Genomic DNA, 144,179 nt, shown 5'->3' on the forward strand with positions numbered 1-144,179 from the left:
CCGTGCTGTGCCCGAGCCACAGTGTTGCAGCGTGAAAGCACCCTTATCTCTACTAAACCCTAACCGAATCATGTGTAGTTTGCTACAGCACTGTGTATAATAAATAAGTGCCATTTTATTTTCCAGTAAATGCCGTTTTCTCTTTATTTCAGGTTCTTGCAGTATATAGTACCGTCAGTTCACACAGCACCTTACATATATATTGTACATTCACATCAGTCCCCATCCTCAAGGAGCTTACAGTATAAGGACCCTAACTCACATTCATACATACACATACTAGGGACAATTGAGACAGGAGCCCATTAACCTACCAGCATGTCTTTGCAGTGTTGGAGGAAACCGGAGTACCCGGAGGAAACCCACACAGGCACAGGGAGAACATGCATGCAGGTAGTGCCATGGTTGGGATTCAGACAACCCTAGTGTTGCTCATTATTTCATTCTTTATTGTACCTCAGTGCTGCTGATCTCCTCAGCTTATTTGCAGCCACTTCATGTTCTGATGCACTTCTGGATGTCTTCTCTCAGGACAGGATTCCTAATCATAACAGCCGAGCATGCCTGTGTAATGTGTTTTGGGCACACACTGTGGGGTGGGGGGGGGGTCTCGGTCTCCCAGTCGGACTGCTCATGTGCAATAGAATTCTCATTTATATGTATGGAAAGGCCTGTTGCTATTAGTTCCTATAATGCAAAGCTTACTGCCCCCTGTCTCTGTGTGCTGTCTTCATAGCAGAGCCCCTGGGAATAATCTGCAATATCATGTATACAATTGTGTGTCGTTTTTCTCTTTTATATACTGTAGCTCACTGTATCCCTACACTTTTTTTCTTGCATCTCAATGCTGCTGATCTCATCCATCCACTTTGCAGCAACTTCATGTCTGCATGTACTCTCACCAAAAATTGTACGGGATTTCCTGATAATAACAGTGGACTATACTTACAGGACGTCTCCAACTTACAAGCCGACCTCAATGCTCTGTGTAATTGGGCAAATATGTGGCAAATGAGGTTTAAAGTTGATAAATGTAAGGTTCTGCACTTGGGGGCTAATATGCATGCATCATACATACTAGGGGGGGGGGGTACAACTGGGGGTATCAATGGTGGAGAAGGATCTGGGGGTTAATAATGGCATGCAATGCCAAGTTGCGGTTTCTAAAGCGAGCAAAATCCTCTCTTTTTTTTTTAATTTAAATATTTAGTAATTTTCAAATAAATTATACAAACTTACTCTTTTAAAAACATTGACACAATTACAGTACATTTATTGTATCACCTTTTCTACCCCCACCCTCCTATCTACCACCCTCCCCACCGACCCAACCCCCTACCCCCCCCCCCCCCCCCCACCCCCTCCACTTGGCATTTTCCTGTTCCTTTCTGCGGATCCACATCCTCCAAAGAGAAGAGAAAGGTATACTCCTATTATTTTATATTATTCCCCCATACATTCTATATTTAACTTTGGATTTTTAAATTTCTCCCACTTGTTCCATCTTAAATAATATCTCTCCATCTTATCTTCATTCATATGGTAGAGTTCCTCCAAAAATCCTCTTTTGTATTAAAAGAGGTATAGACTCCAGAGAGAGATATCATTTCTCCCCCCCCCCCCCAGTACAAATCATTAGTAATACCTCATCTGGAATATGCAGTTCAGTTTTGGGTGCCAAGTCACAAAAAGAACATTGGGGAACTGGAGAAAGTGCAGAGAAGGGCAACCAAACTGATAAGAGGCATGGAGGAGATCAGCTATGAGGAAAGATTAGAGGAACTGAATTTATTCTCTCTTGAGGAGAGGAGATTAAGGGGGATATGATCTCCATGTATAATACATAAGGGGGGATATGATCTCCATGTATAATACATAAGGGGGGATATGATCTCCATGTATAATACATAAGGGGGGATATGATCTCCATGTATAATACATAAGGGGGGATATGATCACCATGTATAATATATAAGGGGGGATATGATCTCCATGTATAATACATAAGGGGGGATATGATCTCCATGTATAATACATAAGGGGGATATGATCACCATGTATAATACATAAGGGGGGGATATGATCTCCATGTATAACTACATAAGGGGGGATATGATCTCCATGTATAATACATAAGGGGGGATATGATCAACATGTATAATACATAAGGGGGGATATGATCTCCATGTATAATACCTAAGGGGGATATGATCTCCATGTATAATACATAAGGGGGGGATATGATCAACATGTATAACTACATAAGGGGGGATATGATCTCCATGTATAATACATAAGGGGGATATGATGTGCATGTATAATACATAAGGGGGGATATGATCTCCATGTATAATACATAAGGGGGGATATGATCACCATGTATAATACATAAGGGGGGATATGATCTCCATGTATAATACATAAGGGGGGATATGATCTCCATGTATAATACATAAGGGGGGATATGATCTCTATGTATAATACATAAGGGGGGATATGATCTCCATGTATAATACATAAGGGGGGATATGATCTCCATGTATAATACATAAGGGGGGATATGATCTCCATGTATAATACATAAGGGGGGATATGATCTCCATGTATAATACATAAGGGGGGATATGATCTCCATGTATAATACATAAGGGGGGATATGATCTCCATGTATAATACATAAGGGGGGATATGATCTCCATGTATAATACATAAGGGGGGATATGATCTCCATGTATAATACATAAGGGGTGATATGATCTCCATGTATAATACATAAGGGGGGATATGATCACCATGTATAATACATAAGGGAGGATATGATCTCCATGTATAATACATAAGGGGGGGATATGATCTCCATGTATAATACATAGGGGGGGATATGATCTCCATGTATAATACATAAGGGGGGATATGATCTCCATGTATAATACATAAGGGGGGATATGATCTCCATGTATAATACATAAGGGGGGATATGATCTCCATGTATAATACATAAGGGGGGATATGATCTCCATGTATAATACATAAGGGGGGATATGATCTCCATGTATAATACATAAGGGGGGATATGATCTCCATGTATAATACATAAGGGGGGATATGATCTCCATGTATAATAAATAAGGGGTGATATGATCTCCATGTATAATACATAAGGGGGGATATGATCACCATGTATAATACATAAGGGAGGATATGATCTCCATGTATAATACATAAGGGGGGGATATGATCTCCATGTATAATACATAGGGGGGGATATGATCTCCATGTATAATACATAAGGGGGGATATGATCTCCATGTATAATACATAAGGGGGGATATGATCTCCATGTATAATACATAAGGGGGGATATGATCTCCATGTATAATACATAAGGGGGGATATGATCTCCATGTATAATACATAAGGGGGGATATGATCTCCATGTATAATACATAAGGGGGGATATGATCTCCATGTATAATACATAAGGGGGGATATGATCACCACGTATAATACATAAGGGGGGATATGATCTCCATGTATAATACATAAGGGGGGATATGATCACCATGTATAACACATAAGGGGGGATATGATCCCCACGTATAACACATAAGGGGGGGATATGATCCCCACGTATAATACATAAGGGGGGATATGATCTCCATGTATAATACATAAGGGGGGATATGATCACCATGTATAACACATAAGGGGGGATATGATCCCCACGTATAACACATAAGGGGGGGATATGATCCCCACGTATAATACATAAGGGGGGGGGGGATATGATCCCCACGTATAATACATAAGGGGGGGGATATGATCCCCACGTATAATACATAAGGGGGGGATATGATCCCCACGTATAATACATAAGGGGGGATATGATCTCCATGTATAATACATAAGGGGGGATATGATCCCCACGTATAATACATAAGGGGGATATGATCTCCATGTATAATACATCAGTGGTTCATATAGTGAACTCGGTGTAGAGTTATTCACCCTGAGGTCATCACAGAGGACAAGGGGACGCTCTTTACATCTGGAGGAAAAGAAATTTAATCTCCAAACATGGAAAGGTTTCTTCACAGTGAGAGCTGTGAAAATGTGGAATAGACTCCCTCAAGAGTTGGTTCTGGACAGCTCAGTGGATTGCTTTACAAAAAGTCCTGGATTGTTCCTTAGATACACAGAATATAACTGGATACTAACATCTATAGGTAAAGTTGATCCAGGGAATATCAGATTGCCTCTCGGGGGATCAGGAAGGAATTTTTGTCTCTGCAGGAACAAATTGGATCATGTTTTGCTGGATTTTTTTGCCTTCCTCTGGATCAACTGTGGATGTAGGATTATAACTTTTTTTTTTTTTTTTTTTTTTTAATGGTTGAACTGGATGGACTTTTGTCGTTTTTTTTTTGTTTTGTTTTTTTTAGCCAGACTAACTATGTAACTTGTACAATGTTCATTAACCACACACTGTGAGGGGCTGTACAGCCTCCCAGCACATGTGCAGAAGAATCCTCATATATTTTTATGGAAAGCTGTCCATTATTAGTTCATACAAATCAAAGCTTAAGGTGGACCTTTCTCCCTTTTTCTAGATTTCACATCAGCATGCATAAGCGTCGTGGTACGTTCCAGTGCAGGCCATTCATTTCAATAGCTTGTCATATGCGCAAGAAACATGCACACACAAAAAAGAGGTGCTTGCACCATTATAAAAATCATTGTTCACCAAAAAGGGCTTGGTGCACATTTGCAATTTGCATAGGGGTGCCGGTAAGAATTATTGGCCCGCCACGTCTGCAAAGAGGCAACCCGTTTAGGTTCCTTGCAAGAAAGCGCACAATTGTGTGTTCATTCCTGCACCACGTTGGTGTGAAGGATGCCCTAGTGAAGTAAAAAGTAACGTATTCTCTTCTTTTTTGCACAGTAATGAAGGCAGAGGGTACAGCTACTGTGATGAAGTCTCGATGGAGCTCGACGGCGGCAGCTGCTGCAACATCTCAGAGACCTGAAGCAAAGACGCGTGTTCTGCCTGATAAGAGGTACTACCCCTTCTCTGAGCCCAGGGCGGGGAGCCTGGAAACGGCAGATTTTAGGTCTCTTCATGCAGAGACGTTGTAGGGCTCATAAGTTAATATGATGTATGAAAATTTGCATATTCTGTTTATTGTTGTATATAGTACTTTGTACTCTTCTGCACTGTGTGTTTCCAGGCAGACATTTAGCAATATGTGGCTTCTGCTCACACATCCTTATCTACCAAACCAATCCTGGCCTGTAGGTGCAGAGGGTGAACTTGAATGTGATTGGTTGCTGTTGGGCAATACAGACAGTAATTTCCTTCTCTTCAATACATATGATAATATGATGTTCAGTGCATACAGCCTCTTGTGTTTTAGCAGGTTCCAGTTCAGGACTGTTCAGAAATGGGGGACATTGGCCGCTGTAGGGGGGCAGCCAGCTGTATATGGGATACAGAAGTGCTCCAGATGAGCTGGAGGAGAGGGGAGTGAACAGCCATTAGAGAGATCCATTTTAAGCTGAACTCCAGCAATTCAGCCACTTTCTAAAATGTGCTGGTCAACTATAGGTTAAGTCCAGCAAGGTGCATGGCACCTTGTGGACTTATTTCTTTCATTTACAGTTTTCCTGTGTACTTGGAGCATAGCTATTTCTATACTTCTGCTCTCAGCTACTGCAGCGGCGTATGCCACCGCTCTGTCCATTCCTCTGTTTCTCCTGCCCAATCACAGAGCACTTTGTACTATGTGAAGCCATTCGCAAAATACAAAGCCTTCTGTAAATAAGCAGCAGAGGGGAAGGTGGGCAGAACTTCTGCTGTATGAGAAAGCAGCATGTCTTCTGTTAGAATGCCGGGAGTATAAGTGATAGATGTACTCCCGGCTTTCAGTAAAACTGTCAGTTGTACATAAAAAAAGAGAACTCCATTGGTGGCATGCACTTTTTGATCAGCAAATTTTGAAAAGTAACTGAATTCCTGGAGTTCACATTTTTTAAAGTGTTACTAAACCCACAACAGTAAAATCAGTCTGTATGTGCAGTAAAGCATGCTTGTTCTACTCACTGTGGAACCTAAGGGGTTAATCCTCCGCATTGTGTAAAAATACGGTTTGATCCTATCTTATCTGATCCTCCCCTTCTTCCATAGTCCCCAATCCATCTGCTGATAGTACAGAGGAGGCACTCTGCACATGCTCAGTTTGGTGTGTATTGCTAGAGTTTTTGTTGTTTTTGGGGGGTGCATGTGATCAGCACAGGGCCAATCAGTACTGTCCAGACAGAGGGTCAGGGATCCTGCAGCCTCATAGGACAGTCAGAGGAGAATGAAAACTCCTCCTACAAGATTAACCAGTGCTTGGCCGGACACTGATAGATGTCACAAGACTGCTATATACTGCTGATGAGAAAAACCAGAGTTAGACTTACCGGTAACTCCTTTTCTATGAGTCTTCCAGGACAGCCCCCTTGAGACATACAGCGCCTCCCTCTGGGACAGGAAACACTAAGGCATAGCATTTCAAATGGCGGACCAGGTGGCTGCCTTACAGATCTGTTATGGCGAGGCACTGGCTTTCTCTGCCCAGGAGGCTGACAAGGATCTGGTAGCGTGCGCATTAACAAAGGGGGCAGAACGTCTAATAGATTATATGATTTCCGCGATAGCCATCTTAATCCATCTAGCTATGTTGGACTTGGAAACCTTGGAAACCTTCCATGCTCCCACAAAAAGAGAGTCCGAATTTCTGAATTCTCTGGATCTCCTAAGATAAACCAAAAGGCTTCTTCTAATATCCAATAAACTTATTCTTTCCTCCTCCTTGCTTGCTGGAGCAGAACCGAAGGTCGGCAAAATCCTGAGACCTATGAAAGGAGGAGGAAACTTTGGGAAGAAACCCAGGATCTGTTTTGAGCACAATTCTATCCTCAAACTGTCAAAAAGGACTCCCTAACAGCGCGTGCAATTCACTCACCCGCCGATGTGATTGCTACCTAAAGAACAGTTTTTCGAGTTAAAAACTTTGAAGATTTCTCCAGAGGTTCAAAGGGTCGAAGGACCAAAGCTCTTAGAACCAAAGACAGATCCCAAACTGGACAGGACTTTATTGCCGCCGACCTGGATTTGGAAAGAGCCGTGAAAAAACCTATTATAAAGGGATCCTGCTGGAGGGGGACCTGAAGGAAAACACTGAGGGCCGAGGCCTGTACCTTTAAAGTGTTAACAGAAAGGCCCTGATCTGCCCCATCTGCCCAATCCAACACCGCCTGGACATCCGGAGGGCTCCGACCCTTCTCCAGCTACCAGGAGTTGAATTTTTTCCAGACCTTAGTATAAATAGCTCTGGTAACCAGTTGTGGAAGTTTACTGCCGCCTATATGGGCTCCTCAACCAGAGCTGCTGGCATCGGTCATAATGATAACTGGATAAGGCATGTTCCACTCTAGACCTTTGGCTAGATTTACTTGTTTGCGCCACCACCAAAGGGATCTCTTGGCCGGGATCCGGACTGCCAGATCCAAAGTAGATCTATCCCCATTCCAAACCCCCAGAAGGAAAGCCTGCAGTGGCCACTGGTGGAATCTTGCCCAGGGGACAGCTAGGAAACAAGAGGTCATGAGACCCACTGCATTCTAAATTTCTGGTGACACAGGTGGCTGATTAAAGCCGGCTTAAAGCTAATAGAGGTGGAATCCCAGGCCCTGTGGAACAAGATTTCCCCTCTTTTATCCATAGGATCCTTTGGGGGGGCCCCATATCTTCAAATGCCAAGTCCATCCTCTTAGAATCTTTGAATAAGGGGGCGTTCAACTTTAGAACTTTGTTCCATGGGTGGGATCCATCATCTTCCAAAGGAAATCTCCTTTTTAGATTACCTGAACAAAGGGTCTTCCTTTCCGTGTTTTCCCATTCCAACTTAATGGTATCAACCAAGGAACTATGGACCGGAAAAACCCTAGTCTTTTTTTTTTGCATGTAGACCCTGATACGTGAGGTCATGCTTAGACAGACATGCGTACTCCTCCTCAATCTCTGAGGTTTCGTAGATTACCTTAAGGAGGTCGTTCACATCAAGGCCCAATTTGTACTTGGAACTTCTGGAGGTGCAAGCTTCACTGTCGTCCTCTGAGCCTGAACCTGCCTGTGAGGAAGCAAGGGACCTAGGGTCATCTTCCCTTCCCTATACTGCTGTACCACTGACTGGGTCCAAGGCCCCAGCGGTGTCTACATTTTATCTAGCAGGGATATAAAAGATTATGACGTAGCTGTCATGTCATCTTTAATGGAGGTGAGAACCCTATGGCAGGCTGTAAATGACTTATCCTTAACCAGGCTATCCACATAATTGTGGCATAAGGGCTTTTCCCAAGTCGAACCTAATTTTGCTGCGCAAACTGCACACTTCTTCTTAGGGGCCTGACTCTGTCTTGTCCTGGGCTTTAACCTTACACATGCACAAAAACACAATACAGAGGACAATCTGCCCCGGGCTCCTTAACCAAATACCACTGTGCTGGGGGAGACAAAGGGAAGTGTTCTCCACCATTACTTGCACTCAAGAGTCTGGGGAAAAGAAAACCACCCCCAAGAGTCAGCAAGAGGGAACCCCAAGTCCCCAAGCCTACCTGAGAGGAGCCGGTGCCTGAGGAACCAGTGTCCGCCTGCTGAGAGGGGCCAGCCCCTTCCATCAAATCCGTTGTGGTGTGGTATCCACAGCCTCTGCTGGGTTTCCATGCCGCACCGACCGCCTGAGCCGGATGCCTGCGCCGCTGATGGGGACCGAACCATGCGTCTCTTGGCGCCCGCCGATTACGTTACCACGCCGGACTTCTGGTGTTTGGAGTGCAACTGCTCCGCCCCTGTAAGTCACGGCTGCCCATCCACCTGCCCGGCGATCTCTTTGCGCACACTGTGCTGCCGTGCTGGGGAAGGGGGGAGGACTGCAAAAGCCCCAAGCTCCCCCAGGAGTCGCTATCCAGGGCCAGGGTAACCATAGTTGGTGGTTTTCTCCTCTGAGGACTGAAGGACATCTAGAGCGCAGCCCCACTCCGCTCTATCATGGATGGATCGTACCGGGGAAGAGGAGGTTCTGTAAAAATAAAACGGGAGCCACCAGCACAACCCTTGAGCCTAGAGCTCCCATACATATTTCTTTGAACGTGTACCTATCCTTCTGGAAGGAAACACTAAAACTGAAGGGGGAGGCCTGGAGGTCCGCCTTTTGAAATGCTGTGCTTTCGTGTTTCCTGTCCCGGGCGGAGGAGCTCTACGTCTCAAGGGGTCTGTCCTGGAAGACGTTTTGAGAAAGGTATTTAGCAGTTTATATTTACTAAAATGTGTACTGTGGGAGACCAGATATAGTGAGTGCAGGATCCTGGGTTTAGTAACACTTTAGTTCTAGTAAATATCGAAAAGTGCAGGAATCTTAGAGTAATGCAAATAAATTGTATATGTACAGTATACTCATATCTGTAGGGTTGCTAGACACCCATCCCAGGGCCAAGCAATCTGCTGGCAGAGAATATAGCGGTCTCCATGCAAAACATGGTAAGAGCTCACTCTTTATGCCTGCCAGGGTTTTCTGCATGATTATAGACTGAATGGAGGTTGGATCCTGCCACTTACTAGTATGGAGGATAAGGCCCCAAAAAATCAAACCAGAACCGTACAAGTACTACAACAGATTGGTTGGGGTTCTTACATTGCAGCTCTGGTATAAAGGATTTGATCCCATCTAAGACCTCTAGTTGCATGGAGTATGCGTGGGTCTTCTAAATTTTTATAAAGCACTCCAACCCTCAGTCCAAGGTGCTTCAAACAATATATCAGTAAGTAATGCTTCCTTGGGTGCAGCCCTCCACAAATCGAGGACATTCCAGAACACTGTAAAAACACACACAAGAGGGCGCAAACTCCTCGTGTATTACCTTAATAAAATGTAATAAATTCAAAGATACAAAAACATACTCAAACACATGAAAACAGCAGACCTATAAGAAGTACACCGTTAGGAGGCTGGTCCTATCACTTCCAACACAACCAACACTTTACTCCTGCGCTAGGAAAGGACTCAGTAGACCCAATAGGAATGTTCTGGAATTTTCTGGAATATGCACTGCTTGCTGCCCTCAACACACCGGGGTGGTCCAAATACACTGGATACAAATGGAGAAACAGAAAAAGGGCACATCAACCTAGTGCATTATCGTTTCCTCAGAGCCAACCTTGGTCATCCAGGGTTCTATCGTTGGCTCTGAGGAAGGGCTTGTGTCCTCGAAACGCGTTAACCAGTTGGTCATCCAGGGTTCCATCGTATGGACTCAGATGTTGTTTGGATCATACATCTTGTTCAGTTTGACATGCCTGTGTTATTATGTCCATTGTGAGTATGATACCTATTTTGTTTCTTCAATTAAATTATTTTAAACGATAATGCACTAGGTCAGTGCGCCCTTTTTCTGTTTCTCCATTTGGTCCTATCACTTGTCTGCTCTGAAGAAGGGAGCCTGACTCCCGAAATGCATTAGCTTTTCCACCAGACGTTTCCGAGATAGGATGAACCTCCTAACACTGTATTTCTTTTATATCCAACACAACACTTTTCTCCTGCTCTGGGAATGGACTTAGTAGAACCAATAGGAAGGTTCTGGAATATTCTGGAATATGTACTGCTTGCTGCCCCCTACAGACCAGGGTGGTCCAAATTCACTAAATGCAAATGGAGAAACAAAAAAAGAGGGCGCATCGACCTAGTGCATTATCGTTTAAAAATATTTATTGAAAGAACAAAGTAAGTATCATACTCACAATGGACATAAAAACGCAGGCATGTCAAACTGAACAAGATGTATGATCCAAACAACATCTGAGTTCATACGATAGAACCCTGGATGACCAAGGTTGGCTCTGAGGAAGAGGTTGTGTCCTCGAAATGCGGTAGCCAGGTGGTCATCCAGGGTTCCATCGTATGGACTCAGATGCTGTTTGGATCATACATCTTGTTCAGTGTGACATGCCTGTGTTTTTATGTCCATTGTGAGTATGATACTTTGTTCTTTCAATAAATATTTTTAAACGATAATGCACTAGGACTGTATTTCTTATATGCCTGCTGTTTCCATGTGTTTTGAGTACGTTTTGTCTCTTGGAATTTATTACATTTTATTAAGGTAATGCACAAGGAGTTTGTGCCCTCTTGTGTGTGTTTTTACAGTGGGTCTTCTTAACACCAAATGCATCTGACAGGTTACTTAGTCTGGATCCGACTGGTCCTTAATCCACGTCATGCTTGAAGTGTATATAAAGTCAAAACGTTTTTATTTTTATTTTTGAATAGATTGTGGAATGGTCCCATTTTTGAGAAATTCCTCTTCATTTCCTGCTATGTAAACCCAACAGGAAGTGAGAGAAAATCTCTTAAATGTGAAGGAAATCTCCTCTAAAGCTCATCATAAACTATACAATCTGATTGTGCAGTCTCCTTTAGATCTACCAACAACTATGTCATGTAAGGTCCTGTGCGATCGGATAGAAATTGATTGCGTTGTATAAGTTTGTTCTCATATTACATAGTTTTTGGAAAACTTAAATGCGATTGTACTATCAGGTTGTATGGTGTATGGGCAGTCTAAGGGTCATTGCGTGGTTGTCACATTGACACCTGGACCTAAAAGGGTAATGAACTATTGTATAACTGAAAATCTCAGATCCGTTGTGGGTTGTGCAGCTCTTTGTGATGTCTTAACTGTCTGCTTTGTAATGTTTGCCGTAATCCCTGCTGTGTTCTGACTCTCCAGGAAACCCAAAACTGGAATCCTTATGCTGAACATGGGAGGTCCAGAGACTGTAGATGATGTTCACGATTTCCTCCTCAGGTTGTTTTTAGACAAAGATCTCATGACACTTCCAGCCCAAAGGTACATAATGCTATGAGATTGTTTACCTCTGTATTAGAGTGTTCATAAACCCACAATAGTACAATCAGTCTGTATATGCAGTAAAGTATGCTGGTTATACTTGCTATGGAACTTAAGGGGTTAATCCTCCACATTATGTAAAAATGCTGTTTGACCCTGTCTTCTCTGATCCTCTCCTTCTTCTACTGTCCCCAATCCATTTGCTAGTAGTACAGAGCCTTGGGGGCAAGCTGCACATGCTCCATTTAGTGTATATTGCTGGAGCTTTTTTTTGTGTGTTTTTTTGAGAGGGTGCATGTGACCAGCACAGGGCCAACCAGCCCTGTCCAGAGAGAGGGTCAGAGATTATGCAGCCTCATAGGACAATCAGGGGAGAATGAAAATTCCTTTTACAAGCTTTAACCAGTGCTCTGCTGGACACTTGAGTCACAAGACTTCTATATATTGCTGATGAGAAAAGGTATTTAGCAGTTTATATTTACTAAAATAATTGCATTTCCTTGTTCTGTGTACTGTGGGAGACCAGATATAGTGGATGCAGGGTGCGGGAGATCAAATATAGTGGATGCAGGGTCCGGGGAGATCAGATATATTGGATGCAGGGTCCGGGGAGATCAGATATAGTGAATGCAGGGTCCGGGGAGATCAGATATAGTGAATGCAGGGTGCGGGGAGATCAAATATAGTGGATGCAGGGTCCGGGGAGATCAGATATAGTGGATGCAGGGTCCGGGGAGATCAAATATAGTGGATGCAGGGTCCGGGGAGATCAGATATAGTGGATGCAGGGTCCGGGGAGATCAGATATAGTGAATGCAGGGTGCGGGGAGATCAAATATAGTGGATGCAGGGTCCGGGGAGATCAGATATAGTGGATGCAGGGTCCGGGGAGATCAGATATAGTGGATGCAGGGTCCGGGGAGATCAGATATAGTGGATGCAGGGTCCGGGGAGATCAGATATAGTGGATGCAGGGTCCGGGGAGATCAGATCTGGTGGATGCAGGGTCCGGGGAGATCAGATCTGGTGGATGCAGGGTCCGGGGAGATCAGATATAGTGGATGCAGGGTCCGGGGAGATCAGATATAGTGGATGCAGGGTCCGGGGAGATCAGATATAGTGAATGCAGGGTCCGGGGAGACCAGATATAGTGAATGCAGGGTCCGGGGAGATCAGATCTGGTGGATGCAGGGTCCGGGGAGATCAGATATAGTGGATGCAGGGTCCGGGGAGATCAGATATAGTGGATGCAGGGTCCGGGGAGATCAGATATAGTGGATGCAGGGTCCGGGGAGATCAGATATAGTGGATGCAGGGTCCGGGGAGATCAGATATGGTGGATGTAGGGTCCGGGGAGATCAGATATAGTGGATGCAGGGTCCGGGGAGATCAGATATAGTGGATGCAGGGTCCGGGGAGATCAGATATAGTGGATGCAGGGTCCGGGGAGATCAGATATAGTGGATGCAGGGTCCGGGGAGATCAGATATAGTGGATGCAGGGTCCGGGGAGACCAGATATAGTGGATGCAGGGTCCGGGGAGACCAGATATAGTGAATGCAGGGTCCGGGGAGACCAGAAATAGTGAATGCAGGGTCCGGGGAGACCAGAAATAGTGAATGCAGAGTCCGGGGAGACCAGATATAGTGAATGCAGGGTCCTGGGTTTAGTAACACTTTAAGTTTGCCATCATCTTGGGATTGGAAGGAATACATACTAAGAAGATAATTCATTTAATTTCCATTTATCATGCCTAAGGCTGCATTCATACCTGAGCGTCTTTGTGTGTTTTGTTACAGCGATTGAGTTTCAGGCATTTTTATATTAGCATTATCTATAGATTTCCATTTCCCTCCCCCCCCCCGCCCCCGACCTCACTAGGCCATTTTTTGTGATATGGCGCTCCATTACTTTTAACTGACAATTGCGCGGTCATGCAACGCTGTACATAAATGTAATTTGTCCTTTTTTTGCCACAAATAGAGCTTTCTTTCGGTGGTATTTGATCACCTCTGCGGTTTTTATTTTTTACGCTATAAACAAAGAAAAAGGACCAACATTTTTGAAAAAAATATATATATTTTTGACTTTTTGCTATTTAAATATGTCCAATAGAAAAAACATTAAATCAAATTTTGTCATAAATTTAGACCAAAATGTATTCTGCTACATGTCTTTGGTTAAAAAAAAAAAAATCCCAATACGTGTAAATTAATTGGTTTACTTGAAAGTTATAGCGTCTACAAATGGCAGTATATGTACTGGAATTTTTTTTTTTTTTTTTTTTTTAATATACTAGTAATGGCGAAGATCAGCAACTTATAGCGGGACTGCGGCGGGCATTCTGACACTGAGTGGGACCTGACTAACTGCCACTGACATCACCAGTGACACCAATACAGTGGTCAGTGCTAATAAAAGGCACTGATACCGTGCTAGTGACACTGGGAAGGAAGGTGTTAACTTCTGGGCGATCAAAGGGTGCAGAGAAATACAAAACATCATGTCCTTGTTGGCAGGAGACAGACCTGTGTTTACACACAGGTCTCTCCCCTGTCCGCTTGCCCTGACGATCGCCAGGTGCTGGTGGGGAACCTCCAGGCGGGACCCGGTGATTGACATGCCTAGCTGCCAATGGCGGAGCGGGTAGGGCGGCGCGCACGTGCACTCCCTACTCAGAAATGCAAATTGCGTATATATATATATATATATATATATATATAGTGTGTGTGATTTTGCGCAGCCCTGCCTCCCCGTAGCTGCTATAGGGTGGCAGGCAAGCGTGTATAAATGCACAATAAAACAAATTTTTGCATGCACCGATGCAATTCTGTGGGATTCAGAACATTCCAAAAGACTGCAATCTGCCCAATTTGTGCTACAACTCCAGAACTTTTTTGAGCTACAGGCATTTGCGCAGATGTGAACAAGCACCGTAAAGAATACATTTTTTACAAAGCGCTTGGTCTGAATGCAGCCTAAAGGGGCAGCACAGTGACTTAGTTGTTAGAACTTTTGCCTAGCAACACTGGGGTCCTTGTTTCAAATCCTGGTTAAACACTATCTGCATGGAGTGTGCATGTTCTCCCTGTGTTTGCATGGATTTCCTCCGGGTACTCTGGTTTCCTCTCACACACCAAAGACATACTGTTAGGACAATTTAACTGTCTAAATTGGCCCTAGTATTGTATGTATGCATGTGACGTAGGCACCATAAGCTGGGACTAATTATTTTGGTTGTCAGGTTGATTTGTTACGTCTGACACTGGAAAAGCTTTGGACCAATAATTCTACATATGAAAAAATATTTTACTTTTTTCTTATTTGTAAAGAAGGGTAAAACAAAAAATACTAAAGCATTTACATCTTTTATTTTTTTATTTTTTATTTTTTCCCCCAGCAAACTTGGGCCATTTATTGCCAGACGGCGAACGCCAAAAATTCAAGAACAATACAGAAAAATTGGAGGTGGCTCTCCTATTAAGAGGTGGACAGCACAGCAAGGTGAAGGCATGGTGAAATTGCTGGACGAACTGTCTCCAGCTACAGGTATGATCTATTTTATATGTGCTTTGACTTTTTTTTTTTTTTCATACAAACCTTAATGTCTTTCCTGTGACTGTTCAAGCCCAACCCTAGGATGGAAGAAATATCTAAAAAGAACGAACGCTCAAGAGGATGTATGACTTGCCTTGCACCCTTTAGGCTCAATTCTGCGGGTGGTCTGGCAGCATCATCTCATGCAATGACAGGCTATTTCATCCTGCATTATATGTAGAGAAGGCAGGCAAAAGAGGTTTTTACTATCCCCTTTCCTATTACCCCCCCCCCCCCCCAAAGAAAACCCCCATATATTTTACAATGTAACCTTTCATGTTGTTGAACTGTTTTGGGGCCTAAAGAGACACTCTGTCCCTTTATGGATGTATGAAAGCTGTAAAGATCCAAATTATATAATGGGCTTTCCCTTCTAATCCTATGATCCTATAGCCGCCATAGATGGTTCGAAACTCGGTTCAATAGGTACCAGCCGAGAATTTGAACCATGTATGTGTAGGCTAAATGTACCAAGTTGTTTGTTTGTTCGATCAATCATCTTGGGTACAACCATCCTGTTGGATTTTACATGTGATTTTAGCTAGCGGTAATCGCTGTTGTCTTCTGGCAGGGATGGCTTCCACTCAATAGCTCCAAAGGATGGATTCCCCCATCAACATGGACTGTGTTGATGGGGGAATCAAGCAATTTTTCTTTCCTGCAATCCGTGGTTGCAGAAAAGAAAATCACTCCATCTATGGTCAGCCTATGTGTGGTTTGTTGTCAACTGGGATGATGGAGTGGAGTGAAAAGGTGGAATTCTTCTGCCATCCTGCCATTCTTAATACTGCCATACACAGTTCAAATTTCAGCTGATTCCAGCTGTACTACAGGGCTGGCATGTGAGAGGAAAAAGCAGCACAAGGAGCCAGTCAGTTGAAGTGCTAACAAGAAGCATGCTGATAAGAGGAGAAAGCAGAGTGACAGAGAGATGAGCTCATCACTGTGCTTCTACTTTCACTGTCCAGTCACAGTGCAGGGTTACCCGGGCTCAGAGGAAGTGGTTAGAATGGCGCTGCCCATCAGACTGAGGGCATCCAGTGGGGGGGGGGGGGGGAAGAACTGAGAGAAAATTCTGCTGTAATTAAAACTGTTGGTGCCCATGTTTACACCACTTAGTTCAACAAATGTTGATTGTTTACTCAGCTTTTGTTGAAGGAGCTGGGTGGACAATTGTGTGAATAATGACTGTATCCAATCTAATGCAGTCATTGTTTGGGTATTCTGACAGCCATGAGCTCTGGCTGTCAGGGAACAATAGATGACAGCAGAGGATTCCTCCATCCTCCGTGTACAGTATGGATGCAGGAATGAGCTAGATGTCTTTTCGTTCAGTCTGCAGGCTGAACAAAAAAAACTGAACAATGTACGGCCAGTTTTAGATGGCTTCCTGCCAGGGAATTATATGTAGCCTTGCTGTATGTCAGGGAATTGAGCTTTATGTTATATTGTAGAGGAGAGGTTTGTGTGACACATTCTTTAAAGAGCTGAGCTTGAGACAGAAATAAAAAGCACAAATGAATGCAATTTTACAGTCCTTACTTTAAATGCAAGCAGTGTAAGTATAAAAGGTTGGAGTGTGGGAGAAGCAGCACAAGGAGCCAACTGGTTCATGTGCTGGCAAGAAGCGTGCTGATAGGAGGAGAAAGCAGAGTCACTGAGAGATGAACTGATTACTGTGTTGCTTTGCATTTCTCCATTCACAGGCTGGGGTGGGTCAGGGATGACCTGGGCTCAGAGGAAGTGGGTGGAAAGGTGCTGGCCATTAGAGTGAGGACAAATGCGGGGCAAAATCTCTTAACTGAATCTGAATATTACATCAGAAACTAGTATGAATAGGTTATCTTCTGGTGGGCTGTTCATTTTTGTCTTACGAGCTAGCTTTCTGCTTTACATTTTGTAGTAGTTGACTTTGCATAGAACATATAACAGGGTCTGTGGGAGCCATGGGTGCAAACAGCTCATTATTTTTGTGAACCAAAACCTATCTCTGAATTATTCATTTGGTCAGTTAGTGTACAATGCCAACTATCATCCTTTTGCTATTGGAGATTGATGATGTAGATAAATGTTTTGTAACATGATTGTGTTGTGTCTTAAATAAAAGAAAAGCGATTTGCTTTTAAATATTTGCCAATCACAGATAGCCGAATGACAGCTACACTGCGGCCGGCCAGTTCTGGGAGGGCGTCATATGACGCCCTCCCAGAACGCGCTCTCTTGTGCGCCCTCAGCGTTCTCCGTGATCGCTGTGTCTTACGGATCCCAATCACAGCAGCCTTTTACCACGTGATCAGCCGTGTCCAATGACACGCTGATCACCGGGAAATGCAATTGCCTGTTCTCGGCTGCACTTTCCTCACGCTATCAGAGCATGACGAAAGTACTGCCGAGAACAGGCAGTCGTCAGAGCAGGGATCGGCACTGATCATCAGGGCACTGATGATCGGTGCCTAGCAGTGCCACCCACTAGTGCCACCTACCTGTACCCACTAGTGCCACCTACCTGTGCCCAGCGGTTGCGCCAGTCAGTGCCCAGCGGTTGCGCCAGTCAGTGCCCAGCGGTTGCGCCAGTCAGTGCCACCTATCAGTGCTGTCTATCAGTACCCATCATCAGTGCCACCTATCAGCGCCACCTCATTAGTGCCGTCTATCAGTGCCCATCAGTGCTGCCTCATCAACACATCACATCACATCATCATCACACAGCACATCAGTGAAGGAGAAAAAATTACCTGTTTGAAAAATTTTATAATAGAAACAAACGTTTTTTTTTTTTGCACTTTTTTTGTTTATAGCGCAAAAAGTAAACCGCCCAGCGGCGATTAAATACCACAAAAAGAGAGCTCCATTTGTGAAAATAAAATGATAAAAATGTCATATGGGTAAAATCTTGCATGACCGCGCAATTGTCAATCAAAGTGCGATAGCGCTGAAAGCTGAAAATTGGCCTGGTAAAGGAGGTATAAGTGCCCGGTAGGCAAGTGGTTAATAATGGGCAGGCATCTTTTTAGGTAGGTGGGTTCACAGGCTATACGGAGTCATTTTAGGACACTTTATTGTAAAGAGTTGAACCTGTTGCCATTTTCTAGAAGGACCATCCATTCCATGTAGAACTGTGCTTTGAGATAGTGGAGGTTTGATGGCAATGTTTAAAGCTGTGGGAAGAGATATTGTAAAGTGGGCTGGATGGTATGTTGTCACAGGGAGGGGCGCTGTATACACCTCCTGTGATGATAAGATAGCCATTCACCAAATCGCCCTCGCTAATTCACTTTCATTTTTTTTGTTGCTGATTAGGGCATTCAATGCAGCATATGGTGTACTCATGACATTTACGTTACAGCAAAGTGTTGTGTAGGCAAAATTTAAAAATATCAAAGCGGTATTAAACTCAAAAGCAAGAATTAATTATGTTGCAGCTTACCAATTCTTAGACAGTGTCTCTCTCTCCCCCACTCTGTTTTCTGTTTTTACATCTAAGTGCAGTAGTGATAGGGAAAGTAATAAAAAAAAAAAAGTCGTAAGTATTGCCCTTACACTTGGATAAAATACAGTGTTTCAATATGTTCAGAGGAGACCTCAACAGATAGAAGCTTCCTCCGATGGATATAAAATAAGAGAGGGGAAGCACGCCACTCGGTGCAGTAGTAATAAACGGCAATGTACAAAAAATTGAGAGATGCACTCACATAGAGATGGTGTAGCACAGGCATTGCTCAGTGTCCAGCAGGTTGCGTCCTTCCAGTGGCCCCCAATGGATACAGTATGTGTGGAAGGTGGATAGGGAGCTGCTCCTAGTGCATGGTCTCATTCCCCAGCTCCTTTCTCTGTAGCCTTGGCTGCACTGCAAATGAATGAACAGTTTACTATGCTTCAGTTATAAATGGACACAGGAGCGATTGGCACTGTTCGCTCAGTATGTTCTCCTAGATTGTAAGATCCAAGGAACAGGGCCCTCAAATCCCTCTTGTATTGTTACTGTATTGTCTCCCACTATAATGTAAAGCGCTGAACAAACTGTTGGCGCTATATAAATCTTGTATAATAATAACAATTTGGAAAAGGAGTCAGCAAATTACATATTTACCTTCCCCTTCTCCTGCTCTCCATCCTGAAATCATCCCCTGCAGCAGCTGGAAGTAGAGGTGAGCCGGAAGTGCTGTGGGAAAGGGGGGGGAAGGTGCCAAAAAAATCAATCTACCTGTATGGGTCTCCATGAAGCAGCTGAAAGCCATGGGAGGGAGCGGAGGAGGAACTACTGCATAGCTACAGGGAGGTCAGTTCTCATAATTGCTGAAAACTACAGGTGACAGCTGCAGGGAAGTGTGAATGGGGCACATAGGAAACCATTGTTTTTCTGTGTGTCCTTGCAGACAGCTGCGAATTTTTTTTTTTTTTTTTTTTTTTAAATAAACCTTAGCTCTCTGCTGTGGTGTGAACAGGCCCTTACGCTCTCCCTTTATGTATTATCACATGGCTTTACGCATTATCTGTATATAGACTGGTTAGTTGGCTAGTCACACCAGCAAATCAAGGGACGGCATGCTTGTTTCTTTTGCTGCCTCCAGTGGTAGGTTATAACAATATCGCTTGAAGAGAAGGCGGGATCTTTGGAAATATCTTTTTTATAGAGTGGCACACAGTGGAGCAGTGGACAGGTTTTGGAATGTATTACATATATAGGTCAATTCGATTCAGAAATAGCTATTCCAACGTAGTGCACAGCTCCACCTCTCAGTTTAAAAAAAAAAAACTGGAATTCTCCAAAAAGGTGGAGAAGGAAAAAAAGATAAAAATGTCATCAAAGAGATGTCTTGAGTGTAGTAGATATAGAGTTAGGTCCATGTATATTTGGACCCAGGCACAATTTGTAACTCCTGCACATGCACGCTGGATTTGCCTTTTTTTGGTACTCAACTCCATTCTCAGTAGCAGATGCCAGGACTATTCATTGTACTGCACAGGCACCATAATGTGTGTACAGATTTATCAAAAGAAAAACTATTAGCAGGTATTAAAGCGGAGTTCCACTCACCCTGTCAAATAAAAATCTGCAGCTACAAAAACTATAGCTGCTGACTTTTAAACAAAACAGCCACCCACCTGTCCCTCGGTCCCGTGGTGTGTCCACCGCATCTCATTTCACTGGCCATCCTGTATTCCAGGAGGCCGGCATCTTCAGTGTGGGCGTCCGGCTGTGACAGCTTACGGCTTCACAGCCGGGTGCCCATTGCGCATGCACGAGTAGCGATGCACTTCTTGAATGGTCCTGTAGTCTTCTGGGACCTGTCACGTGTTCCAAAAGACTACAGGGATGGAGGGAGGGAGGACACCTTCTGATCGCCTAGGCAATCGGAATGGAAGTAGGAGCGGGTGGTACCTGTCAAATTCGGGTACCCGCTCCCCCCGCCCCCCAAAGGTGCCAATCCTTAATGGGGAGCAGGGGAGCAGTCCTTAAAGCGGAACTTCCCCTTTTGGGTGGAGCTCCATTTTAAGTATTTTCTGGTAGAAGTTCATAAATTCTCTTCTACCTGCTAGCAAATTTTTATTTTCAAGGTTTATTTCTGCTTTAAGCAAAGCTGCACAGTCTCCTGTATGGCACTGTTGCTGCTTTTCTGCTTTCTCCTGTAACAAATTTTGCTTATCTTCTAACAGCACCTCATAAATATTACATTGGTTTCCGGTATGTTGATCCGCTAACTGAAGCCGCAATAGAAGAAATGGAGAGCGATGGTGTAGATAGAGCGATCGCCTTCACACAGTATCCTCAGTACAGCTGTTCAACCACCGGTAAGTGTTCAGTGGCTCTTTGGCAGAGTCGGAGTTTTGTCACTTATGCCTATTGTGGTAGCACAATGCAATTCACTATGTTGGGGATTTACTAAAATTGGTGCACATAGAATCTGGTGCAGCTGTGTATCGTAGCCAATCGGCTTCCAGTTTTTGCCCTAGGTTCACACCTAAGTGTTTTCCACAGCGTTTTGCATTTTGCATAAACACACAACAGTCCATTTAACATGATTTCCTCTGTGACAAGTTCACATCTCTACGTTTTCACCCGGTGCGTTTTTTGGAAAGGGTCAGGGACTTTTTTGATTGCAAAAAGTTGCATTTTTGGTTCTATAGAGTTCCATGGAAATGCTGCAGAAAAGCGTGTAGTGTGTTTTTGATGCATTTTGCATTTTAATCTGCCAAGCAACAGGAAAAAAACACGTTAAAAGCGCACCACAAAAAGCACTGCAGAAACGGATCAAACACAAACTGCATAGGTGTGAACCTAGCATTATTGGCTAGGCTTAATTAGACAAGCTGAACTTAGAAGCTGATTGGTTACCGTGCACAGTTGCACCAGATTCTGAGTGCTCCAGTTTTAGTAAATCTCCCCATTGTGTTTGTGAAATTCCTGCCCTTTGGGAGGAATCCGCTTTGTGATTTATTTTTTTTTTTGGTTACCTACAGGTACAGTGCCTTGAAAAAGTATTCATACCCCTTGAATTTTTCCACATTTTGTAATTTTACAACCAAAAACTTAAATGTGTTCTATTGGGATTTTGTCTGGTGGACCAACAAAAAGTGACACGTAATTGTGAAGTGGAAGGAAAATGATAAATGTTTTTTGTTTTTTTTTTGGTAAAATGATTATCTCCTAAATGTGTACTGTTTAGGAGAATATTCACTCTTTCGGCAGCCAGTGATGTCACTGGAGCATGTGCTCTTTCAGAGCTCTGTGCCATGGCCCATGACTTGTGCGCATGCTTGGCAGTGTCGTCATTGCAGCTCAGCCATTGAAGCTCCTGGAGCTCGGGAACCTGGAAGGTGAAGATGGAAGCCCTGTCAGTAGTGACAGTGCACTGCTGGAGGGCTTCGTTCTAAGGTAAGTATCTCATAATGTGCTTGTATGCGATGCATATTATGCCATTGCCTTGCAGGAGATTTTTTTCTTTTTGTAATGTAGCAGTTTACTACCGTTTTAAAGTGATACTAAACACACTGTTTGTTTTACATTATCCCTTCTCGTTCTGTATGGGTGATGGCGCTGTGTTTATTTTAATTCAATGCATCAAAGTCCCCTTTTTTTTTTCCATAATCCATTTACAACTGTCATGTGACCTAGCTCTTTACCAGCCTGTCTGCAGGGAAACTTCAGTGGGAGGAGCTTAGTCTTTTGCTGCCAGTTACATGTTTAAATATTCTTCCTCTGTATTTTTTTTTTTATGTCAAGTGAATGTTTTAGGTCATCATACAAATATGTATTTGAATTTATTTTTGTGCAAAGATAAGGTGTAGGCTATCTAGGGGGAGGTTCTACCAATCACAGCCTGTTTCACGCCCCTCCAGCCTGTCTGTATGCCTAGAATTACAGGGAGGTGACACCTCCATCAATCAACATGTAATATAGTGCCTCTATTGTGTAGAGCTGTTTAGTGAGTATAGAGGAGGATGGAGGGAGCGGGCCGTCATTTACCACTCTGAATACACCAACATGTGTGACTTTAAAGTTAGGTGAGCTGCATAGCTAGTGTTACTAAGGACCCTGCATTCACTGTATCTGGTCACCTACAGTACACAGAACATGGAAACGCTATTAGTTTAGTACATATAAAGTGCTACATACCTTTTCTCATCAGTAGTTAGAGCAGTCTTATGACTTCTATCAGTGTCCAGCAGAGCACTAGTTAAAGCTTGTAGGAGGAGTTTTCATTCTCCTCTGTCCTATGGCGCTGCAGGACCCTTGACCCTCTGTCTGGACAGCACTGATTGGCCCTGTGCTGATCACATGCACTCTCCCTAGAAAAAAAAAGGTCTAACGATACACACCAAACTGAGCATGTGCAGCTACCCCTCAAGGCTCTGTTCTATCAGCAGATGGATTAGGGACAGTAGAAGGGGAGGATCAGAGAAGTTGGGATCAAACATTCTTTTTACACAATGCAGAGGATTAACCTCTTAGGTTCTACAGTGAGTATAACGAGCATGCTTTACTTCATATACAGACTGATTTTACTGTTGTGGGTTGAGTAACACTTTTAAGAAGAAACAAACAGCTTAGATAAGAATTAAACTGATGCATGCTCAGTAGATGTGGCAACGGCTGGTCTACACTATATCAGGCTGCAGAGGCGACACAGGCAAGGAGGGAGGGACAGTGTACAGCAGGATCAACCAGGTAGAAACCGCTTTCTTTTTAATTGGCCATCATGGTGCTGTTTGATCCCTTCTGGGATTGCGTAGGCTCCCAAGTCATGATATATAATTCACACTAACCAATGAGATCTCATTGTTCTGCAGATTAGTGTAAGGTCTTATTCACACCATAGCACAAATAAAAAGCAAATTGAAATTGTATGTGCGTTGACACGCTTTTTTTAAATATGCATTGAACTGCATTTTGCCAATATTTGGTAGTGCATTTGTTATAGTTTGTTTCACTATTTCCTCTTACATCCCTTCCAGACACATCGATGCACATTGTAACGTGTTTTAGTGTGCTGGAATGCAAAAAATGCAGTAGTCACTGTAGTCCTATCCAAATTTCATTGGATATAGCTGAAAATAGCAAAGATTTATTTTTATCCTGGAGTGCTGGCTTTGTTACTTTAGCCATGTGTGTATTTTATGTTTTCATTGAGTTTTTAATTGAATATTTCCCACGCAGGTAGCAGTTTGAATGCCATTTATCGGTACTATAATTCCAAGGGGGTTAAACCCACAATGAAATGGAGCGTAATCGACAGATGGCCAACACACCCTCTCCTCATACAGGTATGCAGCAACGGCAAAGCTGATCTGAGTTTCTTGCTGAAAGCCTAACCCCATTTACACTTTCAGTGGGTCCCCCTCCCTACTGCAGGGGGTTAACTACTCATTTTGTCTAGGGAAGTGATCTTAAAATTGTAGCCCGGGGGCTAAATGCAGTCCCACTGCTTGCCTTTCTCCAGCCCTTGGGGCGCTAGTCCTCCCACTGACACCAACAATGGAGCAATCCTTTCTACACTGACCTGGACGGATGGGGCCCTAGTCCTGCCACTGACCTGGACGGATGGGGCCCTAGTCCTGCCACTGACCTGGACGGATGGGGCCCTAGTCCTGCCACTGTCCTGGACGGATGGGGCCCTAGTCCTGCCACTGACCTGGACGGATGGGGCCCTAGTCCTGCCACTGACCTGGACGGATGGGGCCCTAGTCCTGCCACTGACCTGGACGGAGGGGGCCCTAGTCCTGCCACTGACCTGGACGGAGGGGGCCCTAGTCCTGCCACTGACCTGGACGGAGGGGGCCCTAGTCCTGCCACTGACCTGGACGGAGGGGGCCCTAGTCCTGCCACTGACCTGGACGGAGGGGGCCCTAGTCCTGCCACTGACCTGGACGGAGGGGGCCCTAGTCCTGCCACTGACCTGGACGGAGGGGGCCCTAGTCCTGCCACTGACCTGGACGGAGGGGGCCCTAGTCCTGCCACTGACCTGGACGGAGGGGGCCCTAGTCCTGCCACTGACCTGGACGGAGGGGGCCCTAGTCCTGCCACTGACCTGGACGGAGGGGGCCCTAGTCCTGCCACTGACCTGGACATAATACCAAAGATGGGACGTTATTTACCCCCACTGATACCAGGGGATTTTCTGCTCCAACTTGACACCCTTACCCCCAACCCCCAAAGTCTGCAACACAGTAAACTGGCCCTTTGCTTAGAATGTTTGGAGACCCCTGGTCTAGGGGATGATGAATAAGATGATATACTTATACATTATTCTTTGCTCCCTCCCCCCCACTGACCTGGAATGTGGGTGGATGGGGAGCCCTTGTACTGTTGTGCAATGCAGGACTGCTGGTCAGAGGTCTACAACCGGACTGGCATTGAAATATTGGGAGGGGCTTGGGGGGATCGAAGAACATTTGCGTAAGCCAGGAATAAGGTAAGTATTTTATTCATCATCTGCGAAACAAACAGCCCCTGTAGTAGTAGGTAGGTGGGCCCACTGCAAGTGTTTTCTTTTTTTTTCCCCCGTTCAGTTTTAAGGTATCTAAACTGTTTGCTAAAACACGGTGTGTGAGAAATAATTGCCCTTTTTGTTTGTTTTTGGGGTTTTTTTTTTACTTTTTTTCTTCTTGTCTTGCCAAGCCACTTCCTGTTTTACGCTCCCTCAGTCCAGAATCTGCAGAAGGCCATTGCTCTGGACTGACTTCTTGATGGTGACCATGGTGGACCAAGCCTGTATAATATGTTCCAATGTGGCTATCTGTAGTGTCCGGCAGGTGTGCTTGTGACACTGTGACAACACACGAGAACAACTGGTTGTCACCACAAACTTTCATTAACATGAAGTTTTTGTGCTGTTTTAGTGACTGAGTGTAAACTAAATTTGGGCAATTTAAACTGATCTTATGATTTAAAAAAGTGAGTACCTAGTGTGCAAACTTGTGAATTTTCTGACCACTTTAAGGAAACGAAGTCTTGCTAGATCACTTCAGGCTGGTCCCATCAGCTATGTAAAACATTCAAATGTTTAAAACCCAATAATACACTCTGCTATGCAGATGCTCGGTTGCTCTCTACTTTTTTAGGCACTGTGCTGAAAATGTAGAGGCCAACCTGCTGACAGCCTAAAGACTTACTGTTGCTCAGGGGCTCTGGGCTTCAGCAAAATGTCAGCCTCCAGCAAAAAGAAACAGGAACAATGCTGGAGGTAATTAACAGCAAACACTAATTTTAGAATTTTGGTAGCATTAGTAATGTGGAATGTATGTTTCTTGCTAAAGGACTTTTTGTTTAGCAAGTTATGTGTGAAGTTCCACTTTTATAACTGTTAATGTAATTTGCAGCCTGACTGGCCAATGGGAAAGCTTTTATGACTCGGGGGGGGTGGAGCAAAGTTTAATCCGTACAGAAAATTGAATTTTGCATATGAATTCATGAGTTCTAAATTCTGGATCTTCTGTTCATTTTGATGTGCGGCTTGTACTGAAGGTAACCCCAGCCTACACGTTTTCTGATGTGTTGCAGTTTGATTTGCTCCGGTTTATGGCATGTTTACTACCAGTTTTAATTGGATGCTTACAAGCAGCGACCAGCTTTATATTTTTTTATATATATATCTCATTAATCAGAGGCTATCCTTTCACAAATCATTAACACCCTGCCTGTCATTTCATTGGATTTCAGTGTTTTGCTGACCATATCCAGAAAGAGCTGAATATGTTTCCGGAGGACAAGAGAGGAGACGTGGTCATTCTCTTTTCTGCTCATTCTTTGCCAATGACAGTAAGACATTTAACTGCTGTTTTTTTATTACTTTATTTTTCCATTTTCCTATATTATATGCAGTATCTTAAAGGGTAAGTTCACCTTTTGGGATCATATTACAACCATATTTAGGGTGTAATGTGTAACATTCTCCAGACCTGCTCCCAGCACCCCCGTCAGACACCTTGTGACATCAGGCAGGGGATCTTCTCCCTGCACCTGTTCTCACATTTTGAAAACAGAAAATCTGTGAATGAGAAAACTACAAGTCCCATCTGCCACCACGACAGAAGTTTGAATGAGCGAATACTGATTAGCACTCTGGTAGTTCACTCACACTCCCTTCTTCAGGTGTGGGCTGAGCGTATGGGGAGTCTGTGCAAGAGCCTGACATTGCACTATTTTTTATGAGAACCTGTAGGAAGATAAACCTGATCAGTTCAGCATATATATTTTCTAGTATGAGGGGTGTCAGCACGTACATTTCTCCACCTATCTTAAAGTGTATTTCCACCTTTGCAAATGAATTTGACAGCCCCTCACTATATGTTCGTCTTCCTATTCACACAGCATAGCTAAAATAATGTGTTAAAATATATTTTTTGCTTTTATAGATATTTGGAGCAGGTTTATACATAGGACTTTATAGGCAGCTTGAAATTCCTCATAATAGTTTTCAATATGCACTCTGCCGTATGCATATTTGCAGCTATATGTAAACAGTTGACTGCTGAGAGCATTCTTCCTGCGTGCTGCTAGCACAGTAACAGAAGTATCAAGGTAAGCTCTTGATGCATGCTTGTGAATGGGAGCTTTTCAATCATGTGACCTTTTGTGACAGCCAATCACAGCGTTCACATGATTGGAATGCCCCCTTCCACCTCCTGGCATTTTGATCCAGTTAAAGGGTTGAGAGGCGACAGAGGGAAAGGATTAAGGGACAGATGTAGGGACATTTTTTACCACTCAAGCCTTGAGAACTTTAACCTTTTGTTAAAATGTGCACTTCTAGTTTAAAATTGATAATGATATCTGCCAGCCCAGTACAGGCAGGGATAATTAAGGTAATTGTAACTCTCCAGTCCCCTTCTTAACATTACATAGAAGTGGAAAGTTAAGTAATATTTTTCAGCAAGTAAAAAGATAAGCAACAATGTTTAAATGTATATTTTTTTAAAGGTTGTTTGGTTTTTTTTTGTTTGGTTTTTTTTTTTTTCAAGCTTAGCTTTGTGAATGAGAACATGCAACAAATATAAAGTAGGTGCTATCCCAATTTGGATGCAAAAGTGGAAATACACTTTGGGAGGTTCCAACATTGGAGCTCTTAATATGCAGGTGACGGCTTCCTGCTCCAAGGTCAAATCTTTGTTACCTGCATCCTTCAGTCTAGACAGTCTGTGCTTCAACATCTAACAGGAAGGCCCATGGGGGGATATCAGACACGTGTTTTTATTTTACAAAGAATTGATTGAGTTTTGCAAGGTAAATAACAGACAATGCTAAAGCAATACAAGATGGGTAAAATAAAATGGAAGACAGAGATAACAAAGTTATAGTATGTAACACAGAACAAAAGAACAAACCCAAATGGCCACATAACTAGCCACGGTCTTCTTGAATCAAGCAAAAGCAAGAAGTGCACCAATGTAATGCCATGAGGGCACGTTACAGAGTTCCATAAGAAAGAAGATTGGCCACGTAATCGTACGCCCAGAGAGAGGGAATGGAGAAAAAAGAGAGAATCCTGGGGAGAAGGAAGAGAAGAGAGATCCCATACGGATCATTCTATCATGGTGACCTGAGGCTGGTCACAACAAAAATCATATCGACAACAGAGAGCAATCCAGGCACAAACGATCATTGAAATGTATCCAAGAGTCCCAGACCTTCAGAAACTTGGCATGGGTATCCATAAGAATGGACGTGAACTTCTCATGCACCATAATGCCTATAAGGCGCTATTTAACCTCAGAAAAAGTCATAAACGACTGACACCAGGCCTTAGCTATTGTTTGCTGTGCTGCCAGAAAGACAGACCCCACCAGTATCCTCTGAGCTTTGCTCAAGGACAGGATGGACTTGTGCAACAAGGGTTACGTGTTAAAATGATAGACCGGACTGAGTGAATCAGTGGGTAGACCTGGGTCCAAAATCTTAAAACTTGGGGGCAAGACCACCAAACATGAAATGCTGGGCTCCCTGCAACCTCGAAAGCAAAAGGGAGAGGTGGAGGGGGAAAACTTTTGACACCCCCGCATGGGTGTCATTTACCACCTAGAAAGCACCTTAAAGACAAATTCCTAGGCAAAGATGTTTCGGGAGCATTTGGAAGACTTCAACCAGATCTGGTTCCAAGTGTCCTGGTCCAAAATCTTGCCCAAACCCATTTCCCACTTAGAAGCATAGGGAAGCTTGCGATACCCCAAGGCATCTGTAGGGGAACCATAGAGGTCCAATACCAGCCCTTCAATGAGGGATCCTTGCAACACCTATTCTCGAAAGGATTCATGCTTGGGAGAGACTTCAACAGCAGGGATTTGCCAGTGTTCCCGCAAGTAATTGAAATATTTCATACCATCTAGACAAGCGCTCGTAAATATATTTAGTTGCTCTTGCATGCCACCAACAGAAATCTGTGGGGTTGTTGTGGGCAGGGGGAAATTGGGGGGTGTCAAGGACCCCAGATAGCAGACACAAAGACATCAGGCTGGGTTGCTGGGTTTACTTTGGTACTTTGCTTTTAGTACCTTTTTAGTACGTGACTACATTCCTAACACGTCACCATACACAGCAACAGTATAATTTGTCAAAACCGCTCATAAAGCTAATATACACTAAGCTGTGCATACATGGCTCAGTGTACATTCAATATAAACATTGCTGCCAGGCAGGAGAGCTCCTTTCATTGCAGAAGAACCATACAAAGTCGCTTCTGAAATAAAATCCTTCCTGCTAGCAATGTTTGTGCTTGAAGATTTTAGTTCCACTTTGAAAAGCAGTCCTTTAAACTCTAGTCAGGGTCATTTGCTTAGGCTGTGATATAATCAGTCTGCTGCAAGCAGGAGGAAGTGTTTCCTCCATCCCATTTCCCTCAGTCATGAGACTGCAACAGTGGAACTTTGTAGGAAGTCACAAGGGAGAGGCCGTAGCTGGGGCTGATCTGTGTTAAACATTTGTGAACACAGCCAATAACTGCACAAGCACCAGGATTTAGATGACTGTGTCATCGTTGCAACGGTATCCCATTCTAGGAAGTACATGGTGATGCTGGATGATGCCTGAACAAAGATGGTGTCATCCTCCTGGAGGACTGAGGCTGGGTTTTTCACCTGCCTTCTCTTTTCTCTCTGTTTGCAGGTTGTAAATCGAGGAGATCCGTACCCCCAGGAAGTGGGAGCCACTGTGCAGAAAGTCATGGAGAAACTGAATTTTACCAACCCCTACAGGCTGGTCTGGCAATCCAAGGTATGTCCCATGTATAATCAGAGCGCAGTCACTGTGAGACGCAGTACTCTGCACTTATCTATTGCAGCAAGACGAAGAAACTAGCTTTTTTTTCTACAGCAACTCAAAGATGGGACTTTAATTTTAGCACTCTAAACTTACAAAAAAATAGATTTAAAAAAAGTGTATATTGTGTTATTATATACAAGGATCTTTATGCAAACACTCTATAATTATAATAGAAAAAACATATGTCTATGCAAAATACGTAGGTATTAACCGCTTCCTGACCGCCCTTTAGCAGAACTACTAATACAGGGTGGCAGGGCTGCGCAAATTCACATATACAGTTGTGTTCAAAATAATAGCAGTGTGTTGAAAAAAGTGAATAAAGCTCAAAATCCTTCTAATAGCTTTTATTTCCATACACACAAATGCATTGGGAACACGACACATTCTATTCCAAATCAACACATGAAGAAAAATATATCAAATTTGTGTTGTTCCTCTAAAACAATTGAAGAAAAGTGAATATTAGACTGTTCAAAAAAATCGCAGTGTTTGTATTCTTCTTTACAAACTCAAACATTCACTATATAAACTGAAAAATGTTTGAAGATTTTGCTTTCCTTTGAATCACTTAATGAATATTTGGTTGTAGTCGCACTGTTTCTGAGAACTGCTGTACATCTGTGTTGTATGGAGTCACCCAACTTCTGGCCCCTGTGAACAGGTATTCCAGCCCAGGATGATTGGACTACATTCCACAGTTCTTCTCTATTTCTTGGTTTTGCCTCAGAAACTGCATTTTTGATGTCACCCCACAAGTTTTCTATTGGATTAAGATCCGGGGATTGGGCCGGCCACTCCATAATGTCAATCTTGTTGGTCTGGAACCAAGATGTTGCACGTTTACTGGTGTGTTTGGGGTCGTTGTCTTGTTGGAACATCCATTTCAAGGGCATTTCCTCTTCAGCATAAGGCAGCATGACCTCTTCAAGTATTCTGATGTATTCAAACTGATCCATGATCCCTGGTATGCGATAAATAGGCCCAACACCGTAGTATGAGACACATCACCATATCATGATGCTTGCACCACCATGCTTCACTGTCTTCACAGTGTACTGTGGCTTGAATTCAGTGTTTGGGGGTCGTCTGACAAACTGTCTCCGGCCACTAGACCCAAAAAGAACAATCTTACTTTCATCAGTCCACAATATATTGCGCCATTTCTCTTTAGGCCAGTCAATGTGCTCTTTGGCAAATTGTAACCTCTTCAGCACACGTCTTTTTTTCAACAGTGGGACTTTGCGGGGGCTTCTTGCCGATAGCTTGGCTTCACATAGACGTCTTCTAATTGTAACAGTACTCACAGGGAACTTTACACCTTCTTTGATCTTCCTGGAGCTGATTGTTGGCTGAGTCCTTGCCATTTTGGCTATTCTTCTATCCATTCGAATGGTAGTTTTTCGCTTTCTTCCACGTCTTTCAGGTTTTGGTTGCCGTTTTAAAGCATTTGCGATCATTTTAGCTGAGCAGCCTATCATTTTCTGCACTTCTTTATATGTTTTCCCCTCTCCAATCAACTTTTTAATCAAGGTACGCTGTTCTTCTGAACAATGTCTGGAACGACCCATTTTCCTCAGAATTTCAGAGAGAAATGCACTGTAACCAGCATGTACAACATTTGCTGCCTTTCTTCCTTAAATAAGGGCAATAATTGCCACCTGTTTTTCAAAGAATGAATGACCTCACTAATAGAACTCCACACTGCTATTATTTTGAACATGCCTCTTTCAATTAGTGATTCAATTACACAGAATCAGCAGCATGCATGTCATGACTGTTGGGTCTGTTGGATTTCTATTACTCTACTACACCTGCTAGTAAATTATTTGCCATGTAGAAATATCATTTCTACCAAAAACAGTGATTGATCAGGTTAGTGATGTCTGACTGCTATTATATTGAACACAACTGTACATGTGTGATTTTGTATATCCAGGTAGGGGGCGGGTGCGTGCTTCAGCTGTCTATCACCGGGTCTTGCCGGCACCCGGCAATCGCTAAGTATCACTAACGGGAAAGGTCTGTATGTAAACAATACAGATTTTTCCCCTGTCAGCTCCAGCATGCTGCTTTGCATTGCTCAGCACAGCAGAGCGTATACTATAAAACACAGCAGATAGTAAAACACACACACACAGTACACAGTTAACCCTTTGATTGCCCCAGATGTTAACCCATTAATTCTAATGGCACGCCGCCCACACTGGAAATCACAACCACACTGAGAACTGAGGTTCCCTTGCGGGCTGTGGTTTGCAAAAGTGCAGGGACTTCTTCCCTGCATGTCCCAGGGCATGGGAGTCCATTCAAATTAATGGGATTTTGTGCCCGTGCAAAACGCGGCCCCGCAGGAACGCACATATGTGAACCTGGGCTAAAGGAATCCGCATCTGTTAATGGAGCAATTTGGAAGAAGAGGTATCTGATGACGTTTTGGGCCTGCAGTAGCAAACAAGGACTGTACAAAGGTCCTGTTTAGTTCAATAAGCATATTGAAGTGATAGGTTTTTGGATTGTGGAAGGAACTGACCCCAACCCGATAGAACACCTTTGGGATGAATTAGAGAGCAGACTGTGTGCCACGTCTTCTCGTCCGACATCAGTGCCTAACCTCACAAATGTGCTTCTGGAAGAATGGTCAAACCTTCCCATAGACAATATTGAACCCTACGGACTAAGACTGGGATGCCATTAAAGTTCATGTACGTGTAAAGACAGGCATCCCAATACTTTTGGCAATATAGTGTATTTGTGGTACTGGTGGTATAGCATGTGCTTTAGATTAAACGTGATTTACAAAGCTACTCAAATCTCTCACAAAGGAAATAAATCTGCTTTGAAAATCTCCAAATAGACAAAGAACAAAGCCTATGCTCATACAACACATTTTATTCTTTCTATATCCTGCAGACAGGGGAATCCAGTTAGGAATGTCTCTGATCTCTACAGAATGTTTCTGGAGATTGACTGCTGCTGCTTGCCATAGCACCCAATATGCTTCTTTTTTTTTTTTTTTTCTGATACAGCCTGGTGTGACCTTTTTATTATATCTAGTTAATTATGATCACTATAGTCTTGTCCTGCAAGAGACCAAAGCCCCCACTATATAGCATGCATGTTCACCTATAGTAAATGTACATGCATCTTTCATTTATTGAACCTGTGGTACCCAACAAGCATCTGTGGGCCACATGTATCCCACCAGCACTCTGCATGTGGCCTGCTGTGCTTTAGACCTCTAATCAGGCCTGAAGCACAGCGGGCTGCTTGCTGTGTCACTGCAGCTTCAGTGATCTTTGGTGCTCGAAACACCGGCTATCAGTGACAGCCATAGTCCAGCACTAAGCCTAAAATATATTTAACAAATTAATTAAAAAGATCTCCCCGTGTTATCCTTGGGTCACAGCAAATATTTCAGGTGCTCTGGGTGACATTTGTGTTTATCACATAAAAAGCACAATGTCATTCTTAATTATATTGAATTTTAGTGCACCTTAACAAATTAAAAATTTGCTTTGACTTTTTTAATGCAGCGCTCTACAATGAACAGCATATGCATTATGGTGCGCTGCAGTGCAGGTGTGTTGCCCCCTACTGTAACAATGAGGGGGGTCATTCGAAACCATTGCACAGGCTACCATGCGTTGCAGTAACATGCAATAAGGCACATACTTTTCACTGCGCAATAACAATTTATGAACACTAAATGACTGGCACTGCAACACATGTACATCATTGCACAGGCTACCATGCATTGCAGCAGTGTACGGTAAGGCATACGTTTTACTGCGCAATAACTCCAAAATGTATAAATACTAAACTTTTGTGCTGGAGCCACACTTAAAACCCCTGTGTTCATTAACTGTGCCATCACTGTATTAGACAACCGTTTGGTCACTGAATAATGATCTGGTGGCCAAGTCCTTATTCTCTGTAGGCAACTTCAGTTCTCGGAAAACTTTTATTTTAGAAACCAGATTCTTCCATTCAACCACTTTTAATAGATTTGCAGCAACAAAAAAACATGCATTTTATGGATAATTAGCTGGTTGCCAGAAGTATTGTTTACTGCTAACTGCATTGGTTTTTTGCCTTTTATTTATATTTTTCTAAACATTTTCTTGCAGACCTAGCAGTGATGGGGTCAGGGCAAACTAAGCTTGCCTGGGGTGCTGATGTGGTTTTAGCAAATCCCCCCCCCCCCCCTTTTTTTTTTTTTTTTGTAATTTATACAGGAGATCTAAGCAGTAGTAAGCATTCCTACTGGTGTTGAGAAGAAAAATATAAATGTAACAGGCCATCCAATATGACCCAGTAAGTGATGTGCAAAATGCTCTACTGCTTGGTGTTCTCTTTACCTTTCTGATTTAAATGACCTGTCAGTTAAAGAAATTCTTTCATACCAGTTCAATGAGAGAATTTAAGGGACAATTTTTGCCTTAGAGTTCATCATCTAGGGTGTCAGGTAAGGCCTGTGCAGGGCAAAGTTAGTCTCTAAGGGTATCCCTTGAACCCCCCCTCTCCTATACACTCATCTGACCAACATTTCTTTCCATCTACTTGCTGCTCTTCAGCTGGCGCTGAAATTGGCTATGTTGAATAGGGCTACCGCAATTAATCTTAGAAGACTCTTTCTCAGCCTGCAGATTCCCACAGGCAATATGGGCAATAGGGCTATTTTAAAAAAATACCACTCCTAATATTGGTGATAATTAGCGGCGCATTATATATATATATATATATATATATATATATATATATAATGTATGTGTGTTTATGTATTAAAAGTGGTCTTTTTTGGAATAAGTTTTACATAGTGTTTAAAGTGGCAGCTGATTGGATATATTAATGAATATTTAAAAGCATCAATTGGCGCGGTTTAGCGATTAACATACTTTTAAGAATCACTCTATAAAATAATAGGGCTATTTTGTCACTCGATTCAGCTAAAGCACTTGATAGCATTGAATGGAATTTCCTATGGCATGATTTCCGTAAATTTGGTTTTGGGCCACGTTTTGTCAGATGGGTTTAGCTCCTTTATTCCTCCCCTCCATAGTGGGATTCCGTAGAAGGGTGGGGGAGGATAAGGTAGCTTTATATGCGGATGCTACCTCCCTGTTTTTAGGGGACACCTCCCTCCTCTTTTTATGACTTCCATGTCTCTTATCTCAGTATGTAGTTCATTTTCTGAGTTTACCATTAATTGGGACTAGGACCTCTGAGGCCAATCTGATTTCAGTTGTTTCTTCCTAAAAATATCTAGGGGTTCACGTTACACCTAGAGCTTCAGAATACTTGCCCATAACATTGACCCTCTTTTATCTAGGATGAAACAAACTGGCAGAACTTACCTTTGTCAGTTATTGGCAGGGCCAACCTAGTAAAAATATGGGTGCCACAATTGTTATTTCTATTACATAATTGCCATGTTGGATCCCTCAAAACACTTTTAGAACCATAGATACCTTGTTCCTGGAACTTATTTGGAAGGGAGGACACCCTAGAATTAAACTTGCCACCTTTCAGCTCCCCAAGGATAGTGTGGGTCTGGCAGCCCCTAACACCAAACTGTATTTCCAAGCTTCCCAACTCCAACACATGTATGGGTGGCATTCAGTTAATATTCTAGACTCCATTCTGTGCACTTTGTCTATACTCCCGGAAGCACCTTTAGTGGACCTGTTGGTGTTGAGTCAATTTCAGATACATCGTAAGTTTCCCACATTTTATATGCTTCAACGTCTTTGGGAATCTGTTAGGGATCTCACATCTCATAAAGGATATAGGCAATATATGTCCATTTTGGAATAACCCTAGCTTTCCTGAATTGGCCACACTTTCAGGTTTCGAGACCTGGCGACAAGCGGGTATTATTCATCTACCTCAATTATATAGCAATGATCTTCTGTTATCTTTTGAAAACTTAGCGGAGAGATATCATTTAACACAGAAGATGTTTTTTCAATATCTTCAGCTCCGTCATGCATTACAATGTCAGGCTGTCTCGATGGAGTTGAAATATAATGCCTCCAATGTACTGGGGATGGCGGTGTCTTCATCCAGTACTAAAAGGGGATTGATAGGAGATTTATACTCTGCTCTACAAGCCACATTTAGAGATCAGATACAGCTGAAATGCAGAGATAGATGGGAGGAGGATGTGGGTCGCTTTGAAGAGGAACAATGGCAGCAAGCACTTGAACTTATTCCTAGGGTATCATTATCTCCCTCTCAATGGTTGACACAACTATTTATTTTACTCAGGGTTCATTATACCCCACAACGCTTGCACACACGGGGAAGATGTTCTTCACTAAACTGCCTGCGGTGTACAGTACATAATGGGCCACTGATCCATATGTTGTGGTGATGTCCCAAACTACATCGTTATTGGACCGTAATTTTCAGTATACTAAGCAGCATATGTTCTACGCAGGTCCCTATAGACCCTAAGAGTGCTGTATTGGGTATTATCCAGGGTTAGGTGTTACCCTCGGATTATAATATGTTATGGATCAGAACCCTGTACCAAATGTGGTTATTGCCTAATCCTCCAACACGAACACAATGGAAAGAAGCAGTGAATTTCACATCAAAGAGGGAACAATTAACATACAAGCATAGAGTTTGCCCGAATAAATTCTGTAAAATCTGGAACCCCTGGCTATCCTCTGACTCCTCCCTTATCTCCACTGACTCCTGAGACCTTATTAAGACTTACTATATAACATTTGTGATTTATGCTCTTTGTGCCGTTGTAGTGTGTAATGTTAACATACCTGCTCACACAAGCTGTGTTTCCAATGGAAATTGCAGACCTAAATTGTGTTACTCCTACAAGATTGTATTTTTTTTTGTTGTGAAAATGGACAAGCCACTTGTTTACTTTTTCTATTGGTTTTCTTTTTTCTGCTACTCTCTGATACTGAGGTATCGGTTTTTCTTTTTTCTTTTTTTTTTTTTTTTTTTTGCTTTTTGTTGATATTGTCAAATTTTTTTCAATAAAAATTGTCGGATTAAAAAAAAAAAAAATTGGTTATGTTGGAAACCTGTGGTCATGTGATTGTGCTTGGACCTAGTAAATGGCTGCTCTGTACAGACACCTGCTCTCCCATACCTGGAAATGGCAGATATTTTCTGCAGTTGTGGAATAGCAAGGATTTGCGAGGCAGTGCAGGGTTATAGAGTATTTTGCAGAGACACTGTCACTTTGCTCTTCATGGGCAAGGTGACCGTGTCTCTCGGGGGAACAAATCATTCTGAATACTGTTATTACACATCAACGGCATACAGTTATCAGAATATAGAATATATCAGAATATATATTTTGTAATCATTGTGCTTTAAAGCCTATTCCAGCTTTTTTTTTTTTTTTTTTTACGTTTTCGAAAGAATAGTTACAGCATAAATCTTCTGTTAGATTTTGTTTTTCTGTCTATGATCCCATTTTAAAGATCTCTCAACTTGTGCCGCTGTGACACCCCTACAAGTAATTGCAGGGGGTGAGTTGTGGTCAAGGCAATGGGCAGCAGTGAAAACCTTGCTCTAACACTCATCCACTTTAATAAAAAATGTGTTTTTGGTTTCCTCTGTGTATCCTGACACGAAGTGATGGGAAATCTCCCCAACAGGAACACAGCAATAAAACCCTGACAAAGGCTCTAACACACTTCCGTAGTGTATCTAAAGCCAAATACGTTTTTGTTGGAGTTGGGCTGCAGATCATTTTTGGAGAAGTTCTGGTGACTCCTCATCTGTGCGCTGCCTATACATCTGTGTAAATCAGGGTGATTTCCCATCACTTTCTGTCCTGTAGACTGAACAGGGAGTAAGAGGATATCTTTCCAATGTGAAGGAAATACCTATGGTGACTGATTTCACTGGAACAAGGTAATGCGTGCGTGCATGGGCCCGCCCGCCCGCCTGCCCGCCCGCCCATTGAAAGATTTCACCTTTATTCTTGTTCTGGTGGCAACTCAAAATTTTACGTTTCTGTTCACTTTCATTGCTGGTGATATTGATGGGGGGAGTGACTATTTCTAAAGGGCACACAGACAGCAATCAAAACCTGTCAGGGGTTCTATCCCCTCACTACTACATCCAAATCTTTAAAAAAAAAAAAAAAGTTTTGCTTTTTGTTATATTTTTAAAATGGAATTCCAGGTTTCAGTTTACTTTAAAACGTTGATTTGGACCAAATCTTGTATTCATTATTAATGAATACAAGGCTTCCTCTGTTCGGTCGAGGTGGAGAGACGGGCAGATGGCATCATTTCTACCTCGGCCAATCAAAAGAAGCCCTGTATTCATTGATAAAAATACATGGTGGTGAAGTACTCACTTTTATTTTGCCAGCAGATGGGAAGTTTCCCATACTGCTGCCGAAACACAGCTCCACTTACTGTTTATAGCTAATTGTACTACAGTGTAGTACAGGACACACAGCAACTGTATTGTTTAGTAATGAAAATGTGGTTGTTGTTTTTTCGTTTATGGGGGTGCTGAGCTTGACTCGAATGAACTTTTTAACGTGCATTGAAAACTGGAATTCTACTTTAAATGCTGATTATATTGCACAATAATAAAACAAAGCAAAGACAGAACATTTAGCCAACAGATGGGCTCTCACATTACCACTGCCGAGGATCTGTCAGTAAATCATAGTATTAATACTGAGATTCATTTATGTGCATTCCCATATTTTCAGGCAACTTACGAAATTATAAATCTTGTTAAAATATGGCTTGAGTTTTGGCAGATTCATGTTGAATCGGCTGAATATCAAGCTGTGGGTGGTCCCACCCCATTCTAAGCCAGGGGGAAATTGTTGGTTGTACAGTGACTGTCCTAGCAGATGGTGTCCTATCAAATTTGGTAACTGGTAGCGCCACTGTATTCAGGCAGCCAATGGTGGAAACACAAGCATTCATCCTTACAACACGGAGGAGCCCCATAGCAAGGGTATTTTTTTTTAAGTTTGGCTTTAAATGGTTGAATGTATCCTTAATTATTTTTATGAACCTAATTGTGGAAGAACTCCCTGTCCTGTGTCCTATGTGAGACTCCTCAAAATACTTTTGTACATCTGTATGTGAAGCCTCCAAATGCTATTCTTGTAGTGGCAAAGGCTTTTCGTGACACTTTGTTAACATATGAAATCGAGATGTTCAACCTGAAAATACACCTTGACTCCACAGTAGAGCTGTGATCAAATATATCATAATTTCACAGTAAAGTGCACGATCAGAATAAAAAAAACAAGTACTTAAATTGTCCATAAAATTGCAAAGAATCAGGTGCTGTGTTTCTTCCCCAAATGTCCACCACACACCATATGTACTCGTGAAATCCTCTCCCGTCAGGAAAATATTCACACGAAGCATATGTCAACCACTCTCTTGATGGCATACTTTGCTTTAACTAATCCACCTCAACTTCCGGGTTTCACATGACCAAGATCATTCCTCCATCAGGTTTATTGGAAATCAGAAAATATGGAAAGAAAGGATTAGCCTCCAATGGTATAATAACCAAACCAACCACAATTTGATAAAAAGCCACTTACAAAATAAAAACTATTATTAGGTTCATCAAAGATGGATAATGGCGTCAGGGTTAGGTGTCCAGTGTAATCTCAGCTGTCTCACCACCTACAGAACCATCAGAGACAGCTGAGATTACACTGTACTCCTTAACCTGACGCCATTATCCATCTTTGATGAACCTAATATAGTTTCTATTTTGTAGGGGTCTCTGTTGATGGGCTTTTGTCTACATCAGAACTGCTTCTCTCTATAAAAGTCTATGCAGAAGTGTCCTAAAGCAAGTCAACAGCAGGTAAGATGCACCTGCTAAGTAGTTCCAAATGACCTCATATGTCAAAAGCAGTTCGAAGTATCTCATCGACACAGGCCCAGAGCTCATCATCAGAGGCCCCAAAAGATGGATGTTGGAGACATCCTCTTTTACTATTGTGATCTATCCAGCCCAAGATTCTCCAAAGACTGTACTGTAATAGAGATGTGATTGGACTATGCCTTCTAGATATGGAAGATCTTTTATTCCTTTTTTTTTTTTCCACTTTACTCAAAGTTAATTGTTAAATTCTTATTTTGTGTTTTATCTAATTGAAGTGATCTACAGTCACAGCTGGCTAACAGACTGATCTGCTACGGCATCTCTGTTTATGTTTCAGGTTGGTCCCATGCCCTGGTTGGGTCCTCATACTGATGAAACCATTAAAGGCCTCTGCCAGAGGGGAAAAAAGAACATTCTCCTAGTCCCTATTGCCTTCACCAGCGATCACATTGAAACACTGTATGAGCTGGATATAGAGTATGCTCATCATCTTGCACAGGAGGTATGATCATCTGAAAGGATACTAAGCATACTGGGGATGATGCAATTATGTATTTATTTACAAAAACAAATATATTTTAAATGCAATTACCATAAATACCTACATTTGACTTGAGTGTCTTGTTTACTCCTGTATTTAGATTAGTAGGAGAGGCCATTTAGGTGTCCTGTCTGCTCTTTCTGCTCTCAGCATGTTCCTCCTGAGCACGAGATTCCCTCATTGGTCTGTTGCTGCTCTTTCACTGTTCAGTCAAAGGCTGGAGGCAGGGATGTGACCTAATGGTATTGCCTAAGAGCGGACTCCATCATGTTGGTCATATCCAGGGTGTACCATGAAACATTGACTGTGCCCCTCCTGCCCACTTACAGAATTGAAGGCTCTTCTTCCTGCCGGCTCTTGTCAAATATGAATTTGGCAAGTGTGGCTTCACTTGAACAACCACGTCATTCAGAGTTGTGAATGAAAAAATGACCCATCTGCCACTGCTGCAAAGGGACTGTAGTTATGGCACACAAATGCAGTGACATCAGTGCACTTGTACTTCATTGATGCTTCCTCCAGCTGTGTAGTTGAAGGTCCTTATGGAACTGAGCTGGTGGCATAGTCTGCTGGAGTCAGAGCACGGCACTCATGATCCTCTGTTTGCGGTTGCAATGCTTGGCAGACTCAAATGTGAAAAGAATACGTGCATATTTTTACATCTGATCTGTAGCACTCGGTGTTTATCTAGGGCAGTGTACCCGGACCCCACTGTCTAGGGTTGCTTGTAATGTTTGTTTAAAATACATATTTTTACATTCATACTGCTGTCCCATCACTGACTTAAAGTGATATTAAAGGCATTTAAAAAAAAAAAAGTCATACTCACCTGCTCTGTGCAATAGTTTTGCACAGAGCAGCCCCGATCCTCCTTTTCCCAAGTCCCCTGCCAACGCTCCTGGCCCCTCTCCCCTGCCGTGTTTAATAGTAGCAGCTTTCTACCCAAGCAGTCTCACTCCCAAGCCGCTGCTGTGTGTCTCCATCCACACACACACTGTTCCTCGGTCCTGCCCCATGCTCTCTCCTCATTGGCTCACAGGCTGTAATTGACAGCAGCAGTAGCCACTGTTAAATTTGCACACACGTGTGGGAGTAACATAATCATAACACAGAGGGATGTCATAAAAGGATGCTGAGCTTCAGGTCAGTGAACATTAACCTCTTCACGCCGGCCGAACGCAAATGTGTGGCCTCCCGGCGTCTGGGCCTAGACGCCGAGCGGCCGCAAATTTGCGTTCTATTGAAAAAGAACATATATGTGCTGAGAGTACGTGCCCTGCGCGCTCCCAGCACACATGTTCGGTTCTCAAGGAAAGGTCCTGATCTCCTCTTTCGATCGGGACTATTCCCGATCATGTGACGGCGTGCCACGTGGTCACATGACTCTAAACCCCGCCCTGCCTCCTGGCTTCTGAAAACCTTAAAAGGCCGGGAGGCGCCAGCGCCAAGGGGTTAATGCTGACACCAATTGGATCTCTTCTGTCAAAGTACTGCCTGTCAGTGTTTTGGGGTTTTTTTTTTTTTTCAATACTGCTTTAATATTTGCTCCTTTTGGCAGTCTATTTTGTCATGGCTTCTTGCAGTACCTGCATGGGGTCACACTTTTAAATTTGAGACCCCTCTGCCTCAGCATGTAGAGCGAGACATCTATCATGTCCTCATAGCTGCTTCCCGCTGTTCATAAGCACGGGCATGGACAGTACTCTCACTTCAGTAATCTGCTGATCACAGGTAGTTCTTGGATACCTAAGCCATCAAAGGCCTCTTTCTTTTGAACTTTGCTGTAGAAAGGTCCTTTATTCACTTGCAGATCAAAGAATAAGTTGTGAATACTAAAACGAAAAAGGCAGCTCTTGTCGGAGCTCTGTACATCAAGCTGTAGTCATTGCAGCTTCCAATAACAGCAGATATAGGCTACTGCAACAAACTGGAGGAACAATAGAGGCTGCAGAGGATAAAGTTAAAGTGGACCTATAGTTGCATTTTACAATTCATTTACGTTTTTTACTGATCTGAAATGAGATGCGTTGTTGTCCATGGGATATTGCACACAGCTAAAGTAAAGATCAATAATTACAGCATTGAGTGTAGAGCAGAAAAACATAAATAGGAAATGTTTCATGTGAGTGCAGTAATTTTCTTGTGTGTTTTACTTGTTTATAATGTTTACACGAGTAAAAGTGAGTATATTACAATGCTGGCAGTGAAGAAGAATTTTACTCATCTATGTTCTTACACACCTTTACTCGCCTATACTCAGCATTACTGAGGTCTTTACACACAGTTTTGGCCCCTTGCACACGGGCCTCACAAATTCCTGACTAAACATCAGTAAATTATTATGCCCGTGTGCAAGGGGCCTATGTCACTGCATACAACACTATTTGGAATTGCATGTCCTTCTTGGAAGGCCTGGCCTGGCAGAAGATCTACTGTCTGGCTAGCCAGGATGTTGTGAATGGTGGCCCTGCCGAGTATGATTGTGTGTCTACAGGGTTCAGTGATGGAACTTCAGCCCTGGCTACTAAAATAGAAGAGCCTTTTAAATGCCAACTGAAATCTTGTAGAAGTGTTGCTAGCCCAGCCTTTATAAATTATATTATTTCTTCGTATGCAATTAAAAAAAAAAAAAAACTTATGGAGGTAGGCCACAATACTTAATCAGTTCTTGGAAACTTTCAAACAACTTCTTTGTTGTCAAAGAGAAATCCCCCGCAGAGAAGCCAGGGCGCATTGACGGGGTCTGAAAATTAGCTATACATTTCCTTGCATTGTTACAGCATTTTTACATAATAAATAATCCATTTAATAAGCCTTGTGTTCTGCCGTGTGCGCAACGATCGGCAGGAGCCACAGTCATTCTTCTCTCTCTTCCTCTGTTTCAGTGTGGAGTTGAGAACATCAGACGATCGGAATCCCTTAATGGAAATCCATTGTTCTCCAAGGTATCAGTATTGTTAAACCAGCTTTAATGCTATTGACTGCAGGACGGTGATTATTGGTTCTTAGTTCTAACTGCGGCAACAGTGTGAAAAATCCATTCTTTTTAAGTGGGGAGAAGTCTAGCTAGGATAAACATTGCCAGACTTTGCATGGAGACTATACATACCTTGAAGAATTGAAGGAGGCAGCCTGTTGGGTTTAAAGTCGCAAGGTTTCCTTTTGTAGAGTCGGTCTTCCCAGGGGTGCTGGTGGATTGAGAGATGGAAAACAGCACGGAGGAATCGATCGGGGAAAAGTTAGACATTTGCCTTAGTTTTGCTTTATGCTTGATCGTCGCCAATATCTTCTTGGTGTGCAACAATGTTTACATTTTATTGGTTTTCTTTTGACCAATTTGGCCTTTTCCCTTTTTGTTATTATTTATTTATTTTCCTTTCTCCAGGCTCTGGCCGATTTAGTCCTTTCGCATCTCAAGTCCAATGAGACCTGTTCCAAACAGTTAACTCTGCGATGTCCGATGTGCGTGAATCCAGTCTGCGAAGCAGCAAAGTCGTTCTTTACGAATCAGAAACTGTGAGCTGGATCTTGGGTTGGGTTGTGTCTGTGCAGAAGGAGGCACAAACTTTGAGTTTTCAAGTTAATTTACATGGAGTGCTAAGGCACACAACATATGCATTACTTTTATATTTACAACCTATGCTTGGTTTGCTTCTATGAAGGGTTTTTTTTTCAGGCTAGACTCAGTTTAGGAGGGTCTATCCTCTGTCTAAAGCGGAACTAAAATTAATTTTTTAATATTCCAAGCAAGCTCACTCATCCATGTCTCAATGCTTTATTTTGTTGAGAAACCACTTTGAGTAACACCCCCCTAGCATTTCTAGTTGCAGCCATCTTCAATAATGGCAAATTATTCATGTACAATTTACTTTCTGGAATTCATCTGCCCTTAGCTCAGGCATGCAGGCAAAAGTACATGCTTCGCTAAGAGAGCCTCTTTTCCAGATGAAAGGGGAAAAAAATGCCCATGAAGGCTCCTGGGATTTGTGACATCATATTGGCCTAGACCAGAAAACAGGAAGCAACTGAAAAAAAAGAATTAAACAAGTAAATATAATATACCTACCTGTCTATTTACAAATGCTTGCAACAAGGATATAATATACCTACCTGTCTATTTATGAATGCTTGCAACATAAGTATTCAAAATAGTTCATGTTGATTTGGAGAGTTTTTAGTTCCTCTTTAAATACAGCAGAAGCATTGGAGTCTGATTGTGCTGAGAACCTATGTATTCTCTGACTCGTTGCCTGAGTACTATTATTATTTTTTTTTTGTAAAATTTTTGTCTGTAAGTTGGTGCTTCCAAAATTAGTGGGGCAGATTTATGTACTGCTGTTACCCAGTGAAGGGTTGGAAGGATTAGTCTTGCAGTCACTTTTATATGAATGTTTTCGCAGTAGTATTTTACACCTGCTGCAGCATTGGGGTAAATGTGTCACCTGATGTTTCCTAAGTACTTGGCTGCCCTAATGGAACAATGCAGTGAATCAGGAGTATGTGAACATATGCATCAATTTTTGTGCCTGTTCAAAGTCCTGTGAATAGAGCCCAGCCTTTTCATACATTTGCCCCATTGCGCTTATGCTCTTCCATCAAGTGGATAATAATAAAATAACACTGTAAAAAAAACAAAAAACAAAACCTGTTGTTTTATAAAAAAAATAAAAACATGTCATTAACACCTAAAGCGCCAAGAATTATATATATGGCATGCTTACATTCAGGTTGGCACAATGTAAGTATGCATATCTCATACCTGGTGGGCTACTGAGGATGATGGGAGTCACTGTTAGCGCTGCTGCAGTGTAAGCTGAGATCTTCTGAACCTTGTTCAGGTTTAGTGCAGGTGGCTTCCCTTCTGCACACTGACCACAGGGGGTCAAATGCTTGGCACTGCTGCTATTCACATAACACCATGTACTGATTTTTTTTTTTGCAGAATACAAGGCTTTCCCCGCCCTGAGCACGCTTCCGCCCTCTCGCTGAAACTGCGCACGTCCCCGCCCTCTCGCTGAAACTGCGCACGTCCCCGCCCTCTCGCTGAAACTGCGCACGTCCCCGCCCTCTCGCTGAAACTGCGCGCGTCCCCGCCCTCTCGCTGAAACTGCGCGCGTCCCCGCCCTCTCGCGGAAGCTGCGCGCGTCCCCGCCCTCTCGCGGAAGCTGCGCGCGTCCCCGCCCTCTCGCGGAAGCTGCGCGCGTCCCCGCCCTCTCGCGGAAGCTGCGCGCGTCCCCGCCCTCTCGCGGAAGCTGAGCGCGTCCCCGCAGATCAAACCCATTGCTGTAGTAGTTCCGAGTGATTTACAAATTCCCCAGCAGCCCAAGTAAGAGATATGCAATCTTACATTGTGCCACTCTGGACCAATGTAAATATGCAATACAAATAATTCCGGTAGGTCAGCTTTCAAAGTAGCCACCTGGAGCCTCTTATCTTCCAAAGGGTTCTGAGGCACCTTTGTACGCTTGGTATATACACTATGTTGCTAAAAGTATTTGGTCACCCCTCCAAATTGGGCACCTAGGCATGGGAAAGAATGGGTCGCTCTCAGGAGCTCAGTAAATTCAAGCGTGGTCCTGTGATAGGTTGCCTCCTGTGTAATATGTCCATCCGTGACATTTCCTGGCTACTAAATATTCCACGGTCAGCTGTTAGTGGTATTATAACAAAGTGGAAGCCACTGGGAACAGCAGCAACTCAGCCACCAAGTGTTAGGCCACATAAAATGATGGGGGTTAGTGCATGATGAAGCGCACAGTGCACAGAAGTCGCCAACTATCAATAGCTAAAGACCGCCAAACTTCATGTGACCTTCAGATTAGCACAACAGTGCCTATAGAACTTCATGGAATGGGTTGCCATGGCTGAGCAGCTGCATCCAAGCCTTGCATCACCAAGTTCAATGCAAAGCGTCAGATGTATTGGTGTAAAGCACACCTCCACTGGACTGTAGAGCAGTGGAGACATGTTCTCTGGAGTTACCAATCACGCTTCTTTGTCTGGCAATCCACTGGATGTGTCTGGGTTTGGCTGTTGCCAGGAAAACAGTATTTGCCTGACTGCATTGTGCCAAGTGTAGAGTTTGGTGGAGGGGGAATTATGGTGTGAGGTTGTTTTTGAGTTGGGCTGAACTCTTAAGGCGTCAGCATACCAAGACACTTTGGAGAATTTCATGCTCCAAACGTTTTGGGAACCGTTTGGGGATGGCCCCTTCCTGTTCCAACATGACTGCACACCAGTGCACAAAGCAAGGTCCATAAAGACGTGGATGAGCGAGTTTGGGGTGGAGGGACCTGATTGGCATGCACCTCAACCCGATAGAACACCTTTGGGGTGAATTAAGAAGAATACTGCAAGCCAGGTCTTCTCATCCTACATCAGTGCCTGACCTCACAAATGCGCTTCTGGAAGAATGGTCAAACATTCCCATAGACACCCTCCTAAACCTTGTGGACGGCCTTCCCAGAAGAGTTGAAACTGTTATAGCTGCAAAGGGCGGGGCCAACTCAGTATTGAACCCTATGGACTAAGACTGGGATGCCATTAAAGTTCATGTGCATGTAAAGGCAGGCGTCCCAATACTTTTGGCAATATAGTGTATCTACCACCTGAAATCCTAAAGTTGGACTTCTGTCTCTCCAAAACATTCTGTATCCCTCAGCAGAGTTCTTTATAACAATTAGAGAGGTTCACATTGCCACCAATCATTCACAACAAACATGTTTGCATAGTGAGATTCCGGGGTTCAGGAGGCACCCAGCACTCTTTTTACGGTAACAAAAATAATGTGCAGACATCAGTAGCTTTCTGATTTTAAGACTGACCTCTTTACTATTTTAATAGATTGACAGATTTACTTAAAAGAATTGTGAACATTTTAGATCTTTTTAGGCATATCAAACAGTAGTCTGTCTATGCTGCCACAGTCATTAACTAGATGATATTTTGTAGTGTGCTACAACCGGCGGACCTGAGCATCAGTAACTGACTTTACTAGCTAGTGATTACCTGAGTTTTGTAGAGGTTGATTGGCAAGTGATTAAGAGCACATAATGGGGATAGTCACAAACATTATCAAGCATCCTTCAAAAACTTTAAAAGTGCAGCTTTGGAATTGTCCCCACATCTCATAACCTATTTCTTCTTTGTGAACGATGTGTCCACGAGCACTGAAAGGAAGTGTTTACCTTTTATATAACACGCAGCCTTTTCAAAGACTTGCCCTACTTACTAAACATGTGATGAGCAAGCATTATGCAAAACAACGAGGTCTAATAAAGCCGATCATGGAACACAAAGAAAACTAAAATATTTAGCTTGCAGCAAGTTCATTAGAACTGGTCTCCAGCCTACGAGAAACTGTAAGTGCTGACTAGTGAAGCATGGGGTGCCACTAATTACTGCCACTTCTGAGGGTGCCGTGCTTAGTGGTGTCAGCAAATTGCAGTGCAGCTGTCCTAAAATAAGCCTTTACTATTTTATTTTCTTTGCTGCCCTATAAATTAGGTACTTACAGACCTTACATAGTTACCTGTCCTTTGAAAAAACACATGCTGCTTCTGTCTTCCTTTTGGTGGTGGGTCCCATCTTCTCCTTTTGAAGGTGTTCTGGTGGAGCCAGTCAGTCATAGCCAAAGCAGTAGCTTGTTCAGGAAAGGCAAGTATCAAGCATTTCTAGGTACCTAATGGTATGGGGTAGGGTGTAAGGCTTTTTTTCACACATTGGGGTTGATTTACTAGAACTGAAGAGTGCAAAATCTGGTGCGGTTCTGCATGGTAGCCAATCAGCTGCTAACTTCAGCTCGTTTATCATATAGCAGGACGTCACATCTGTGTTACCAAGGACAAATTAGTTTCAAATTGCATGACAAGTTGCACCCTATTGTCTGCAATGGAAGCGGTCGTCTTGGTGTGATTCTGTCAGAGTCGCACCGATTTTGAAAGTACTTTTGCAGATTCAGGTGCTACTTGCATAGACATCTGTGCATGAAGTTGCATAGATGTCTTCCAAGTTGCACCTGAAGTCGGACTTCGAAGTCATGGGAATTAAAGTGTGTATGCGGGAATTTGGCCACTTCAGCAGAAATCCACCAAAATTCGAGCCATGTGTGGTCACCTTGAGTCAGGGTGGAGTCTTTCATCGGTACAGAGAAAAAATAACAAATCAGCACTGGGAGGGGACCAAACATATAAAATTCTGAATATGGTAGATGCTCAGTGTAAAATAAAAATAAAAAAAGGGAGGAATAAGGGATATATAAAAATATAATTATGAGAAAACCAATAGTGATATGATAAAAAATTACAAACAAGACATAAAAGTCCATAATCCTAAGTGGAGTATGGCAGGCGAAGGCAGCTCCCCCTAGAGCGAAGCAGTACTCTGCAGGAGATAAAAATGGACAGAAGGGGCCACCAATCTAAGTGTAGAGGGTTATTATTTTATTAATAACCTAGGGTATAAAAACTACTCACAAACAGTAAGAAAGCATGGTAAGGTAGTCCTTTGGTAAGCCGTGAGTCCAGCTTAATAATAAAATAACCCTCTACACTTGGATGCCCCCTTATGTTCATCTTTCATCAGTATTCCTGTAGGTTACAGTGGGTATGGAGTAGGCGTATCGTAAATAAAGCTGGGAACCCATGAATTGCAGAATCACCCCCTGTGGAACTGAGTGTTCCCACAATGATGATGAGGATTTTACCAAGAGAGTCTGAATATAGCAACCCCTCTCCCCAGGAGGAGCTCACATCGTTTTGTTGATCCTGCCGTTTAATGATTTACAATGCAAGAATTCTGGTTTCTCTTATTTATCTGTGTATGTTAAGAATGTGCCATATCAGGGAACAAGACTATAAAAATAATTTGCACTAACACTTCATTGTGTCTTGAAGCCTTTTTTTTTCTTGGTGATGTCATTTATTCTACCTGTTCAGCAGTGGTGATATCTTTAGATAACATCACATCACTCATTTAGAATGGTGATGTTGGTAGTTGCAGGTAGTAGCATGCATTGCCTCCATTCAATGGGCAGTTAAGCTAGCTATACACTAATAGAATTTAGTTCTAAATGTTTAGTTTTAAGAACATTTGTTCAGTATTCTAATTCTGAGTGGGGTCAAATCAACATTATTTATTTTTCCTCCATGGTGATGAGAAAATTTGAAGCAACAGAATGGAAACAAATTTTGAGCAGTTTTCATTCAGAAAATACATTCCACAATCAAATGTTAAAAGCAAACAAAATTATGAAGTACTACACAAACATTTGCCCAGTCATCAAATGTATGAATATTTGTTCAGAAATCTACTAGTGTATAATGAGTGGATAAATAGCTTCTCTTTGTGACTCAAACTTTGAAGGGGGGTAGGAGTAGGACCTATTACTGCTGCATCCTCCATCCTCTTATGATCGGGAAGAATGATTAACTTATGGAGGGCAATAATTACCGTGGAACTTATACAAGAAACTAGATATTCAGTATTAAAGTATTGTAATTCTGCAAGCATATTTAACAACTTTAAAAACCAGCCTGGTAATGAAGGGGTATTACAGGCTGGTACTCGTTTTCAACGCTGTGAAAGTTTAATTACTCTGTCATTTAACACTGTACTCAGATTAATTTTCTGAGACCAGGCTTTTTGGTAGTTTTCAAAGGATAAGTTCACCTTTTTAACAAAAATAATAAATGCACATTTTTCTTTTTCTGGTAAATTAATATGAGCGTAACATGTTATGAAAGGTGAACTTATCCTATGTAATGTTGTTTTTGTTTTTTTTTTGGTTTTTTTTTTACTGTATAAAGAGACCAAAAACTGTGAAATATTATTTCCCTTACTTTCAGTTAAAATAAAATACCACGAAGGTACAAGCACCCCCAAAATGACCCCCTTTTTTTTTTTAACGTAGACATGCCAAGGTAATCTAATTTTAGCCACAAGTTTTTGGAAATGAAGGAACATGCTGGCAACAAGTGGAGTTAAACATTGAATTGAGCTTGGTAATACAGCACATATAATTCATACAAAGAAGGGGAAGGAGATGAAATGTTTAATGTACAGGCAGTGACAGGATGGCGAAGGGGGGGAGGGTGTAGGTGGGGAATGTGCAAATTAAGGGATAACATACAGGTCACTGTGTGGAGACCAGAAGTATAGAAGTGGGAAAGATGGCTGAAAAAAAAAACCGAAAACTATCCTCATCAGCTGATGCTTTGTGTACATTACTCAGGAACTAATGAATAAGTCATTCATTCATTAGTTCTATTTCTAGAAGGGGTAGGATATTCAATATAAACACTACACTGTCTACATTTGTGATTAGTATTTCTCTAACCTATCCTAGTAACAACAGTGTAATAGAGCTGCTCGGGTCGGCTCTGTACAGTGTGTCTGTGAATGGAGTCATCCGATGACGTCTCAGTTCACAGACAATAAAAGGTGCAACAGCTCCCCAATGGTGCTTTAACCAATGTTATTTACAAGCGGCACTGGATAAATAACCATCGACCACTTCACCATTGATAAACGTGGCAGTAGGTAAGTGATTAAAGAATTAGGTTTACCTCCTTTATTTAGATTTATGTATTTTGCCTGTGTCTGACTCTTCAGGTTCATTGGTGGGACCTTCATTGTCTCGCCTTGCACACTGGGAGACCTTGTGCGAAATGTACGCTTGCACCATTTTATGACGATTTTTCTTTGCAACATACATCTAAGCTGGGTTCACACAGGACCCGGCCGGTTTGCAGTGCAATTTAAAATCCCAGTCCGGTGCACTTTTGTTCAGAGGTTCAGGTGCGATTCCAATGCATATTGTTAAAGTGTGTGTTATTGGAAATTGTGCCTGAACCAGACTGAAAATTGCAAAGGACTCGTTTTCAATTCTCACTCTGACCAGCCCGCACATATGTGAATGGGCTCCACAGAAATGCCTTTTGGTTCATGTCTTCTGAATCGGTGTGGTTCAAAACTCATCCAAATTCGCATATATGTGAACTGAAGCTTAACGAGTGTATTTACACTGACATCTGAAGCTCAAAATCGAAAAGTCAAGAAGCACGTGTGGAGATGCATCGATGCTACTTTCATGCAGAGGCACCCGAAGGAGCAATTACTGTTTTACCTAAATTGCAAAAGAATGTGTTACATAGTAATTAGTACATTAGAAACTGGAAGCCTGTTGAGCTTCTTTAAGAATTGACTCATAACAGACCTTCACTTAGAAGTGAAAGTACTGCTCATCCTCCTCCTAATCATTTGGGGGGGGTTGCAGTTACCTTTTTTATTGAGTTGTCAGTGTCTTGCTTTCTTCAATCCAGTCCTCACTAATACTAAAATAGAATCCATGTATCTGGATTGTTGCAGCCTTGGTGTAACTTTGGTAGCCACACCTGGCCCTGGAGTTGAGGACATCCTGTAATGTTGCTTTGGGCACTGGATCCTGCAGGGACGCTCACCTTGGCTCAATGCCTGTAGTTAGCTGCAGGCTGCTTTTTAGGTCCAGATCTTTGGTCCATTCTTATGGAACACAGACCCCTTCAGGGGTTTGACATGGGCAGGTAAGGCAGGGTCACCAAGGATCTCTTACCATTACTGTAGTCTTATAGCAAGTATGAGTTCTTCCATTACTTGCTTTTCACTGTTTATGTACATCTCAAATAGTATGCATTTACCCATTAAAAGTTAGGAAAGCAGGAATGTGTTTGTAATATATTCAATTTAGTGTAATATTCTCAAACTTAGTGCTAAAATTCAACCACTCAGCCTAGACTCAGGTGGATGACCAGATGCTGCATCACATCACAGGACAACACACACTTTACTGCCACTTCTTCCCAGACCCTTTTATGTGGTACTCTGGCACCTTTTACCACAAGGACCATGCTGAAAGGATAGTCTTCAGTTGGGTTGCTGCATACTCCTCGGACACATACCCCATTTCTGCACCCAGTTCAAGTATTCTGAACTTCTATTGCGCTCAGCCTCCTCCAAATTCCTTTTTTTTCTGCTATGATCAGACTTCCCGTTCAAGGGTGGCTTTTGTTCTTCAAGGTTCCACTGTATTTAGTTACACCTTCTCTTGCTTCCTCCCAAGAAGGACTATGGACGTCTAGAGCAGAGTACATGACCACAACTAACATGCACTGCTTGTTCCAAACAAAGGGAAGGGGGATGGGGCGAGAGGTGTGGGAGCTCACAAAAGATGTTCCAAAGAGGCAGAAAAACGCAAACAATTTCAGCAGCAATAAATAACAGTGCTACTAAGCTGTGGATGTGTGTTATTTTTAGGAGAAGGTGGTTATTGTTTAGTGCTAGAACTCCAGCTAAAAAAAATTAAACAAAAAAATAAAGGTTCTGCAATACTCTAATGTACGCTGCAGTACTTTCTGCCACTAAAAGTCATCATTCTCCACTGAGCAGACTGAGGGCTGAGCGGTCAGCAGTCATATGGTCACTCAGTTCTCGGTCTTGAAGCCGTTGTGGGATAGCGGCAGCATGGAGGTGCGTATGTAGGTTTATTTTTTTAAATCCCCAAATTTCTCCTTTGAAACTGTTGTGCCACAGGCCAGTTTCTACAAAGCTGGGGGGGGTTTAGCTTTATTTTTTCCAAGAGGAAGAATCCTTCTTACAGCTTTTAGATCTATTGTGGCTTCTACTTCAGCTGCTCAATTCAGGCCTATTACCACTTAATAAAAAAAAATCAGGCGTTGCACCATAAATGACCAAGTTTTAGATTGTAAGCTCCAAGGATCAGGGCCCTCCTATCCCTCTTGTATTGAACTGTATTGTTGCTGTATTGTCTCCCGTTATATTGTAAAGTGCTGAGCAAACGATTGGCGCTATATAAATCCTGAATAATAATAATAATGAAGCAGATTAGATGCTTCTGATAACAGCTGAGAATTCCCGGAGCTGTGATGTAACCCATAATTTCCCATGTCCCAGCCATTGTTAGTCATCCCTTCTCTCCCCTGCAGTTGCCACTGACTGTCACGGGGGAGCTGATCACATGACCAGACTACAGCGTGCAGAAAATAGGTATTTCCTCTCTATTACTACTCTGATGACAACCCAAAATGTGTCATCTTCTTTTACTTTGCTTTTAGTGATAATGATAAAAAGGATAAATCGAGAGGGTGAATCAGCAATACAAACTGATAGCTGTTGTAATACCTCTCCGCTATATTCAAAACTTTAAAAAGTTTTGCATTTAGTTATACTTTAAGAAATTGAATATAATTTTTTTTTTTTTTAACTTGGCACAGACTTTTAGTCTGCAACTCTTATTACAGTACTACCACACTAATTGGTGCTCATACGCCATTCACTGCAGCAGTAAGGATCACCCACCGCCACCACTAAATGAGAAGAGGGGAAGGACCAGTGATGTCATTGAACCTGCCACAGAACACTTGAGAAAAAAGGTATACGGAGATAGATGTAAATACAGGTGTAAACAAAAAAAAAGTTTTTTTTTTTTTAATGGTGAACATAATATAAAGAAGAAATGTTTATATTAAAATATACAGCCCCATTAAAAATAGCTTTTAAAATGGATACCCAGTTGACACCAGTTTGCCGTAAGGCATCGTGTTTTAACAATTATGACAGCTTTTCCACCGGGGCTAATGCTACTGACCACAAGCTTTGAGGCTTCTCCAGTCCAGCAGTGAATTAGTCTGCATCTGGGCGGCAGCAGTGCATTAGAAAAATTAGAGACCTGGAGGAGACTCGACTTACCGTTTGAATTGCTAAGCAGCGTTCGTTGAGCACACAGCTGTATTTAATTAGCCAAGTTATGAATTGCATGGATTATCCATTGTGCTAAACAATTATACGCATTGGAGAATAGTGCTGGGTATTGACATATCTATGAAGTTGTTTTCCAGGTGATCAATTATGAATTACAAAAGATTATCTACTCCAGAAAATAAATAACTATGGTCCGGGGGAGCTGTGGAGTGCTCGTGTCTCGGTAGAAGGACGCCTGGGTTTTCCAAATGCTCTATCCGTCGAAAGCTGGCCGACAAGCTGACTTTTATATCCAAGCTACTGCTTTTCATTAACTTGATTATCTATTAACTGCGGCTCAGCAAATTACTTTTTATGTTTGAAACCGAGTCCGTGATTGATTACTTTCTAGGCCTGCCCTGAAACGTTACTCTGGTCAATCCATTAGCAAAACTCTTTGTCCCACTCTGTTTTAATGGCTTGATGAGTGTCTGTCATTGCCCGGCTTGCGATAAGGATGCAATAGAAGCTGCTACAATTAAAAGTCCACCCAAAATCCATTTGTTGGCTTTGAGTGGACAATGATGGATTCTGACCTGTTTTGAATCTTAAAGGAACCATGAAATCAAACATTAAGACTTATTACACTTTTAATGTCCTTTTAAAAGCCATTTTCAATATTTTGAATCTGCATTTTCCTTGAAATAATATATGAAGAGAGGAACGAGCGCTGGATATGACAGGATTCAAGCTGCTAGCATAAAGGTAAACCTCGTATACCCCCTTCATCAAAAGTCAAATACAAAAAATTGCAGCGCTTGAGTGTATAATACAGGGAATTAACATGAATAGCAGATTTAAACATTCATATTTCGACATGCACCAGATCCCACACTCTTAAATTGTTGTAAACAGTAATCAGATAAGTAATGAAGATCCATCCGACTAATCAAGGTGCCTATAGTGATGGGGATGTTAAAGTCATAAGTTCTGTGATGTATCCAAACAAATCCGTGACTTCCGTGATAGGGGAATAACTGTATAATGCACTAACCAGATAGCGCAAGTAAATGCGCATTGGAGTATAATGACCTACTCCTGGTCACAGCCAGATGGTCCTCAGCGTGAAGCCCTCAGGAACACCAGTGCACCACTCTTGCCGTCTCCTACCACCAGGGGGAGTGCGCCTCTTTACAGTAACACGAAATCACTTTATATCCTCTATCTCCAGGATTGGTGTGCTTTCATATCAGGAGATCATCTCAGGGGCTCAGCAATAAGACCCAAAAGAAAGAAATCTTGATAGTGTAGTATTTTTATTCAAAGGTAAAAAGTAAGTAATACACTTACATGGTAATGTCCAACAAAAGCTGATGCATAGAATCCAAAAAGATGGCCGACAGTCAGATGCATGAAACAAGTGGATGATCAATGGTATGAGAGGTGTCCTTATCCCTAAGGGCATCAGTAGGGTCCTTATCCCTACTGCATCAGCTTTTGTTGGACATTACCATGTAAGTGTATTACTTACTTTTTACCTTTGAATAAAAATACTACACTATCAAGATTTCTTTCTTTTGGGTCTTATTGCTGAGCCCCTGAGATGATCTCCTGATATGAAAGCACACCAATCCTGGAGATAGAGGATATAAAGTGATTTCGTGTTACTGTAAAGAGGCGCACTCCCCCTGGTGGTAGGAGACGGCAAGAGTGGTGCACTGGTGTTCCTGAGGGCTTCACGCTGAGGACCATCGGGCTGTGACCAGGAGTAGGTCATTATACTCCAATGCGCATTTACTTGCGCTATCTGGTTAGTGCATTATACAGTTATTCCCCTATCACGGAAGTCACGGATTTGTTTGGATACATCACAGAACTTATGACTTTAACATCCCCATCACTATAGGCACCTTGATTAGTCGGATAGATCTTCATTACTTATCTGATTACTGTTTACAACAATTTAAGAGTGTGGGATCTGGTGCATGTCGAAATATGAATGTTTAAATCTGCTATCCTTGAAATAATACTTGGTGGTCCTGCCATGTGATAAAAACTTACACACAGGACTGGCAGTGGATGTAGTATTCTTGGACTATGCAAAAGAATTTGACACAGTTCCCCCCACACGGCTAATGTGTAAGGTAAAGTCTACAGGGTTAGAAAATCTGTATGTAAATGGATAGAAAACTGACTAAAAGATCATATTCACAGAGTAGTGGTTAATGATTCATATTCTGAATGGTCTGGGGTTGTCAGTAGTGTACCCCAAGGTTCAGTGTTGGGACTCTTGCTTATTAACTTACTAATTAATGATACATGGCAGGGGTGCTCAACTGCCTGTAGTCCACATGTGGTCCTAAGAGCCCTCTGCTGTGGCCCTCAAACTGAACGCATTAGTTTTAATGACTTTCAGAAAGTGCAGCACACCCGCAAGATATAATAGAAGTCTATTGGAAAGCGCTGCTAACCCATAGGAAAGCCACAGGTGCACTGTGCTGTACCCACGGTGCAGGTAAACTGCAGGGTATCAGTGGGAAAGGAGCCTTATAGGGGGCTCAGATCACTAAGGGCTCGTTTACATTTGCGTGCTTGGGGGGCAGGTGGTTTTACTAACCCCAAACCACTGGTGTAATGTCAACAGTAGTGACCCCACCATATGCTCCAGGGGGGCCATGTGGCCTTCCTATCGACTTCTGTCTTGCACTTGGACAGAAGCTGTGGCATATACAGGAACCAAGCCTCTCCATTTTCCTCCAACTGTTTAAATCCGGCTTCTCCTCCTCTACCTCCAGCAGGCAATCAGTGGCTGCAGGAGGAAAATGTTCATGATGCTATTCAAAATTCTGAATCACTTAAGTGGCCCTCGCTCTTCAAAAGGTTGGACACCATTGATATAGGGTCTGGGATTATCGGGACCATTTGAGTATTTGCAGATGACACCAAGATGTGCAGTCGAAGAATGATCCTTACAGCATATCTTCAACTTTCAAGCCAACCTCCATGCACTGTTTTTTTGGGCAACTATGGGGTAAATGAAGTTTAATGTTGATAAAGGTAATAACCTCATCTGGAATATGCAGCTCAGTTTTGGGCACCAATTCACAAAAAGGATATTGGGGAAAGTACAGAGAAGAGCAACCAAACTGATAAGAGGCATGGAGGAGCTCAGCTATGAGGAAAGATTAGAGGAACTGAATTTATTCTCTCTTGAGAAGAGGAGATTAAGGGGGGATATGATCACCATGTATAATACATAAGGGGGGATATGATCTCCATGTATAAACACATAAGGGGGGATATGATCTCCATGTATAATACATAAGGGGGGATATGATCTCCATGTATAAACACATAAGGGGGGATATGATCTCCATGTATAATACATAAGGGGGGATATGATCTCCATTTATAATACATAAGGGGGATATGATCTCCATGTATAATACATAAGGGGGGATATGATCTCCATGTATAATACATAAGGGGGGATATGATCTCCATGTATAATACATAAGGGGGGATATAATCTCCATGTATAATACATAAGGGGGATATGATCTCCATGTATAATACATAAGGGGGGGGATATGATCTCCATGTATAATACATAAGGGGGGATATGATCAACATGGATAAACACATAAGTGATCCATATAGTGAACTTGATGTACAGTTATTTGCTTCAATGTCATTACGGAGGACAAGGGGCCGCTCTACGTCTGTAGGAAAAGAAATTTAACTTTTAGGAATGGAAAGGCTTCTTCATAGTAAGAGCTGTGAAAATGTGGAATTGACTTCCTCAGTAACTAGCTATGGCCAGCTTGGTAAATTGTTCTAAAAAAGACCTGAATGCATTCCTAAATGCAAAAAATATAACTGGATACTAACATTTATAAGTAATAACACCAGAAATTGTAGAGGAAGTCTCCCCGCCAACAGAATACAAAAACTCAGCGAGGAAGATTCCTCCATCCACCTTGAATGTGTGGATGGAGTAATCAAGTCACTTTTTTTTGGTTCAACCTGCCAGTTGAATGAACAAAAAAATGACTTTTATGGTCTGCTTTACCCTAGGTTCACATCTGTGCGGGTGGTGCCGCTGCAGATCTGTGCAGCCGCACCATCCGCACAGAGCAATGTGGACCTGCGGGTGGGTGCCAGTAGTTCTAATGGCACGCCTCCCGCACTGGAAAATGCAACCCATGCATTCTCATGCGGGCTGCATTTTAAAAAGAAGTGCAGGGACTTCTTCCCTGCATGTCACAGGCATGGGAGTCCAAATGAATGGGCTCTCATGCCTGTGCAAAACGCAGCCTGCATGGCCGCATATATGTGAACCGGGGGTTACACACTGAGACTGTCTCCATGTTCCATGACAAGGCATTGCAAGAATAGAGGATAATAATCTCATCTAATAATTATTTTAAGAACTAAACATGCTATTTTAGAAAGAATCTACTACTAGCATACAGTATAAGTACTTTGCAATGCCATTTAATTATTAGTAAAACATCATAATTATTTTTCTTTAAAAAATGAAGGTCAGTTACTTCCTGCTATACAGTAGGGTTCTGTCCATTTCTCACTATGGCTCATCTGGGTTGTCACCCTGGCACATGGGTTTCTGATAAAATGGCTGTTTTGATACATTGAGAAGATCCACTATTGTCACCACCAGGAGACCTGTCCTAAGAAGTGTCATGCATGCATGTAGGCAAGAATGGCTGCAAGAATGGTGCAGCAGCATTGAGATAACACCGTCCTTTAGCAAAATTAAATGTTATCCGGATAAGGTTTATTTCTAATTTAAGGTGAATCTTTTGCCATTTTAAAGTGGTACTCCTATCAGAAATTTTGGAATAAAGTGGGAAGTGTGAGAACATTTGTTTGGTGTTTATTTCTGTCCATGTCCCCAGTGGAGATGTTTCCTTTCATTTCCTGCCCTCAGGGACCATAAGAGAGATTGAATCTCCCAAATGGTAAGATTAATGGAAATAAAAAATGAAGTTTCAATATTACTGACAATTAGTACTTATATCCTCATAAATTTGTTACCAACAAACCAATGTTCCATTAATAGGGCTCCATGCACACGGGTGTTTTGATAACGCTGGCAACGTTAGCTGTGTAAAGTCACGTTAAAAACGTGAGTTTTGCACCTTTTTTTCAGCGTTTTTGTATTAGTGGCTTTCCGCGTTTAGCAGTGTTTTTCGGCATTTGCGTTTTTTAACTTTTTGTTTTGGTAAACAAAAATCCAAAAACACCAGTTTGCCACTTTTTGCTGTATTAGTGGGTTTCTAGAGGAGTTTTTAGCTGTAAAAATGCTCTAGTTCTTTTTTTTTTTTTTTTCTCCAGCCAAAAAATGTTGATTACAGTCTATGTGTGCATGGACACATAGGATTACATGCTGGGGGGTTTACTGGCTGTAGAAAAAAACCATCAAAAGCCAAAAACAGCCGCTGTAAAACATCCCATGTGCATGAGGACTAAAACATCTTTATTGAAAGTTCTTGTGACTTTTATTCAATATTTTGTTCTAATAGAAACTGCAGTGATTTGAGGAAACTCAAGGGTAGTGGGGGTGCCACTATTCATTTAATAGTAATGGACTTTTGAAGTGCCCCAAAAAGATCACAACATACAAAAAGTAAAACATGGTGGAGTATACACCCCTCTTAAAATGTAATAACCACTTGCAGACGGCAGCAGCTACAGCTACAGGCACAGTGACGCACTGGTACATCATTGGCTGTTTCAGGCGGGCACAGCGGGAGTTCATGAACAGATCCCGGCTGATGAAATATGGCCGGGACCTGCTCTTCGGCTGTGTCAAATCACAGCCCAGAGCCCTGTGTTGTCTATCTATAGAGGGAACAATCGCTTTGTTTCTTTTCCCTGCAAAGCAGGAAAAAGCCACAAACCAATTTATAGTAAAAAGCAGCACACAATACACACATTTAACACTTCTTAGGCACACAAATAAAAAATAATTGCCCCTAGATGTTAACCCCCTCCCAGAGTGTCATTAGTACAGTGACAGTGTATATTATTATCACTGATCACTGTATTCGCGTCACTGGCGATGTCAAAGTCAGTCAGTTCCCACATGGTATCAGTTCGTGTCAGATTGCCCGCTGTACTATCACAGTCCCACTATAAGTTCCTTACCACGCCATTAGTAGTATAAAAAAAATTACATTATTTATTCCATAGTTTGTAGACGCTATAACATTCACACAAACCAATCAATTGGGATTTTTTTTTTTTACCAAAGACGTAGCAGAATACATTTTGGCCTAAATTTATGAAGAAATTTGTTTTTTAAATTTTTTTTTTTATTTGATGTGTTTTTCAAAATGTTAGGTTTTTTTGTATTTCTAAAAATAAAAGTCCCAGTGGTAATCAAATGCCACAAATAGAAAGGTCTGTGTAAAAAAAATGATAGAAATTTTATTTGAGTACAGCTTTGCATGACAATTGCCAGTTAAAGTAGCACAGCGCCAAACAACAAAATATGGTCATGAAGGGGGTAACATTTTCTGGAGCTCAAGCGGTTAATCCAACAGGCAAAAAGCCCTACAACAGAATTATGAAAGCTTTGCATATATCTGTACAATCGATACCCCTTTACAGCATAAAAATATCATGTAGGTTCACAATTTGTCCAATCCGATCTGATATATCATAATCATGTTCAAATAGAACCTCAGTATACTAGTGACAAGCAGAACATTTGTGCATAATTGTGCACAGGAACACTAACAATTATACAATAATATAAAAGTAATATCTTTTTCTTTGTATAATGACTACTGAGCCGCATTGTTCAGTCCTTGCTGACTGGGGACATAAAGCTGTGTGGTTATGTGTGGGAAAGGGAGGGGGGGAGGGTGTGAAAAACCCAAAGTTTTATACTCTGACAAAGGTCAGTTGATGCTGGAAAAGTGCTGGATAGTACATAATTGGAAAACAGGTTGAAAATGAATTCTCTACACTGCTGTTTTTTTCTATTCACCTAAGGTGGTTTCAGTGGTTTTGCCCGCTGCCCTTTAGCAGATGTACTGCTACAGAGTGGCTTCAATTTGAAAAATCATGTAAATATACGTGATTTTGCATTTGGGGTAGGGGGCGCACACGCACGCTGCCCTATCTGCATTGCTATTGGTTCCTGGGGATGTTAATCACTGGGTCCCAGCCAGTGATTTTCAGCCGGGACTCGATGATCATCGGCAAAGCTTAGAGGGGAGAGATCTGTGTGTGAACAACACAGGTCTCTCTCCTGTCAGCATGGATGTGCTGCTTTCTACCGCTCTGCACATCAGAGAGATAGAAAGCAGCAGGTCTGCTTAGTAAAACAGTGCACAATGAAATCATTCCTTAACACACAGTTAACCCTTTGATCACCCCAGATGTTAACCCCTTCCTGCCCAGTGTCATTAGTACAGTGTCAGTGCTTTTTTTTTTTTTTTTTTAGCAGTGACCACGGTATTAGTGTCACTGGAGATGTCAGTGGCAGTTAGTCAGTTCCCCCCCCAGTGTCAGAATGCCCGCCGCAGTCCTACTATAAGTTGCTTATCACCGCCATTACTAGTATAAAAAAAATAATTAATTAAAATTCCAGTATATACAGTGAGGAACAGAAGTATTTGAACACCCTGCGATTTTGCAAGTTCTCCCACGTAGAAATCATGGAGGGGTCTGAAATTCACATTGTATGTGCATTCCCACTCTGAGAGACAGAATTTTTTTTAAAAATTCAGGAAATCACATTGTATGATTTTTAAAGAATTTATTTGTCTTGCACTGCTGAACATAAGTATTTGAACACCTAAGAAACAGCAAGAATTCTGGCTCTCAAAGACCTGTTACTGTGCCTTTAAAAAGTCCATCTCTACTCCACTCATTAATCTAACTTAGCACCTGTCTGAGCTCTTTAAAGACACCTGTCCACCCCACAGTCAGTCAGACACCAACTACTACCAGGGGCAAGACCGAAGAGCTGTCAAAACACCAGAGACAAAATTGTGGACCTCCAGAAGGCTGGAAAGGGCTACAGGGCAATTGCCAAGCAGCTTGGTGAAAATAGATGAACTGTTGGAGCAATTATTAGAAAATGGAAGAGGCTAAAGACGACTGTCAGTCTCCCTTGGACTGGGGCTCCATGCAAGATCTCACCTCGTGGGGTATCACTGATAAGAAAGGTGAGGAATCAATCCAGAACTACAAGGGAGGAGCTGGTCAATGACATGAAGAGAGCTGGGACCACAGTTTCAAAGGTCACTGTCGGTAAAACACTACACCACCATGGTTTCAAATCATGCATTGCATTGAAGGTTCCCCTGCTCAAGTCATCACATATCCAGGCCCGTCTGAAGTTTGCCAATGACCATCTGGATGATCCAGAGCAGGCATGGGAGAAAGTCATGTGATCAGATGAGACCAAAGTAGAACTTTTTGGTCTAAAATTCACTTGTCGTGTTTGGAGGAAAATGAAGGATGAGTTGCATCCCAAGAACACCATCCCTACTGTGAAGCATGGGGGTGGTAACATCATGCTTTGGGGGTGCTTTTCTGCGAAGGGGACAGGACAACTGCACTGTATTAAGGAGAGGATGAATGGGGCCATTTATTGTGAGATTGTGAGCAACAACCTCCTTCCCTCAGTCAGAGCATTGAAGATGGTTTATGGTTGGGTCTTCAAACATGACAACGACCCGAAGCACACAGCCAGGATAACCAAGGAGTGGCTCCGTAAGAAGCATATTAAGGTTCTGGAGTGGCCTAGCCAGTCTCCAGACCTAAATCCAATAGAACATCTTAGGAGGGAGCTGAAACTCCATGTTGCTCAGCGACAGCCCCGAAACCTGACAGATCTAGAGGAGATCTGTGTGGAGGAGTGGGCCAAAATCCCTGTTGCAGTGCAAACCTGGTCAAGAACTACAGGAAACGTTTGACCTCTGTAATTGCAAACAAAGGCTTCTGTACCAAATATTAACACTGATTTTCTCAGGTGTTCAAATACTTATGTTCAGCAGTGCAAGACAAATACATTCTTTAAAAATCATACAATGTGATTTCCTGAATTTTTTATTACATTCTGTCTCTCAGAGTGGGAATGCACCTACAATGTGAGTTTCAGACCCCTCCATGATTTCTAAGTGGGAGAACTTGCAAAATCGCAGAGTGTTCAAATACTTCTGTTCCTCACTGTATACCTCCATTTGTAGATGCCGTAACTATCGTGTAAACCAATTAGTATACACTTTTTTTTCTAGCAAGGACATGTAGCAGAATATATTTTGGCCTAAATTTATGATGAAATTGTATTTGTTTTATTGGATATGTTTTATAGCAAAAATTTAAAATTATTGTTTTTGTTTTTCAAAATTTGCATTTTTTTTTTTTTATGCTGCAAAAAATAAAAAATGCAGAGGTGATCAAATACCACCAAAAGAATGCTCTATTTGGCTCTACAGCGTTGCATGACCGCGCAATTGTCAGTTAAAAAAATAATGCCGTATCACAAAAAAAATGGCCCGGTCAGGAAGGGGGGTAAATCTTCTGGAGGGAAAGTGGTCAATGACATAATGGGCTTTAAATGGTTGCTTAAGTTACATAAACTTTCACCTGTGTTTATGTAAAAAAAACATCCATATAAAATAAAAAGAGTAAAAAAAGTAAAATAAATGTAGCACCCTCTAGTATGCTACTAGAGTAGTGTAGGTATATTTATTGTGTATGACACATGGTAACTGTGTGAGTCTGCAATTAGGTCGGGTTTCTACAGGTCAGGCTGTATGGCTTAACATGTTGGGACTCCACCTGGTTCTGGAGGAATGTGGAACCTTCCAGAAGCCAGTGGGTGGAAGGAGTGGAGACCTAATCTGCATGTTTATGGGAGTTTAACCAATCCCAGGTTTAGAAGCCCTGGTAGAGTGGTGAGACCAACACATAAATATGGGAGAGTCAACCTGGCAAGGGAGTTTGATGGAAGATGGAGTGCTGAGGAGGCTGTTGATGGCCTGGGAGGGGTCCCTTAGGGGAGTTGGCCTCCAGGCTGGCTCAGGAGGATGCATTCAGCATCACAGTATGAACAGGATCAAGGCCCACCCAGGGATTCACAAGGGGAAAGACTGCCACATGTAGCGAGCTTTCAAATAACAGCACTGTACTTAATCCTTTATCTCTGTCCTGGGAGATCTTCGGAGCAGCCAGGAGGGCTGGTAGTGTCTGCAGGCTGTGGAGCTGGGAGAAGTTCTACAGGGGAGAAGAGACATCTCTGCATGGAGTTTGCAGCAAGCTATGCTAATTTTCAGATGCTCTGCGAGTCCCTAGCCCATAAGGGGCAGTTGCTACTTATCTGTAATGACTGGCTACTTTCAAGGAAAAGAACAGTCCAGAATCTGTTTCTGTAAATAGGAAGGAAGTTGTCCCTTTGCATTGAGTTGGTCAAATTGGGCATCCCATAATCCCTATTACCCTATCCAAGTTATTTCCCCTAATAAAATCACAAAAACCAAGCTCATGGACTGTTCACTGAGTGTGGATACAAGTATGGAAAATGCGTGTTGCCTAGCTGTGCAAAGCTTAGAGGGATCTGGAAACACAGCGACCCTCAAGAGGATAGCGCTACATGAAAACAGAACAAAACAGCACAAAGTAGCAAATACAGTCAGGTCCATAAATATTGGGACATCGACACAATTCTAACATTTTTGGCTCTATACACCACCACAATGGATTTGAAATGAAACGAACAAGATGTGCTTTAACTGCAGACTGTCAGCTTTAATTTGAGGGTATTTACATCCAAATCAGGTGAACGGTGTAGGAATTACAACAGTTTGCATATGTGCCTCCCACTTGTTAAGGGGCCAAAAGTAATGGGACAATTGTCTTCTCAGCTGTTCCATGGCCAGGTGTGTGTTATTCCCTCATTATCCCAATTACAACGAGCAGATAAAAGGTCCAGAGTTCATTTCAAGTGTGCTATTTGCATTTGGAATCTGTTGCTGTCAACTCTCAAGATGAGATCCAAAGAGCTGTCACTATCAGTGAAGCAAGCTATCATTAGGCTGAAAAAACAAAACAAACCCATCAGAGAGATAGCAAAAACATTAGGCATGGCCAAAACAACTGTTTGGAACATTCTTAAAAAGAACGAACGCACCGGTGAGCTCAGCAACACCAAAAGACCTGAAAGACCACGGAAAACAACTGTGGTGGATGACTGAAGAATTCTTTCCCTGGTGAAGAAAAACACCCTTCACAACAGTTGGCCAGATCAAGAACACTCTCCAGGAGGTAGGTGTATGTGTGTCAAAGTCAACAATCAAGAGAAGACTTCACCAGAGTGAATACAGAGGGTTCACCACAAGATGTAAACCATTGGTGAGCCTCAAAAACAGGAAGGCCAGATTAGAGTTTGCCAAACGACATGTAAAAAAGCCTTCACAGTTCTGGAACAACATCCTATGGACAGATGAGACCAAGATCAACTTGTACCAGAGTGATGGGAAGAGAAGAGTATGGAGAAGGAAAGGAACTGCTCATGATCCTAAGCATACCACCTCATCAGTGAAGCATGGTGGTGGTAGTGTCATGGCGTGGGCATGTATGGCTGCCAATGGAACTGGTTCTCTTGAACTTATTGATGATGTGACTGCTGACAAAAGCAGCAGGATGAATTCTGAAGTGTTTCGGGCAATATTATCTGCTCATATTCAGCCAAATGCTTCACAACTCATTGGACGCTTCACAGTGCAGATGGACAATGACCCAAAGCATACTGCAAAAGCAACCAAAGAGTTTTTTAAGGGAAAGAAGTGGAATGTTATGCAATGGCCAAGTCAATCACCTGACCTGAATCCGATTGAGCATGCATTTCACTTGCTGAATACAAAACTGAAGGGAAAATGCCCCAAGAACAAGCAGGAACTGAAGACAGTTACAGTAGAGGCCTGGCAGAGCATCACCAGGGATGAAACCCAGCGTCTGGTGATGTCTATGCGTTCCAGACTTCAGGCTGTAATTGACTGCAAAGGATTTGCAACCAATTATTAAAAAGTGAAACTTTGATTTATGATTAATATTCTGTCCCATTACTTTTGGTCCCTTAATAAGTGGGAGGCACATATGCAAACTGTTGCAATTCCTACACCGTTCACCTGATTTTTATGTAAATACACTCAAATTAAAGCTGACAGTCTGCAGTTAAAGCGCATCTTGTTCATTTCATTTCAAATCCATTGTGGTGGTGTATAGAGCCAAAAATGTTAGAATTGTGTCGATGTCCCAATATTTATGGACCTGACTGTACACATATACACACACAGAATGAAATACAAAGCACACAAACACAACTAACAAAGTCAAATAAGAAAACACAACAGCACAAAATGCAAATAAACACACACATACAAAGTACAAAATACAAAACAAAGACAAAACTGCAAAACAAAGAACACTAAATAAACTAAACTACACTAAGTACACCCAAAAGTAACAAAAATTAAAGTAAATATTACAGGTACAATTTTTAAAAATAACAGCCCTTTCTCCGCTCTTTCCTCATTGGCTGTGACTGACAGCAGGGGGATCCAATGGCTGTCTCTCATTTAATGAGGGGAGAGAGACCCAGGAGAGCAGCCACTCTCATGCACATCGCTGGTTCAAGATCGGGCTCAAATTTTTTTGTAACACAACTTTTGTCTAAGCAGCTCAATAAACAAAGCTGAGAATTTCTGATTCAGGGAAGTTTTGCCATCACTGATGGCAAACCACGGAAATTGTTATGCTCATCATTAGAGTGGTTGTAAACCTCTGAAATGAAAAATGACCAAAGCATATTCCTCTGTAGTATGTACTTGCCTCAATTCATAGCACCTAGTATGATTTCTGTCGCTGTCTGCAGGAGTCACTTCTGATGGTTATTCTCAACAACAAATAATCTTTGGAGATGTTTCCCCCCCCCCACACCAATACACTTAGGTATCTGATTACACTCAGCTCTATGCTCTGTGCTGTGCAGTGTGTTGCATCAGATCAGTGACCTCTGCCTTCTGGAGCTGAGAATTATCCTTTGATGTATGAACTTTGAAGGGCTGTAGAGAAGAGAGGGCTGCAAGTAAACAGGTACATCTTATGTTGGAGGATTTGTTTCATCTCTGTGTATCACCTGAGTCTGGTCACTTTAGTAAGCATCTGTAAGGGTTTACAATCACTTTCAGCCTGGGTTCATATATGTGCGGTGCGGTATATCGCATATGATTCACACAGGAACCGCACCGCATTCCTGTGCAAATCACATGCGATTTGTGTGCGGTGCAATTGGGGTCATACATTTTGTATGGCTCTGTACGCACCGCACCCGCACCAAAAACATGTAGGACCCTTTTTTCGGGGGGGTTATTAACTTAACATACACATCCGCAATGGTTCGCATGAACGGGGTGTGATTCTGATGCGGAATTCTCACTGGAAATGCTGCGAATTCCGCACCGCATCAGTGTGAACCAGGGCTGAAGCCAAAATTTACTCTGCTTATATTCTGCTTTCTGCCCCCACCCAGGGGCGGACTGACTATTTGGAAACTCGGGCACTGCCTGAGGGCCCAGGGTCAGTAGAGGGCCCCATGAAATGCCCCTGGTACCTTTTTCATAGGCTTTTTTGAGTTTGGGCACGGACACAGGGGCCCCATGAGTTGTCAGTCCGCCCCTGCCCCCACCCCCTTCCCCATCAACATGTTGGTGACTTTTTTAAATAAAACCTTTCAATTTTCATTACATAGGCCCAGTTGTGTCATCACTGGGTCACCGTACTCCTCTATGCAATGTAAGCAAATCATGAGGCTCATTAGACCAACTCCTTTTGAACAGGAATGGCCATAGATGGTTCTAAATTCGTCCAGTCCTTGCTGAACGATCCATCTATGGCCATTTTTAAAGGAAGTCTGTACCAAAAAGAAAAGGTGGCCACCATTGCTAACTGCCCCTTGAAAATACTAGTTTCCTGGCTGTCATTTGAAATCCAGTCTCCTCAATACTGTGTTAACCACCAACCTAGAACAAGTTTAAAGATTATGAGTTCTGACTTCCCTGATCTTCTTGCTTGCCTCAAAAGCATTAAATCCAGATAGCCAGGCAATCGCCATTTTTTTAAATCTGAACAATGGCATCCTATCTACTCCTCTTTGTACAAGTTTCCTTTAATGCTTAATATAATAATGAATATGCCAAAACGTAGTTGATGAATCCCCCCAAACACAAAAGCTCAAGTGAAATAAAGTCCCAACCAAAGTCCAAAATTTCGAATATATAAAAAAAAAAAACCACACAAAAACAAAACACACAAAAAAGCCCCTCCTGTGTAATAAAGAAGAAAAATTGTGTCCAAAAAAAAAAAGTCCTCCCAACGATTTCCACGAGAAGTGATACCTCAAAAGAAAAAGAAGTAATACATAGTGCATTATCCTTTATACAATCGTAACATCAATATGTGAAATCACACAAGTGATACTTCTCAGTGAAAAATAGTGAGAAATATGTGAAACAAAAAGTGAACCAAAATGTGTATGTGAATCACTCTTCAGTGCCCAGAATCAAGCAAACACGGTGTGCACTTCTAGTTTGAGTAAGGAGTAAATACCCTTACCAACAATCAAAAGTTATCACGCCTTAATGATATCCAGATATACAATGATGAACAGTGGCCCTCCTGGAGATATCCACAAGGATTACCATACCTCCACTGCAATACCTGGGTCCATGAACAATAGTACTCCATGTGTCACCATGCACCTTGCTCCATCCAGATGCCCATATATGAAGGATAAAATAGTGTAATACCGACAAAATATCTTAAGCTTTAATCAAAACTGCTCACATTTATACAGCCTTTAAAACCGCTTTGTATATATGTATTAAACCTTTCTGCCATCCAGGAAACGTCCAGGCTCTTTACAGATGCTCCTTTCCACTTTCCAAAATGGCCACTGGTATACTTCTGGTTTCCTTGTACGTCTGACGTCACTTCCCTTGACGCGTTTCGTCATTGACTTAATCATAAGGGACCTGTGGGGGAGTTGAATTTGAGTTTGGATTTGAATTTAATTTTAGGAAGTGGCATTATTATAAATATTCCTTTAATGCTTGCCTAGCAAAACCCATGGAATCCAAACAAAACACAACTCCAGCCAAATCTTTGTGCGTTGTGTAGTCTGGAAGATGGTTGGAATCTCTGCGACAGAGGTCATCAGGACCTAAAGTAAGGGGAAATATCGACAATGAATTACTGGGAATCTAAACATTCCTAGTAGAGTAAGGCTGCATTCACACCTAAGCGTAGCGAATTTGTGCAGTTTTCATGCGGTTTTGAGCGCGTTTTTGCACTTTTTTGTGCAATTTTGTGCAGTTTCATACAGCATTTTACGGCATATTTGAGCTTTGGCATTTTTTATTAGCCAATAGAGAAAAATATCATGTGTTGCATCAATTGTTGCTAGGCTTTTCAGCTTTTTTAGCTTTTCCATCAGCTTTTATTTCTTTTCTTAGCATTATTATTCATTTATTATTTTTTTTTTCATTAGAGTAAGTGGTTAGAGTTAAGGTTAGGTTAGGGTTATAATTAGGAGTTGGGGTTATTTATTTATCTTGTTAGGGTCTTCATAATATTATATTTATTAATAATAATAATAATAATAAAATAAATAAATACTATGTAATAATAATTAACCCCTAACCTTAACCCCCTATCCCTTAAAAAAAACGAAATTATTATTATTATCAATAATAATAGAAATAATAAAAAACAACACCCTAACCCTAACACAAAACACATTATTAGTATCATGATTAATAATACATTATTATTTTATTTGGGGGGGGGGTATTTATTATTCTTATTCTTATTCTTATTATAAACGCACGCAATTGTGCACATTTTGCGTTTCCATTCTTTGCTATGGGAAAAAACATGCAAAATCTGCTCAATTTGAGCTACAGAAAAAGCTCCAGAACTTGTATGAGCTTCAGGCGTTTGGCTTTAGGTGACTTGGAGTGGAGATGTGAACTATGCCCATTGAGAACAATAGATTTTTGCTCCTGAGGCGTTTTGGAGCTTCGAGCTATTTCAATGGAGCCTTATAGGGGTTAAAGTCTCTGTCTGGATATCATTACTGCTTGTTTTCCCATTGGGGAGGCCCCCCATTACTTTCTGTCCAGTTTTCTGTATTCCACAAGACAGGAAGTGAGGGGATTCATGGGAACATGGACAGCAATTAAAATCGCCTATCAATAAATGTGTTAGTATCAACCTACTTGTCCTTCATAACATAGCGATTCATGGCACTGAGAGGGTTTGATTGAATCCCACAACATTTGTATACTGTATCAGCAAAGTCCTCACTCAAAGTGAGAGAAGGTTTTCCTGACATTGGTGGCACTTACACTGCAGAGCACGTGGCCTTGACCCACAAAGCTATTTGACCTACTTGTCAGAATGGAAATATATATATATATATATATGTGTTGTTCCCCTTTGGGTGGTTATTTTCAGTCTCCACCTTTGGCAAAATTGGTGGTGTTACCCCTGGAAGTGGTGCCTACAAAAGGACCAAACACGTTTTGGTTGATTCACCATCTGTCTTACTCTAAAGGTTAGTCCAAGAATGATGCCATAGACCCTGCCGTGTGTGCAGTGTGTTACATTTCTTATAATATGGCCTTTTCATGGGTTTGGCATTATGGCCAGGGTTTCCTCCTTGTGAAAATAGATATTGAGTTGACTGTTGACCAGGGGCAGACTGACAACTCATGGGGCCCCCAGGCAATAGGGGATCATGGGGCCCCTGTGTCCTTGCCCAAACTCAAAAAAGCCTATGAAAAAGGTACCAGGGGCATCTCATGGGTCCCCCTACTGACCCCGGGCCCTCGGGCAGTGCCCGAGTTTCCAAATGGTCAGTCCGCCCCTGGCTCAGGTACATCATTTTCCTGGCCTGGAAAGGTCCCTCAATAGTTTGGAGCTGTAAGTGGGCAACATAGATTTAGGTCTCTGGTCCATGCATGAGATCATTTGTGCCATCTTATTTTATTTTTTTTGAAACATCAGTCTTCCATTTCCAGTGCAACCATTGTTTGGTCCAATAATGTGGCCACCACCTACTGGCAATTGGCACATTCAGTAGCAAATCTGAATAAAGCTTGCATTAAAGTGAACAAAGAGGTTGGTAGTTATGTGGTTTGGTTATTAAACGCTGCAAACCTGAGGTTTACACTTATATCTTGGGGTGCATCCTAATGCAGTTGAGAACAATATCAGGGTCTTTGGATTGCAAGATGGGATCCACAGAGCCCTGAGGATTTGAAGGGGCGTGCAAGGGCTTATGCTTGGGCATTGCGACAGTTTGAGGTATTTGAAGGTGATCAAATTGGTGCTGGTGTGAAATGACTGGGGACCCTTATTTGGTATGGCTACCTTTATTTCACTGAGGACAACTAGTAGTGACCTGGGATTTTATGGTTCTGGATGTGTCTGCAGTTTGTTTTGAGATTGTCCCTAAGGTGGTGTTTTGTGCTTTCAGGTCTAATATACAGTGGGTATAGAAAAGAATCACTCCCTTTAAAATAATCACATTTTGTTACTTTGCAGCCTGAAATGAAGACAGACACGGTTTTTGTTTTATCCAGCTATATGTACTCAGCGCAACTTATAACATCTGACAGATATTACACCATGTGAGAAAAAAAAATTAAAAATCAAAAACAGAATCACTGAGTTGGAAAAAGGATCACTCTCCTCCTTAAAATAACTTGTAATCTCAATCATGTGTAGCTAATCATCTACTCAATGGCACACAAAGCCATTTGAATTTGAACTGTGATCAGCTGTGGTCATTTTGATTAGCTCAGTGTGAAAAGAGCTTTCCTGGAGCATTTCAGTCCCTGATAGTGCAACTGAAGCAATCAATCAACTATGGGTGAAAAGGCACTGTCAAAAGATCTCCGGGATAAAGTTGTGGACAGGCTCAAGTCAGGAGATAGGTAAAAAACAATTTCAAAGGCTTTATAAATGCCTAGAAACACAGTGAAGTCTATTATTAAGAAGTGGAAGGTATTTGGTACAACACAGACCCTCCCTGGATCAGGACGTCACTCCAAACTGGCCAGAGGCTACTAAGAAGCCTATAGCAACTCTGAAGCAGTTGCAGGAATTGATGATAAAGATTGGTCATTGTGTGCATGTGACAACAATATCACAAATTGTCCACAAATGTGGTTTGAATGAGAGGGCTGTAAGAATAAAGCCGCTCCTCAAGAAAGGCCACATACAGTCACCACTGAACTGTGCCAAAATGCACCTTGAAGATTCTGAGGCCACATGGAAAAAGGTGTTCTGGTCAGATGAGACTAAAATGGAATTATTTGGCCTTAACACTAAACAATATGTCTGAAAAAATCTAATCCAGCTCACCATCCGAATAACACCATTCCTACGGTACAGTATGGAGGGGGAATATCCTGTTATGGGGGGTTTCTGCAGCAGGGACTGGAACACTTGTCAGGATAGAAGGAAAGATGGATGGGGCAAAATACCATCAATTGAGGAAAATCTGCTGCTCTCTGCCAGAAAGTTGTCAATGGGAAGAAGGTTTACCTTCCAACATGACAATGACTCAAAGCACACAGCAAATATGACCACACAATGGTTGGAGGAGAAAAAGGTAAATGTCCTTGCATGGCCTAGTCAGAGCCCAGACTTAAACCCCATTGAAAATCTGTGGAATGACTTGAAGACTGCAGTCCACAAACCATCACCATCAAATCTAACTGAACTGGAGCAGTTCTGCAAAGAAAAGCGGGCAAATATTGCAAAGTCTAGATGTGGAAAGTTAGTAGAGACATATCCCAACAGACTAAAGGCTGGAATTAAACCAAAAGGTGCTTCAACAAAATATTGACACAAGGGAGAATCCTTTTCCATCTCAGTGACTCTGATTTTTTTTTTTTTTTCTGACATGTTGATATTATATCTTTCACTTGGCTGTTATAAGTTGCATTACATACAGCTGGATAAAACAAAAAACGGTGTCTGTCTTCATTTCAGACTGCAAAGCAACAAAATGGGATTATTTTAAAGGGGGTAATTCTATACCCACTGTGTGTAAGTAAGTAGCTCTGCAGATACAGAGATTGGGATTGTTCTTATGACTTCAAAGACCTACAGCTTCAATCTATTGTAGATTTATATGCTTGTTTAAAAAAAAAGTGCATTTTGCATTTTGTATGTTTGTAATAAAAGGCTGTTATGGCCATTTAACACCATTAAAAGTATAAAAGTTTTGGATAGAGTGGAGAGGGATTAGAGCACCTCACAGGGTATTTCCTTTTTTCTTTATGTGCCTCCGTTGGGGAGATTCCCCCTCTATTTGCACTGTTTACCATTATCATTGAAAGTGACAGTAAAAGAAAATCCCAAATTTTGGGTTGTCACCAGATAAGTATTAGAGGGGAAATCTTCCAATTGGGACACTACATCTGGTGAACTGGGGGTCCTCAAGGAATTTCCTTAATTTGCAGGGATTTCCTCTCACCTCCTGTTTGGCTATGGGACAGAAAGTGAAGGGAAATCTCCACCACTGATACTATAATTACTTACTTATGTGAACATTTTTCCAGGGACAATTGAGGTTTTAGTAGAAAATAATGTGTTTTGATAAATTGATAAATGAATAACTGAAGAAATGCATGGGGGGGGGGGGGGACTTTAATAACCCCTCTCACACATAGCAGTTGCTGTTCAGATATGAATTCACCTGACATTCAGGGGTTTATTTACTAAAGCTGGAGAGTCCAAAATCAGACTCCCTTCTGCATAGAAACCAATCAGCTTCCAGGTTTCATTGCCAAAGCTTCATTGAACAAGCTGAGGTTAGAAGCTGATTGGTTTCTATGCAGAAGGGAGTCTGATTTTGGACTCTCCAGCTTTAGTAAATAAACCCCTCAGAGTCTCCTTCTCTCATGCAGGTTATCCCCAGTAGTAGTTGTTTGAAAAATACTTTTTTGCATAACTTAAAATTATTATAGTTTCGATATAAATTGTCCGAAGCCCAGTAATAGCATTCATGCAGTTGGATGAAGCTGATATATGAATTATTTTTCATGTTTATTTAAATAAATTGTGGCTTGGTGTGTCACGTTTTGTTTTCTTTTACATTTTTATTTTCGGGTAGTTCCTAATGAAACAAAGAGGACATTTCAGCCATTGCATTTACCAGTTTGAGCCTCTAGAGGACACCCAATGGCCGTGTTAAGTTTTTCTGCTCTCTTCCTCTGACCTAAATCAGCAGGAAATGTGAACCATCTGCAGATTGCACTGAATGCCTGAAGAGCCTTCCACTGCAAAGAGTTAACCTTTTCTCTGCCTTGTAAAGTACAGGTGGAATGGTATAAAAGCTGATAAAAATTAAGTAGCACATACCTGTCCTGCACACAGTGACTCAGACATTTACTGTTTTACTGCAGGGATACAATGACCATAGTACAGGGATGTCAAACTCAGTTTCATTGGGGGCCATGTCAGCATTATGGTTACCCTCAAAGGGCCGGTTGTATCTGTAAGTCTAGATGTTCAGAGCACCCCAACCATCTTTACATCCCAATGCACACCCCCTCCCCCTCAACCTATTGCAGCTGCCGGAAAGAAGTTGGGGACGGAGCTGGGACGGAGCTGGGAAGCAGAAAATGCAGAGTCTGGAGGGGGACTAGAGGAGGGCTGGAGTCAGCTGCTGGAGTCTGCTGAATGCTGAGACCAGGGGAAGCAGAGATGAGGGGGTGCTGCAGAGAGAAGCAGGATATGTAGGAGAAGTTCTGTCCTCCCCCCTGCCACCTGCTAATATGGGAGGGGCAGGTGCAGAGACAAGGCTCTCTGCAGCTGCACTGAGAAGCACAGGATCTGGCAGAGGAGTCCTGTCCTCCTCTCTGCTGTCAACTGCTGAGACAAGGTGGGCGTGGAGACAAAGGCAGTGCTGAAGCTGCAGGAGAGGTGCAAGGGTCACCTGAATTGATTTGGCCCACAGGCTTTGTGTTTGACCCGCGTGACCAGGTAGCTCCCAACACGTTCAGGTGTATTGGATGCCTGCATCCCCCGATGCAAGCTGTGGTTCTACCTACCAGCCCCTAAATCTTTACTGTGTCCCTGTGCACCTGTAGTAACAGATAACAAGCTGAATTACAACATATAGCAAGGAATATTTGGCACACTGAAAGTGTACCGGATGCTGAATATTTTTCAGTTAGTGTAGCTCTGCAAGAGAGCAAAAGTTGGAATCATTGGCACTGGCAAGGCTGGCCTTTAAAATGTTATTGATTAAACAGAATTGGCCAAGTGATCAGACAGGGAGTAACTGATACTTGCGGTTTACTAAACAGGTGCAACTTTAGAAGCAATACTGCAATACAGAATCAAGATGGCAAAGAGCATGCATACACTGAAGAATAATGAAAGATGCAAAAACGTGGACTCACAGCAATGTCTCGATCTACAGCATGACAAAAAGTCCTACCCAGAAGACCTAATAAAGGTTTCCTGAATCTGGTATAACTGGATTTATTGAAATCTGTTTTAAAGCTGAACTCCAGCTATATTGAAGGTGGGGCCACTTGTACTGCAGGGTGTAATTGCTCATTTGGTCTAGACCAGCCTTCTTCAACTAGGGTTCCTCCAGAGGTTGCAAGGGGTTCCTTGAGCAATGATCCATTTATTTCACTCAGATAAGTGAACATTGGCACCAGTGATGTATGAAGAAAGACAGGAAGGTAGATGCTTGACACTAACATTTTTCCCACAGACCACCATTCTTCTCACTGACCACTAGTGAAAGAACCATTCTTCTCACTGACCACCAGTGAAAGAACCATTCTTCTCACTGACCACCAGTGAAAGATCCATTCTTCCCACTGACCACCAGTCAAAGAGCCATTCTTCCCACTGACCACCAGTAAAAGAACCATTCTTCCCACTGACCACCAGTCAAAGAGCCATTCTTCCCACTGACCACCAGTGAAAGAGCCATTCCTCCCACTGACCACCAGTCAAAGAGCCATTCTTCCCACTGACCACCAGTAAAAGAACCATTCTTCCCACTGACCACCAGTCAAAGAACCATTTTTCCCACTGACCACCAGTCAAAGAACCATTTTTCCCACTGCCCACCAGTCAAAGAACCATTTTTCCCACTGACAACCAGTGAAAGAGCCATTCATCCTACTGACCACCATGGTAATGTATTGTGAGCTGTAAATATACTAATTACTGGAAGGGGTTCCCCGAGACCTGAAAGTTATTTCAAGGGTTCCTCCATGTTAAAGTTTGAGAAAGGCTGATCTAGACAATGATAACTAAGATGAAATACTTACCTTATTGTTTTTTTCCGTAGGCTTGCACCTTTGAAGCCGCTCCAGGGGGAGCAAGAAATAAGGTAACTATTTCATTTTATTTTTCTTTCCCAGACTAAACAAGAAATGAACCCTTGTATTGTGGAGAGGGACCCACTACATACTGAATATTTCAGTTCATTTTTAAAATGTAAATTGAGTCTGACATCAACACAGTATTAACATTCCTTGCCTGCCATCAATATTTAATTGATTGACTTCACATGTGGCCAAGAGTTGCTCTATAAGATAGAAGACAGAGAACCCCTATAATATATAGTATTGATCCATTGCGTGTGCCGTATACATTGATGCACACACGCGTATCAGTGACTGCACCTGTAGTTGATGATTCAAAGGATTCAATGAAACTTGCTTGCTAATGAATTTGTAACAAGTGCCATACAGATGACAGATCATGCATGCGGCTATTATTCTGATATACTTTACTGAATGACCTTTTACAATAAGTTTGTAGCAGCGCCAGTTGTACTTGTTTGGGGTAAAACAGCTAAATTGGGCATCTATCACTCTCAATGATTGCTGCATGGATTCTCTATTTGTGCCTGGTGGCCCTTTGACCTCCGTGGGTCAGGGGTCACAGCAAACACATTTTGCCTGCTGCCTGTAATAACCTTTTAACCTTCATGGCCATCAGAATATAAGGAATAGCTTATGTTTACCAAAGAGATAAAAACATCAAATTCAGAATCATGGCACGGCATTGTTGTGCTGCAGCATTAACTGCATTATTCTAATCAAATAAAGCTCAGGAATAGTTTATGCATGCAGTGTATGGATTACAGGATGAAAGAAAAATAAATTTGATCAGAGATTAGTTTAAATTATATTTTACCCTTTAAAAGATGTTTGTTAGCAGAGCATATACAAAAAAAAAGAAACAAAATAGTATTAGAGATTGAAAAATATAAGTTAGGTCTTTGCTTTTTATTTGTATAACACCAAGGTAAACATGTATTAGCACAAAAATGTGTTTTATAGTATCGTTCAAACATGACGGTATTAACTAGCAAATTACTTGCACAGCAAATAAAATTACATAGACTCACAAATTAATGTAATCAATTTATCCATTTTATCATACATCATCTAAGATGTTGTTTATGAACCTCTGAAAAAATACAGTTAGGCTATATGTTAAGATAATAATAATCAGTATATACAAATAATAATAACAACATTATTATTATTATTATTATTATTATTAATAATAATAATAATAATAATAATAATAATAAAGAAGGGTAATGCTAGTAAAATAGTAATAATAAAATTCATCATCATCATAATAATAATGTTTATCATCTGCATCATCACCATCTTAATAATATTTTTCATATTCAAATATGAATATAATTATTGTTTTATAAAATAATATATAGTTTTAGAAATTGAGTGTGTGTGTGTGTGTATGTGTATATATATATATATATATATACGTGTGTGAGTGAATTTGTTTTTTATTATTATTTTATAATACTTTATATAATAATATAATTAATGTTTAAATATTATAATACATAATTATTATTGTTATTATTATTATTACGATTATTTGTATTAAAACATTTCAAAACATTTTTGAAGCCTGTAAATGGACATATCACATCATTTATTGACTATTTTAGTTTTTAGTATTAATTTCTATGCAAAATTGTAATTTAATATATATATCACAAATCCATATTTACATTTTGCTTTTATTTTTAGGCCTCATGCACTCAGGACGTGTTAAACATGCTCCTCCTCTTGGCAGCAGCGTTTTGGCAGAAAAAAAACGCCTTGTAAAAGTGTCTAAAGTGTCTGTATTTACAGACATCAATCGCTTGGGCGTTTATTCATTTATTATTATTATACAGGATTTATATAGCGCCAACAGCTTCTCAATATAGCCATACAATAATAGAATATAAGCAATTGCTAAAATGTTTGTGATTTCTGTACCTTGCAAAGCATCTCCTTGATTGCTGAATACTTGTAGTCCTAAAATCTTTATTTCTAATGATATATTTATTCTTCGATCTCTCAGACCACGCTTCTGCCCAAATGCTGCGTTTTACATTAGAAAATAAACTGATTATTCCCTGCATTCCTGAAACATCCTCATTAAAAAATAAACAGTAGGCTGCATTAAATGTCAAAAAAACAGAACATTACAATGCATTAAAATTGGAGCAAAATGACAAGCAAGGATGGTGTTGGTTATAGACCTATAAATATTACAGATGTTAAATAAAGGAAACACCATTACAAAAAAAGTAAATCATATTTTAGTTGTTACTGTAAAGCTAGCTAGCTTCAGTTTTTCAATTTTGTAAAAATAAAGAAGTCCATGGTAATTTTTAGATGTGTGTTAGAAATTACCTGATTGCAGAAAGATCTCAAGATTTTGATATTAAAATAAAAAGCTGATGCACATGGTAGACATGTTTGAATGTCCTGTTGGTGGTGAGCTCTCCCGCTTTAGTAAGACAACAAAAAGACTGGACTGCTGCATTAGTGCCTATGTTTAATATATTAAGATGCAGGGAGCAGCCAAGGCAATGCTTTGCTTAGTGTTCATGTGTATTGAGCCATTCAGCTTTTTAGTCCTGCCTGCCATGTTACCTTTTGACACTGGCCTGAAAGAATGTACGTGTATGTAACAGGCGCCATTGGATCGATTTGCTAAGGGAATAAAGGAAAGTTAATGATAGCAAAAAAAGGCAAACCTGTGTTCACTTTGAATATCCTATGATGTGTGAGAGAACTAAAAAAAAAAAATCATTTTTTCCTAGCACATGATTGGTTCATTGAAGTGAACACAGCCTCATCCTATTTACTAAGCTCAGTGAACATTTACTTTTTTTAGTTAACAGTCTCTATTTCTTTAGTAAATTAATTCCAATGTCATATTGATTTATTGACATGGAAGTGCTAGGAGCTGACAATTCTAAACTAATAGCTTTTCACCCAACTGTTTATCTTCTCTGGAATTCCGCCTCCCATAGACAGCCCATGTCTCATCCTGCCCAAATCATAGCAACAGAACAAGGAGTTGGGCAAGGAGATTTGACCTGTGAAGTACGTAGAATTGACAAACCAGCGAATGGCTCAGCCCAACATTATCAAAATTCTAGTAGATTGACTATTTGTTTATTTCAGGTACTTATACAGTATATCGCCTTCAATTTACGCAGCGTTTTACACATATATTGTACGTTCACAACAGTCCCTGCCCTGAAGGAGCGTACAATCTAAGGTCCCTAACTCACATTCATACATACACATACTAGGGACAATTTAGACAGGAGCCAATTAACCTATTAGCCTGTCTTTGAAGTGTGGGAGGAAACCAGAGTAGCTGGATGAAACAGTTGAATGTGACTTCCCACTACTAGATATTAGTGTGTGTAATATTCTCCCCAGTGTCTTCAAAATAAAACTCTTTCAGCTTACAAATAGGGGCACTTCAGCAATTTGCAACCTCTTGCACCAAAGTACAGGTGAGAGCTGTTTATACTGTGACCTCTAAGCTGAAACCACCTCATCTGGGAGACCATGTATTGGAAGGGAGAACATGCAAACTCCAGGCAGGTGGTGCCGTGGTTGGACTATGAAAAGGTTCAGTGGTTTAAAGCCCTTAACCTCCAAAAAGAGTCAAAGGCAATGTGGTCCAAAGCTTTATCAGAAATCAGCTTTACCAAGACTTGTTTTTAAGGAGAGGCAATGTCATAGATTGCTGTTCAACTATGTGTGTATCTATGGAATCAACTCACTATTCCCTTCCAATAAGTGGTCTCCCAGATGAGGTGGTTTCAGCTTAGAGGTCACAGTATACACAGCTCTCACCTGTACTTTGGTGCAAGAGGTTGCAAATTGCTGAAGTGCCCCTATTTGTAAGCTGAAAGAGTTTTATTTTGAAGACACTGGGGAGAATATTACACACACTAATATCTAGTAGTGGGAAGTCACATTCAATTGGACTTGTTCTGTAATGTTGAAGACATTTCATATCTCATCCAAGCCACTTCTTCACTTCTAATGTACAGGCGTACCTCGGTTTACGAACGCCTCGGTTCACGTAATTTTCGGTTTACGAATGAAAATCCATTGAAAATAAAGCCTCAGTTTACAAATTATAATACAGGATTAATTGGTTTTCAATGCATTTAAAAAATTTTTTTTAATCATGTCCCTGTACAGTACTATGCCTTTAAAGTGCACTTTATAAAATGTTTTTAACAGATAAGACTTTTTTTTACTTTTTTCTGACCTCCGGAAGGGATTAATTGGTTTTCAATGCATTCCTATTGGAAACTGCATTTCAGTTTATGAATTTTTCGCAATACGAAAAGTCACGCAGAACGCATTAAATTCGTAAACCGAGGTACGCCTGTATTAGAAGTGAAGAAGTGGCTTGGAGAAGCTTCAAAATGTCATCATCCTTAGAGAACACGTTATGTTGACTGGGTCAAAATCTACCAAAACCGTTGTACAATCATCCTCAAGTTTTCCACAGCTTGATACCTTTTTTAAATTAAAATACTCATATCAGAAGATATGTTAATTTTTACATCGTGATTTAAAGGCTTTAAAACAATCATAAAAGAACTCACATTTCTTGCACAATTTTTTTCAAGGTGTTCAGTATAAAGCATTTCTTTACAGAATTACGTCTAGTGCTGGGCAATATATATCACAAATCTGTATTTACATTTTGCTTTTATTTTTAGGCCTCATGCACTCAGGACGTGATAAAAATGCTCCTCCTCTTGGCAGCAGCATTTTGGCAGAAAAAAACGCCTTGTAAAAGTGTCTAAAGTGTCTGTGTTTACAGACATCAATCGCTTGGGCGTTTATTCATTTATTATTATTATACAGGATTTATATAGTGCCAACAGTGTGCGCAGCGCTTTACAAAATGAAGGTAGACATTACAGTTACAATACCATTTGGTACAAGAGGAAACAGGGGGCCTGGCTCGTTAGAGCTTACAATCTAGGAGGAAGGGTTGAGTGATACAAAAGGTAATAGCTGTGGGGGGATGAGCTGATGGAGGAAATAAATGGCGGTTTACTAGTTAGAAGCAAGATAGACTTCTTTAACCTCCCAAGCTGTCTGATTATGTCCATATTTCTGTGCTCAAAGCGGTACATTTTTTTGCATGGAAATATGTATTTTTTTTATTGTAGGCCTGTAGTTCTTAGGAATAACTCACTGAAATCTGTCCGAACAAGAGTCTAGTAAACATCCCGGGTATGTTAAAATTTGAAATACAAAATCATAAATTATAATTTAATAAATAATCATAAAAAATAATAATATTATAATAATAATACATTTAATTCAATAATATAATGAAACCAAAAACACTGAAATTTGAAATATAGCGCCAAGTTTGCACATCACTGAGCAAAGTCGCAGAATAATTTTCAGTGTCTGATGATGAATTTCCCCCACGAATCATTATCACTCAATTCTGCAAGTGGTTCTGATTTACTATCGCTGTTCTCTAGCCGGTCTAAAACCGATTTTGACCTAAAGGGACGCTTTTTGGACGCCATAGACGTTTCTCATTTTCCAGGCAGAAAGAATGGTAAAAATGCAGGCAGGGCACGGGGCAAAGCACTCGGGACAAAATGTATGTGAAATGGTTTGATACAGGAATGTTATACTATGTGATTTTAGTGTATTTAGTGAATGTCACTTTTTGTCATCTTCAAATTTCCCGCCGTTCCGTCCCCCATACGTCCCGATGTCGCAGGGGATGGAACCCAGAAGACAGATGCCGGCATCCGCCGGAGGACATTACAGGGGACACTGCAGGAGGGACATGGCGGGAGCAAAGGACAAGGTAAGAGATGAACAGATCCCGGAACAGCGCCGCATGCTAAGCCCGAGTGTAGCTCGGGGTTACCGCTTGTGGTACTGAAACTCGGGAATACCACCAGGGAGGTTACAGAGAAAGGTTTTCAGGAATCGTCTAAAGATGGATATATTTATTTGATCTAAAGGTGGATACATTTATTTGGTCAGAATAGTCATTTATTCTGGCCATTGAAATGAATTAACGCTCAAGCACTAAACACACCTAGCGTTAACACGTGTTTAGGTGCGATTACATGCATCCAGCATTTTTTCTGCCAAAACGCTGCTGCTCTTGGTTGCACTCCACTGACCCTGGGTTTTTTCTCCTACATGTAAACACCCTTGCCACTGTAAGCTTTTAAAAGTCTATGTGTGCATGGAGGGGTATTTACAAGCAGTCAAAAAAAAAGCCTGGTGCCCCCGAAAGTGGCTGCAAAATTGCCCTCTGTGCATGAGGATTTATCATTAAAATTATATGTTTTTGCTTTTTTTGATCATTTAAATTATATTTTTTTTTATATGTGCACACAGCTAACCTGTTCTAACACTGCAAGTCCGCGTTTTGCTGGAAATGCAAGATCTGAGTCTCTAAGCACATTTGTATATCCCACTGCATTCTGGTCTGAACAGAAAAGTCAACTTTATGCAGCAAGTAAATGTTTTGAGCAAACTGATATAACAGATAAAATAAGCTTCATATAAAGCCAAATTTTATTTTTCATTTAAAGCCTCAACCTAATCCAATTTTGGCTTTCATAATCATTAAAATAATTAATATCTTTAAATCTGTTTTGATATAAGCCTTAGGCTACAAATGCACGGTGAATTAAAATAATCCCATTTACACTGTCAAAAAAATCCAGTGTAAAAAATGTATATATTTATGACAGGTATTTATATAGCGCTGTCAATTTACGCAGCATTTTACATATATATTGTACGTTCACATCAGTCCCCGCCCTGAAGGATCTCACAATCTAAGGTCCCTAATTCACATTCATATATACACATACTAAGGCCAATTTAGACAGGAGCCAATAACCTACCTTTGGAGTGTGGGGGGAAACCAGAGTATCGGAGGAAATCCACGCAGGCACAGGGAGAACATGCAAACTTCAGGCAGGTAGTGCCGTGGTTGGGATTCGAACCAACAGCTCTAGTGCTGCTAGGCAGAAGTGCTAACCACTTAGTAACTGTGAAAAAATGCTTGGCCTGATGTGTATTTTTTTTATGTCAATGTGTGCCTTTAATATCATTCTAGTGGGTAGAATATTAATTTGTTCTAGTCACTAGTATGACATTATGCATGCGTTTATGTCTGTATATGCATAAATTATGCCAGTATGCTTGTCTCTGCATGCAGATTTGGGGCATTTTTTCTTTATACCTCCACAAAAAACACTGCTTTAACAAAAAAAATGCTTCTAAAAGTGGCCAGTTTTGTGCCCGTGTGAGGTCTTAGACTTGGAGAAGGGAGGAGCAGTGCTCTGAGCCACTGAATTGCACCTACCAATAGAAACTCTCTTATGGTATGAATCTAGAGTGCTGCTGCTCTTTCATTGTCCAATTAGAAGAAAGGGCAGGTCCTAGTACTTGTCTACACAAGGCCTCATTGAGTGCAGACTTGGCAGTGCAGTCTAACATGGGTGGCAGAATCAAAAGACTGGCCAAACAGAATTACAAATTGGACCGATAGGCCCATTCACAAATAAATATCCTAGTGGTTTGTTTATCCAATCGCCTAGAGTTCAGATGTAATAAAGTGAACATCGTTATAGCAACATAAACTTTCGTTAACTTCAAACCAAGTTTTATTCTTTCACAGCCAGCTGAGCCTTTGAAACAGGTTTAATATTTGCAGATTTTTTCTTTAAATATGTTTTTTTTTTTAGTTGGTTTTTTAGTTTTTCTAAAATTTTGTGACATGTATGTTACTTTGTGGAGTTAGTCTTGTATTGAATCCCCCCCCCCCCCCCCCAAGCCATAGACCATCTGTTTCTTCCTTTACTGGCTGTACTCAGTCATAGCAAATAGACTTTGTCAAGCATTGAGAGCCAATCTCTGCAGATTTTTAACATTGGGGAACCAACATTATCATCAACGTAAAAAGCTTTGACAGTTAGCAGTTGCAGTCAGCCCATTGACAGCTGGCTCCACCCACTAGGGTCCATCAAACACCATGAACAGCAGTTTGTCACTTTTTTTTCTAATTATTGACCCACCTGTCCAGTACATCTTATTTTATATTAAAGCCAGAGATTTGCAGCATATCATTTTAATGTTTTTGTCATATTCACAGTGCCATGTGTTTTCATCTATGTCAATTTTTAATACAAACTGATAGGAATATGTTTTTAATTTTCAAAGTAAGCATTATTTATTTCCCCTTTTAGAGCAATAAAGATTAATAGAGTATCTCCGAGGGTCCTTGACAATCAAGTGGGCTAATTTTTGGCAAGTGTTCCTTGCCCTGTAAGTGCCTAGGAAATTAGAAGATGGCAGTTCAAGAGGGTGTTTAACTTAGATAAATGTATGATGATTCACTTTAAGTGGTTTTTAAGAGCTGTACAAATTCATCTGTATGTTTTTCTCTATCTATCTATCTATCTATCTATCTATCTATCTATCTATCTATCTATCTATCCACAAGATTGAGCATCCCCTGTCTGTAATTCTGTATATAGCTTTGTTGTTTGCTGACTCAAAGTACATTACTTGGAATATTCTAAAATGAAAATAAAACCTCCACAAAGGTTCTTAAAGGTCTTCTACTGATGCAGCTGAAGAGACATTTACACTCCCTGGTGGTACAGAAAATGTTTTACTGCAGCAAGAAGAGCAAAACACTACGGCTCATCTGGAAGCTGATCATCAGAAAATAAATCTTTCTAGGCCCATTATAAATAGCCACCGCTATTAAAGGCACGCAAAGCGCTGTGACCCCCCTCCGCCCCATGCAAAAATAAATAAATAATTTCAAAAGCCACATTTTTTTAATGTTTCCACTTAGAAATCCAAATTTGCCTTGGAAGAAGCAGTTTAATGCTTTCCTAAGGGAAGTGATAAGAATTGTGCTGTTTAATAAATCATCTAAAAAATGTTTTTCAAGATTGCATTTGAGATATGTTAATATTTACGATTAATTACTACTGCTACTAATAGTACAACTACTATTACTACTACTAATACTACAACTACTACTACTAATAATAATAACAATGATAACAACAACAATAAGTAATAATAATAACAATAATAATTACAACAACATTACAAATAACAATAATAAGTAATAATAATAATAATAATAATAATAATTACAACAACATTACAAATAACAATAATAATAATAGTAACAATAGTTATGATAGCAATATTTATTAATATTGTTAGTATTATTATCATTCTTATTATTTTTACTTATCTATTGATTGCATTGTTTTATTGTATTTATATTTTATTTGCGGTCATTGTTGATTTTGTTATACAAAACAATATGTGTCAGAAGAAGAACACTTTTGTAGTCTATATAAATCTAATTATTTTCTATTACTGACCCTATCCTAAACAACATTCTGCTAGCAAATGCAAGCACATTACGCACACTGTGTTTCAGTTTAAATCCTGTGTGTAATTTGTAATAATCCTGTATTATTTCAGAATTCAATTATTTTAGGTAGTTGAACATGTTTGAAGAAATAATTTTTACAATAATCCATTCAACTTTATACTGCAATATAAACACACATTTTAAGGAAAAGTAAATGGATAAAACATGATTGACTTGGTGTTTGCTAGGCCAGTATAAAAGTGATTTAGTTGGAGGTGTAAATTACCTCGATTATTTTTACATTGCTGAGCACCTAGGGTAAAATTAGAAGACCCAAATACACTTAACAAAAAAAGAAATAAATATAAAAAATTTAAACTAAAAAGTACAGTACAAACGCCTTGAAATTAGCAATGTTAAATATGAAAGGAATTAATGGAATTTTTAGAGGTGTTATTTAATATGGAGAGGCTGAATCTTTGTCTTTTTTTTTAATGTGCCATAGTAATAATGTTTGCCGTACGTGCTTGCTTCCTGCTGTGCCAAAGTTAAAATGAAACGCTACTAACATGTACTGGACATCTCTGGGCTGATGAAGTGACCCTGTGCTATTGTGAATGGAGCTTCCGAGAAAATAAAGCCAGGATATCAGAGGCCTGACATCTGTTAGTGGTGGGGGGGATGCCTTCTGCTCTTCTCTCTCTCTCTTTCTTCTTTTCACTTCTGCTCTACTGACAATAGGGGCTTGTGGATTACTCCAATGCTGAGGAATCACTGACACCTTGCAGAGAAACGATTCCTCCTCATCATGCATTTTTTACAGCTCTAAACCTTTACCATAACTAGCCGGACCTCATTTGCATTAAGGCGATGCTTTAGCCCGCATTCTTCCTGCTGCGTAGCAATATTCAGCCTGGCTCGGATACAGCAAGAAGGTTACCCAGGGTAAAGGAGCACTTGGAGGAGGGGGTAGAAGTTTTTTGTTCTGTACAATAATGCTGATTGTCAAGTTTACTTTTATATTGCTATTGGGTGCGCTTTAAGAATTAGTGCAGTGGAACAACAATTTATTGCAGAACAATACATTAAAACAAAGAACAATACATTAGCACAAACACAACATAAAAGGTATATGAAGATAACAGCATAGGCTGGAGAGGGAGACACTCAATTGCTGATTATTTGGTTAGTTGTGTTGACAACAATGAAAAACGTAAAACAGTTCTCCAATGAAAACTTTTTTTCTTGGAGTGTGGGGACACCTCCCTAGTAAAATAAAAAAATATTGCAGTCAGTGAGCCAAAAGTGCTCAAAACCAACAAAATTGTGAATCAAGTCCAATAAAGTCCAAACATGTGATCTTCTTGTGAATTCGTTCCGGTGTACCACCGCCATCAAAAGTACCAAAAGCCACTTACCAGAAGTTCTGACCCCTGAAACTAGGAGGTCCAACAGTGCTCAAACATCAATCCTCAGGGCACCAGACCAGCCAATTCAGTCCTCCAGCTCACTGCTTTAGTGGTGCACTCACAGATATTAAAATAAGTTGGATCTAATCAAAAAATTAAAGAAGGATGTTCCTTAGTGTGATATCACCAGGAATCATTTTATTTAAACCAAAAAGGCACTCATATAATGAAACCAAAAGCAAGCAAGTAAAGATGGCTGTGCCGCTCATGACGGGCAGGCCTGATAACATCACCGCTAGCTCTGCCATGCACGTTTCATCGCAAAGAATGCCTTCAAGGGGCACAGAGCTAGACCGCCTGCCTGGTTTTATTTTCACCTGTGCCTCCTTTACCTCTTGCCCCAAAGACATGATAGGAAGCAAGCAGAATTCTACTTCGTATCAGTTAATATTCCACTTTTGTTATCGGTGACCTTGTTAAATTTCCTCTTATCTCCCGTTCCAGAGATAACAAACACATTTTGGAATGTATGTATATTTGGGTGTATTAAATAAATTTGAGGCTTAATATGTTTAAGTATGATGACTGCTCCTTAAACTAATATGCATGATACCATGACTGCCTCTGCCACGCCAGTTTTTTCATCTTTCTACAAATGACTTTATCACCCTACTAACATCCTTTATGAGGACATAGTATTGGGTGCCTCAAGGCTTCAATAGTGACCTCCCATATCCTCCTGACAAACCCTATGAAGGCCTAGGATCGGGTGCCCTGAGGCATCAAGTGTGACCTCCCATATCCTGCGTGGAGATATGGTTATTCTTCATAGGCCTGCTCAGAAGGTTGTGTTTACCCTTGTATGCGGTTATTCGTAACCTCGCCAAACGTATCTTGCAATAAAAGTACTTTACCACCTTCCTGACTTCCCCTATGAGGACCTAGGATTGGGTGCTCTGAGGCATCAACCATGCCCTCCTATATCCTGCATGGAGACGGGTATTCTTCATAGGCTTACTTGGAAGGTTTATATGCGTGGTTATTCGTAACCTATCCAAATGTAAATTAATTCTTAAATGAAAATGACTTTACCATCCTCCTGACATCCTCTATGACATCCCCTATGAGGACAGGTGCCCTGTGGTCTAAATTGAGTAGAGTCAACCTATTATGGAAGAAAGAGGAGACCATACAGAGGCCAGCTGATAAAAAAATGATACAATTTCTTACTTTGGTGATTTTCAGATGGACGTCACCAGTCTGCCCCCAATTATTATAAAGCTGAAATCTAGATTTAGGAGAAGGTGAAAAGTGATAAAGTAACTTTTGAATGCAGAAATTTTCCAGAAATGCCACCAAAAAGAGACATTTGAGAGAAAATAAATAAACTGGCAAAATCCGTAATAAACAAAACCTTTAGCAACCTAAAAAAAATCTTTGGTGTAACAAATACATGTCAATGACTTGCATGGGATGACGAGGTTTGTGACTGCAGCTATATTAATGTACTTTTCACAACACAGTGGAGTTCTGTACATTGTAAGCACAACCAAAATAAACATGTTGGGGATGATGGTACACATTAGAATTCAACTATTATAGATTAAATCCCATTGCCTAAAATACTCTGCCCAACAAAATACACTGTACTTCCAGATGAGAAGTAATATTTTATCAATATGCTGACAGTTAATTTCAGGACAATATTTTATGTGTTCTTCCCTCTTCTACCAATCTAAGCAGTTCTGACACCCATGTTCAGCATTTTCCTAAACCTCTGGGTATAATTTTTCTAAATCTCAATATTGCTTAGATTAAAAGAACGGAGTACATTTGCCAAAAGCTTAAAGCTTATCCTGACCAAGTAACTGTTAGTACAAATAAAAAGGTATTGCTTCTCATCTGGGGGTCAAGGGGGTACCCATATCTGCCACTTGTACCTTCCTACCTCTTCAAAATTTTAAGTAAATTAAGGTTCATTTAAAAAGAGTAGTAGAAGAACCTCTTTTAGATTTTTAATGCTGTCTGTGCCCCTGCTGGGGAGATTCACTTCCTCTATTTGTCCTGGTCACCAATCTACATGAAGCGCTATTCCCAGAAGGACCATAGTATATGACAAGTTCTCTCCCAAAAACAGTGCAAGACAGCCAGGAACAGCCCATCCACTCTGGCTCAATAAACAGTCTGGGAGTTATTTTTTTGGAAGTTTATTTGTTAGTACAATTTGGGATGGGATTTAGGGTGATGCAGGATTCTCCAAAAGGAAATTTATTGCTAGCATAGGACACCTCTCAATAGTAGCACTAGTGTAGCTAGACTTTAAACACTCAATGGGTTAATGGCTGGGGTTCATGAAATAGAATGAATACAAAGGAAGCCGAACTTGAATAGGCCAAGGCTCACAGCTGGGGACCCTGAGTCAGATCTAGCTCAGATAGAAGGGCAATGCTCACATGATCCTGGCAAGGGGAATCCAGTAGTGCAGCCTCCAGTCCAAAAAGGGGACTCAGGTCAAGCAGCCCCCCGCTTACGAATCCATCCCCACTGGATGAAAACAGACAATATTCTACAGGCTCCAGACTTTTTAACAGTAACCCAGCCACCATCTGGGAACACCTCCCCAGGAATTGGCTCGGCCCTACTAAATTTTAAGGCTGGATATTTGAATTATCCTTCCCTAAACTCTAGAAGCTTCTTCTAGAAGCAGGGGGAAGCAATTGAACTCTCAGCCTGTGAAGCTCTGAGAAGACAAAACTAAACAATCCCTGCTCCTGTGATTGCAGCAGAAGCCCCAAAAAACTAAAATTACCTAACAGCCTAACTAGGAGGGTTTGACATACAGTAACTGGGACAGATAGTTATGGAAAAACGTCAAATTTTTAAGGTCACCAGAACAGGAGTTGTGGTCTTCTAGTGGTGACAACTGTCTGAAAGAACATTTCACTTACTTTGGCACAAGCAGTGTAAGTACCTGAATTTGGCCTGATATCAGCCCTATCAGACCATGTACAGCAGAGCTGCAGTGTGACAGGAAGAAGCAACACAAGGAGCCAATCATGCGCTGACAAGAAGCAATCTGATAGGGAGAATGAGTAAAGTGACAGAGATGAACTTAGTACAGTGCTGTTTCGTCTTTCACTGTCCAGTCACAAGCTGAGGCAGTCCATGATGACCTGAGCTCAGAAAAAGTGGAATGAATGATGTTGGCCATCTAGTAAACATTTACTGATGGAAAAAGTAGTGCAGGGAAAATCTCTGGTTTTAATAGGAATGTTGCAGCAAAAGCTGTTTTTTTTAAATATTTTATTTTGCTGTTCATTCATTTGTATCGTGTTATTTTTTGCTGGAGTTCTGCTTCAACTGTTATCTACTCTAACAAAATAATTTAAAAAAAAGTTTTGACCCTACAGGATAGAATCACGAAATATATGGAAATATAGCAACCCTGAGTATATAATGTTCTGCCTCCACATTTTGATGACTCTCTGCTACTCCCCTAATAAACTACCCTTGACTTCACCCTACTCCGTCTAGCTCCCCGTAAAGCCAGGCTTCAGTCAGCCCCCTCCCCTCCCCCTCGGGAAACCCACCTCCTTCGTACCTCCCTTTCCTCTTCTAGTCTTTCTCCTCCCCACTTTATTCCTTAAATGCCCATACGCTCCAGATTTGGATGGTTATTATTTTTGTATACTAGAGCCTTTCTACAATACAGACCATCTCAAATCTTAAAGTGTTACTAAACCCAGGAACCTGCATTCACTATATCTGGTCTCCCCAGACCCTGCATTCACTATATCTGGTCTCCCCAGACCCTGCATTCACTATATCTGGTCTCCCCGGACCCTGCATTCACTATATCTGGTCTCCCCAGACCCTGCATTCACTATATCTGGTCTCCCCGGACCCTGCATTCACTATATCTGGTCTCCCCAGAACCTGCATTCACTACATCTGGTCTCCCCGAACCCTGCATTCACTATATCTGGTCTCCCAGGACCCTGCATTCACTATATCTGGTCTCTCCGGACCCTGCACTCACTATATCTGGTCTCCCCGGACGCTGCATTCACTACATCTGGTCTCCCAGGACCCTGCATTCACTATATCTGGTCTCCCCGGACCCTGCATTCACTATATCTGGTCTCCCCGGACCCTGCATTCACTATATCTGGTCTCCCCAGAACCTGCATTCACTACATCTGGTCTCCCACAGTACACAGGACATGGAAATGCAATTATTTTAGTAAATATAAACTGCTAAATACCTTTTCTCATCAGAAGTTAGAGCAGTCTTGTGGCTTCTATCAGTGTTCAGCAAAGCACTGGTTAAAGCTTGTAGGAGGAGTTTTTTTCCTGCTCTAGGAGGATGCAGAACCCTTGACCTCTGTCTGACCAGTGCTGATTGGCCCTGTGCTGATCACATGCACTCTCCCAAGGAAAAAAAAAAACCTCTCTAGCAATACACACCACAGTGAGCATCTGCAAAATGCCTACAGTTCAGTCTGTCTTATCAGGAGATAAGAGGTGGTCATTTAAACAAGGGGAGGAACAGGGCAATCAGGATCAAACAGCCTTTTTACACAATGCGGAGGATTAACCCCTTAGGTTCCACAGTGAGTATAGCAAGCATGCTTTACTGCATATACAGACTGATCTTACTGTTGTGGGTTTAGTAACTCTCTATCATTGTGGTTCCCTTTACTGTCCAGACAGGGCTACTGATTTAAATTTAGTCCCATACCACCATGGTTTGTAACCTGATGGATACTGGGTGGTAATATATTCTGCTATCTCATGGTATTGTTTCCCGTTGTATTATCTCATTTTCTCTTGTGCTCTGAGTGTTTTAAAATCAATGAAAAAAAACTTAACAAGCAAATAAAAAATTGGGGCTTTAGATATACTTTAAAAATTACCACTTCATAAAAGCAGCAACACCAGTACAAATATGAAAAACTAGAAATTTAAACTCTAATAGACACTTTATGAGACAAATAATAAAATACAAACTCGACAGCCAGATACGCTTTTTACATGTAGGTGAAAGTGAGAATTGGTTAAAACTTGAGAAAAATTGTCAGTCCGTCCATTTCACCTTCTTGTAAATAGGCCCCATAGTAATTCCATTATCCTGCAGAGTAATAATAGAGTTGACACTTCCTCAGGAGGTTCAGGGAATCATCTCAGAAAAGAATCGACAAATGCTGGAGTATAATTAATCATAGCAATATCAAATCAGCGGAGGGATTCAAATGACTGTTGATTGCTGCATTAAATAATCGTTTGCAGTTGATTGAAAACCTATATGATTTATTGGTGTATTGAATGTACGTTGGAAGATAGTGATTGCTTGCAGCACATATAACAAAGCATTTGGAAACAGTAACAATGTTTTACAGCTGCTAAGTCAAGGTAAAACAGTTTCCTGCTTGATGAAAAAACTATACGCAACACTTCATTGCTTGTTGAAAAAACCTAAAAAACTTTAAAGCCCAAGTGACCCTCATGATTTATTACCATAAATTTGCCTATACAATCTGGTTTCATATTCAGTAATAAATCTGCTGTTCCTTTTTTAAAACTGCTAGCTGCTGCAGTAAAGGTTGAAATACCCTGAGCTGGCAGCACACAGGAGAGTCGGGCTGCTGCTCCCACATACAAAGCAGATACCTGGCTCCCCAGCGGTCTGACCCCACCAACTACAGTATACCCCTTCTCTATGATAGTGGTGTGTACAGCAAGATTTTACAAAGTATTTGCAAAAATTTCATCAAGCTTGTAACAGCTTGAGGGAGCAGGGGTATAGGGCCTCTCAGCATGCCTTCGTTGGATGTCAAAACGTAGGATGACACCGAGAGATCTACCTGGGGGAGATGGGTCCTTGTGTTCTACGCTAGGCACCATGAGCGGGGTCGCTTGCCCTGCACAAGGGGTACAAAGTATTTGCAAAGATTTCATCAAGCTTGCAACAGCTTGAAGGAGCAGGGGTAGAGGGCCTCTCAGCATGCCTCCGTTGGATGCCAAAACGTAGGATGACACTGAGAGATCTACATGGGGAGATGGATCCTAGTGGGCTACGCTAGGCAGCATGAGCGGGGTCGCTCACCCTGCACAAGGGGTACCCTTGCTGTACTGTGCTCATCAATGCCCCAGGCCGCTTTCAACCTTAAGGTGGTCCTACAGGTGGGCGTACACCATGTACACTGAGCAAATAACCTGGACTCCAGTTACCTCTCTGGCCCGTAGTCAATACACACCTTAACTGTAATTGTTTGCAATTAGGAGAGACACTCTGAGCCTATGCCCACTCCACTCATCCAGTGTATCTCTGTCACCTCACTCCCAGTGACAGAATGGGGTCCCACTGTGCACCTAGTGGAGACCTCACTTAGTTAACTCTTCCATACCTAGTGCCCAGGCCGAGGATCTCTGCGGTGCTGATATGCTCCTGTTGCTATGGGAGGCAGACCGCTCAGGGAGGGAGCCTCAGAAGCAACCCCCTCTCTGCTAGATGACATGCCACGTGTCACAGGCACCACACTTCACGACAGGCTGCTTGTGCTGGTTTTAAACTTCAATTACTCGTGGCTACAACTTGTATTACTCCGTGCCATGTTTACTCTGTAGAGTTGTCTTCATACCCCAATATGTTTTACTGACCCAAGCTGCAGATGATATGAAAAGTGCCAGTTATTTCCATACACCCCTTTAAATAACTTCAGACCAGACAGGAGAATGTTTCAAGGCTTAATTGTAAACTTGGCATGACAATTACAACAAGACAAAAGCCTAACTAAGCCTAGCTGTGGCAGCCCAGCATACCTGCACAGAAAAAGTCCTTGTGGGTGAAGTCCATTATTGGCAGATCCAGAGTGACAGTGTCCATCAGTACGGTGCCCCCACCACAGGTCCCAGCATCCTTTTTCATATTTCCCGTTTCTGTTAGCCCACTCTCCATTGAGGACCCGAACCTCCCCCCTTTTATAATACATGGGAAAAGGGACTGGATCCCAGAAAGCCTGCGCACTTGCCCAGAGAAGGCGGCAAAACATTAACCCCTTCTCCCTGCTTGGACAGCCAAGCTAACTAACTCCAGTAGGCAATCAGCCCACAAGCTTTTGAATGCCGAAGAATTTTACAAAGGTTGAAGCTCTGCAACAGAGGGAAGTAAGAGACCAGGGCTGCCAGAAAGGCAAGTATACTGCCTCCTCTAGTACAGGGGTTTGCTGGTTTACATTTTCTTTAGCCCTGATGGGGTCTCTTTATACTGTTACTAAATTCAGGACCCTACATTCACTATATCTGGTCTCCCACAGTACACACAACATGCAAATGCAATTATTTTAGAAAATATAAACAGCTAAATACCTTTTCTCATCAGTAGTATATTGCAGTCTTGTGACTTTGATCAGTGTCTGGTTGAGCACTGACCAAGCTGAGCATGTGCAGCTTGCCCCAAGGCTCTGTTTTATCAGCAGATGGATTGGGGAAAGTAGAAGGGGAGGATCAGAGAAGACAGAATCAAACATCCTTTATACACAGTGCGGATTAACCCCTTAGGTTTCACAGTGCGTATAACAAGCATGCTCTATTGCATATACAGATTGATATTACTGTTGTGGGTCTAGTATTTAAAGCTGAATTTCAGGTATGGCAATTTTTACATAGTTACAATGGTTCAACTTAGACCATGGTATGTACAATATGTGCCATACCTGTGGGTTCCCCATGGAAACTGTAATTCAATGTAGTAGGCACTTCTACTACCATGATTGCTGCTAGCTTCTGGTTTCCATGCCAAGTGGCTGCCCTGCTGCTTAGTGCCACTTGGCATGGGCACCATTCAGAGAACACTTTTCATTTGCTCAATGAATGCAAGGAAATCCTCTCTGATTGGATGAGGTTGAGATCATGACATCATTACCTCAACTCTCCACATCAACCAATCAAAGGATGCTTTGCATTCATTGGGAGAATGCAAATAGCACCAAGGGTGAGCAAAGGACCCAGAAGCTAGTGGAGATCACTGTAGAAGAGGTGCCTGCTACAGTGATTTCCAGCTTTCATGGGGATCCCACAGGTTTGGCACATACATACTTACAGTACATTGGTCCAAACTAGACCAATGTTACTGTCAGGGACCGCCGCGGCGCCTTCCCCGGTGCACGCGCACTAGCGGCGGCTCACGCCGGGACACAAGCACCAGGTCCTGGCGGGCCGCGGCTGACAGGATCTCGTGCATGCGCAGTAGGAGCTGCAGGCGCGCCTTGGGCGGCCAATGACAGTGCAGGGCGCGATATTTAAAGATGCCCTGCACTGTCACAAGTTGCCGCAAGGTCTGACCTGTTACCTGAGTTTCCTGTGCCCTGTGATTATTGACCCGGATTGTTTGACCTCTCTGCCTGCTCCAGCTCTGACCCGGATTGTTTGACTACGCTGCCTTATCCTGAGTTTGACCCGGATTGCCCCTGACTACGCTGCCTTCTCCTATCCCGACCCCCGGCTTGTTTGACCATTCTGCGGACTGACTACGATACTGACCCTGCGTGTGACCTGACCACTCTCTGCCTGCCGTCACAGTACCTCGCCATCCTCCACGGTGACAACCGCCTGTTTATCCTGCCTGGTCCTGCCGGCCTCCTCACATCTGGCTCTCTTCTGGTTTACACTCATCCCCGGAGGTTCCCTCTGCCACTGGTGGTATTGCTCGGAGGTCGTGACCTGGTCCTGGTTCTGCTCCAAGTCCATCCCACCATCAGGGGTCCTGGTGAAAACGCAGACCGGGACTTAGACTCCACGCTCTGCGTGATTCCGTCTAGTGGGCTGCCAGAGGCACCACCTGGTGGATCCGTAACAGTTACTATGTAAAAATCGCCATACGTGGAATTCATCTTTAAGGGCACTATAAACATTTTCCTTCACTTCCTTTTAGTGCACTTGACTTAAATTGTGATTTTTTAATAAATTATGCTCAGTGTTTTGTCTTCAATGCATGTCAAGGCAGATGTGTTCCTATGAGTGCTCATCGAGATGCCGCCTAAATAGAAAAAAATGGATTTTGTAATGTTTTGACATTTGATAACTCCAAGATAGCAGTGTGTCTACTATCTTCAGCTTAAAGAAAACCTTTCACACGCAAAATATAAGGGATGTCATTGTTGAACTCCTTCTAAAAATGGCAGTTATAGAAAATGCCAGTTATTAAAAATATACCAGGAAAAAGGAATGTGCTGACCAGGTGCAGAAAAATGTTAACATTGTTCAATAAAAATGTGTAACGTTTACTCACAAAAGGTCCTTATCAATCACTGCTGCACAAATTCCTCAGTAAATTAGCCTGATCACCGTGGCCTGCGGTGGGGTTTGTCAGATTGTACTAGGGTGCTACAAAAAGCATAGCTATCAACTATCCCTTATTTGGAGGGACTGTCCCTCTTTTAAGACCTTGTGCATTGTCAGTTGTCCCTCTTTTTGGTCTCATGTATACATCCCTACAGAAAATGTTCTATTTTACTACTATAACACCCTCCAGGTTAGTTAGATAGCAGTTTGTGGTTTTATTTTTCTAGAAAGAGGCTTAGTAGCAGCCCAGGAGTAAGGTAGAGAGGTTACCTCAGGACAGGTTGGGAGGCTCTAACAGGTCAGGGCTTTTGGAACCCTCCCACCTCCCCAGAAACTTAGAGAACTTTCTTGAAGAGGGGTGGAAGAGGGGAGGAGGCCCAGATTTTCATGTTTGAGGGACCCTGGCCAATCGCCTGGCAGAAGGCTGGGCATGGTTTCCAGGACAACCCTCAAAAGTGGCAGATCATGTGTAGAGTCAGGAAAGTGGTGGGTGGAAGATGGAGTGAAGGTTGGAGTGTGGAGCCTGGGCGGGGGCCCAGGGAAGGGGCCTACCTACAGACAGGTGCTGAAAGAGGATTTCCACTGTACCACTATCTCCAAGGGAGGACAATCCTGAGCAGCAGGAAAGGAGCCAGCCCATTAAAAGTCCTACAGGCAGCCACCAACCCATTAAGCTATAAGGAAGGACATTGTGAGAACTCCTGCACCCCCTGGGCCACATAAGGAGAGTGTAGACATGTGGAGAATCCAACTAGCTTCTCATCTGTGTTAAATTGGCAGCTTATGGGCCCCGTTGTCCAGGGAATACACTCAGTACAGCTGGGTGAAGAGGAGGATTTAGTTGGGGTCTGAGGAGGTACACTGGAGAGCTGGAATGTTCTCAAAGGAAAGACGATTGTGTTCACATCGTTGTACATACTGTAATTGCTAAGGAGTTTTCCACAAGTTTGCAGTTTCCTTGGGCATTCCATACACATTTCAAAAGAGCACAATTCTTCCCAAGGACACTACTGATGGGGCACAATTCCAACCAATGATACCAGCAATGGGGCACAGTTCCTCCTAATAGTACAGAAAATGGGGCGCAATGACACCAAAGATGGTACAATTCCTCCAAATGACACCAATAATGGGGCACTATTACTCCCAAATGACACCAACGATAGGGCACAATTCCTCCTAATGATACCAACAATGGGGCACAATTCCTCCTAATGATACCAAAAATGGGGCACAGTTCCAACCAATGACACCAACAATGGGACACAGTTCCTCCCAATTACACCAATAATGGTGTACAATTCCTCCCAGTGACACCAAAGATGGGGTACTATTCCTACTAATGACACCAAAGATGAGGCACTATTCCTCCCAATGACACCAAAAATGGGGCACAATTCTTCCCAATGACACCAACGATGGGGCACAATTCCTCCTAATGATACCAACTGTGGGGCACAATTCCTCCCAATGACACCAACAATGGGGCACAGTTCCTTCCAATGACACCAATAATGGGGCACAAATCCTCCCAATGACACAAATGATGGGGCACAATTCCTCCCAATGAAATCAACAATGGGGCACAGTTCCTCCCAATGGGATAAAAAATGGGGCCCAATGACACCAATGATGGGGCATAATTCCTACCAAAGTTACCAACAATGGGGCACAATTCCTGTCCTTGACACCAAAGATGGGGCATCGTTTACTCCAACTGATGCTGGGACATTTTCTACTCCCCATGATCACAGGCCCCCCTTAAGTCTGAAGGACAGTAAACTGGCCCTTTATTTTCGAACGTTTGGAAACCCCTGCTCTAGAAGATCAGTGCCAACTTTGTTCAGGCATCATCCAGGGTCAGCATCATGGATTGAGATACTGGCTCAGAGATGACACATTAATGTAAATCATGATATCAATTTACTTCTTGGCTGCATTCACTAATGTCATTAATAGGTACAACTGACCTGCAGGTTACCTCCTGACTTGCATTTGACCTGCTTCAAGCTGCTTTTGCATTACAATAGACTTGTATAAAGAGAAGAAGTTGTAGTGCAAACAAAAGCCCATCATCAAAGCATTACAATGCTGCAGTCTGTTCACTGGAAAAAAAGGAGTAAATGCCTCCTGTCTGCAGCGGACTGATGACATCACCTCAACCTAGGCAATATCACTGGATTGACACTTAAGCCGGCCATAGACGGTTCGAATCTCAGCCGGTTTAGCAGGAACCAGCCAAGATTCGAACCATGTATGGGCAGGCTGAATGTACCCAAGTTGATTGATCAACTTGGGTACAACCAGCCTGCTGGATTTTACATGCGATTATTGCTATCAGCGCTTATAGCCTCTAGCAGTAACGACTGTCTTCTTCCGGAAGGGATGGCTTCCCCTGGGCTCCCTCCCTCACCATGAGAACACAATGGCTCGGCGGGAGGGATTCCTCTATCAACACAACTGTGTTGATGGGGGAATCGAGCAGTAAAGAAGTTTGTACCGTCTATGGGCTGCCTTAAATTTTTTACCCTAATGTATTTCTTGCATTAAGGCACAAAATGTTTAGGCACCGGTCCTCATACCCCCTTTTATTTACCTGAGCATTCATTCGATCCAGCGCTGTGCACATCTGCAGCTCTTCTCTCCGTTTACTTCCAAGTCTTGCTGGCTTTGCTGGGGCACCAGGAGTCATTGGCAATCAAAGGTGGAGGGGGGCATGGGCGAGTCCCTCTGTCTGTGTCAACGGATGCAGCAGCACTGGAGCCCCAATGTGAAGCGGCTTCCTATGGGGGCACTAGACAGAGAGGAGGAGCCAATATCCTGAGTTTTGATTGTTATCTCCCTGGCCAACAACTAGGAGGTTTATTGCTAATGGTGCATGCTGGGGATGAGTATACATATGTGGGGAACCTTCTTGAAGCTCTCTTGCCCACCAGGTTTGTCTGGGGGTGATGTGTGTCCAGCTGTTCTTTAACCTCCCAGATTTGCTGCCTAGGAAAGACACAAGTGCTTTGAGAAGGAACTGGACCAGAGCTTAGGAGTCTACAAGCTTTCACTGCTTTGCTGGAGGGTCTAGCAGGGGGGACTGAAGCTGAAATCTGGATAGGAGCACCATGGTGGAACTTTATCTGCCAGAGAGTGTTCTGAAGAGCAAGGTAAATTCCTGAACACCGCAGGAAGTCTGGTGGCTTCTCCAAAATGTTTATTTTCTTTAACAGCCCACAGTTGGAAGAACACAGAGTGCCGTTCTTGCTTAAAAGTCCTCTTTCTGTGTAGACTGTAGGTAGATTCAGAGTCTGCATTAGTTCTTTTGGGGACCTTCCCTTTCCCCCATAAGGTCTTTCAGATTTAATAAACTTTGTTAAAAGTGACGAGCGCCAAGTTCTCCACACTCCTCTAAAATTCAAGAATCCAACCTTGAGATGAAACATCATACTACCTGACCACCGATGTTCTCTTCAGAGGATGCAATAGGACAAGTAGCGCAGTAGATACTAAATACTGTGCACAAGCTGCCTTGTAAAAATTTACTAGAGCTTCTAGAGCCTTGGTGACCAACCTGAGACCCAAGGGTTGTATGTAGCCCTTTGGCACCGTTTGTTAATCTGTGATTCCCTATTACCCTGTCATATTATATGATATACAACAGCCTCATGTAATGCATGTCACCAGTCTCCAACAACTCTGATAGCATGTTCACAGTCTCTGATTATCTCTTGTATCATGTCTGAACTCTCTGACTATCCCTCATATCATATATACAGCCTCTGACCATCTCTTGTATCATGTCTGCAGTCTCAGATCACTTCTTGTATTATGTACACAGTCTCTATCTCTTGTATTGTGTTTGCACTCTCTGACATTCTCCTACAGTCTCAGACTATCTCTTCTATCTTGTCTGCCACCTCTGACCATCTCTTGTATCATGTATGCAGCCTGTGATCATCTCTTGTATCATGTCTGCAGTCTTTGACCATCTCCTGTACTTTGTCTGAACTCTCTGACCATCTGTTGTATCATGTATACTGTCTCTGATTATCTCTTTTATCTTGTCTGCAGCTTCTGACCACCTCTTATTTCATGTCTGCAGTCACTGACTATCCCTTGTATCATGTATACAGCTTCTAACCATCTCTTGTATTATGTCTGCAGTCTCTGACCATCTTCTTTACTGTGTGTGCACTCTCTGACTATCTTTTTTATCATGACTTTAGTCTTAGACCACTTCTTGTATCATGTCTGCACATGTATGCAGCCTCTGACCATCTCTTGCACCATGTATGCAGCCTGTGATCATCTCTTGTATCATGTTTGCAGTCTTTGACCATCTCATTTACTGTGTCTGCACTCTCTGACAATCTCTTGCTACTCTGGGCACCTGCACTGCTCTGCCCTGCATATCCTCCATGGAGTAGACCGGCACCTCAATGAACCGCTTGCACCTCCATTGTTTGTGACAGGCAGCTGCAGGAAGATTAGGTGTCAGCTGCTTATCAGTGCTGCATACCTAACCTAAGAGCTGGTGGTGCCTACCCTAGGCTCCTCCTCCACTCTGACATTACATCCACAAGAGGAGGAGAAGGGGACTAGGCAAAGGAACACTTGTCGGGAGAGCCACACTGATCTGAGGTCTGTGATGGGGAGATTTAAAGTGAGCACCGGAGCAGAGTTACATTGGGTAGAAAATGTGCACAGGGGAGATTGCATTGGGGGGCATTACACTTGATTTGGGAGATTACACGGGGGGGGATGGCATTGGGGACTTTACATTGGAAGAATTGTACACTAGAAAAGCTACAATTTCTGGGGAAATTGTGTGAAGTGTTCTTGCCTCCACCAGTAGTCTACAACTGGAGTGGGCGGAGTAACTGGGTGGAGTGGGCGGAGTAACTGGGTGGAGTGGCTTGAGTAACTGTTGTGTGGATGGAGTGGCTGGAGTTACTATGAAAAGGTTGGACTGGGCAGAGTAACTTTATGGAGTGGGCAGAGTAACTGTGTGGAGTGTTTGGAGTGAGTAAAGATAGTGAACATTACACTAACCAATTGATCAAATTTAAAAAGTGCACATGGCAAGCCTGATAGAGTGAGAAATGCATTTCAACTTTTATTTTTCAACTCACACTCTATCTTTCTTCACTCTGCTGCCTGATCACACACCTGGGTTCCTATGGCAACTCTCTCTACAGCAAGGGCAGAGAAGAGCGGTTAAAAACAAACTGCTCCAACTTGCTCACTTCACTGGCGGTTGCCATCTTCAAACGGTTGTAGTTTAAAAAGGATAAATCCTACACTGAAGAGCTTTATATTGTGGGAATCACAAGACCCAGACCTACATTTTGATGCATAGTATGTCTCTGAAATATTATAAATGAAGGCACAGTTGCAGTTTAGAAATTGCCCTTTAAATTTGAGGTGGCTAGAGTGGAGTTTCAATGAATGTCAATGGGCGGCATGAGTTGCAAACAAATGGTCATATTGTGAAAACTATCCGGACTGTGGCTTAGCCGTGGACATTTTTAGTGGCAGCAGGGATAGCTGAACGTTTTGATATAAGATTTGTGTAGGTGGGCTTGAAAATGAGGGAGTGATGGCAGTTTAGAAATCATGTTCTGATTTTTCAGCTCACACTCTAGCTTTTGTCAGCTCCCACTCTAGTTTTGAACATTCTGCCATTCATTCCTATGGGACCAATTTCACCACAAAAATGGCGATATTTCGTGAACCATTCGGCGAAACGTTCCACAAAGTAACAGCACACCAATCGGGAACAATCCGCACGTTTCGGTATATTACTCTCTATGTAGTGTAAAAACTGTGGGAGGAGTTAGGGTGGTAAATATGGCTATAATAATAAGAATATATATGTGAGATAACAGTAAGTGGTCTGCCATGCAAGAACACTTAATTACACTTGGGGGATTGCACTGGGGGATCTACATGGGGGGAGGGGGGATACACTGTGAGGGATTTACATTGGGGGGATTACACTGGGGGGGATTTACATTGGGGGGATTTACATTGAGGGATTTACACTGGGGGGATTTACACTCGGGGTATTTACACTGGGGGGATTTCCCTGGGGGGGGGGGATTTACACTGGGAGGATTACACTGGGGGGGGATTTACACTGGGATGCTTACATTGGGAGGATTGCACTGGGAGGATTTACACTGGGGGGGGGGGGGCTTTAGACTGGGGGGATTACACTGAGAGGATTACACTAGGGGGGATTTACGCTTGGGGGCATTACACTGGGGAGATTTACACTGGGGGCATTACACTGGGAGGATTACACTGGGGGCATTACACTAGGGGGATTTACAATGGGAGGGTTACACTGGGAGGATTACACTGGGGGGATTTACACTGGGGGGATTTACACTGGGGGAATTACACTGGGGGGATTTACACTGGGGGATTTACACTGGGGGGATTACACTGGGGGGGGAGTTTACTCTAGGGGGCATTACACTGGGGAGATTTACACTGGGGGCATTACACTGGGGGGGGGGATTTACACTGGGGGCATTACACTGAGAGGATTACAGTGGTAGGATTTACACTGGGAGGATTACACTGTGGGGATTTACACTGGGGGGGATTTGCACTGGGGGGGGATTTACACTGAAAGGATTAAACTGGGAGGATTACACTGGGGGGATTTACATTGGGGGATTTACACTGTTGGGATTTACACTGGGAGGATTAGACTGGGAGGTTTACACTGGGGGGATTTACACTGGGGGATTTACACTGGTAGGATTTACACTGGGGGGATTACACTGTGGGGATTTACACTGGGGGGATTTACACTGAAAGGATTACACTGGAGGGATTTACACTGGGGGATTTACACTGGGGGGATTTACACTGGGAGGATTACACTGGGGGGATTTACACTGGGAGGATTACACTGGGGGGATTTACACTGGGAGGATTAGACTGGGAGGATTACACTGGGGGGATTTACACTGGGGGATTTACACTGGGAGGATTGCACTGGAAGGATTACATTGGGAGGATTTACACTGGGGGGATTACACTGGGAGGATTACACTAGGAGGATTTACACTGGGAGGATTACACTGGGAGGATTACACTGGGAGGATTAGACTGGGAGGATTACACTGGGGGGATTTACACTGGGAGGATTAGACTGGGAGGATTACACTGGGGGGATTTACACTGGGGGATTTACACTGGGAGGATTACACTGGAAGGATTACATTGGGAGGATTTACACTGGGTGGATATACACTGGGAGTATTACACTGGGAGTATTACACTGGGAGGAATACACTGAGAGGATTACACTAGGGGGAAATTACTTTGGGAGGATTACACTCGGAGGAGTACAATGGGAGGATTACATTGGGGGGATTTACACTTGGAGGATTAGACTGGGAGGATTACACTGGGGGGATTTACACTGGGGAATTTACACTGGGAGGACTACACTGGAAGGATTACATTGGGAGGATTTACACTGGGTGGATATACACTGGGAGGATTACACTGGGAGGATTACACTGGAAGGATTACATTGGGAGAATTTACACTGGGGGGATTACACTGGGGGGGATTTACACTGGGAGGATTACACTGGGGGATTTACACTGGGAGGATTACACTGGGAGGATTACACTGGGAGGATTACACTGGGGGGATATACACTAGGAGGATTTACACTGGGAGAATTACACTGGGAGGATTACACTGGGGGGATTTACACTGGGAGGATTACACTGGGAGGATTACACTGGGGGGATTTACACTAGGAGTATTACACTGGGAGTATTACACTGGGAGTATTACACTGGGAGGAATACATTGAGAGGATTACACTAGGGGGGAATTACTTTGGGAGAATTACACTCGGAGGAGTACAATGGGAGGATTACACTGGGGGTTTTCACTGGGAGGATTACACTGGGGGATTTACACAGGGAGGATTACACTGGAGGGATTTACACTGGGAAGATCACACTGGGAGGATTACACTGGGGGGGATTTACACTGGGAGGATTACACTGGGAGGAGTACAATGGGAGGATTACACTGGGGTATTTACACTGGGTGGATTTACACTGAGAGGATTACACTGGGGGATTTACACTGAGAGGATTACACTGGGAGGATTACACTGGGGGGGGGGGGGATTTACCCTGGGGGGGATTTACACTGGGAGGATTACAGTGGGAGGATTACACTGGGGTGATTTACACTGGGAGGATTACACTGGGGTGATTTACACTGGGAGGATTACACTGGGAGGAGTACAATGGGAGGATTACACTGGGGTATTTACACTGGGTGGATTTACACTGAGAGGATTACACTGGGAGGATTACACTGGGGGGGGGGGGATTTACCCTGGGGGGGATTTACACTGGGAGGATTACAGTGGGAGGATTACACTGGGGTGATTTACACTGGGAGGATTACACTGGGGTGATTTACACTGCGAGGATTACACTGAAGCATTTCCACTGGGAGGATTACACTGGGGGATTTACTTTGGGGGGATTACACTGGGAGGATTACACTGGGGGGGGGGGTTTACACTGGGAGGATTACACTGGCGAGATTTACACTGGGGGGGATTTACACTGGGAGGATTTACACTGGGAGGATTACACTGGGGAGATTTAAACTGGGAGGATTACACTGGGGGGGATTAAAAAGGGAGGATTACACTGGGGGGATTACACTGGGAGGATTACACTGGCAAGATTTACACTGGGGGGATTTACACTGGGAGGATTACACTGGGGGGATTACACTGGGAGGATTACACTGAGGGGATTACACTGGAAGGATTACACTGGCGAGATTTACACTGGGGGGATTTACACTGGGAGGATTGCACTGGGGAGATTACACTGGGAGGATTACACTGGGGAGATTACACTGGGAGGATTACACTGGGAGGATTACACTGGGGGGGGGATTAAAAAGGGAGGATTACACTGGGGGGATTACACTGGGGGATTAGGTTAAATGTTTCTTAGCCTTAGGGTGTGTTAAGGTGAAAATAGTTTGTTTTGTTGAGATACAAAAAAGCCAAAACCTATTATCTATGCTGAAGTAAGATATTTTTGTTTAATTATATATATATATACAGTTTATATATTTATTATGTTTTACTTATTCTGTATATATGTAAATGTGTTTATATTATGTTGTTTGTAAGATTTTTAATAAACAAAAATGTACACTGGGGAGATTAGACTACAGGGGATTACATTGGGGGCAATACACTGGTGGGATTTTTAATAAACACTGGAGGGAATGCATTTGGGGGGGGGGCATTACACTTGGGGGATTACACTGGGGGGGGGATTTACACAGGGGTGAGTACATTAGGGTCATTACATTGGGGGGATTTACCCTGAGGATGGCTTTTCTACTGGGTGGATTACACTGTGGGGGATTACATGGGGAGATACACTCCGGGGGATTACACTGGGAGGTTTACCCTTGGGGGATTAACACTGGAGGGATTACACTGGGGGTGGGGGAGGATTACACTGGGGAGATTAAACTGGGGGAATTTAAATGGGGGGGTACACTCCTGGGGATTTTCACAGGGGGGATTTACATTGGGAGGATTAACGACACTATTATTGCCATTATATGCAGTGTTGTATGGGAAAAAACGTATTGGGAGGGGTGACACCATGTTTTACCATGCCAGGTGACACCAACCCTAGTGATGCCACTGTTGACACTATGGACACCAACCCTAGTGATGCCACTGTTGACACTATGGACACCAACCCTAGTGATGCCACTGTTGACACTATGGACACCAACCCTAGTGATGCCATTGTTGACACTATGGACACCAACCCTAGTGATGCCACTGTTGACACTATGGACACCAACCCTAGTGATGCCACTGTTGACACTATGGACACCAACCCTAGTGATGCCACTGTTGACACTATGGACACCAACCCTAGTGATGCCACTGTATCATATGTCCATAGTGTTTGAGTCCTTGAATCAAGCCCAGCTCTGGTGTTGTCTGCTGTCTCTGAATGTTCACTGAATTTTGTGTGCAGCCCTTACTCGGGGCCCCCCCATGTCAAGAACGTTGACCAGTATTGTCCCAGGGTGGCTTCCCGTTGCTGATTTAGGCCTATTAACTAAATAAATAGCTGGACTAAAGGGTGCCTGGAGTTCCAATGCAACACAAAAGGTACGGCGAGGACATATACATCCAAAGACCCAGCGTCCTCCTCCTCTATTCGGTTCTTGTGGTGCGAAGAATGCCATTTATCAGCATAAAGATGCCTGCAGCTGCGTCTCAGAAGTCTTCCTTAAGAAATGATGACTTGCATGGTAAAGCGTGCCGTTCTTCTTCTCGCTAATGAATTTTCCTTCGTTCTCCGATATATTTGGAAGTGCACTCTGCTGAGATGTACATTACTCCCCCCACCCTCCGCACACACACTTCTCCTCCTGCTGTCATATTAAGTATGATGCACAACGTGTGAATATCACCCACTGCAGAATCTTTATTGTGTTCCTCTGGTGAACATGGTGCATTTTTGGAGGAAGTCTTAATCGAGCACTTAAGCTGCAATACTCTGGAGATATACCCTGCGGAGAGCTCGGTATCCTGAGCGGTGCTGAGCTGGTAGCACTGCACTCCCCGAAGCACTTTTACTGCAAGCTGATTAGACCATTAGGCCCTGCCATCAGCTTTTTACTTCCTTACGTGCCTTTTGTTTCCAGGCTTGGGGGAAACGTGTTATGTAATTCAATCGTCTTACAGCCTCTTGCTTGTTTCAATCGGCCGTATTAATTTATACTGTTCTTATTATTGCTTTACCAAGAGAGTGTATAATTGGGAGAAGTTTAGATGATGTCTTACACGGGCTGATCAATAGGTTGCGAGAAAAGTCAACCTGTCACTTCCACAGGCAGCCATTGGATGCTTCATATGGAAACAGGGGCGGACTGACCATTTGGAAACTCGGGCACTGACCGAGGACCCGGGGTCAGTAGGGGGCCCCATGAGATGCCCCTGGTACCTTTTTCATAAGCTTTTTTGAGTTTGGGCAAGGACACAGGGGCCCCATGATCCCCTATTGCCCGGGGGCCCCATGAGTTGTCAGTCCGCCCCTGTATGGAAATCCTAACAGAATGACATTTAGGCTCTGATGACACTTGTGCAACTTGAACATAGTGCGATTTTCATTGTGACTTTACAGCGCGACTTGATGCATCTTTGACATGAGTTTGGTGCTACTTGGATGAGTGTGACATTGGTGCAACTTTGACTTTGACCATGGATGATTGTTTGTGCTGTACAAAGTCGCACGCAAGTCTGTATATCATTCAGGTGAGATTGCCTCTCGGGGGATCAGGAAGGAATTGTTTTTCCCTGCAGGAGCAAATTGGTTCATGCTTTGTTGGGTTTTTTTGCCTTCCTGTAAGAGAATTCCTGTGAGACGGCTGGCTAATAGAAATGAGCATGCACACAGCAATCTCCACTGAATAGTGACCAGACGTGCGCATGTGCACAGAAATGCGCGATCGCGCACAAGCACACGCACACTCACACACAGTGAATATTGGCGCCATTTGGACTATTTAAAGAATACCTGTGCTTAGTGCTGACTGGTCTTCAGCTGTTTTCCTGTATGATCCCCTTGTTGACCTGACTTGTTCCTGACCTGACTTCAGATTCTGCTCCTGCCTTATTGATCACTTTGGGTTGCTCAAGATTTGGTACCTCGCTGTCCACCCATTGATGACCCTAGCTATTCCTGTGACCTTGCTCCTGTCTCCAATCCCAGCTACCTGTCCTGCTCGAGTGCCTGCCTGGCTGTCTATTACACCAGCTCTGCTCACCATAAACTGTTCCTGCTTCAAGCCAGCTGGGAGATCTGATACATCACTTATCCTGATCCAGTTGTGCAAGTGAAGTACCCTTGTAACCCAAGTGGGATTCCGAAACATCGCTACCATTCCTGAACCGGTGGTTCCCCAGTCTCTTCAGGACTCCAACTGCAAGCTTTTTAGGCAACATCTACTGGTGCTCTTGTCCCCCTGGTCCCTCAGCACCCTCTGTTCCACTTCCAGCGGGGTCAGGGCTAGTGACACAAGTGAGGCCAAACTCGTCATTTCATTCTCCTATCAGGTTCTTTTTTTTTGTTAATGGTTGAACTGAATGGACTTTTTTCTTTTTTCAGCCAGACTAACTATGTAACTATGAGACTTTGATGCAACTTTGGAAGGTTTACTTTGAAGTCTATGGCTCTCAAGTCGCATGAAAGTCAGACCAAAGTAGTACAGGAACTACTTTCAAGTTGCTGCGACTTGAGGACGCACAGATATGAATGGTACTCATTTGGAGACATGGGGTCTGACCAGGGACGGACTGACCATTTGGAAACTTGGGCACTGCCCAGATGAGTTCCGGATGCATTTTTGCATGCACGTTTTTGACGCATTTTTGGCGCGTTCCAGTGTGTTTTTGATGCATTTTTGGCGCGTTCCAGTGTGTTTTTGATGCATTTTTGATGCTTTCCAGTGCGATTTTTATGCACTCCAGATCATTTTCCCCCTCTCTTTTTCTATAATTTAATTAGGGACATGTGCATTTCACTGCGTTCCTGGTGCGTTTTTGACGTGTTTTACCGCATTCCAGTACTGTTCTGTGCTGAAAAAATGCAGCCTGTTCTACTTTTTTTTCAGCATCCAGAACGCACTGGAACTCCAAGCACTGATGTGAACTATAACATTGACAACCATATAACCTACTTTCTGTGCATTTTGGATGCAGAAAATAAGCAACTGAAACGCATGGAGTGTGAACTGGCCCTAAACAAATTTTATAGTACAAATACCAGCAAAAATAATGAAATAGATACAAAAAAAGTAATTCCAGATACAGTAAGGTGATCACTCTTGAGTCATCTTTATATAAAAAGGAACAAATAGACGTGCAATTCATTTCGTCCTGAATCGAAATTCAGACAAATCCCGAGTCACACTAGTAACGGATGTAAACGAATCCTCCGAAATAACGAAATAAAATTCATCCAAAATAACGAAATTAAATTCCAATTTAGAAACAAATATGAAATGTAAATATATTGCAATTGTTAGATGTGGAAAATTTGACAGCCTTATTTGAACTGAAAAAAAATTTAAAATTTGAATGCCGCTTCGAATTTTCCAAATTTGGTCAAATTTAAATCAGTTCGACTGAATTCGGAAAATTCCAATCAAATTCTAAAACAAATAAACTAAACTGAACGAATTCCGAAAACAAATTTAACTAAACTAAATTAGTCAATTAGCAAATCGAAACGAAACAAATTTTTTCGTTCTGCACATGTCTAGGAGCAAACAATAAACAGGTCACTGCTCCACATGAATGTGTTAAAGTGTTACCAAACCCCGGACCCTGCATTCACTATATCTGGTCTCCCCGCACCCTGCATTCACTATATCTGGTCTCCCCGCACCCTGCATTCACTATATCTGGTCTCCCCGGACCCTGCATTCACTATATCTGGTCTCCCCGCACCCTGCATTCACTATATCTGGTCTCCCCGGACCCTGCATTCACTATATCTGGTCTCCCCGGACTCTGCATTCCCTATATCTGGTCTCCCCGGACCCTGCATTCACTATATCTGGTCTCCCCGCACCCTGCATTCACTATATCTGGTCTCCCCGGACCCTGCATTCACTATATCTGGTCTCCCCGCACCCTGCATTCACTATATCTGGTCTCCCCGGACTCTGCATTCCCTATATCTGGTCTCCCCGGACCCTGCATTCACTATATCTGGTCTCCCCGCACCCTGCATTCACTATATCTGGTCTCCCCGGACCCTGCATTCACTATATCTGGTCTTCCCGGACCCTACATTCACTATATCTGGTCTCCCAGGACCCTCCATTCACTATATCTGCTCTCCCCGCACCCTGCATTCACTATATCTGGTCTCCCCGGACCCTGCAGTCACTATATCTGGTCTCCCCAGACCCTGCATTCACTATATCCGCTCTCCCCAGACCCTGCATTCACTATATCTGGTCTCCCCGGACTCTGCATTCACTATATCTGGTCTCCCCGCACCCTGCATTCACTATATCTGGTCTCCCCGGACCCTGCATTCACTATATCTGGTCTCCCAGGACCCTGCATTCACTATATCTGGTCTACCCGGACCCTGCATTCACTATATCTGCTCTCCCCGGACCCTGCATTCACTATATCTGCTCTCCCCGGACCCTGCATTCACTATATCTGGTCTCCCTGGACCCTGCATTCACTATATCTGGTCTCCCCGGACCCTGCATTCACTATATCCGGTCTCCCAGGACCCTGCATTTACTATATCTGGTCTACCCGGACCCTGCATTCACTATATCTGGTCTCCCCAGACCCTGCATTCACTATATCTGGTCTCCCTGGACCCTGCATTTACTATATCTGGTCTCCCCGGACCCTGCATTCACTATATCTGGTCTCCCCGGACCCTGCATTCACTATATCTGGTCTCCCAGGACCCTGCATTCACTATATCTGGTCTCCCCGGACTCTGCATTCACTATATCTGGTCTCCCAGGACCCTGCATTCACTATATCTGGTCTACCCGGACCCTGCATTCACTATATTTGGTCTCCCCGGACCCTGCATTCACTATATCTGGTCTCCCCGGACCCTGCATTCACTATATCTGGTCTCCCCGGACCCTGCATTCACTATATCTGGTCTCCCCGGACCCTGCATTCACTATATCCGGTCTCCCCGGACTCTGCATTCACTATATCTGGTCTCCCACAGTACACAGAACATGGAAATGCAATTATTTTAGTAACTATAAACTGCTAAATACCTTTTCTCATCAGCAGTTAGAGCAGTCTTGTGGCTTCTGTCAGTGTCCAGCCAAGCACTGGTTAAAGTTTGTAGGAAACGTTTTCTTACTGCTCTAGGAGGATGCAGGACCCCAGACCTCTGTCTGGGCAGTGCTGATTGGACCTGTGCCGATCACATGCACTCTCCCAAAAAAAAAAACCTCTAGCAATACTCACTAAACTGAGCATGTGCAGAGTGATTCCACATGATATGTCTTATCAGGAGATAAGAGGGGGACACTGGAAGAAGGGGAGGATCAGAGAAGTCAGGATCAAACAACAATTTTACACAATGCAGAGGATTAACCCCTTAGGTTCCACAGTGAGTATAACAAGCATGCTTTACTGCATATATACAGACTGATTGTACTGCTGTGGGTTTAGTAACACTTTAAGCTGCTTGCACAGTGATGCCTTTTTGCTGCGTTTTTACCTGGCTAAGGTAATAACGCAAGAAATTATTCCCCTTTAAATCCTATGGGACTCTTCACACCACTGCGCTGTGTGCGGTGTGTTTTGAAAAGTCCTGCATGCTGCATCGTTTTTCAAATTGAAGCAAAAACACAGCTCCCCATCAAAATGAATAGAAAATGTCTCAAAAATGAACCGAAGTTGCATTTTTGGTGCCTTTTTTTGGGTTACATGTCCATGTTTCACAGGTGCATGCTGGGAGTCCGGCCTCCAGAAAACACACTGGAAACACATCAACAATGCATATGTACTTTTAATGCATTTTTTTCAACACAGTAGTTTGAATGCATCCTTATTCAGCAAAGTGTAGCACCCCAGAGATATTTGATGAATGCACCCCCAAAACAATACTCCCAAAGAGGAGTGACACACACCATAAACAAACACGCATCGTAGGCTCAATAAATAGTGGCTAAGTGGTTAGCACTTCTGCCTGGCAGTACTAGGCTCATTGGTTCAAATCCAAACCACGCCACCACCTGCCTGGAGTTTGCATGTTCTCCCTGTGCCTGTGTGGGTTTCCTCTCACACTCCAAAGACATGCTGGTAGGTGAATTGGCTCCTGTCTAAACTGGCCCTAGTATGTGTATGTATGAATGTAAGTTAGGGACCTTAGATTGTACGCCCCTTGAGGGTTAGGGACTGATGTGAATCTACAATATATATGTAAAGTGCTGCGTAAATTGACAGCGCTATATAAGGACCTGAAATGAAATTAAAAATAACTGGAGACTCCCAACATAGAAACACCTATAAACCTAAACCAGGGATCTCCAAACTTTCCAAGCAAGGGGCCAGTTTACTGACCTTCAAGCTTTAGGAGGGCTGGACTGTGGCCAGTGGGAGTAGAAAGTGCCCCATCATTGGTTCTAATGGGAGGAATAGTGTCCCATTGTTGATATCAATGAGGTGAACAGTGCCCCATCGATGGCGTCAGTAGGGGGAATGATGCCCCATCATTGGTGTTAGTTGGTGGAATAGTACTGCAAGGGCCAGATAAAGGCAAGCAAGGGGCCACGTCCGCAGTTTGGAGACCGCTGACCTAAACCTATAAAGAAACGATATGAAATTAATTAAAAACAGAACATAAATATAGAAAGAGAGAAAAAAAAGAACAAAAAGAAAAAACTAATTTTAATGAAACAAAGATGAAAAAATAGAACATAGATGAAACAATACGGAAAAAGGGCTATAAGAAAAGGGGGGGGGGAGTAGGGGGGAGGAAACAGGCAAGGAAGGGGCATGGCCATAAATAAAAAAAGGTTCAAATGAAATGATCTGAATCAAGAATTCACTTCCTGCCCTAAGGTGACAACCGTACTGAGCAGCGTTGTCACTCTAGGAAGGCAATTACCGTAGGACTACATGATACTGTTTTAGGACTATATAACAGCTCCTTCTCTTGTCAATAATTAGATTAAACATAAAGTTAATGCATCATAGCTCCATATACATTATCTAAAATGTACCCTAACACATCACCACTATGTTGGAGAAATCGTGGCAGAGAGGGGAATATACTTCACATTTTGTGGAAGTGTCCTTGCTTGCAATCATTCTGGAGGGAGGTTGTCGCACTTATTTCTAGGGTGTCAGGTACAGTTTCCCCTCCGGCCCCACACTTGGCCCTTCTTAACCTCAAACTAAACCTTTTTCCTAGTAAATATAGAACAATTATAGGTCACATTCTTATCGCTGTTAGTCTGGCTATTACTAGGAGATGGAAATCATCGAATTCTCCTTGCATTTCAGAAGTCATCCAAAGAGTACAGACACACTATGTGTATGAGAGGGCTCTGACGCTCAGTCATTACTCTGCGGAGAAGTTTGATGTGAAATGGTTCCATTGGTAAGAATTATCTTTGCCATTCAATATTACTGTATAGAAATGACTGCAAGATTGCCATACAGGATAATACGTCAGCTTTGGTATCCTCTTGTTCATGTGGTTGCTCTTTCTTCATTCTTTTTCTCCTCCATTTCCTTTCTTTCCATCTGGGTTCTGTTTTTTCTCCCTTTTTCTTTCTTTCTCTTCTCCATGTTATCTATATGTATATATTTTGGAGGTCGGGTTCGGGTGGGCCCGCTCTGTCGGGTCTTATGTGAATAGATTCCGCAAAGCGCTATGCACATACGGTATATTTTGTTTATGTGTGATCATATGGACTGGAAGTATAACCTCTTCATATTTGCTACCCTTGCTATTTTACGCATATATTGGTCATGCTATAGTGCTAAGAAAAAGATGTGCTTAATTTCTAATCTGAACCTGCACTGTTGTTGATATATTTGTGTTTAAAACTTAATAAAAAAGATTTGAAAAGAAAAATAAAGTTTAAAAAGTCTAAAAAATTAAAACTAATGCAGCCACCACCTCTAAGGACTAGTAAGCTGCAACATATTACATTTTTGTTCTTGAGTTTAAATATATTCGCTCCCTGCTCTGTCCTTCCTAAGGCCTCCAGCACATGGACGCTTAGGGGCATCCGGTGTGAATTGCAGGTGTATTTCTGCACCCAGGAGACACAGCTGAAGCGTACAGCCACCTATAGTAATGGAAGCCATACGCAAGTATACGCTGTGCACTGTATACAGAAGCTACGTCTTCTGAAATTTACACTGGATGCTCAAAATCGCTCATGAGCATGAGGCCCTATAGAGGGAGACCCCACCCTGGTCTTCCCCCCACCCCGTGCCCCCCCCATCCTCTCCATCACTACTAACAACGCCACCATCTCTCCCACCCCACACACCAAAGTCCTGGGTGTCACCCTGGACTCCCACCTCTCCTTCCTACCCCACATCCAACTGCTATCTAGATCTTGCAGGCTCCACCTCCGCAATATCTCCAAGATACGCACATTTCTCACCCCAGACACCACCAAACAACTTGTACACTCCCTCATCATCTCACGCCTGGACTATTGCAATTCCCTTCTCACTGGCCTACCCAAACGAACGCTATCCCCACTCCAGTCGAGCCTAAACTCAGCGGCCAGACTCATCCACCTCACCAAGCGCTCCACATCTGCCTCCCCCCTCTGCCAATCCTTTCATTGACTCCCAATTGCCCAACGCATCAAGTTCAAGCTGCTAACCCTGACCTACAAAGCCATTCACAATGCCGCCCCGAACTACAAAACTGACCTGATACCCAGATACTACCCTACCCGTGCCCTCCGCTCCTCACAGGACCTCCTGCTCTCTAGCTCCCTGGTCTCCTCCTCCCACGCCCGATTGCAGGACTTCTCCAGGACTTCCCCCATCCTCTGGAACTCCCTACCCCAATCCATCAGACTGTCACCTACCCTCCTCACCTTCAGGCGCACCCTGAAAACCCTCCTCTTCAGGGAAGCCTACCCCAACCTCACCTAACACCCGACCTCACCTAACAACTAACCTCCTCCACTCCTCCCACCACTCCATCCCCCACAGCCATCTCCTCCTGTGCCACCTTCCCTTCCCTCCTAGATTGTAAACTCGAAAGAGCAGGGCCCTCGAACCTCTCGTGTATTGTATTGTTACTGTCTTGTCTCATGTTATGTTCCCCTTGCTACTGTACAGCGCTGAACATACCCTTTGGCGCTATATAAATACTGTATAATAATAATAATAATACTCTATCAAGAGATAAGAAAAATTAATAAAAAATGAAGTAGTCATGCCAATGTCAAAAATGAAATTTCTTAATAGAGATTTGGAGGCTTTGTACAAATATATATCCAGATATATGTGTATATAAAACATTCTGTCCACCATAGTATCAAGAGCAAATTCCAACAAAGTCTAATCTGAGTTTGTTAAATGAGAATCCAAGCATCACCATAGTAATAGCTATCCCATGTATAAGCCTTGAAGTATTAATCGAAGGATATTGATGGAAATATTCATTTCAGATCAGCTTCAAAGCTGAAATTAATTAGTCAATACTTGTCTTGAGGCTTGTGATGTGTTTAGCTTTAATATTTAATTGCAGATTAATATTAACCTTTAATGTGTGCAAAATAGTTACTGGAGATGATTGGACTTCGCTCCATCCATAGATCATCCTCACAATCTCAGATTTGCATGTGTTCCTACTATGGGTTTTTACAGGGTTAATGCTGAAGTCCAGTGTCTAGATACACGCGGCATGTGTATACTGGAACCTTGGTGTGCTTTGTGGGGTTTTTCCAGATCCAGTGTGAACTTTTCCCTCTGTGCAGGAATAAAGATCTCTCTCTGCTGGCTTGCACATAGAATTTGTGAACAAAAGTGGAATTTTGCTTTTATAATGAATTTTTTTATAGACCTCACAACAACAAAGAAACAGTCAGAGACAAGCTCATTGACACAAAAAGTAAGGTGTATAATTCTGTTGATGAAGGACATAACAAATGCACTGAAATATTAACACAGAGAGAAGCAGAGTACAAAAACACAATCTCTAAAGGGATGGAATGAAGCCCTATAAATTGCATTAACAGCAAATAGTAACCAATGAGCTGGTGGGCAAAGACCAAGGATAGTCACCAAAGTCGCATACAGATGATAGGAAAAGCTGAGCATGAAGTCTCATTAGACCAGCGGTGGACTGACCATTTGGAAACTCGGGCACTGCCCGAGGGCCCGGGGTCAGTAGGGGGCCCCATGAGATGCCCCTGGTACCTTTTTCATAGGCTATTTTGAGTTTGGGCAAGGTCACAGGGGTCCTATGATCCCCTATTGTCCGGGGGCCCCATGAGTTGTCAGTCCGCCCCTGCATTGGACGCACATCGAAACTCTACACCAAGGACTCTCGAGAAAGTCTGACCAGTGTATTAGACATTACAGGCACAATTCTCTAGGGGTATCACAATCAGCGCATGTAACATAAAAACTGACTAAAACAAAAGAAAGAAAGGGAAAGAAAAGCGGAGGAAGAAGAAACAAGAATAGTAAAGACAAAGAAAGGGCTCCAGGGGATCGCACCAGGAGAATCTTATATCAACAGGAGGGTCTGGTCAAATCTAGATGGTTGAGCCACATCAATCCAAGGACACCATATCTGCAGAAACGTAGTGTGGGTGTCTAACAGCATAGCTTCAAATTAACCATTATAAAATTCATCCAATTCTTAACGGCTTCAAAGCTAAGAAGAGGGGTTTTCAAAGCTCTCGCGATCGTCAATTTTGTAGCCATAAATAGATGCGATGCTAACTGCTGCTCAGGACAGAGTAGGCCTACTAAAGGTTTAAATAATAGTGCCTCATATGGGTTACGCTTAATATCTGTGTGTAGCATAGTGTGGAGAAGGGCATAGACCCTAATCCATAGTCTGTATACCTTGGGGCAATAAATAATCAGGGGGTGCAGCACTATGGAATCATAAATAATACATTAAATAAAATTTAATAAAATGCTAAAAACACTATAAAAACAAGTGTCTCTGTGTGCATAGATTATTATGAATAACACACTATGGTGCAAAACACATTAAAGTGCAAAGTGTAAAGTCCACACATAAATGTCACTGTATCGTGACTATTCAGTAATATTCATGAGTGCCCAGTCCACAATATCCCAGTGTTGAGAGGATCATGAGGATCTCTTATGATGACTATAAACGTGGTGATATCCAAAATGATATAAGACTGCGCACTCACCAGATGCGCAATCAATATGCGCATGTAAGAGATAACCCCTCTTAAGGTTTGAATCCAGGAAACCCTCTGGAATGTGGTCTGGTCTATTCTCGTGCTCTGCTCACCCAGTTACCAAGCATGGCTCTGTCCTCCTTAGACATGACTCTGTGGGTGGTAGGAAGCTCACAGGGAGCCCCTGTAATGATTGTGTAGCTAACAGCTCTTTTCTTTAGATAGTCATAATATGGAGGTATAACCTCTTGTAAAAACACAACATCTGGACTGTACAAAGCTAAATATGAACAAACAGCTCGAGCTCTTTCTGGAAGATTGGATAAGTCAAGTCCATCAATATTCCAATTGACAAAGATAAAATGGCTTTCATCTTTTGGGCTCACTGTAGTGTGGTTTGCTGTATCAGAGGCTTGTGCAACAACTGGCTCATCAACAACTGGCTCATCACTGGTCAGATCAGCAAACTGGAGCAGTTACAGGCATTTGTTGAGCTTCAGATGTGGTTTGTTCACTTTTATTTCCCTCCGGTGGCTCTTGATTTGACCTTCCCTCATGTGAGACACTCTCCACTCCCGGTTCAAAGAAGGAGCTAATAGCTCTTGAGCAGATCGCTTGTGCCAGTTGTTAGTCCGCTTCCTCTCAGTGCTGCAGTTCTCTCTGGGGCAAGTCCACCAAATATGGGCCATGGTACCTATTTGTTGACAATCCCGAAAAAAAGTCGGAGAATATGAGGGAATAAAACGAGCCAGTCAGGCAGGCAGGCGTATAATACCATCTATAAAGGACCTTGTAGGCATTTTCTAGTATAATAACATTCCTCGAGCATTTGGACAATGCTTGAGTCATGATCCACCAATCTTGCTGATCTAGACAACCCCCGAGTTCCGATTGCCAAAAAGTGGAATTTTTATCTAAAGTGGAGAGTTAAAAACCAGGACTTTCCTTAAAAAGGAATTATATTGTAACTGGGATAATGAGGGCTAGCAAGTTTGAAGGTTTTGCTCAGTGCGCAGCGTGCAATATTATACAAAAATGGTACAACAGCTCCAGGATGCATGTCGCTGTGACAGATGTGAGCGGGTTGCCATTCTGGAAGCTCACATTAGAGAGCTGGAGGAGCAAATTGCAACACTGATCAGAACGGACAACTTTGAAACGAGCCTTCTGCTTATTGAGCAGGTGGTTAATAGGGTTGATGTGGAGGGTGGAAGGGTAAGTCAGGATTATCAGGCAGGAAAATGGGCTAATGTAGCTAGGAGGAGTGGTAGGGGCTCACAGAAAAGGAAGACCCATCCTGTGTTTGAGCACCAAAACAAATTTGCCAAGTTGAGTGAAGATATGGAGGTGGCAAACCCAGAGGTGGCAGCCCTAGATGTCACTGCTACCTTTAAGAGAGCAGCCCATCCAGTAGGGGTGGTGAGGGTAGTGCAGGAAGGCCTAGACAGTTGGTGGTAATAGTTGATTCTATGATCAGAAGGACTGATGTAATCATTTGACGCCAGGATCACCTCAACCGCATGGTTTGCAGTCTCCCTGTTGCCAGGGTTCAACATGTGGTGGACTGGGTTGATAAATTACCTAGAGGCGCTGGGCCCAATCCAGATGTCTTGGTCAGTGTTGGAACCAGTGACAGAATACATGAAAGATGGAAGATCCTTAGGAATGGAATGGTCAGGGTTGGGGGCTTTTTACAGCCACACATACAGTGTCCCTTTGGGAACCGGGGGTAATTGGTTATCAATTCATGTGGTGGTAAGCTGTTATTCTAAATTTATGTTGTTAAATGTTAAAAAAAAGTTTATATTTATGAAATTGTTAGCACGATGGAATAACTGTTTCAAGTGGAGTTCCACTAACGCTGTCAAAAAATAAAAGTCAGCAGCTACAAAAAAAGTAGCTGCTGACTTTTAAAAAATAGCCACTTACCTGTCCCTCGGTCCCGTAGTGTGTCCCCCGCAGCCAATTTCACTGGCCGTCCTGTATTCCAGGAGGCCGGCATCTTCAGTGTGGGCACCCAGCTGTGAAAGCTTGCGGCTTCACAGTCGGGTACTCATTGCGCATGCAGGAGAAGTGCTGCGCTTTGTGAATAGTCCTGTAATCTTCTGGGACCTGTCACATGTCCCAAAAGACTACAGGGAGGGAGGGAGGACACCTTCCGTTTCTGATCGCCTAGGTGATCGGACCGAAAGTGGGAGCGGGTACCTGTCAAATTCGGGTACCCGCCCCCCCCCCCCCAAAAGTGCTAATCCTTAATGGGGAGCAGGGGAACAGTCCTTAAAGCAGGACTTCCCCTTTTGGGTGGAGCTCTGCTTTAACTTTTCAAACAGTCCTGTGATGGCATGATGAAGGAGCTGTGAACTGCTAATCGCGTTGGATAATAACGGGACATAACATAATTTATGACTGTATGGATTTGTGCTAATCTCTGTACTATTTATGAATTTTATATTGGTGGTTATGTTACTATCCACCGTTTTTATTAGAACTAATAAAAACTATGGTTTTACTTTACCCCGGTACAAATCATTAGTATGACCTCACCTGGAAAATGCAGTTCAGTTTTGGGCACCAATTCACAAAAAGAACATTGGGGAACTGGAGAAAGTAGAGAAGGGCAACCAAATTGATAAGAGGCATGGAGGAGCTCAGCTATGAGGGAAGATTAGAGGAACTGAATTTATTCTCTCTTGAGAAGAGGAGATTAAGGGGGGATATGATCTCCATGTATAATACATAAGGGGGGATATGATCTCCATGTATAATACATAAGGGGGGATATGATCTCCATGTATAATACATAAGGGGGGATATGATCTCCATGTATAATACATGAGGGGGGATATGATCTCCATGTATAATATATAAGGGGGGATACGATCTCCATGTACAATACATAAGGGGGGATATGATCTCCATGTATAATACATAAAGGGGGATATGATCTCCATGTATAATACATAAGGGGGGGATATGATCAACATGTATAATACATAAGGGGAATATGATCTCTATGTATAATACATAAGGGGGGATATGATCTCCATGTATAATACATAAGGGGGATGTGATCTCCATGTATAATACATAAGGGGGGGATATGATCTCCATGTATAATACATAAGGGGGGATATGACCTCCATGTATAATACATAAGGGGGGATATGATCTCCATGTATAATACATAAGGGGGGATATGATCTCTATGTATAATACATAAGGGTGGATATGATCTCCATGTATAATACATAAGGGGGGATATGATCTCCATGTATAATACATAAGGGGGGATATGATCTCCATGTATAATACATAAGGGGGATATGATCTCCATGTATAATACATAAGGGTGGATATGATCTCCATGTATAATACATAAGGGGGATATGATCAACATGTATAATACATAAGGGGGATATGATCAACATGTATAATACATAAGGGGGGATATGATCTCCATGTATAATACATAAGGGGGGATATGATCAACATGTATAATACATAAGGGAGGATATGATCACCATGTATAATACATAAGGGGGGATATGATCACCATGTATAATACATAAGGGGGGATATGATCTCCATGTATAATACATAAAGGGGATATGATCTCCATGTATAATACATAAAGGGGATGTGATCTCCATGTATAATACATAAGGGGGGGATATGATCTCCATGTATAATACATAAAGGGGATATGATCTCCATGTAAAATACATAAGGGGGGATATGATCTCCATGTATAATACATAAGGGGGGATATGATCTCCATGTATAATACATAAGGGGGGATATGATCTCTATGTATAATACATAAGGGGGGGTATGATCTCCATGTATAATACATAAGGGGGGGTATGATCAACATGTATAATACATAAGGGGGGTATGATCAACATGTATAATACATAAGGGGGGATATGATCTCCATTTATAATACATAAGGGGGGATGTGATCTCCATGTATAATACATAAGGGGGGATATGATCTCCATGTATAATACATAAGGGGGATATGATCTCCATGTATAATAGATAAGGGGGGGTATGATCTCCATGTATAATACATAAGGGGGGGTATGATCTCCATGTATAATACATAGGGGGGATATGATCAACAAGTATAATACATAAGGGGGTATATGATCTCCATGTATAATACATAGGGGGGATATGATCAACAAGTATAATACATAAGGGGGGATATGATCTCCATGTATAATACATAAGGGGGATATAATCTCCATGTATAATACATAAGGGGGGATATGAGCTCCATGTATAATACATAAGGGGGGATATGATCTCCATGTATAATACATAAGGGGGGATATGATCTCCATGTATAATACATAAGGGGGGATATGATCTCCATGTATAATACATAAGGGGGGATATGATCTCCATGTATAATACATGAGGGGGGATATGATCTCCATGTATAATATATAAGGGGGGATACGATCTCCATGTACAATACATAAGGGGGGATATGATCTCCATGTATAATACATAAAGGGGGATATGATCTCCATGTATAATACATAAGGGGGGGATATGATCTCCATGTATAATACATAAGGGGGATATGATCAACATGTATAATACATAAGGGGAATATGATCTCTATGTATAATACATAAGGGGGGATATGATCTCCATGTATAATACATAAGGGGGGGATATGATCTCCATGTATAATACATAAGGGGAATATGATCTCTATGTATAATACATAAGGGGGGATATGATCTCCATGTATAATACATAAGGGGGATGTGATCTCCATGTATAATACATAAGGGGGGGATATGATCTCCATGTATAATACATAAGGGGGGATATGACCTCCATGTATAATACATAAGGGGGGATATGATCTCCATGTATAATACATAAGGGGGGATATGATCTCTATGTATAATACATAAGGGTGGATATGATCTCCATGTATAATACATAAGGGTGGATATGATCTCCATGTATAATACATAAGGGTGGATATGATCTCCATGTATAATACATAAGGGGGGGATATGATCTCCATGTATAATACATAAGGGGGATATGATCTCCATGTATAATACATAAGGGGGGATATGATCACCATGTATAATACATAAGGGGGATATGATCTCCATGTATAATACATAAGGGGGGATATGATCTCCATGTATAATACATAAGGGGGATATGATCAACATGTATAATACATAAGGGGGATATGATCTCCATGTATAATACATAAGGGGGGATATGATCTCCATGTATAATACATAAGGGGGGTATGATCTCCATGTATAATACATAAGGGGGATATGATCAACATGTATAATACATAAGGGGGGATATGATCAACATGTATAATACATAAGGGGGGATATGATCTCCATGTATAATACATAAGGGGGGATATGATCAACATGTATAATACATAAGGGAGGATATGATCACCATGTATAATACATAAGGGGGGATATGATCACCATGTATAATACATAAGGGGGATATGATCTCCATGTATAATACATAAAGGGGATATGATCTCCATGTATAATACATAAGGGGGGGATATGATCTCCATGTATAATACATAAGGGGGGATATGATCTCCATGTATAATACATAAGGGGGGATATGATCTCCATGTATAATACATAAGGGGGGATATGATCTCTATGTATAATACATAAGGGGGGGGGGTATGATCTCCATGTATAATACATAAGGGGGGATATGATCAACATGTATAATACATAAGGGGGGTATGATCAACATGTATAATACATAAGGGGGGATATGATCTCCATTTATAATACATAAGGGGGGATGTGATCTCCATGTATAATACATAAGGGGGGATATGATCTCCATGTATAATACATAAGGGGGGATATGATCTCCATGTATAATAGATAAGGGGGGGTATGATCTCCATGTATAATACATAAGGGGGGGGTATGATCTCCATGTATAATACATAGGGGGGATATGATCAACAAGTATAATACATAAGGGGGTATATGATCTCCATGTATAATACATAAGGGGGATATGATCTCCATGTATAATACATAAGGGGGATATAATCTCCATGTATAATACATAAGGGGGGATATGAGCTCCATGTATAATACATAAGGGGGGATATGATCTCCATGTATAATACATAAGGGGGGATATGATCTCCATGTATAATACATAAGGGGGGATATGATCTCCATGTATAATACATAAGCGGGATATGATCTCCATGTATAATACATAAGGGGGGATATGATCTCCATGTATAATACATAAGGGGGGATATGATCTCCATGTATAATACATAAGGGGGGATATGATCACCATGTACAATACATAAGGGGGGATATGATCTCCATGTATAATACAAAAGGGGGGGATATGATCACCATGTATAATACATAAGGGGGGATGTGATCACCATGTATAATACATAAGGGGGGATATGATCTCCATGTATAATACAAAAGGGGGGATATGATCACCATGTATAATACATAAGGGGGGATATGATCTCCATGTATAATACAAAAGGGGGATATGATCTCCATGTATAATACATAAGGGGGATATGATCTCCATGTATAATACATAAGGGGGGGATATGATCTCCATGTATAATACATAAAGGGGATATGATCTCCATGTATAATACATAAGGGGGGATATGATCTCCATGTATAATACATAAGGGGGGATATGATCTCCATGTATAATACATAAGGGGGGATATGATCTCTATGTATAATACATAAGGGGGGGTATGATCTCCATGTATAATACATAAGGGGGGATATGATCAACATGTATAATACATAAGGGGGGATATGATCTCCATTTATAATACATAAGGGGGGATATGATCTCCATGTATAATACATAAGGGGGGATATGATCTCCATGTATAATACATAAGGGGGGATATGATCTCCATGTATAATAGATAAGGGGGGTATGATCTCCATGTATAATACATAAGGGGGGTATGATCTCCATGTATAATACATAGGGGGGATATGATCAACAAGTATAATACATAAGGGGGTATATGATCTCCATGTATAATACATAAGGGGGGATATGATCTCCATGTATAATACATAAGGGGGGATATGATCTCCATGTATAATACATAAGGGGGATATAATCTCCATGTATAATACATAAGGGGGATATGAGCTCCATGTATAATACATAAGGGGGGATATGATCTCCATGTATAATACATAAGGGGGGATATGATCTCCATGTATAATACATAAGGGGGGATATGATCTCCATGTATAATACATAAGGGGGATATGATCTCCATGTATAATACAAAAGGGGGGATATGATCACCATGTATAATACATAAGGGGGGATGTGATCACCATGTATAATACATAAGGGGGGATATGATCTCCATGTATAATACAAAAGGGGGGATATGATCACCATGTATAATACATAAGGGGGGATATGATCTCCATGTATAATACAAAAGGGGGGATATGATCTCCATGTATAATAGATAAGGGGGGGTATGATCTCCATGTATAATACATAAGGGGGGGTATGATCTCCATGTATAATACATAGGGGGGATATGATCAACAAGTATAATACATAAGGGGGGATATGATCTCCATGTATAATACATAAGGGGGATATGATCTCCATGTATAATACATAAGGGGGATATAATCTCCATGTATAATACATAAGGGGGGATATTATCTCCATGTATAATACATAAGGGGGGATATGATCTCCATGTATAATACATAAGGGGGGATATGATCACCATGTATAATACATAAGGGGGGATATGATCACCATGTATAATACATAAGGGGGGATATGATCACCATATATAATACATAAGGGGGGATATGATCTCCACGTATAATACATAAGGGGGGATAGGATCTCCATGTATAATACATAAGGGGGGATATGATCACCATGTATAATACATAAGGGGGATATGATCTCCATGTATATATACATCAGTGGTTCATATAGTGAACTCGGTGTAGAGCTATTCACCCTGAGGTCATCACAGAGGACAAGGGGGCACTCTTTATGTCTGGAGGAAAAGAAATGTAATCTCCAAACACGGAAAGGTTTCTTCACAGTGAGAGCTGTGAAAATGTGGAATAGACTCCCTCTGGCCAGCTCAGTGGATTGCTTTTAAAAAGTCCTGGATTGTTTCTTAGATACACAGAATATAACTGGATATAACATTTATAGGTAAAGTTGATCCAGGGAATATCCGATTGCCTCTTGGGGGATCAGGAAGGAACTTTTTTCCCTGCAGGAGCAAATTGGATCATGTTTTGCTGGGTTTTTTTTACCTTTCTTTGGATCAACTGTGGGTATAGGATAATAACTTTTTTTTTTTTTATTTTAATGGTTGAACTGGATGGACTTTTGTCTTTTTTCAGCCAGACTAACTATGTAACTTTATCTGTTATTTATTAGTATAATGCCTTTAAAGTCCCTTACGCCTTGAGGGTTTTTTTCCTCCCTTTTTTTTCTTTCTTGGATCCTTAACCTCCCTGGCGGTATTCCCGAGTGTAGCTCGGGGTAACATTTCAGTACCAAAAGCGGTAACCCCGAGCTACACTCGGGAATACCATGCGGCGCTGCTCCGGCATGTGTTCTTCACTTACCTTACCCTGCGCTCCCACGATGTGTCCCCTGCAGCGTCCCCGGCCATCTCCTCCGGCCGATGCCGGCATCCGGCTTCTGTGTCCTGTCCCTGTGACGTCGGGACGTACGGGCGCCGCCGCCGCCGGCGGCGGGAAATTTAAAAATTTTAAAAAATGTCATTTTTTTTTTTTTTCATTTTACACAGTAAAACATTGCTGTTTCAACCTATTTCACATACATGTTGTCCCTAGTGCTTTGTCCTGCGCCCTGCCTGCATTTTGTCTGTTCTTTCTGCCTGGAAACTGAGAAATGTCCATGGCATCCAAAAAGTGTCCCTTTAGGTCAAAAGCGGTTTAGATCAGCTAGAGAACAGCGATAGTAAATCAGAACCACTTACAGAATTGAGTGATAATGATTCGTGGGGGAAATTCGTCATCAGAAACTGAAAACGATTTTGCGACTGAGCTCAGCAATGTGCGAACTTGGCGCTCTATTTCACATTTCAGTGTTTTTGGTTTGATTATATTATTGAATTAAATTTTTTATTATTTTTATATTATTTTTATGATTATTTATTAAATTATAATTTATGATTTTGTGTTTCAAATTTTATCATACCCGGGATGTTTACTAGACTCTTGTTCGGACAGATTTCAGTGAGTTTTTCCTAAAAATTACAGCCTACAATAAAAAAAATACATATTTCCATGCAAAAAAATGGTACCGCTTTCAGCACCAAAAATCTGAAATAATCATACCGCCAGGGAGGTTAAGAATGAAGTTAAAAAACTGGTCTGCAAGTTGGAGGGTAGGACCTCCAAGGTTTTATTCTCAGGAATATTGCCTGTGCCAGACACAACACAGGAAAGGCACCGGGAGATTGGAGAACTCAAAGCATGGCTAAAGTCCTGGTGTAAGAGGGAAGGATTTGAGTTTCTAGAGCACTGGGCTGACTTTTCATTGGGGTACAGCCTATATGCTAAAGATGATTTGCACCTAAAGCAGAATTGAGGGGGGGGGGGGCAATTCAATGAGGCAGACAGGTCAGTCAGTGGTAAGACATGGCGGATATAGAATGGAATGGGGATAGAGGGTTATGGCTGGTGATGCGAAGGTTCCCATGTTACAACCACTGGAAATTATAGGACTATTTCTACTAATAAAAAGTTACACTTAAAGAACAATTGAGTACTGTCAGTGTTACTTTTTTTTACAACCACACTATGGAAGACTTTAATGGTATAGTTCTTAAAGGGAACTTTGAAACTGCTTAGGAAAGGAAAACGTTTGAACTAAGCATGATCATCCTATTTGACACAAAAAAAACAATGGACTGAATGCAGACCAAGTTTTTTTTTTAAGGTAGGTTGGTTTTCCTCACGTCTATGAATGTTATCCCCCCCCCCCACACACACACACACACACACAGTTTATAGCTCTCTCTCTGTCTTATTTATTATTTATTTCAGGTACTTATATAGTGCTGACAATTTACACAGTGCTTTACATATATATTGTACATTCACATCAGTCCCTAACCCTCAAGGGGCGTACAATTTAAGGTCCCTAAAGCAGACCCTAGATGGCTCGAAAATCAGCCAATTTAAAAAAAAACAAATAAAAACAAAAAGTTGGTCGTTCGATCGGCTGACTTTACCACCACCATTAAAAAAAACACCCGATTTTCGTCCCGTCTATGGCTGGCATTAACCCCATAACTTCTGTCTCTTGCAGAGACGGGAGCACACAATACAATGTGACAGCAATACATAAGAATAAGAAGAAGAACAAGAAGAAGAATTCCAGTCCGCTATTATATTTTATATGAAAAAGTATTGCAGTTGCAAGAAATGTATCCATTTGTATCCAAATAAAAACATCTGCATCCAAATAAAAACATTGTAATACATTATTTGTATTACATTTTTTCGACCCGTGTATGGCAGGCATAACTCACAATCATACATACACATACTAGGGCCAATTTAGACAGATTCTAATTAACCTACCTTCTCACTATCTTAGTTTACCTACTGCTGTGTATGTTTTTTTTTTTTTATAAATCTCAAAGATTGTCTTACTTAACATTCTGCTAAAGATTTGTGTATTAGTACTACTCGGACCTTGAAAGGGGAAACACTCCGAAAACATGTCCTAAAAATTTGGATGTTAGTGCAATAAGAATCACAGACTGTACTCCAGTGTTCTTTTTGAAAATGCACTAATACAGCTGCAATTTCCTCAAAAAAGATATGCAAAACAAAAGAGCAAAATGTGATAATGAATGAAAGTGTGACTGGAAGCGGCAGCAGAGGAGGACCCTGCTGAGTCCATTACCCGCAGAGCCACCTGGGGAGACAGCTGAGAGGTGTTTTAGTGTGGAAACACACGATCCATAAGGAGAACTCGGACAGACAGATGTGCCTAGACGATGATCCTATGATGCCATATCCGATTTTGAGATAACTTCGCTTGGATATCGGGATATCATCTACATGCATATTTGAATTATGCATCTGGTGAGTGCATGATTCAATTAATTTTTATCACCGGAAGACGCACGTTTTTGAATCACCATTTTATTATTTATTTTTTTAAGGACTTTTTAATGCTTTTTTGCACAATGTTTGGCACATAATAATCACACATTCTTATATTTTTTTGCTATATGTTGCTATATGTATATGTATCAGGGATAATTGTATTTCTCTTAGCGCTGCGCCCTCTTTTCACATTTTCAAATGCCAGAAGTCTGCCAAGCAAATTAGGTGAGTTGGAAGCTTTGGTGCATGAACAGAACTATGAATTAATTGGTATTCCTGAATCTTGGCTTCATTCTTCGCATGACTGGGCGCTTAATATTCCTGGCTATGTTCTCTTTTGGGGAGACAGGGTAAATAGGAAAGGTGGTGGTGTCTGTCTCTATGTGAGAAGTGATCTCAGAGCGAGTGTGAATGAGGACCTAGTTGATGGAGAGTGCGATGAGGCTGAAGCATTATGGGTGGAATTGCACATGGGAGTACATAGTTCAAAATTGATCACTGGTGTTTGTACAGGCCACCCAGGGTTAATGATGGGCTGGAGAATCAGCCCCTTGCTCAGATAGAAAGGACTGCAAGGGCTGACACAGTGATAATAATGGGGGATTTTAACTACCATGAAACTGACTGGAGTAATTGTACGGCTGGAACAGTAAGCTGGCAGAAATCTATAAACCTATTACAGGACAATTTTTTGGTACAGTTCATAGAGGACCCAACTAGAAATGATGTTGTGCTGGGTCTGGTAATCATGCAAAGTCTCTTACTAATGTCCATATAAAAGAACATCTGGGTATCAGTGACCATAACATGATTTCATTTATTCTTAGCTGTAAACAGCAATCACATACTGGAAAGATAAAAACACCTAATTTCAAATGAGCAAATTTTCCAAAGCTGAGGGCTGCTCTCCAAGGCTTAGACTGGGAGGGAATATTGGCATTGAAGAACACAGAACAGGAAGGGGAATTCTTCAAAACGACTCTATGCAAACAGTGCAAAATACAGTATGTTCCCCCAGGGGCGGACTGACCATTTGGAAACTCGGGCACCGCCCGAGGGCCCGGGGTCAGTAGGGGGCCCCATGAGACGCCCCTGATACCTTTTTCATAGGCTTTTTTGGGTTTGGGCAAGGGCACAGGGGCCCCATGATCCCCTATTGCCCGGGGGCCCCATGAGTTGTCAGTCCGCCCCTGTGTTCCCCTAACTTAAGTTCACTAACTTCACCTAGCTGCATGCTTTAGTAAATCAGACCCTGAGTAACAATGGAGAATTAGTCATGGCCAGCACGAAAAACTGGTAATTAGCCAATGCACTGTGGTATGTGATAACGCAGGATTCATCTAAGAGGGACCGTAGAGCACCAGTGCAAAGGAAAGACCACGTTGGTGGATCATTTTTGATGATGCAACCCAACCTAATTAGGCCATGTAACCTCACCTACTTGGCTGTTGAAAATGTATCACATTGGAGGGAGGACATGCAGGATAGCAAGGTGGCGGGTTCATCAAGGGCAATAAAATAGTCGTTTTGCACAACGTGTCAAAAGTTTGCAAATGTTAGTATTAGATTGACTTCCAATTGAAGACTTCATACACTCAGGTTGAACTGGATGGAAGGGATCCTTCATTCATCCTTACCAACCATGTAATTGTCCTTTTCTAGAAGGATTCAGTCATTTTCAGCTATTCCAATGCCCTTCCCGGTACCCATCTATATCTTACCATTTTAACCACTTCCCATCCCGCCCATGTACATAAACGGCCGGCCGGGAGCAGTGCCAAAGCGGGTTGCCATTTATAAATGGCCCCCGCATTCACTGCCTGTGAGCACGCAGCATTGTGATCCGGTGCCCTCTGTGTCCAGAGGACACAGCAGAACACCAATCACTGTATGGGACCTCTGTACGAGGTCCCGATTCCTGTGATCCCTGCTTGGCCAATCAGTGATCACATGAATAGTAGTAAACAAGATGTCACTTCTGACATCATTGCTTACTACGTGTGAAATCTGTGAATGATCACAGAGGTCACATGGTACAAGGCTATTCACAACAGCTTTGTACCATGTGACAAGCTGTGACCAATCACAGCTTTCACATTATTTCTCAATGGCTGCAAGAATGCAGCCAGAGAGAAGGAGAAATGATTGCTTTTACAGTCTTTATGGGTATAAAAGCAATCAGTGTAAAAAAAGAAAAAGAAATCTTTATCACCCCCACAAGCAGTAAATCAACCCATTTTTTTCTCCTAGTTACTAACTATGTTCCATGAACAGTTTCTGACCCTTTTTCCATTAACAAAGTTAGTGATTACTATCAAAAGAATAAAAACTAGCTGTAGATATAAGGCCCCTTTCACACATGCTGTAGTTTCATCAGTTCAGTCAAGTTTTTTTAAAGAAAAAATAGTGTACATCGGTTTTCTTCTATCACTGCAAAAACAGACCGTTTCTCCATTTACATCAGTTTTGTGCCCAATTCGGTTTTTTTTTAATGGAACAAAAAATAGGGCTTTGATCTGTTCAAAAAATGGACGTCGAAGGATGTGGATGTAAGTGGATGACCATCCATTTACTTCTGTTTTTCCATAGAGATGCAATGATGTCCATTTTTCAATAGATGGGTGAAAAACGGACAAACGGTCCGCATGTGTGAAATGAGCCTTATGTGTCTCACATCATTTTATACAGCGCTATCACTGGGATGTACTTTCCACCAATTCAGTTTTTCAAAGGAATAATTGGTACAGGCTATCTAAAGGACCGCAAAAATATTGTATTCTGATAACTGAACATAGCTAATATCCGTAATGATCACATTCAGTATATAAATTCCTTTATTATTTCACATGCATTTATTTTTAAGTTTACTCCACACAGAAGAAAAAACTGTTGCTGTAAAACCTAAAAAACCCTAAAAGGTGTTATAGTAGAGTGAGTCTTTCAAGTGGTAGTAAAGCCACTTTGTTACTTTTTACCTACTGTCAGGAAAAGACTCACCGCTGGTGGTGCTGGAGCTCACCTACTGTGTGGGCTGCAGTACCGGTGCTTGCCAGCGGGTGCTTTCAGCAGCCAGGATCTCACTCCTGCAATCAAGCCATCACCTGAGGCTGATTGCAGGAGGTGTATTTAGGCAGGACCAGGCCTACAATCAGTGCCTTGGTGTTTTCCCATGTGCCCTGTTGTCCTGATCCTGTTTCCTGTATCCTGTCTTCTGCCTGCTTGACTCTTCTGCTTGACTCTGACTCTGCTAGAACTCCGCCTGCATTGGCCCCGGCTATTCCTGACCATTCTCCTGCCTGCTCCTGTTGTACCTTATCTGCCCTATTGTTCCTGACCCGGCCTGCCTAACCACTCCACCTCTCCAGCCCTGACTACACTTGTACATATTAATATTAGTTTAAGGTTTGGTTTTTGTTTGCACTGCGTTTGTATATTTTGTGCAGCTCTCAATAACTTTTATTATTATTCCATAATTTCTGAAGCCTGCTGTTCCCTGTGTCAGTCCACACATCTCTGGTCATACCTGGATCTCTGACACCTACAGGTAAGCTAATAATAAAGCTTACCTGTAGGTAGAATAAATATCTCCTGAAGGTGCACCGTTTATCCCACATGGAAGAAAAATATATTTAAAAAATATTCTTCCCAAAAATATTGACATATATTTGAAATACTACAATTTTGGCTGTATTCAATATATTTAAAATATATTTCAATATATATATATATGCAGCCTGTCATCGTCAAAGCCCAGCCACTGAGAGGCCACATATTTTCATACCACGGCGCTAAGGAGTTAACAAACTTTTTAGGAGAGTTGCTTCAAAGGAATAGCTGTTTGTTTGACCAGGACAATGATCATGTCATTTGCAAACTGATTCTGAATGCGAAGGTCTGATTCATTATTATCACCTGGTGCTCTCGCCATGTTCTAATGAGAAAAGCTGCAGGGTCTACATCCCTTTCAAAATGTCTAATACTTGGGGAGTACCCAGGTGCGTATTTACCACGAGGCAAACAAGGCATTTGCCTAGGGCGGCATTTTTTAGGGGGGCAGCACTGCTCCCTGGAAGAAGGGATATATGCAGCAAGGGGACCAGGTGGGATCTGAGAGAGGCTGGGGGCTGCTTGATGGTGTATGCAAAGCCTGACTGTTGTTCCCAGGGATGCCCAGAGCTGTAAAGGTGAGTGTTTCTCTGTTGCTGGGATTGGGGGTTGGGGGGTGTTAGTGAAAGGCTCTCTCGGGTGGGGGGGGGTGGTCAGTGTCAGGCTCCCTCCATGGGAGAGGGGGAAGGGGGTCTGGTGTTCATCGGTGTCAGGCTCTCTACACTGGGGAGGAGGGTCATCCAATTTTTATGTTGCCTAGGGCAGCACAAAACCTAAATACACCACTGGGAGTATCTCACCAAAACTGAAATTCCCATTGCAGAGGGGGCCTAAAATGTTCAATGCAGACTTCTGGGAAAATCAGTGAGCCAATCACACAAGCAGGAAATTACATTTCTAGGAGCGTTCTGCCTCCAGGTTACCATATTGCTTTGAATTTTACAGAAAATGACCGAGCTGCACGTTGAAAGGGAGAGGCAATTTTTATTAACATTCATTAACATAATGGCTTGTGTAGCAGTTGCACGTTATATTATTTTTCAGTTGCTATATTTTTTCAATAAAGTGGAGTTACCCTATAATGCTTATGATTTTGTTCTTGGTAAATTTTTGTTTTACCGTCTCAATGTGGAAGTTAGTGAGAAATACTTGCAGTAAGGAATTTGTCATTTTCAATTTTAAAAGATCCAGTCCTTCGCTTTTTTCCTGATCAGCGTACTTTAGTAGAATTTACACCCACAAGTTCCTACGTTTTCATTTTAGCCGCTTATATAAATATATAACATTGCGTTCTAAAAAAAAAAAATAATAATAAAATAAAGAATGCAAGCAATACAAGTGAATTAAAGCTGTTTATTTAACATTAATTGCAGAATTTACAGCACTACCATTTAATGATAGGAATCAAATAATAAAGAAATCTATTGAAGCAACCTCACAGACGAAACATTCATGTGTAAGAATGAAAGCATCATGGCAATAAAATAAATACAAAATAACAAAATACAAAATTGTTTTTCCAACACTTTCTCTATTTTTTTTTCTTGAATTGCTAGGAGGATTTTGGATTTGGGAATAGGACAAAGGACTTAAAGTGCCCCATTGTATCATTGGCTACCAAAATACCCATCTTCAGTCAGTGCAGTAGCAGAAAGACCATGCAGTATCATAGGCCCAGTTACAATCAATTCAAATATAACACCAATTCCTAAGCATAAATAAAAGGCAATGTTATAATTTAAAGGCATGACAGAAAGAGTACAATAATAAATATAAAATAAAATCGTGAAAATGTTTCTGTCAATTAGTAAAACTTCAAGGTAGACCACATAAATCTCTGGTAGACATTACTGACAACCATGTAAAATACTTTCTTACTTTTCTATATCTAAGGAACACGTTTCTCTCATATAAAAGAGGTTGTTGTGTAATATTCACAAATATATATGAATTTGGACTTGCAGAAGTTTAAATTTTTTTAAAAATTTTGCTTGAAAAGTACTTTTCTTTATTTTTTTTTTTGTTGCTTCTTCTGATGAACCTCTATGATAACGCACTAAATTGTTCTTAAAATCTTCATTAATACCTGGTATACTTTTACCAGCACTCTCAGATAGCACTAACGGCAAATATCCAAACACATAAAGAAATATTTCAAATTCATTTTAGATGGGTCTTTGAAGAAGATTTATTTTTTGTTGTCTAAGCCAGGGTTTCTCAACCAGGGTTCCATGGAACCCTAGGTTTCTTCTGGAGGATTCCAGGGGTTTCTTGAGCAATGAGCAATGTCTGCTTCTCAGATAAGTTCCCACTGACACCATTTATTTTTTTAGCAACCTGTAAGGAGTTATTTCTTCCCAACAGCCACAAGTCTTTGCATTCTTCCCACTGACTGTCACGCTAATGCATCACAAGTTGTAGATATAGTAATTTTTAGCAAGGGTTCCCTAAGACGGGAGAATTATTTCCAGAGTTCCTCTGTGTTGAATAGGTTGGGAAAGCCTGGTCTAGGATGTCCAAATTCTTAAAACCCAACTCCAGCCAAAACATTTTATTGTCGTAGAGTGAGGAAGGGTAATAGCCTTCCTGTCTATTTCATAGAAAGGAAGTAGGGAGTCAATCTCCCCTACTGGGAAATCAACAAGGATAAAAACACATACTCTTGTAGGCCAAGAAAGGTTTGGAACTTCTGTTTCTGTTTGTATCTCCATTAGGAAGATTTCCCCTCACTAGATTGTAATAATTCCCTATTCTTTCTAAAACCTAAAAAAAATAAAACAGAAAAAAAATAGAAGTTGAGAAGTTGAGTAGGTACACCATGAATGTACACACTTGAAAAATGTGGTCAATCATCGAAGAAAGTTCTTATCCCAGCTGGTCTGAAAAAGCTTAATTTGTAGTGAGAATTATCCCCATCTATGGGCTTTTTTTTAAATGCAATTATGGATGCTGGCTTATGTAATAATATTTAACCAGGGTGTTACATTCTAATCATATGTTGGAAATTCCTCTAAATAATATTGAGTTCCATCTTAATAGAACAATGTACTATAGCTGTTGGTGCTAATCTTTTCTTCCACTTAGTGGAGAAAAATAAAAGTGGTGTGTTGGTCTCCATCCTAGGTTGGCTTACCAAATGGACACGGGGGTCCTTTCTACATAAAGGGGTTTATTTACTAAAGCTGGAGAGTCCAAAATCAGACTCCCTTCTGCATAGAAACCAATCAGCTTCCAGGTTTCATTGCCAAAGCTTCATTGAACAAGCTGAGGTTAGAAGCTGATTGGTTTCTATGCAGAAGGGAGTCTGATTTTGGACACTCCAGCTTTAGTAAATAAACCCCAAAGTGTCTTCATGATAAAGAAAAGAGCGCAACAAGGTTCCAACAGTCTAGAAATATTTTATGATTAAGTGCATCTTATACAGATACCAGCATGTTTCCTAGGTACCTTCATCAGGGCTTAGCTCTCTAGCTGGAGGGATGCTGAATGCACAAAGAGATCCGTAATGATATCAGGTAGCATGGAGAAGCCAAGGAAAAACCAAAGATCAAAGTCGCTTTACTTAACTTCTTGCTATCAAATGCATACAAACACGAGAAGTCTTTAGTATCTTATTCAGTCAAAAAGCATGATATGCAGCTGGATTTACATGAATATCTTGATGTGTTTCCACCTTTAGTGATTATTCATAAGGTCTTCTTGCTACCCAAAATCCTTAAGAATCCCTTCTTGCATCTACTGTAGGTTCCCTCCAGCTTGAGAGTTATACCCTGATGAAGAGGGCACTTGTACACCCTTAAAACATGTTGGAATTCCCATAAGCAGTTTTGTTTTTAATAAAAATTTCTGAACTGTTGAAAGGTTGTGGCATGTTCTTCTTTTAATGTGTAAATTGTACTTTGGAACCACCATATTTGATTAACCTCAGAGCGCATACAGCTCAAAAGAGCAGGGCCCTCGAACCCCTTATGTATTGTATTGTTACTGTCTTGTCTCATGTTCTGTCCCCCTTGCTACTGTACAGCGCTGAGCATACCCTTTGGCGCTATATAAATACTGTATAATAATAATAATAACTCCTTCTTTAATGCAGCCTCATTGCCTCTAAAATCTGGTGACTCTTCACATTGACAAATATCTAAGGCTAGGTCTTAGAGCGAGCTTATCAGTTTGGCATCATAAGCTGAAATCCATAGGATACTCCAGAGCATAACCCAGATACAAAATATTTTATTTAATTTATCACAGTGAGTGGGTAATTAGCTTATATGATTGGAAATTAATATTTATGCATTGTAATTGTGTCCTACTATAGCAATATTTTACATTATAATGTGCATAATACCAATGGTCATCCAGAATTATTTTTAAATCAAGGACTCATCTTGGGAATAGCATAGCTATTAAAAATATTTAAGATAAAAAAATGTATTTATACATACTAACTGGTAAAACAATATATTCATTTAAAATGGATTTAATATTGAAAATTACTTAAATTAATATTTGTGAATACCAACAAAGCTCTTCCATATTAAAGAAACTAGACTCAATCTTAATGATTTCTGTAATGTGTTCAGATATATATTTTCAATAAGGTTGCATAACTATTTTGAAAAAAAAAATCAAATGTTTTTTTTTTATGTTTTATGCATTTTAAAACCTGAAATATAATCATGGTAATGTATACATGGTCAACTAGTGAAGAACAAATAAATGCAAACAACATACGCATACTGGTTTAGTTCGATTTTAGTCATGTTTACAGAATTTGTAAAGATAATAAACAGTGCTTTCTAGAATGTAAGATGGAATTTAATGATATGACCATTAGGTCAGCAAGACATCTGTGTTTCCACTGGATCTACAACTTTTAATACATTTTGGAGTAGCAGAGCAGTATTCCAGTTCTAAAAGCTACTTAACATAGCGCTGTTCACTTATGACTCTAGGATGTTAAATCTAAGCTGAATACTAGAAAAATATCAGGGATTATAGAAAATATGTATTCCTAGGTTTATCATGAGACATTTCTTTTGGTCAATCTCAAATATTTGCTTCAATGAACTCATGATAACAAATAAAAAAAGCAAAACAAGTATTCAACATACTAGGCACAAAATATATTTGATTTAAGAAATTGGCAGCGGCATGAAAAATACATGTTAATAATTAAGACAAGGCAAATAAAAATAAGAATACATTTTAAAAAAACTACCATTTTTACAATTTGGCAAAAATAAAAATGGGAAAAAATAATTTTAAGAAGCACCTGTAAAAAAAAAAAAGAAACAAAAGCATTGTGATGGCAAACTTCCTAACTTAGGAATTCTTTGTTTAGCAATTATGATTTTTTAATCTTAGCTTTTTTTATATATATTTTGACATTGCCTTAGTTTGTTTTCCTCAACATTTTTGGCAAAAAAATTAATTTCTTTGGCAAATTATTGAACATATATTAAAACACCTATTTTGTTTACTTTTTGAATACTGAAAACAACAAACAAATTATTTTACACGTTAAAAGCACAAGCATGAACTAAGGAGTTGTACAAGAATATTGTTTGGCAAACTTAGATGGCATACTTGTATGCACTGTTTCAATATCACATGAATTTGCAGTTTGGAAACCTATAAAGCCTATCATGGACAGAAAAGTGATTTTTTTTTTTGAGAAATCTGGAACACTGCTAAACATTTTACAGCAAATATCTTTGTTTAAATGTATTTCTTTGGCAAAGTGACACATACAATAAAACATACACTAATACTAACATAACACAAAATAGGAACTTTTATTGTATTACAGAAAGCACATGAACCTTTGGTATTTTTAGCTGTTTAGCTGGACTGCTCCAGTCGTATTGCAGCACTGAAGGATAGGTTAAAATACGTTTCTGTACAGAAAAGAACATGGATGGTGAATATTTTGGCTTAAAATGACATGCAAGAGTGAAAACTAGAGAGGTGCAAAAACAATATTATTTGGCATTTCCAAAAAAAAGTAACTATATATTATTAGATGAGTTGCATTCTAAATATTTAGATAAAGTACACTGTCAGCTCACAAAAATGCTCTTAAACTTCCGTAAAGCCTGACACAGTACAATGCTGATATTAATGCGCATTGTAATTACAGTAGCCTATTAAATGGAAAATGGAATGGAATCCAGTGAGCAAAGATCAGCAGAAAGAAAAAGTGTAGTGCATAATTTGTGAATTTGCGCTCAGCTTTGTGTTCCTGTCCTACAGATGTCTAAAGGGACACTCACATAGATGGAGACGCGGGCCACAAGCCCAAACACGGACTTTCAAGAGACACATGGGAAGAACATGAAAATAGAAATGACATAATCCATAATAATAAATAATTACAGCTACTTGTGCACTTCTAAAATGTTTATTGCAGGACTGCTTGGTACAATGTTCCTAATGTATGAAACATTTTATTAGTTCAGCTGTGTGCATAGTTGTAACGTTGCACTAGGTAAGTTCTAGAAAAATGGAGTCTTGGCTCAGATGGAAGAGAACAGTGTGAAGGATAAAGAACAATTTAACAGGGAAATTAAATTGACGGAATGGTTTGATACCCATGCAACTTTTGTAAATGAATGCTTTTTTTATTTCCCAGCAAACTTGTTCTGAGTAGGAGGTCAACATTTTGGATTTGAAGGGGTGGTATGTAGACATTCGAAATTAGGATAGATGTAAAAAATATAACTCTCAATGTTTAGAAAAAGAATAAAAGAAATGAAACAGCTAAACACAATTTCTTTTTGAAATGATGTGATTTGGAATCACGCAACACATTATATTAGTACATACAATCTTTCATGCGTTAAAGTGTTATCTACTCCCTAAAACAGAAGAAGAAGCCATTCTCTGGATAACTGGTGTGCAAGAAACACCATCTGAGCACTTTGTGCTTCAGCATTAAGCCATAAGAATGGGTACCTTTTCATGAATTCTAGTTCAAAATGGCTGCCTCCACGGGTGATAGGTAATAGATGAAATTAAATGTGTAGCACTGACTGCTGTTTGCTAAGACTAATTTTTTTTACAGAGCAATACATAACAATCTTAATCCATATGTGTGGAAAATGTTCATTTGCAGATTTTTTTTTTTTTATTCAATAAAAACAAAAATAGCCCATTCATAACTCGTAGTAGGTGAGAAATACAATCTCACTCCACTGTTTTAAAGAAGGAGCTATCACAGATTGTTTCTTCAGCAAAATGTGGAAAGTGTAAACGTTTGGGCCTCCATCTGCAACTTTTTTCAATGCAAAATAAATTAAAAAGAATGAAAAAAAAAAATGGACAACATACATGGTTTCATCATTAAGCGCACCTTCTTGACTATTACAAAAGCACAACCTAGAACGTATAAAGCTTTTTTTTTCATTAAATCACATTTAGTAAAAGAAACAGTGAACCATTTATTACATACGCTATAATAACATTACTCTAAACACTATTATCTATGAGGTATATCTGAGAAAATTCAATAAGGAATTTGTGCGGCCACCTGCTATGCATTGCTGCCTATTTTCAGATTAAAGCTTTGAAACCGTAAACAAAAAAGAAAAAAAACACAAAAAATATTTACATCGTAAAGGAAGTTAAGGAAAAGGAAACAAAAATTGGAAAGCTTTGGTATGTTACATGTCTTCTTTGATAGGAAGGCAGAATTTAAGAAAATACAATTTGTTCACCTAAAATGGTGAAAATTGGGGGGGAAAAAAGTCTAGGATGACTAAAAATTTATTTGGTTCAAGCAAGGCACTCGTCCCACTTTTACATGACACATGCAAAATCTCAAACACGTCAGGGGTGATTTTCTCTTTACAGTTGGTCATTAAAATAAAACCCTCTCAGTCAGTCAGCTGCTAAAATGTTCAAGAAATAGATGGTTGCTGTCTCTCTGAATTTAAAAAGTACGCAAGAAAATCACCCCAAATATGTTGTAGTTTCAAAATTGCCATATGATTTTTTGTTTGTTTGCCACTTTAATTAGAGTAATTCTTAAAGGAACACTTGATGAATGTCACCAAAACATAGTGCGCCATTAAAGGTGTATTGTCAGATATAAGCAAGGCATGATGAAGTTTATATCGGTTCAAATGTGACTTAGTGATGTGTATAGAACACATGTGCATGCAGAAAATTCTGATTGGCTCTCTAATGCAAGCCTTCCCTCCTACAGTCTGAGTTCTACTCTGCAGCAGGGATGTATTTACCACAAGGCAAACAAGGCATTTGCCTAGGGCGGCATTTTTCAGGGGGGGGCAGCACGAAGAAGGGACACGCGTGGCATGGGGACCTGCTGGGTTCTAAGAGAGGCTGCGGGTTTCATGATGGTGTATGCACAGCCCGACTCTCATTCCCGGGGATATCCAGAGCTGTGAAGATGAGTTTCTTTCTTTGTCTCGCCATGAGGGATAGTGGCTGGTGTATGGGGGGCGGTTGTAGTGGAAGGCTCTCTCGGGTGGGAGGCAGGGGTGTTGTTGGTCAATATCAGGCTCTCTCTGTGGGGGGCGCCAATTTTTGTGTTGCCTAGGTTAGCACAAAACCTAAATACACCAATGCTCTACAGGGGAAAACAATGAAAAGTCAAATTTAGATTCCTATTCCAATTTTAATAAAAGTACATTTAATTGTTTTAAATATTTTTTTGAATTAAAGCACAACCACATTAATTGTATTATAGCTCTCTGGAGTTCAACTCATTCGACACAAAAGTAAATCATCTCCATGTAATGAGAGGCCAGTTCCTGAACCTTTCTAGGGCAACAGATTTAAAAAAAAATTTTTTCCCTAGATGTAAAGTATAATGTATGCCATATGTTTATTATTCTTAAAATAATACCAGAAATTTATAAAATCTGTATTTTTAGTGTTTCCAAATTTAGATTTTTTTTTCTTTATTTATTGTAAATGATTATAAACCGGGTCTTAATTTGTTAAGTTACATTATTTTAAATATACTATATATATATATTAAATATATATAAATGTGTTTTTTCATTTTAAATCAAATGTTTTCAATCTGGTAGGATGAATGTAAATAAAGCTAAAAACCATGGCTAATTTACTCAAAACTTTTTTAGATTTTAAAAATCAAATTAAAAAAATTACAACACATCAATGTGTGCCTTTTGAAGCAACACATTGGAGGATTTTGCTAATTAAAAATACTGGCTGCATTCATATACATCAGAGTCAGTATGATGTGCAAGATAGTAAAAAAAAGCACCTTTTGCAAACACTGTGGCAATATACAAACAGAAAATCTTTTTTTATTCTATTCAGTGAGCAGATTTCACACTGGCATTTCTTTGGGGTATCCAAGCTACAGCTGTATATATTTCAGAGAATATAATTCATTTGGTGGAAGAATGAGCTACAATGCAATACTCTGTCATGCCATATAAGCTCATCTTCAACCAAAGGAGATTAGAGCATTGAAAAAAAACAGCAGATGCTAGCAGCAGACCGCACAAGTGAAACAAATCTTTGGTATCTTTGGTATCATCAACACGATTAAAATTACAAAAGGAAAATAGTCAGTGAGGTAGCCTATTTTTGGTTCTCACTAGGAATAGAAATTTTTTTGTTTTTTATTTTTTTATTATTACACACACAGTTCATTCTTGGAAGCAGCTAGTTTAAGGGTTTTTTTTTCTCTCTCTCTCTCTCTCTCTTTTTAGTTTGGAATGTCATTTTTGTAGTTTTTTTCCTCACACTTATAGAAGAAGTTGGAAAAAATATAGTTTCTGAAAAAAAAAATCTTTGGTGAACAAATACAGCAGTTTCATTCTATTGTATTCGAAATATACAGCTTTCAAGTCGTGATCAATGCTTGTCCACAAACGTCACTTTTTTTGATCAGCAAATAATTTAGTGCTCAAGTTGTTTGAAAAAAAAATATACACTATACATGTGCATCTTTTTCATGGATGCTGAATAAATTAAATAAATAAGTTGCCTATGACATAATATGCCAAAATATTTTCTCCCAATTTCTAACAAATGGGAGGATAACTTAAATAATTTAATTACAGATCATAAAAAAAGACATTGAAAAATTAAATACAATTTTTGGAAAAGGAAAAAACTTTTTTATGTTTTTGTAACCTGCATCAACCCCTGTATGTAACAGAATTTAAATGCTTTGTAAAGCAAGCTAAAATAAGTTGGGAAAAAAACATTGCGGATGCTGTCTTTTTTTATCCTAGATAAATAAGCAGAGTAACTTACAAGAAATTAAATTAAATTAATACATAAGAACAGCAGTACATTTTTTTTATAAAACTGATTGTAATAAATTAAATGTTGTCTGGATTTAAACCCACAAAAACAGGGCTGGGTGAGGGGTAAGGGAGGATTTGTTTAAAAAAATTTTTGTTAATTATTTTATATGATAAATAATTAAAATTATATTAATTGAACTAATAAATAAATAGCCAATGTAACCAAAATATTTTCACAAACTAAAAAAATTCCTGTGACAAGCAAAAAACATTACTTTTTTTTTTCCATTGCAGAGGTTCTTCAGAAGCCTGAATGCTTTGGTAAAAAGTAGATTCTATAGCATAAGCAGGTTTAAGCTTTTTTTTTCTGCTGGTTTAGTCATTGTCAGGTCTTTGGATTCAGCTTTCATTAAGAGAGATTTAAATAAAGCTATTCAACCATAGTGAATAAACATATTTCTTTGTTCTTTTGTGGATGACTAAGCAATATCCAAGGGTTCTTGAAAGTTGAATTCATCTTGGCTGTGCCCATGATACAGACCACAAGGTTTGGCATAAGATGTTGGGATATTATAGATTACAAACTGAAACATTTCAATCTCTAGATGTTAATCTTTAATACACTCAATAGCAATGTTGCCTCCATGTGTATATTCAAAGTTTGAGAAATTCATGAATCTGAAAATCCTCCTAACTCAATAAATATAACACATTCATCAAACAAAAGCATTGGTAAACCTGAAAGACACATTAACTTTTACAAACAAATCCTCACCAATGTTCAAGGAGATTAGCAATGAACAATATTTGTAGCGGCCTATTATGATCTAAAAATACAAATAGCCTTAGGCTCCATGTACACGGGACACTTGTGAACGATGGAAACTGACTGCTGGAAAGGTAGGTTAAAAACCGTCTGTTTAGCCGTGTTTGCATACTGCGTTTATGCGCGTTTATATGCGTTTATGCGCATTTGCGTTTAGAAGAGTTTTTTAAAGATAACCACAGGAGACCTTCCCAAATGCCCAGAATGCACTGAAAAATAGTAAATAATTAACTATTTCATACATTGTGAGAGAAATAGAGGGA

The 144,179-nt window shown here is 41.5% G+C and overlaps 2 protein-coding genes across 5 annotated transcripts in view; one reads left to right on the plus strand and one right to left on the minus strand.

Moving 5' to 3' along the window:
- Nucleotides 1-4,944: 4,944 nt before the first annotated feature.
- FECH (ferrochelatase) lies at nucleotides 4,945-85,852 on the plus strand. 4 transcript variants are annotated; one of them, XM_089690064.1, is made up of 12 exons: nucleotides 4,945-5,057; nucleotides 11,830-11,949; nucleotides 15,350-15,498; nucleotides 21,205-21,339; nucleotides 24,206-24,312; nucleotides 26,708-26,806; nucleotides 30,146-30,253; nucleotides 40,503-40,667; nucleotides 43,592-43,651; nucleotides 44,092-44,222; nucleotides 76,876-76,917; nucleotides 85,138-85,852. In XM_089690064.1, exons 1-12 carry the CDS (start codon nucleotides 4,945-4,947, stop codon nucleotides 85,190-85,192), a joined length of 1,284 nt encoding a protein of 427 aa, XP_089546190.1. In that variant the 3' UTR covers nucleotides 85,193-85,852. The 4 variants fall into 4 exon arrangements, with proteins under 4 accessions (XP_089546190.1, XP_089546192.1, XP_089546191.1 ...); XM_089690066.1 differs by having other exon boundaries at nucleotides 85,498-85,852; XM_089690065.1 differs by lacking the exon at nucleotides 85,138-85,852 and adding an exon at nucleotides 78,605-79,237.
- Nucleotides 85,853-142,762: 56,910 nt separating this feature from the next.
- ONECUT2 (one cut homeobox 2) overlaps nucleotides 142,763-144,179 on the minus strand; it is a 102,825-nt gene continuing 101,408 nt past the window's right edge. Inside the window, exon 2 of the mRNA XM_089690068.1 lies at nucleotides 142,763-144,179. This exon is cut by the window's right edge and continues 4,449 nt beyond it. The gene's annotated coding sequence lies outside the window, so the exon portion shown is untranslated.

This window comes from Staurois parvus, unplaced genomic scaffold (genome assembly GCF_062004578.1).
Source record: "Staurois parvus isolate SC_StPar_1 unplaced genomic scaffold, SC_StPar_1.0 ptg000513l, whole genome shotgun sequence".
Taxonomy (NCBI): Eukaryota; Metazoa; Chordata; class Amphibia; order Anura; family Ranidae; genus Staurois; species Staurois parvus.

Excerpts from the sequence above, each read along its gene's own strand:
- FECH (XM_089690064.1), top strand. The coding sequence starts at position 4,945 with ATGAAGGCAGAGGGTACAGCTACTGTGATGAAGTCTCGATGGAGCTCG. Across the intron at positions 30,254-40,502 it reads GGCTGGTCTGGCAATCCAAG|GTTGGTCCCATGCCCTGGTT; the intron begins GTATGTCCCATG and ends TTTATGTTTCAG. Across the intron at positions 76,918-85,137 it reads CAGGGGGAGCAAGAAATAAG|AGCAATAAAGATTAATAGAG; the intron begins GTAACTATTTCA and ends TTCCCCTTTTAG.